The sequence below is a fragment of the Paralichthys olivaceus genome, chromosome 9 (genome assembly GCF_024713975.1).
Source record: "Paralichthys olivaceus isolate ysfri-2021 chromosome 9, ASM2471397v2, whole genome shotgun sequence".
NCBI lineage: Eukaryota > Metazoa > Chordata > Actinopteri > Pleuronectiformes > Paralichthyidae > Paralichthys > Paralichthys olivaceus.
The window spans coordinates 1,760,885-1,905,063 of NC_091101.1; the positions used below are offsets into that span (position 1 = coordinate 1,760,885).

Here is a 144,179-nt window from a genome sequence, read left to right on the forward strand (position 1 = left end):
AAAGAAGACCATTTACAATTTTGTTTATTTATTTTAATTTTTTTTACAGATTGTAATTGATGATACTTTGATTTAATTTTACATTCAAACACTATATTTTAATTTGCTAGATGGGAGCAGATGTAATTGAAAGATTAAAATGTTTTGTGTAAAGTAAAATACTAAATGGTTTGTATTTTATATATAGTGTGCTCCGTTCACACGGATGGGTTAAATACAGAGGTCAAATTTCCCCATGTTTGCATGTTGCATGCTATGTGTGGGACCATAAAGAGTAATCTTAATCTTTTCTTGTCTTGATGACCACTCAAAGCGATTTACATTACAGCTTTTGCCATTCACCTATTCACACACATGTTCTTAAAGTGGAGTAACTTTTGGGGTTCAGTATCTTGTCCAAGGACACTTAGGCATGTGAAATGGGGAAGACAGGGATGGAACTGCTGTCCTTCTGGTTAGAGCAAAATGCAGCCAGAGATCTTTTATTTATTTGTTTGGGAAGAGGATGAAGTTATTTGAGACACTGAACTGAACAAAAGCTGGTCTGTCTCACTCCTGTCAAATGCCCTGGTCTGCAAGTATTCTTTCTGCAGATCTTCTGGCCATCTGTATATAGTCACTGCAAGCCATTTCTCTAAATTTCACCTTAAAATCTAGTGACTTTACTTTATTGGTAGGATAGGTTCCGATAATGTGACTGTGTATTCTGAACACCTGGATATATAAGCTACAGTATTATGATGTATGTTTTGTTGTTAAGACCTTCGAATGTATTTCTTTTCCTATTGATAATTCTTTGTACCATGTGCTTTTTTTGTGCTGTATTTAACTAGTCATGTCAGTAGAGCCTCTTTGAATTTGTGAAAGCAAGAATAACAATCTCTTTCTCCAAATAATTGCTCTCTTCCTGCTCTCTCTCTCTCTCTACTTCCTTCTCTGTCTCCTGTTCTCCCTCTCTTTATACGCCCCTTCACTCCTTCTGTACCCTCCCCCTGCAGCAGTTTAATAGCTTCCACATGGTACTTCATTTTGCCGTCCAGTCAGCTGCCCGATGCAGAAAAAGCCCAAATTTAGAAGAAATATGAAAGTTGTCAAACACATTTTTAAACACGAAGGAAATTGTTCTCCCAACACACACACACACACACACACACACACGCACACACAACTATACCTTCATTGATGTGTCCTTTTAATAAACAAACCTTAGTTATATTAAGGGCTCAAAAATCACTTTTCAGTACCTCAGTCAGCGACAGCCAGCGTCCGGGGTTAGTATGCTTTTGGGTTGTAAATGGTTTGGTTTGTATTTATAAAGCACCTTTCTAGTCTTGATGACCACTCACTGTGCTTTACAGTACAGTTTGCCATTCACAAGCACATTCATACAGTACATCTATTTGCAGCCCTTTTTTCTTTCCCATGAGGGGCCATTCGGAGTTCAGCATCTTGCCCAAGGACACTTCGGCATGCAAATGGGGAAGTCTAGGATTAAACTGCCAACCTTCTGGTTGGAGGATGGCCGCTCTACCCCTCAGCCACAGCTGTCCTGGTCAGGTGTGGAGGTGATGGTCAGGTGTGTGAAGGCGATTGGTTCAATAAGATCTTTGAGTAGTCATCAAGACTAGAAAAGTACTTAGTGCATGATGGGAGTTCAAATAGCTGTTTTGTCTGCATTTACAAGTAAAAAGATCTTTAAACAAACAAGCTTAAGTGACTTTCTTCAGCTTCCTCAAGCCTGAAACCTGCTCATTGCTGCTAGCTGATGTAATTTATACTGATTGAGCTGCCTCAATTATTGTTTACAGGTATTGTTGTTTGCACCTATAATTCCATGCGCTGTTCTATAGTATTTATACAACTATCTTTTACATGAAGTATGACTTAAACATGCTGTGTTTTTATTACTTGAATAAAAATAAAGTGGAAACCGCTTACAGTGATCATGTTTGTCTAGGCAAAATTGATCACTATAAGCGGTTGATTACTATAACCGGATAGTGCAGCTTCTGTATGATAGTCTCATAACTTAAGGGAAAGATAATCAATCTTTTTAAGATAAGGACGATATCACATTGTGCACTTACATATGCATGTGAGTGTGCACACATGCACACACACTTTTCTCAAGCTCTCTTTCTGTTGCACTGACTGGCAGACACAGGGAGAGACACACACAAATCGACACAGACTCAGCTGATGTCCCTGGCTCCCGACAATCTAAACGTTGATTTTTTCAAATTGACTGCCACAATATCAACGCTAATGACCACATAATTATCAATACTTTTCTTAAATAAATAATATTCTTTCTTCATAGCTGCATGCATAACTAATTCAATTAAATTCAACTCAATTGTATTTGTATATCGCTAAATCATAATATACATTATGTCAAGGCACTTTACTTAGAAGGTCAAGACCTTAAAATCTTATTTAATATAGAGAAACCCAACAGTTGCCACAATGAGCAGCACTTTGTCGACTGTGGAGGAAAAACTCCCTCATTAACATGGAGAAACCTCTAGAACCAGACTCAATGTGGATAACAAATGTGTGGACTAGTTTCTCAGCATCCTTCTGAGACATGATATTTCGGAGGATGGGTCTTCAGCACTAGTTAAGATGCCAGCCATGTTGTTAGCAGATGTTAGTAATCACCAACAGCTGTTAAGACATATCTTCAGTTGTGGGTCCTCTAAGTGGACACAGAGAGGGGCAGTAATTATGGACAGGCATACTACTTGATAACTATAACCAAATTATTTAAACAGCATTTGCACTATATTTAGAGCATCAAAACTTTACTTTACTGTAATAGTGTTTAAATAATGCAAATACAAACAAAAATAAAGGTAGGTTGGTAGATTTTTGTCTAAATTTGCTCAAAAAACATACTTATATTGTAAACAAGACAAAACAAATCTGGGTTATGCTTGATCAAATGCACTACCCAATATTTATTGATTATTATTTATAATTATGATTTCTAATTGTTATTTGGAATGTCTGGTGATAATAACATTCTAAAAAGATAGTTACATACACTGGTTTTTGTTAAGGAAATCATGTATCATCTCATGTTATTTTTTTAATTAATTTAATGTAATCATACAATATCATTTATACTATTTAATCATTATCAACATATTTTCCAAGCAAATTCACATTATATTTTACATTCTAACAAAACTTCAGCACGTTTTATTTGAACATGCTCTTATTGCTTTGAATGGTGTCTTCTTGGCTTTCATTTAAGCTCAAATATGAGCTGAGTGATGAACAAAACAGTTGCCTGAGCTCAAACTTCCTCCAATTCCCTCTAAAGTATAAATTTTTAGCACAGTGACTGGGTTATTCAGACCCTGTATCTTGTGTCTTAATAAGGTAATGTTTGGAGATGGTTCACTGTTTACAGCAACTGACAACACTGGGCTATTAGTGATGCACCCAAGCATGGACACAGACACACACACAAAGTCATTACTCTTAAATAAATGTACAATAAGCCCACAAAAGGAGTAATCTTGTTTCCAGTCTGTTCCCTCATACGGAGATGAGTTGCACACACTAATCTGTTGAAACTCATCTTCGAGATGAATGGTAAAATGCCTTTTAAAGGATTTCCACATATGTATGACAGGGAAAGCCGATCTGAGATACTACTTTTATAAGAAAACTAGACGGATAATAAGGGAGGGCATTTGTGTTGGTCATTCAAATGTAATGTTGTAACACAAAATATACATATTTGCATGACCACTCAGTATTTGATACATGCTAATCTTAACAATTAGGGGGCTATTAATAAACTACTGTGTTAAGATGAAATGCAATAGTACTTAAGTAAATATTCTAAAAAGCCATAGTGGAGTCATGAATAACTTACTGATATTTTTGTGATCTGGAATCAAAGTGCAGCCTTCCATATCAGTCCTTTGAGACAGATGACTCTATGTTTAGTCTGGCTTGAAACTTTAAGTCAACAATGATTGGTATGCCCTGTGTTATGACCTATGTTTCGGAAAACCTGAACAAATGTATTCTGCTGCCCAGTCTTCCCAATCTCAAGGAAAAGCAGTGACACAGTGTCAAATTTTATTTAAAAAAATGCAAAAGAGCAGTTTTAATTCTTCAGACATGAGCAATGTCCAAAACAACATATTAAATTATCCTATTATATATACTATTTTTTCTTAAACTTCCTTAAAAAGGAAAATAAAATTAATTAATTAAAAAGTTCAAACCTGAGCCCTGAGAAAATATGAATCCTTGAAACAAAAAGAGAACCTGATCAAATTAAATGGTAATTTAAGGTTACACAGGTCACTAAAACAAACTTAACCAGACTGATCCACATTTAATGTTCTTATACAATGTTTCAAAACATATGACAATGAACCCTGAGCAGTTTCTGGGCATTTTATGCTCATGTTAATTTTTTTATTTACTTGGGCTTATTTTTCAATGCAATATAAAGTCTTGCACCTCTATGGAAACAGCACAACCATGTCTACAAGAAAAAAGTATAGAAATCCCTCAAGTCCTTTAAGTCCTTTAATTTGTGCATCATAAGGCAGTTATAGTTACATAAATTACTAAAAATAAAGACAATTGAAATGTGAATGTCTTTGATAATTTACAAAAATATTAACAAATTTGCATCTATACATACAACATAAATATAAATTGATACAAATGTTAAGAATAAGGGAAATTATATGAATACCCATCATTTCTACAACACAGCAGCAGTTGTTTACAACTATTTATGTATTCAAAAAATATTTTGATATACACACTCAAGCTACTTGAAAATGCAGCTATTTCAGAATGCACAAGAGTCATGACAATCGGCAAAACAGGTTCTAGGTTCTCCAGGCGCCAGTACCTTGAAGTGAGCCCAACATACTTAGGATATATTTTCATTATCTGGCTCCACTTAAGGCAACACCAGCCTTCTTGATAATCTGTACTACAAGCTGGTTATCAACTGCCTCAGCTCACTCTGGGTTTTCCTTTCCAGCTACAAGCACATTCATGTGACTGAGGCAATGTTGTTAATTATGAGGGACATCATCAGTTCATGAGTAAAATGATATGAGGAAACGCTGATGCGTAGCAGTCTGGTCCTTAAAATAGACAAACAAAAGTGATAGTAGAAATGAAATTCGACCTTTCAAGTGTAACACCAAATATAAACTGTAAATAAGCAAAGACATTCTACCGAGGTTATTATTGAGTATTTTTGTATTTCATCTAATGATAGATGATAACATCATAGACTCAAAAGCATCAAAACTGTCAGGTATTATGTTGGAAATCAAAGGATCTTTGTTGGATTAAAATTAAGATATAACAGTTATATATTGCGATAATAAGTTATAATAGCTGTGATGCTCTCTTTTAAGACCAGAGTGGAACCATTGATGGATGTGTGAATTAGAAAAACAATTCCACTCATCTATAAAGGTGTCTGCTGCTCTTTATTGTTTATCACTTTACTGTGTCTGAAACTCAGTCATATTTAATCCCGATATGTCCTTCTCACCTAAAACAAATTTCTAGGATCGCCTTCTTTCACTTACGTAATATCTAAAAAATCAGACATGTCCTGTCTCAAAAAGATGCAGAAACACTAGTCCATGCCTTTGTCACATCCAGACTTGATTATTGTAATTACTTATTATCAGGCTCCAGCAGTAAATCTTTAAAGACCCTGCAGTTTGTTCAAAATGCTGCAGCACGTGTCCTGACAAGAACCAGGAAAAGAGACCACATTTCTCCTGTATTAGCTTCACTACACTGGCTTCCAGCTAAATTGAGAATAGGATTTAAAATTCTCCTCCTAACCTACAAGGCCCTTAATAATATGGCACCATCATACCTTAAAGAGCTCATAGTACCATATCACCCTACTAGAGCACTGCGCTCCCAGAATTCAGACTTACTTGTCCCTAAAGTATCAAAAAGCCAGAGCTTTGCAGCTATCCGGCTCCTCTCCTGTGGAATCATCTCCTAGTTTCAGTTTAGGACACCCTCTCTATGTTTAAGAGTAGGCTTAAAACATTCCTTTTTGATAAAGCTTATAGTTAGAACTGGTCCAGGCCTGTCTTCGGCCTGCTCTTAGTTATGCTGCTATAGGTTTAGAATGTCGAGGGACACATGAAACGTGGAGCTTCTCTTTCCTCTTCCCCCTCCTTATCACATCAAATAACTTGATTTCTCATCAATACATGTTACTGACTTGTCTTCTTCCCCAGAGTCCCTGTGCCTTATTGTCAGCAGATCCAGGGCTGCGGCTGCAGCCACATCATGGATTATGATGGTGGAATCAGAGATTGTGATCCTGAATTGTGCTGGCTGATCGTGATAGTAATGGCGGATCCTGTATTGTGCTGGCATCTGATTGTAGTGGCGGACTAGTGATGATCAAGGTGGCAGCTGGTGGTGGATCCTGATGGCAGCAGTGGATTATGATGATGGATTATAATGGTGGATCTTGATCGTGGTGGCTGCTGATCGTGGACTATGACTACAACAAGACTGCTTGATAAACAATATGTCTCCTCAGATATTCTACCATTACTGAGAATAATTCCTCGAATCATTTACGTTCCATCATGCTACAAACTATTTACTCTAACCAATGCTGTAATTATTCTTATTAATCTGATGTTCTCCATTACATGTGTCATCTATTGCACTTCTGTCCATCCTGGGGATGTGAGGGATCCCTCACATTTGGCTCTCTCTGAGGTTTCGTCATTCTTTTTCCTCTGTTAAAAAACAGGACGGTTATTTTTATTAGCGTGACGTTTTTTTAGTTTGGTTTGTGTTGTTAACATACTTATAACCTCAGCCACATGATCCCACCATTCCATGTGGTCTTTTGTCTTCATAGTGGCCAGCCAACCATTTTAAACACACGCCCACACACACACTATATACTATACACACATGCATACTCGCATACACATCTGCACATCGGTATAAAGTGCACTTAGTTAGTTTGTGTGTTTATACTTTATTGTTAAAACATGTTGTCTTCATTAATGTTGCATAAGTGTGAATTTTGCCAACCTCTACACTGTCAAGAACTCCATATCCTTCAACTTTTCTAACTACTCACGTTGATTAGGGTCAACCAAGTTTGGTTATAGTTAATAATTTAATTATTAATCGTGTTGCAAATTTGTAGTCAGTAATTTCACGAGACTAAATTAATAGATTGGCTATCTTTCCTTCTTTTCAAGGGTGGTGCCCTGAGGTAACTTTAATATAAATTCAATTATTATTTAATGTAAATATTTTTTATATTAATATTATTTATTTTTTTGAAGGGCAAATTTAATGACTGCCCAAAGGCACACAATTTAATGGTACCATGCAAAGTTAAACTGTGTCTTACTAAGCCATGTTGCATTATGATACGCAAAGCCCAGTTACATTATGAGCAGATGGGGAACTTGGGTTTTATTGACCTGGTGACCTCATGAGTTCTGGAAGCTAGAGACATGTGGTCAGACTTTGGCTACACATGTAGGCCCATCTATTGTTCAACAATAGTAGGTCAAACATATTGACAACTGTCTCCATGAGCAGAGAAGAGACTCCTAGCTACCGCACCTGCAGTCACACCTCTAGTTGCCCCATGGAGCCGAGTCTGCCCAAATGAAGACAGCACAGCACGAGAGTCTCCAAAAAGAAAAACCCTATGCAACTTGGACGTTTTCAACACTAGAATGCTTTATCAGAAATAACAGCTGATTGTATTGTGGTAAGCAGGGAAATTTTTTTGCCCAATGCCCTCAAAAGCCTTGTCTGTATGAGAGAGGATTCTGAAGAGCCAAACCTCTTTCCCATTATCTCCGACCCCATACACAACTTCATGCCACACTTATTTGGAAAGGACAGCCCACTGAGTTTTCAGTCTCATAGATTAAGGTGCATATGAGAGTTTTCTTGATGCCAGAGTTGTCAAAAAGTTAGCCTAGATAAGCTTGTGGAGGCTAATGCCTCAGGCGGCAAACTATTAGCTACTGTAACTCGGCCATACCAGTCATGGACTGCTCAGTATTTTTTCACTGCCTTTGGTGGTAAAGCTGTGTGCTTAGTTTTCAACGAACAGTCAATAAAAAAAAAATTGTATAGCGCCATATCATATTTTACATTATTTGAAACCCGCACTTTACATAGTGAGGTTGAGACCTTGAAATGTGTCCCTTTGTGGCTGTATTTACAGACAACAACTTTAATCGTTACTTCAAACAAGAAAAAAAAACACAGAAAAATACAGATATCTATTGGCAGACTGGAAGGTTGAGGACAGCAGAGATATTGCTTGCTAAGCTACACAAGCAGCAAGGAGTTTTTACAAAGAAAGGACATGTAAAAAACAGTTGTGTTACCTCACAAAATTGCCAAAAGGAGCAGGCCATTTTCTGATGAGGAATTTATCAAAGACTTTCTCACTCTGTAGCAATACTCATTGAGAAGACGGGGTGTTTTCAAAATCTGACCCTCTCAAGTCGAACAATTACACTGGAGCTACAGCTGAAAACGTTGATTTCTTTTCCTTGGCCCTGGATGAGAGTTGTGATGTAAATGGTTTGTATTTATTTAGAGCTTTTCTAGTCCTGATTGACCACTCAAAGCGCTTTACAGTACAGTTTGCCATTCACCCATTCACACACACATTCATACAGTGCATCTATTAGCAGCACTTTTCGTTCTATGAGAGGCAATTCAAGGTTCCGGATCTTGCCCAAGGACACTTCGGTATGCTGATGGGGAAGACTGGGGATTGAACTGCCGAACCTTTTCGTTGGAGGACAACCGTAACGTGACATAGCCCAGATACTGATCTTCATAACAGGAATAAGACTGGAATTATGGAGGGATTCTTCCTTCCATACTTCCATACAGTCAATGAAAGGGACAAAAACTGGTAAGGATTTATTTGCTGTGGTAATTTCATGCGTGCTAAAGTTAGGTCTAAGGTGGGAAAACAGATGGTGTTTTAATCTAGAAAAACATTGGCCTATTGAATAAGCTGCAAGATAGTGTCTGAGTTAACCTAGAGCATAAACTTATTTTGGCACTGTATTATTTGTTAAAAGTTTTATATTTATTTAGGAAGAGCATTAAGTCACAGCCAATTTGTTGAGCTGTTGGAGGAGCATGATTGTACACACTGATCTGAGCTACCACACAGCTGTCAAGATGATCAGCCTGGGCAAAGTGCTCAAAAGAATTTGGTCAAAAAAAACAGAGATTCAGGAGTTTTGTCAGATGAAAGTTACCAACATCCCTGAAATAACCAGTGTATCTAGAGTTTTCCATTGATGTTACTGCCCTCACAAATTAATTGAACTCAAAATTGCAAGGAAAGGGTATCTTTGCACATGAGATGCACAGCCTATTCAAGGCCTTCATGAACAAGCTGCTGTTTCTCTTTCGACAAGTGGAGAGCAACACACTCACACACCTTCCCACCCTAAATGAAAAGACTCTGATCAATGCAGCAGATATGCAGTCATGTTAAAGGCATTCCACCTGTGCAACAGTATTAGACCCTGGAAAGTGAGCTATTTACCTTTACCAGCTGAAACCTGTTAGTTAAAAAAGAATAAAAAACATTTTATGATAAAAGGATTTGCATGCATGTTATTTCACACCAGTAGGTATGGTTGGAAAGGGTTAAAGCTGAAGAGAAATGTACAAATCGGACGCAAACCTAAGCCTTGGGGTTCTCCAGATGCTTGCTGATTAGATGTGTCAAACTTGCAACAGCATCCTCTGTGGTCTGTGTAACAATAGGAACTATTGTTGGGAACCTTTGTTTAGTTCTGGTTCTCACACGGACATGTTTGAGAGTGACACCACCCGAGTGACAGGACCGAGATGTTGTTTATATGCAGAAGATAATAAAGTTTGTGACCCAAGTGGGTGAAACACCGAGAGTGTGTCCTTCATATGCGAAATTAACAAACTTTAACATGGTGGCAGCGGGAGAGGACTCAGCCTACGTACGTGCAAGTGTTCTCCGATCAGAAGAGAGTTAGCTGATGCTAGTTTTAGCCACTAGCGTGAGACTGCCGTGTGATTCCATGGAGGGACTGAAGCCGCCATAAACGTTGTGTTTAGACGCCAGCAACCTTTCAAAAACATAGAAGAATTGGAGGGACAAGTTTTCCCTTATGTGGATCTGGCGATGGCGGAAGCTGATAATAAAAAGAAGGTAAAACTGTTCAGCTATCTTGTCGGCGAGAGTGGCAGGGAACATTTGTAACACTGATGGGTGACACAGATAAGGATGCATGGAAAATAGAGGACATCATCACGAAGTTTGATGATCACTGCAACCCCAGCCTGAACGAGATTGTCGAACGCTATCGTTTCTTCACAAGAAACCAGGGCGCCATTGAAAATATAGACAGTTATGTCACTGAACTGAGACTGCTGGCAAGAACATGCAACTTTGGGACTTTGAGAGACTCGCTCATGATAGGATTGTGTGTGGTGGTAACAACGCGAGCATGAGAGAAAGACTGCTGTGGGAGAAAAACTTGACGCTTGACACATGTTTGCAACTTTGCAGAGCCGCGGAGCTCTCTAAGGAGAACATTAAAACCATCGCCGGGCTGATGGTAGAAGAGGTGTATGCTGTTCAAGGAGCACAGTACCAGAGGAAAGGTAACAATGCAGTGGAGTGTAAATTCTGCGGACGAACACATGAAAGAAATAAACAGAAATGTCCGGCGTTTGGAAAGAAGTGTGCAAAGTGTGGCAGAGAGAACCACTTTGCAGCCAAATGTAAAGCGAAACCGGACCAAAGGTGGAAGAAAAATGTGAGTGCAATAGCACCAGAATATGTGATTGATGAATATGAAGATATAACATGTATCACTGTCACAGACACTGAGTATGTGGATGCAGTGGAGACAGACTCAGACAAAAATGTGGACCCAGAGAGAGTAAAGGATGTAAAAGAGAATGACACAGTTAAAGAGGGCACTCAGCTTCTCTATGCTGGCATGCTACTAGGCCAAGACATGGTCAAATTCCAAATAGACTGTGGTGCTAGTTGCAACGTTATCCCCATTTACCTGCTGAATCCAGACACCATGCTAGAACACTCTAAAAGTATACTAGTTATGTACAACAAAATCAAGCTGAGGCCAATGGGTGCAGCTGCCAAAGAGACGGGTTCACGTGGCCCTGATCCAACCACTGAAAGAAGAGCTTAGAGACCTGCATACAGAGGCATAATCACACCTGCAGAGTGCAGCACAGACTGGATCAGTGCTATGGTGGTAGTACAGAAACAGAATGGCAAGCCAAGAGTTTGTATTGATCCCAAACCCCTGAACAAAGCACTAAAGCACAGTCACTTCCCACTTCCAACCATCGAGGACATCCTACCAGACTTATCAAAAGCTAAAGTCTTCACCGTGTGTGATGTCAAGAGTGGATTCTGGCATGTACAGCTGGAGAAGGAGTCCAGCTATTTGACAACATTTGCCACTCCATTCGGCCGGTACAGATGGCTGAGGATGCCGATGGGGATATGTCCGGCCCCTGAAATATTCCAGAGAAAGCTGACACAAGCATTGGACAATGTACCTGGGCTTTACATTATCGCAGATGACATCCTGATCACAGGACAAGGGGATACACAAGAGGAAGCGGAACGGGATCATGATGAAAAACTGTTTCTCGAGAGATGCAGGGAAAAGAACATAAAACTAAATGCAGAAAAATTCAGACTGAGACAAAAGGAGACCACATACATTGGACACCGCTTGACAGCAGATGGACTCAAAGTTGATCCTGAAAAAGTGCGTACCATTGAGCAGATGCCGGCACCGACAGATGTAAAAGCAGTGCAGAGGATTATAGGTATGGTTAATTACCTCACCAAGTTTTGCCCTCACCTTTCAGACCAATGCAAGATATTGAGAGACCTGACACACAAAGAGAGTGAGTGGAAATGGTCAACGGAGCATGAGGAGGCATTCCTCAAACTGAAAGAGACAATAGCGAATGCTCCAGTATTGAAATATTATAACCCGTAGGAGGAGCTGACAGTACAGTGTGACGCTTAAGACACAGGTTTGGGCGCAGCACTCATGCAGATGGGGAAGGCAGTTGCTTTCGCATGCAGGGCACTGACACAAACTGAGGGGCGCTATGCGCAAATTGAAAAAGAGTTTCTGGCAATGGTTTTCAGCATGGAAAAATTCCACCAATACACATATGGCCGTAAAGTCACTGTCCAAAGCGATCACAAGCCATTAGAAACCATAGTACGGAAGCCCCTTCTGAGTGCACCCAAAAGGCTGCAGGGCATGATGCTGCGCATACGAAAATATGACGTGGACGTCATTTATGTGCCTGGAAGAGACATGCTGCTAACCGACACTCTCAGCAGAGCCTATCTTCCTGAGAGTACACCTGTGGAAGCTGAAGTAGAGACCGTCAACATGATGCAACACTTATCGATCTCATCAGACACAGGTCTGCCACAGAAAAAGATAATACATTGCGGCTTCTCATTGGAACAATGAGCCAGAGATGGCCCAAGGACAAGTCATAGGTACCGAGTGAAATCAGGCATTACTTCGCATTACAAGGAGAATTAAGCCACCAAGATGGCATAATATTCAGGGGTGAGCGTGCCATCATTCCTGATACACTGAGATCAGACATCACTAGCCGCCTACACTCATCACATCTGGGTGTTGAAGGATGCAGCTAGAAAGTGTGTCTAATGGCTGGGCATGAACGATCAGATCAAAAAATATATAGCCAAGTGTAATATCTGCAGATCAATGGACAATAAACAACAAAAGGAAACACTAATGTCACATGAAGTGCCAAGCAGGCCATGGGCAAAGGTGGGCACAGACCTGTTTGTGTTTGACAGTAAGGACTATCTCATCACTGTGGATTATTTCTCAAACTTTTGGGAAATAGACTAACTGGCAGATACCAAATCTACCACGGTGATAAAGAAACTGACAGCTCACTTTGCCCACCAAGGTACTCCGGATTCAGTGATCTCAGACAATGGCCCACAAGACGCATCCCAGGACTTCCAAAAATTCAGCAAACAGTGGGGGTTTCAGCATGTGACCTCATCACCCGGCTACCCACAGAGCAATGGCAAAGCCGAGTCAGCTGTCAAGACAGCAAAAAGACTGCTTATCAAAGCCAAAGTAGCTGGACAAGATCCTTATCTTGCGCTTCTAGACCACCGCAACACACCGTCACAGGGCCTGGATAGCAGTCCAGCACAGCGACTACTCACTCGCCGTACCAAAACACTGTTGCCAACAAAAGCGGTCAAAACTTGAAACAACATTCACCGTAAGCATGTTAACAATGATCTTTTAAAACATTTCATCGCCACAGATATAAGATTTACTGGTCTAAAGTCATTGTTAGCAGCCGAACATGATGTTTTTGGCACAGGAATGATAAAAGGTTTCTTCTAGCAAGCAGGGACAATGTGACTGTCTTGGTAAAATAGGGAAAAAATAGGACACCAAGCAGCAGTGAGTTCCAATGTACAGCTCTTTAGAAGGATGGCAGGCAGGCCATCAGGACCTGTAGATCTCTTATGATAGACTCTGCTAAAAATGCATTGCACCTGCTGTGGTTCAATCATCAGACAGTGGGAAGCGTCATAGGCAGTTATGGCGTCTAAGGCCTCAGTTCCCTTCTGACCTCAGTTCCCTTCCGACTCTCAAACCTGACGAAAAACTAATTGAGCTCATCAGCTCTGCCTTGATGGTCCATAGTAGAGAACTTCACATTTTAATATGGGTGAAAACCAGGTAATGCCACCTCCAGTTTGCAGTGATTAAAATCGCCAAGGATGAAGATTACATTTCATTTAAAATAGGAGCATCTGGAGTGCGCTGCAGTTGGGTGTGGGTGCATTCTGCAAGGTGATTTGCAGCTTTTTTGCATTACCAGCAATATAAGCAGCACAGATAATGATGATCCAAGATTCCGTATCAGATTACACCATAGCCCCATATAAAAAATCCAAGTAATTACAAAGCAATATGTACAGATATTGGATGAAATATGTAGGACAGTTTTAACATACATTAATAATTTTCACATGAAGTGGGTCACATATGTAAGAAACACAAAATTAATGACGCAAGCTCAACCTTTATTTTAAATGTCTGATATAATATTTACTCATAAGGACAGATATTGGATTAAATATTCACAATAAAGACACAATATCTAAACAACAAATGAAAGTTTGGCATCAGAGTGACATTACTATGAGGATACTGCAAAATTGCGGGAGCATATTAATTACCCAATAACAAAAAATGCTAACTATTCAACTCGTATATATTGAATGTAAACTGTAAACCATAGTGTCTTTGTCCGGACACTATTCTAACATACATTGATAATTTTCACATGAACAGGGTCACATATGCCGGATACATAGAAATAACGATGCAAGCTCAACCTTTATTTTGCATGTCTGATATTGCTGTCAAACAATTTAAATTTTTAATCAGATTAATCACAGGGTAGCTCTGGATTAATTATGATTAATCATTCACCATTTGTAAATATGCCTGAGAAATCTCCATTTTCTCTGTATATTGTTGTGGGAACAGAAAGATAAATGACAGAAGGTGGATATATACCTTAACATTTGTTTTTCATATTGATGAATAAAATCGTAATATTACAACTTTATTGTTGTAATATTAATACTTTATTCTGACCTCATAGCTCATACCCAATGTATATTTTAGATCAGGGGTGTGCAATTATTTTTCCAGGGGGCCACATATGAAACCCAGACTGTGACCAGGTGCTAAACTAATTTTGTATTACCATAACCTCTATTGTTATCACTAGATTAAATTAAAGAAAACATACTGTGTACTCTTTCTTCAGCATTTCTTATACTGGTAATTGCTCCAAACTGCATTTTATGAAGACATTTAATTTAAGAGTTACTGTACAGGTCTGACTGTTTCTGGTGAAAAACTAAAATCAATAAAACATTTTGAAAGAACTCCAAACCTGTTAATCTATAACTATGCATACATTCACATGTTACTTTTTCCACATTTGAGAACATATTGTTGTTGTATAATCCACTGTAGATTCTCAATGCCAAAAAACAAGAAGAAAAATTACAACATAAAGATTGGCTCTTCACACTGTAAATTCACATGTGATACATAGATACTTTAATGAACATAACCCATCCTGTGTTTCTCTTTGTATCTTTAACAAGAACTCTTACCAACAAATGCATTGGTCATTAGGATGGTCTTTTTGACTACAACAGTATGTTCTCTGTGATACAAATTACACCAATGCCTAGTTTTGCCAGTTTAGTGGAAGGAGCCAGGTCTCTGATGGGCTTGAGCTAGTGAGTTAAAGTCAGGTGTAAATACCCGATGTTACTATGCGCAGCATCACTGGGCGAAGATATGTAGCTTGATTTGTACTATTTTATTGCTGAGAATGTCTGTTCATATGTTGATCCACTGAGCTAGACTCCTGCAATATGGGAAGCTCTCCTCTCTGAGAGATTAGTAAAATGTCAGTAATGGCACTGATTTAAAGTGCTGTGCCAACTGTGCATCAGACTGCAATTTCTATGACTTCAAGTTGTACATCACTGGAGGACATTGTCCACATCACATGTAAAAGGAGAGGAGATTTTGAGCATTTCAGTTTCCAAATTTTTGAAGTCCTCAAATTGCCTGGAGAACTCACCATGCAATTCTTTCAACGTGGCTGCATATCTGCTTGATCAGCAGATTTATTTTAGTGTGGGAACGTGGGTGAGTGTGTTGCTCTCCACCTGTCAAGAGAGAAACAACAGCTTGTTTATGAAGGCCTTGACTATAGGTTGTGCATCTAAAGGTTGTGCAATTTTGAGTTCAGTTCATTCATGAGGAATTTTATGTCACCTGAAGATGTCAGAACAGCCTACCACTCTGCACTGATTAGTTCAGGGATGTTCCTTCCTTTCATCTAACAAAACTCCTGAATCTCTGTTTTCAGGTCCAACACTCTTTTGAGCACTTTGCTTTATAGTAACTCATATCAGTATGTTCAGTCTCATGCTCCTTCAACAGCTCAACAAATTGCCTGTGATTAATGCCCTGATAAAAAGTACAACTTTTGTAACAACATCAATCACATGGTTTAAGCACCAACTTGAATAGCACCTCTGGGCTGTCTCTCTCACATCACAACTCTCATCCAGAGCCAAGGAAAATACGTTTTCAGCTTTGCTTTTCAGCTGTAGCTCCAGAGTTCCTGTGATGTCCTCAACCTGCCTTGTAATTGTTCACCTTGAGAGGAACAGATTTTGAAGACACTCCGTCTTCTCGGGGGCAGAGTATCGCTACTTAAAATACTTAGTATTCCATAACTTGTTGAACATTTGACACTCTGCATCAACCTCATGCTTTTTAGCACTCATTTGAAGCATGTGATTCTGGATTGCAGCTCCATCGGCTGTGTTGCACGAACAGCATGAAAATCATATGGTATGCCACTAGTGTCTCAGCTGCATATTCCGCTACAGATCGTCATAAGGCAGGTATTTGGCCGGCATACACCGTTTCTCAAGGAGTCACTTGAAAGTGGTATTCTATTGTTGGACTTATAAACGACAAGTACTACCGTAAATTCAAGACCTCACTGCCCTCTCTGCAGAGCATTTACCACCGCAGGGTTCACAGGAGAGCTGCCTCCATTCTTAAAGACCCCACCCACCCCCAACATGGACTGTTCACACTTCTACCCTCAGGCAGGAGGTATAGAAGTGTTATATGTAGGACCACCAGACTCAAAAACTCTTTCTTCCCCACTGCCATTAGACTCCTAAACAGCTGACAGGAGTCTACAACCTACCTCACAAACTGCAACAGTGGTCTGCACTTTAACATAAAGTATTCCATTTGCACTGTTTAAATTTATATTATATACATTTTATTTAATTTTTCACTGTTACTGTTCAATTTGCACTGCTCAGTTTTGCACAATCCTCTCCTTATTCACCTCATTCGCCTTGTTTCTGCCTTACTTTTAACATGTTCATATCCTTATTGTATTTTATGTAAATATTGTATTCTAATGTAAATTTTGGTCGGCTGGTATTCCAGAAAGGACAGCAAAAGAATTTCAATTCACAGAGAAACATGTGTTCTCTTGTGTATTTGACAATAAAATCTTTGAATCTTGAATCTCTGAATTAAATTTTTTTCCTCTTTATTGACAAAACATCAGATACGTAGCACATTCATTTAAGGAATGTAAGGATTTCTCTCTTCATTTTCTTCTCTGAATGTGTTTGATTTGAGATAGAGATATATGGAACTATGCTTTAAAAATACAACTAACTTTAACTAACTAATTATGAGATGAGATAGGATCAATGTCAAAAAACATAGTTCCCCTGGTGAAACATAAGTCTAAGGTTTAAAATGAGAAACGAGTTCTCCAAAAGTTTTGTATTAAACTAATTCAGACTGTGGAGAAATTGACAGATGTGGGCTGTGTGGTTGTTAAATGCAGTGAATGAGAACAAGTTGTCAAATAGTGCACCCTGCTGGTATATACAATAACCTTAATCTTTACGTCCGCACCAGTGTTGGGATTTATAAAACAATATAAACTGTAGGCTTATCAATGGATTACTTCAAACTATCTGAAGATAGATAATTTAGTGATAATACCATGACCCTCATGCCAATCATACGGATGTAGGTAAAAAAAATGTCTTATGTACAATGAAAGCAACCTTGTTAAACATTTCTGGTAAATAATAAACAATATGCTTTACATATGATTAGTCGCTATCCTGACCAAATATTATCTACATCTTTTGTTTTTTTTCTGTGGGTATCTGATAAGCAAATGTGCCCTCTGTATTTACTGAAAACATCTCTTCTCAAGACGTGTTATTCTGTTTCAGACAGGAAACACAAATACAATTTGTGTGTATCTATTGTTATAAAGTTGTTCTTTAAAGTGTACATGGAACTGGATATTCTCTGCACCATGCTTCTCCTTTCCTAACTTCATGGCTTTTCCTTCACATCATTCCTTAACTTTGTAACGTATTGCATCAGGTCAAGTCAATACTCAAATGTGGGTCAAGGCTTTTGTTTTATCAGTGCATGTGAAGGGAACTCAGGTTTCACAGGAATTCTACATTTGTAAATCCCTAATATTAGAGGATAAGTCTTGATGGCCATCAATTTTCCTTTTAGTATTTGAATCAAATAATACATTCTGATAGAGAAATAAGACAAGGACAAAAGATATTTTCTCTTATTTTATTTATCTGAAATAGTCTTGTTTTTCCTTTATAAATATATGAACACCATGGAAGCATATCATCAACCATGACATCTGTACATTTGTCAATACACAAACAGAAGTACAGACTTCAACCTGTACACTGCACTTTCTGTTTATGTTTTCAACAAAGATGTTCATTTGATGCCAGAAGAAAAGTAATCTAACCCATTTGGGCTACTAATCCTTCAAACACAGTCCAACAGGTTGATGCGTCAGGTCATGTTCTGGTTACTAAGCTGGAAATGAAGCCCCTCCATCTGTCATAATGTACATAGCTTAAATCTGTCTGGCTTAATTTCATGGTTGAAAAACTGTCACAATAGTAACAATCTAATTTTCCTTCATAGTCTGGGTCGATGATGATATAGAACAGAGCAGTTAAAGGTAAATTCAGATGTGTTCATTCTTATATTTGCAGGCTGAAATAGCAACTCAAATGCCAAGAACTGATCCACTGCTGAGTCAGTGGAAACTCAGCATGTTAAAGTGACAAAGACACATCATACATGTTTGCATGGCTTAGTAAAAATGTGAGCTGCATGTTGGAGAAGATCTAATCCATGACTTTCAATGGACAGGAGTTGGTTATAAAATCTAGTTCCCTGATCTCTATCCAGTGGGTCAAACATGCAAAGAAAACTCATGGTCAAAGTTCACACACAACCGTTAACCGGTCTGAACATCTCTTAGTCTCTTTTCCACTTTGTTCTTGCTGGTCTAAAAAGCATCCACCACCCAGAGCCACCAACATCTCAGTTGACAGAAAAATTATCTGACGAAAACTCAATTAAAAAGCATGGTTTGTTGGACATTTGTGTCTGCAATAAGTCCTGGGTGGAAACACGGTAGGCAGCCTGTGGCAGTAAACAGAGAACTTCTCTGTGATTTTTGTCAGTGGCAGCAAGATAAACAATAAGACTGCTACAAAGCCCAGACAGCTGGGCTCATGCCTGAACAGCTGAAATAATCAAGCCTTTATTTGGAGCAATATTATATTGGAGAAGTGGCTCATTTTGAAATCCAAAATTTTTATTCAAACAATGACAAAATACAGAAAGATGATCAGTTTCTCTGAAATGGCTGAAAATGGATTTATACCAGCACCACCCAGTGCATAACAAATGTAGTTATTCCTCATCCAGTAAGCTAATCAAATTTGAGTTATCATGTTCAACACAGTTTGTAAGGACACATCACTGATCTGCAGATCCCACAGTAAACAGAGTCTGTGTCTTCAAACAAAACCAAATCTTTCCTTAGTTAGGAGCTCAGACTGTGCAGCAGCACGACTGTCAGTGCATGGATCCCACTAATCTTATAGACAGGAGTGTCTGTTGTCTAGATATAATCATCATCCACAGGTTCTCCTGGTGTATCACAGTGATGAAGGAAGAGGACCACCACTCTCTGAAATACTCCTCGTTTGCTCTGTCGGCGCTCTGAGATCTCTTCCCCGATGGTCTCCATGCAGATGTCAGCTGACAGCTGGCCTTTTCGCCGTGGGGCATAGATGGTGGCTACCAAACAACACAAAACCAGAGAAAACATTTTCAAGGGCTTCAATAATAAAAAGTGTGTACATTTAGAAAACTCCAACATTGAGAGCCTACTAGACCGAGTGCACTCACTGCTTTCATCATCCTCAAAGTCATAGCGGGCATAGCTGTTGGGATCAGCTGCTCTCAGTGTTCTCAGCCAGGGGAAGTCAGTTATCATGCTGTAGGGAGCACCATCCACCATTCCTGAACATGACAAGAGACAATGATGTCAAGGAAGAATCTTGAACTTATGTCTCCAGACTTGGTGTTCTGTTAAGATATCAACTTGTCAGTTCACACAGGTGCACTGCATGTTAAAATTAACATACCATCATGCCCTGTGGCATATATAAAAATACTGGGCATGGCTAGCTGATTCTGAATCAAGACGGAGGACGAAAATGTAGTGTCAAATGCTATTATAATAATAATGGCTTGAATTTATAGAGCGCCTTTCACGGGACCCAATGATGCTTTAAATAAGTTTGTGAGGACAAGACAGAAGAGAAAAGAAAAAGTAATAATACAAAATAGGATAACATTTTACAGCAGGTTGGAGCATTAACTGAGGCAAAAGGCCTTAGTGAAGAGGTGGTGCTTGAGGAGTATTTTGAAGATTTCAGCAGATTAAGCATTGCGTATTTTGGCAGGGAGAGAGTTCCAGAGGGTGGGGGCTGTGACACTGAAGGCTCTGTCTCTGAAAGTTTGGAGTTTGGTGTATGGGATGGAGAGCAAACCTGAGTTTGATGATCGTAGCCTTCTGAGCGGAGTGTAGGGTTGGATGAGGTTGGTTAAATGCAGTGGGGCTAGGGCATGGAGGGATTTATAAGTGAGAAGGAGTAGTTTGGAGTTAATGCAGGCCTTTATAGGGAGCCAGTGGGGGTAAATGAGGTTCGGGGTGATGTGCTGCCAGGGCTTAGTGCTTAAAAGAAGGGGGCCTAGCACTGAGCCTTGTGGCACACCTTGGTTGCCTGGGGCTGTAGTGGAACTAGAGCCTTTGATGGTGATGAACATTTTCCTGTTGGAAAAGTAAGATTGGAACCAGGTGAGAGCTTTTCCAGTTAGGCCAAGGTGTTTGGATAGGCAATTGAGGAGGATGGTGTGGGAGACTGTGTCGAAGACAGCAAAGAGGTGTGGCCAGAGTCAGTAGCAATGAGAAGGTCGTTGGTGATTTTGATATGGGCTGTCTCTGGTGCTCATGTGCTGGTAGAGTTGGGCAGCAACGGCTCTTTCCAGGATTTTGCTGAGGAAAGGAAGGTTGTAGATCGGGCGGTAGTTGTTGGGATCCTCTGGGTCCAGACCTGGCTTTTTCAGAATGGGTTTGACAGATTCCATTTTGAAGCTGGAGGGGACTGTGTCAGATTCCAATGAGATATTGAGACAAGTGGTAGCCTTGGCATTGGAGACTCATTTTGCTACTTGAAGAGCATCCACAGGTGCAAAGGAGTGGAGGCAGCATTGGGGCTGGTGTGGAAGGGCGCAGTGACCTGTGACGGCAATGCATGTGAAGCGGGGGGATTTCAGCTGTGAACCAGGGGGCTGGGCAGGTGTAGGAGACAGTTCGGGTTTTGAGGGGGGAGAGAGAGTCAAGACTGAGGGATAGAGCAGTGTTGTAGTGGGCAACCAGGCCATCAGCCATGGTGCTTGGGGGATCCGAGGCCAGGTGTAAAGCCAGTAGGTTTGCCAGAGCTGGTGAAGTCACCGTCTTGGTGTTCCTAAAGGTGATGGTGCGTTTTGCGTGCTGTCTGGGCAGGGGGATAAGGACTGTAAAAAGGATGGCATGATGGTCAGAGATCGCCAGGTCAAGGCACTGCAGCTGGGAGAGGGTTGGGCCAGTGGAGGATACCAGATCCAGTGTGTGACCTTTGGCATGGGTGGGACCTTGAACATGTTGTGTGATGTTGAAGCAGTCCAGGAGTGACAGGAATTCAGTAGCCAGGGTGCAGTTGGTGGAGTCGACATTAATATTGAAGTCACCAAGCAGTAATGTAGATGGAGACATGGAGCAAACGGGGGTGAGTAGCTCTGATTGCTCAGACATGAAGGTCCACCTTCATGTGACCAATGAAAGGTTTCAGGTATCTAACCTCTGTGGGTCTGTACCCGTGTTGTGAGTCATTATGTTAAACAAGCAGGTTGATGTGGTTAGGGTAAACAACCTTTTGATGTGATGTGTTGCTAGGCTTGAAATGTACATGAGTTTTGTTTCTTTTCAAGGTTTTTATGAAAGCCCAGTTTGGGTAGCCACAGGTTTTAAGTGCTTCCTTGATGTGTTGTTCCTTCACTCTGTCCTTGTTGGTATGTCTTGTGCACAGTAGTGTAAGGTTCTGATGACTCCCAGCTTGTGTTCTAGTGGGTAATGTGAGTCAAATAGTAAGTATTGATTTGTATGTTTTGGTTTCCATTTCACTTCAATGTTGAGGCTTCTATCTTTTTTTTTTTTGACTCAGGTGTTGTATTGTAATGACTCACTCAATAGCATGGTAGGTCTACAACTTGCAGGTATCAACAGCCATTCACACCCTGACTCAGACTACCCACTGCCTGGTAGGGGGATCAACTACTTGCCTGTTTGACAAAAAGACTCTCACCACAGATACAGCCCTGCAGAGGCTGAATAGCTGAAACTCCCATTAGTCAGTTAGAACTGAAAAAGCCTCGGCTGCCAATTAAATCTGCAATTTAAAACAGTGTGTGGTTAATGTGTATGGGCATGACTCCATTACCCTCCAGTGTATAGATGTCCCTGCCCCAAGGGTATCTGGGATTCTTCTTGACATCTTCTTCTGTCCTGGTGGCCTCTGGGAAGAACTCATACTTAATTAACTCTCTGGGAGAAAGACAAAAAAAAACGCAGAGATCAGCTGATCGAGTCACAGATAACGTTCCAAATAACATTTGTCTCATACTCCAACAATGTATGATTTATGATACATTAATAATGAGATTGCATGCCATTAGATTGGTTGTTACAGATCTCTAAATGAAGAAGTAATTTTGTGGACGCTAGTAACGCACATCAGTATGATTCACTTAGTCAAACATGCTTCATCTGTCCATCTTGTGTGCTCATGCATCTTCCTAGTGCATTTATTTCACATCTGCATAGTGAAAGTGTTCATTTATGTATGCTTACCTAAGGAATTACACATCAAGTTAAAAGCGGTTATGTATTAGAAGTACTCACACTTAAGTACAGTACATTTGCACTATGTATCTTGACTGTAAGTTCAAACCCACAGCTGTAACATCACAGGCTTCAGTTTGTGGTGACTTTGTGGGCAATGTGTAAATTCTCAAAGGTGGAATTTTAATATAATGTTTTCTACTGAGAGCTCATTCTATTTTTCAGCCTCACTCTTCAGATGCACCTTGTGCATGTTAACAGTGCAACAACTGAACATCATAACCATCAGAAAAGTCCTTTTATGGCAGAGCAACCTAATTGGAGTGTATTTGATTGCATAGGAGTTCCAAATAAAGTGCAAATTGACAGTACCTATAGGAGAGAAAAATGAGTGGCTTCCCAGTGCCTTCCCAGTTAATGATAGAAGTTTAATGAGCTGGTGACAAGGGAAGCAGTTTCTGGTATCACTATGTACAATAGTAAAATTCCCTATGGATAGTAGAACCATTTCAATCTTTAATTACCATGATTATTGTGGTGATTTCTTCAATAACGTCCAGCATCAGCTGAAGTTGGCAAATCTCCAAGAAAAAGGCAGGAGTGAGTGGAAAGCAGGGAAGCTGCCACCAAATTGTGTTTAACAAAAGCTGATCTTTTGTCCTGACTTGAATAATTATTTATTAATAATTATTAACAACTTTAATAATTATTTATTAATAATTATTAAACCTTTATTGAAATAGGTAAGTCTCACTGAGATCAAGATATCATTTTCAAGGGAGAACTGAGTATGGAACAAAAGGGCCTTATTCAAAACCACACTGAAAAAAAAGTAATAATTGAAAAAAAGGCTGATAAAACTTCTGTTAATTCCATCATGGCAACTCATAATGTGACTCATTAGTGTGTATTAGTGAAACTTACCCTCAACCCGTCTAAAGTAAACAACTACAGACCTGTCTCTCTTCTTCCTTTTCTCTTTAAAGCACTCAAGTATAATATTTTTAATCCACTCTCCTCCTATGTTCACCAGAACAACGTTCTTGATCAGTCTGATTTCAAGGCAGGCCACTCAACTGAGACTACCCTTCTTGGCAAGAAGTTCTTGCTGTCTCTGAGCAACTTCACACTGCCAGAGCAGCCTCTCTCTGCCCTGTGGTTATCCTTCTGGACCTTTCTGCTGCATTTGACACAGTGAACCCCCAGATCCTTATTTCCTCCCTTCACGCTCCCTCCACTGGTTACCAGTGGCTTCCCGCATCTGCTTCAAGACACTAGTACTTGCGTAATGTGCTGCTAACAGATCGGGCCCATCTACATCCAGGACATAGGTAAACCGTACACCCCAGCCCGTCCATTCCGCTGGGGACAAATGGGACCAAATTTAATTGAATAAACAGCTAGAAGAACTGTTCCAGTAGAAATGGGGTTGAATGCAAAATTAGGGGAGTTTGGTTAGCAGTATCACATTGTTGAGAAGACGACGTATTATTTAGTGAGGGGAAGTTTTCTCTTTATTTACTGTCAAAACAATCATGAATTATAGAGTCAGTGGTTAAAATTTATTTTTCAACACTCTCTTAACAATACAACCCCAACCTGTTATTGTGTCCACCTCACTTCACCAAGGACTGCTCCCTAGCTCACTGCTGGCTTTTCCAGACATTTTGTTCTGAAAAATTATGCAGTTCCAACTTTATGCCATTGGCACATAGTGGGGATACAGGAAGGAGAGTCTGGAAAACAACCTGTGAGTTTTTATTAGCTGTGGATTTGTTAGGCTTGAAACAAACAATGTGACTAGCATAGAAAGCAGAGTTGTTGGATGTAGCTTGCTTGCTAACTGTGTAGACGGTGAATAAGAAAAAGCAGGGGGTGGGGGGGATTACTGGGTCATATTAAAACACCAACATTTGGAACAGAAAAGAGAAGAACATTACAGAGCTTGTTGGACTTGACTTCACATAAAACTTTGAAACAACTAGACTGCAGTTGTATGTATGTCTCCGCCAACCAGTGCAGTTTCTATGTATATATTTCTACATACTTCTTTCCAGATTCATATAAAGGCCACTGTCATTTTATCTTTGAGTACAAGTGAGAACTGATTGAAATTCCCTCAAGCAGTCTCGAGATATCACACTCAAGAGGCTAAAAAAAGTCCTGCGTATTCACGATGTCAAAACTGTTACACAGCAGGAGGTCCCAAGGGGGAGTCGGGCGCTCAGCACCATGCTTATCCTTGCTGGCTACAGTCCAGTGCTCCTGTTGGCAAGGGGTATCAAGGTATTCGTGGTACACCTTCCCAGGGGTGATTGCACCTTCTCTGGAGCATGGCATGGAATAGAGCTGGCTATTATTTTAGGCTTTGCTCCCATGGTCACCCAAGGATCATCAGGCTGTGCTGAAGCCACCGCGTGAGAGTAGGATCACCATCCATTCCTGGAGCGGAGCAGCCATAGAGATTAGGAATGGTTGCATTCAGGTGATTTCCGCAGCAAGAGGGTCTCAGGGACGCAAAGTGGTGAAGCCCAAGATCATTGAGCTCAGCCTTCAGAACGGCAATGCTTTCCGTAAACTTAGAGATGGTAAGATTGCTAAAACCTTAAAATCTCTCAGAGACTTAAATCCACAGTTAAGGTTGAAAAGCTGGCCAAGGTTTAAAGCAAGCCCAGCAGCCAAGTAACATCAACCATGTATGAATGGAGAATTTGTATTTAAAATCCAGACAATCAATGGCTTAAAATCCTTAATACCAGTACAATATATTATATAAAACATCCATAGTATAAGACGTGTACTGTAAAAACTAGTCAGTTTTAGATGAGTGGTTGACAGACCTGAAACACTGACACATGAGCAGTGATGTGAGGATGGGCATTGAACCCAAACTTTCTGATGTTTGTACTTAGCATAGCAACTTGTTAACCTATCTCCTCCACCCCTGCTCTGCTCGGAGAAACTTGACAGTAAATTATGTAAAAGGCAGAAGAGAATCACACTGAAACAAGCAGCATTCAGCATTATTATGACATTCTGACATGACTTATAAACTAACAAATTAGTTGATATTAAGACTTTTGAAAAACATTATCTATCTTATCTTATTTAAACCTGCATTATGAGAAGTTTTCTATCAAAATAAAAAAAAGCTCATCTTCTTTTAATGTTAATATCAAAAAATGATATGGTGTTGACTGTATTTTGGTTTCATTATTATTATATTAATGTCATTAATAAATGATAATATTATAATTTTCATCAATAATACATTATTCAAATATAATACTTTGTCAGTATCAGTACTTTTTGAACATTTTCAAGACATTTTAACATTACCCCAGTAATACCGATAACTGACAATTTTGGTCACTATAATTCTGATACGAAATTTTCACACAGTTTCGTCTCTGGACTTGACCATGACAAACAATGCATTAAGAAAAGTAAACACATTGTAGGTTCAGGGATTAAATATTGCAAAGGGACAGAGACAGCAGAGAGAACAAACACTGCGTGGCAAATATTTGCAGTAAATTGATACAAAGGTGGACTGTGAAATACTACTCACTGGCTGATGTTGGCTATTGTGTCCATCCAACTGCGAATGCGAACCTTGTTCCTGATGTTTGGAGGGTTGCTGAATTCGTGCACTACTGCAATGTGGTAGGGATATGGTCCCTGGAAAAGATGACGCTCCAATGCCACTGTGTCAATCTGAAGATGGGAGAAAGACAAATACAGATATATATACAGAGATATAATAAGGGAAGAGAATCGGTAGGAAGAGGATATAGACAGAGGGACCTACAGTTGTGTTCAAAATAATAGCACTCCAACATCACTAACCAGATCAATCAGTTTTTGGTAGAAATTATATTTCTACTTGGCAAATAATTTACTAGTAGGTGTAGTAGGGTTATAGAAAACCAACAGACCCAACAGTCATGACATGCATGCTGCTGATTCTGTGTAAATGAATCATTAATTAAAAGCGGCTTGTTCAAAATAATAGCAGTGTGGAGTTCAACTAGTAAGGTCATTTATCCTGTGAAAAAACAGGCGTCAAACAGATAGCCAATGTTGTACATGCTAGTTATGGAGCATTTCTTTCTGAAAATTTGAGTAGAATGGGTCGTTCCAGACATTGTTCAGAAGAACAGCGTACTTCGATTAAAAAGTACGAAGAAGTGCAGAAAATGATAGGCTGCTCAGCTGAAATGATCTCAAATGCTTTAAATTGGTAAACATGGCCCGGAAAGACGTGGAAGAAAACGGAAAACTACCATTTGAATGGATCGAAGAATAGCCAAAATGGCGAAGACTCAGCCAATGATCGGCTCCAGGATGATCAAAGAAGGTCTAAAGTTACCTGTGAGAACTGTAACAATAAGATGCCTATGTGAAGCCAAGCTATCAGCAAGAAGCCCCCGCAAAGTCACATTGTTGAAAAAATGACATGTGCTGAAGAGGTTACAGTTTTTCAAAGAACATAGTGACTGGCCTAAAGGGAAATGGCGCAACATTTTGTGGACTGATGAAAGCAAAATTGTTCTTTTTGGGTCTAGGGGCCACAGACAGATTGTCAGATGACCCCCAAACACTGAATTCAAGCCACAGTACACTGTGAAGACAGTGAATCATGGTGGTGCAAGCATCATGATATGGAGATGTTTCTCATACTATGGTGTTGGCCTATTTATCGCATACCAAGGATCATGGATCAGTTTGAATAGATCAAAATATTTGAAGAGGTCATGTTGCCTTATGCCGCAGAGGAGATACCCTTGAAATGGGTGTTTCATCAAGGGTTAGACCCCAAACACACCAGTAAGTGAGCAGCATCTTGGTTCCAGACCAACAAGATTAACGTTATGGAGTGGCCAGCCCAATCCACGGACCTTAATCCAATAGAAAACATGTTGGCTGACATCAAAAATGTTGTTTATGAGGCTAAACCAAGAAATGCAGAGGAATTGGGCTAGAATACCTGTTCACAGGTGCCAGAAGTTGGTCGACTCCATGCAATACAGTTCTCAGAAACAGTGGTTATACAACTAAATATTAGTTACTTTATTCACAGGAAAGCTAAATCTTCAAGCATTTTTCAGTTTATACAGTAAATTTTTGAGTTTGTAAAGAAAAATACAGACACTGCTATTTTTTTGAACAGCCTAATATTCCTTTTTCTTCAATTTCTGTAAAGTAATAACACATTTTATACATTTTTCTTCATGTTTTGATTTGGAATAGAATGTGCAGTGTTCCCAATGCATTTAAGTGTATGGAAATAAAAGCTATTATAAGGATTTTGAGCTTTACTCACTTTTTTAAACACACTGCTATTATTTTTAACACAACTGTATATAACTGACCATTAAATTAAACATTTTAATTAGTTTTGCTGACATCACAGATTACCCACCCGATGCATAGGGCGCATGTAGATGATGCGGTTTCGCTCAGGAGGCATTCTCAAAATCTGATCCAGGACCTGTTCCATGTCCAGCTTCTTACATTGAGCATAGTCAAACCTGTTCACTATGGGGGCACTTTCTACTTTCAGCTGCTTCAACACTCGACATCTTGTGGCTGCAGAGGGAAGAGTCACAAAGAGACAGAGCAGCGAGTGACTCAGCAAAGAGATTTAGGATAAAATGCTGTGAGTCCGTAAATTAACAGAGTAAACAAACATCTGTACTGAAGCAGGGTAATGAATGATTGAATGTTCTCCCCAAAAGGACCTTTGTCAAATTAAATACTCAAGAAATAACTACTATCTTTGTTGTTGCAGTAGTTCTTTAAACTGCCTGAAAGACATCCTGAAAGATTTCATGAAAGACGTCCTGAAAGACGTCCTGAAGCAGCTGTGGTACAGTTTAAGCTCCTGAACTGAGCTCTCCTCTCTTCATCAAACTCAGGTATGTCATCTTTCTTTTCTTTCAAGAAATATAATTAGTGTCAGATGATCATTGTTTGGTTTGGATTCCATCTTTCATTTCTGGAGGCATGATTCTTTATGATCCTTATTATTTATTTGCTAACACGCATCTCATTTAATGTTAATAATGACTTAAGGAAGAGAAAGAAAAATCAAGACCACTGTATTAAATTGAGGAACACTAACAAGTCTTTGGCCTTGTTTTTTTTTTTTTTTGATGGTATGTATGATACAAACCATTCTTGAATATCTGATGAAAGATATCAATCATTGCATTTGATTTTTTTAACCAACACACCATTTCTTCCTGTATCAGATTTTAGATTGTTAGTTCATCTTTAGTTTATTTTAACAAATTAATAATTCAAAAAACATCACTGAGTCATCAAATATCAGTGTTACCATGAATGAACATCATCTTGGGGCAGTCCTTGAGGACCAGTTCCGTGATTCCACAGTTGGTTAGAGTGATGCCCACCAGGTTCTTACTCCTCAGAGATAAAATCTGCACAAACAAAGGCATCTCAGGATGTGTGTTACACTAACAAAGGGTACATTGGCTTGCAGAAGTAATGTCCTCACAAACATGTACAACAGAAAAGCAAGAAAAATCAAAGTCAGACTTATTTTTAAAGAATGACTGTGGAAGTCGACCATGCCACGGGGCTCTCACCATGACAGCCAGAGACGAACCAGTCAAACCATTCGGGGCTCAGCAACATCTTTATTAACTTAAAACAGAAACTCACAAAAACACTCAACTTAAAGGGTCCAGCACTTTCTGCTGGACCTCTAGCTTCCCAGTCTCTTCCCCAGTGTGTCCCCCTGAGGCAGCTCCGCTGCTGCCTTTTCAAGCATGAGGATCAATCAGCTAACAGCTCTCACCTGCGCTGGCTGATCCTCTGTGGTGCAGGTGAAGTTGCTCTCCCAGCCCCTTCACCTCCACAATGACATTTTTTGTTCAATTGATCCACTGTTTAGGTCAGTGGTGTCAAAATTAGAAACAGGGACTATGTCCAGGGTCAAACAGGGTCAACATTTATTAAACAGGATGGACAGGATATTGGATAAATTGCAAAAGAAAACATTTAGATAAGCTTCATTGTTCTTTTATGTACACGTGCCATGTGTGTCCATCATGCTACAAACTATGTACTCTAACCGATGCTGTAATTACTCTTATTTTTCGGACGTTCTCTATTACACATGGCATCTACTGCACTTCTGTCCGTCCTGGGAGATGGATCCCTCACATGTGGCTCTCTCTGAAGTTTCTAAGTTCTTTTTCTCCTGTTAAAAGGTTTTTTGGTAGTTTTTTTACTCACTCTCGTTGAGGGTTGTTGCTCGGCCTATGGAGCCCGCGCACACCGCCTGGCTTCCACTCAGGGAGTGGAAATTAGGGCTTGTGTTTAGCTGGGCATTAAGCACCAGTGGAGTAGTTAAAGTAGACATATGATATTTTATCGCTTGCTGGATATATTGTATAATTGCCTTGAGTTTGACATCTCTGGTTTAGGTGACTAACATAAGGAAACATTCCCACTGACCTCAAGCATGTACCTTTGAGCCCCACCTGTAACAGACTACCACCCTCCAGGGAGGGAAGGTGGTGCCAGGTGGAATGAAGTGCCTATTAAATCTGGATGAAATAAATACTTTCAATTATGTCCCACTATTGAGCAAAATAAAATATATCATTTTCAGGCATTCTGGGGAAAAGTGAAAAGTCAAAATGGTAGTAGCTCCTCAATTTCATTATCTATCTATAATGCTCCCTTCGAGATTTCTGAGATTTCTTTATTGAAAAGCAATATTAAAAATTATCAGATATTATTTGGGTTAACAAGAAGCCCAGAATCTAAATAAATAAGACGGGCATGAATGGGGATAAAGGAGGACTCTATCGGACGTTAGTGCATATGTATCTTTTAAGACAATCAAACTAGCTGAACTTTGGGGAAAAAATTATCCGGATTTGGGTAATGCTTCAACAGAGTCTGGCAACTTTATAGTTGTATTACCATGCTCCCACAACAAGTGGAAGGTGAGAATCCAAACCCAATATTGTCTTTCTCAAGGAGTGTATATATGGAGTATAATTCACAAAGCATGTAAATTGTCATACTGCTCACTGAATTGGCTGGGTTCGGCTCAGCCATTACACTCATGATTTTGTCACCTTGGCAACAAAACAATTGTTGAAGAAAACATTGTACTCTGTTCTATTAATATTAGACACCCATCATTAGAGATAAGCTACAAATCTCTGCGTGGTGTACTATCACTAGATACAGTATATCCTCGTTATAAAGGCACATAATAGGTAGTTATATCCTCGTAATAAAGGCACATAATAGGTCGTTATATCCTCTTTAAAAAACACTATTGACAAAATATATCTAGTGTGGTGACAGATGCTCATAATAGAATTCCCCCTCCTCTCCTTGTTTCCCCCCAACAGACAGCCTCATTCTCACCTCCTCTGCAGATCCCCTGTCTGAGAGCATTCTCCAGGGATGCACAAATAACCCCCCTTCAACAGTCTTGACTTTCACTGCTGAGCAGGTGAGAAGAGAACCGAAGAAACTACAAACAGGAAAATCAGCAGGCCCAGATGACGTGAGCCCCAGGGTCCTGAAAACCTGTGCCTCCCATCTGTGTGGAGTTCTTCAGCACATCTTCAACATGAGCCTGAGTCTCCAGATGGTTCCAGTGCTGTGGAAAACATCTTGCCTCGTCCCTGTGCCAAAGAAGCCGCGATCCAGCGACCCTGAGGACTATAGACCTGTGGCACTGACGTCACACATCATGAAGACCCTAGAGAGTCTCGTCCTGCAGCAGCTCCGGCCCATGGTTCAACCACTACTGGATCGCCTTCAGTTTGCCTACCAGCACCGTCTAGGAGTGGAGGACGCAATCATCTACCTGCTCAACCAAATCTACGCCCACCTAGACAAGCCGGGAAGCACAGTGAGGGTCATGTTCTTTGACTTCTCCAGTGCGTTCAACACCATCAGGCCGACACTACTGGGTGACAAGCTGACATCGATGCAGGTGGATGCCCCACTGGTGTCCTGGATTGTGGATTACCTGACTGGCAGACCGCAGTATGTGCGTTTATAGTGCTGGATGTCAGACAGAGTGGTCAGCAACACTGGGACTCCTCAGGGGACTGTCCTCTCTCCCTTTCTATTCACTCTCTACCCCACAGACTTCAGCTACTGCACAGAGACCTGCCACCTTCAGAAGTTTTCTGATGACTCTGCAGTAGTAGGATGTATCACTGATGGGAATGAGAGTGAGTACCGGACTGTGGTGGTCAACTTTGTCACCTGGAGCTGTAAAAACCACCTACAGCTCAATGTGTCAAAGACAAAGGAACTGGTGGTGGCCTTCAGGAGGTCAAAGGGGCCATGGACCCCTGTCACCATCCATGGGGCCAGTGTGGACATGGTGGATAACCACAAGTACTTGGGGGTGTACTTAGATAATAAACTCGACTGATCCAAAAATGTGGACACAATTTACAAAAGAGGCCAGAGCAGTCTCTATTTTCTGAGACGGCTCAGGTCCTTCAACATAGACAGGACGATGCTGCGGATGTTCTATGAGTCTGTTGTATCCAGTGCCATCATGTTTGCTGTTGTCTGCTGGGGCAGCAGCTTGAAGAAGAAGGACATTAATAGACTCAACAAGCTAATCAGGAAAGTCAGCCATGTTGTTGGAGGGGGACTGGACAGTGTCAGAGTGGTGATGGAGAGGAGAACTTCCTAGAGTGTGTAAGATTACAACAGGAGGTAGAGCATTCAGCTACCAGGCTCCTCTCCTGTGGAACCAGCTCCCACTCTGGGTTCAGGAGGCAGACACCATCTCTGCATTTAAGTTTAAACTAAAAACGTGATAAAGCCTATAGTTAGTTCTGGATCAGGTGAATCCTGAACCATCCCTTAGTTATGCTGCTATGAGTCTAGACTGCTGGGGGAACTCCCATCATGCACTGAGCACTTCTCCCCTTGTCTCTGTCAGATCTGATACCTGATGGTGCTCAAGTGTTCCCGGTCTCTCTCGCCTCTCTCACCCTCCTTCCCCTTTCCACTATCTCTCTCCTCTCCCCTCTTTTCCACCCATCTGTCCTCTCCGCCCCATTTTTCTCTTCTCACCCCAACCAGTCGAGGCAGATGACTGCCCACATTGAGTCTGGTTCTAGAGGTTTCTCCCTGTTAATGAGGGAGTTTTTCATCCACAGTCACCAAAGTGCTGCTCATTGTGGGAACTGTTGGGTTTCTCTATATTAAATACAATTTAAGGTCTTGACCTTCTATGTAAAGTGCCTTGAGATAATGTATATCATGATTTGGTGCTATACAAATAAAATTGAATTGAATTGAATTAAATTAAATTATATTTCCAGATACAGTCAGACATTTCCTAAACATAATGAAGTCAAAAATAGAAACTGCTGTCAGGAAATTCCAAAACACACCAAGATTTAGAAGTTTCTGAGATAAGGCCAAATATAACTGCTTTTGAAACCATTAAAGATATGGAACAGTTGGGGGAGATTGACTCCATATTTTGAAAAGTATTGACACCATTATTTGAGGAGAAGATGAATAATTTAGATTAAAAGGGGAAATGGAGAAACCCATCTCCTGATTGAATGAAAAGACATCAGTATTGATCTTATCATGGCTACAAGACACATTGCAAAACTGGAAGAATCCTATATGTCCCATGGCAAGAGAATGGATTGATGAAATTAATAAAATGTCATCATAAGCACACGCTCGAATGGCAGGCACTGTCTACTGTGTAAATTATCTGTAGTGTAACTGCTATATGGTATGCTCCACTGCTTTCTTGCTCAAAAAAATGTATACAAAATTTAATTACAATAAAGAAAACATGAATAATAAGTATAATAAAGTTTATTATACTATGTACAGTGCATACTTAAGTATTCACCCGCCTGGACACTTAATGATAAAATAAATGACACCTTTTTAAATCGATGACTTCAAAACTGTAGTGTAACAGCACAAACAAATGTCTACAGTTTGGTGTGTGTTTGTGTGTGTGTATATATATATATATATACCTGTACATGGTCATCCTCAGTGACTGGGTCTGAGGTGCTGGTTGATTTGTCAGCCATTCGTTTCCTCCTCACTGCAATTCGAGGCCTGGCTCTTGAAAGATCTACACAACATACACAAAAAAACTATCAATTCAAACATTACAAAACTTCATATTAAGCTGTCTGCCAACTCACAGGCCACATACAAATCATTATGTAACAGCTTTAGGCCGAAAAAGTAATAAGTGTACTTAACTCACGTTAATTCTGATTTTTTTGAGCTGTGCTCCTTCACCAAGCTCAACAGTTTTGATTTACTTTTTCTATCAGTGATACAGGAGAGGGGGACTCTTCAATGTTATTTGATTTAGATATGCTCTCTGGTCTCTGACTTATACTGCCATATCTTAACTCTCTTCATATACGTTTGTTAATTTATATTTGTCAATTTTTTTTAAACCATAGAGTAAATAACAATAATGTGAATGTTTATTTACTAAAGGTGTCAAACATACCATCATTAGAGTGTGACTGTTTTAAACATATTCACACAAATGTCTAATTAGTATTTCTGTAAGGGCGTACTATCTCCCTTTTCATTTACTGTATTTGTCTCTCCTCACTTTTCCGCAAACATCACATTTTCTCATCATAATTTGACCTGTTGTGTGCGGTATGGTGACTTATAGTGCTGTTTTGATGTCTAACATGTTAACAGAAATTACGTGTGATATCACCAAATTGGTTGTTGGTGGTGGCGGTGCCGCCTCTTTAAGGCAGCATTATAGCTCTTTGATTTGAGTTTTTTGTTTTTTGTGGACCTATCAGAAATGTTGGACAGTAAGGTTTCTCTTTACTTTGGGTTTCTTTATGGTTCTTTGTTTTGGGGAGTGCTATTTTAGGGTTCCAGGCCAATGTATCCTGTCTGTACACATGACTACAATCCATATTACATCATTATATAAAACATGACTGATCTGAACTTTATTTCTGTCAATGCCAGGCATCGTAATATTTCACATAAAAGGACAACTATTCTAGAAGAAGAGAAGATTATGGGAGGTAGTGAAGTGCTTCGACAGAAGCAACACTACAATGTAAGCATCTGTCCGAAATAAGACACTAGAACTGCATGTGAAAGCTTTTTGAATAATATTCGTATGGAGGGTCTTTATGATAATGAAAACCTGAATGCATCTGTTACACTGCAAGAAATTAAGGAAGTAGTAGGGGACATGTGCAAGGGTAGATCACCAGGTCTAGACGGAATCCCGCCAGAGTTGTACCTTGCCTTTTGGCTCTTGATCAGTCCATTGTTGGATGATCACGAGACATTAACACTGCTTTTAAGTAAAGACCCAATAGAGTGTGTCAGTTACAGAGCCCTTTAACTTCTAAATGCAGAGTGTGGCTGGCTTGGTCCCTAGGGTCACATGACAAAATTAGTGCACAGTGATGTTGGGACAAACCATTTGATAACAAAGGATGGGTCTACATGTGCTGCCAAAGCCTGACCACGTCTTCTTTGTTCTGGAGACAGGGGAGAGCTTCCAAAACTCAGTCTCCCATCTCCCACCTTAAACCTGCCCCTGGACACAACTTTCCATCACTATTGGTCACTGTGTACATCATGACCCATGAGTTCACAGGGCCAATAAAAGACCAATTCCCTCTCTTTTCTTTCTCTTTCTACTCATTTTCCTGGAGGAGAGGTGGATATCTCTCATGCTCACCCAGCCAGGGAGACTTCCTCCCTACCCAAGCTCTCCAACCTCCAAGCAAGCCTGTTTGAAGCAGACTGCTAATACCTTCCAAAAGACAGCAACTCGAGAGCCTGCCTAAGGACTTCAGCATGATCAATTGGCCACGACACAAGGTCTGACCAGCAGATGCACAACAACAGGAGCCACAAACCAGCAGGACCACTTCACTGGACTTCAAACAGCAAATCACCAAGGACCTTTCCCCATTTTCATGGGCAGGTAACACAACTGGGATTAATAATTACACAAGGCTAAGCAAAGGACTGTTTACTTCATTTCGTGTGATGTTTATAAGTTTGATTTGTGTTGCTGTGATATTTGGTAATATGTTAAATCGGCTGTTCATAGAATCAGACTCTTTCTTTGCATGAAACTAACTACTTTCTCTAACCTGGCACCAACACCTCACATACGCATCTCCCCAAAGTTAACACATACGTATGACAACAACCACATGTGCTCATTTGTTTCATCGTGGCCAGCCGCCATTTTGAAAGCACTCATTCAGCGAGCGAGCACACACACACACACACACACACACACACACACACACACCTCTGTATATAGTTAGAATGCCTTTTATTAGTTTATGTGTTTATAATATTGTTATACCACTTTATTCATTTCATAATAAATGTTTTCTTTAACACACATGCTGTCTTTATTAATGTTGCATGTGTGAATTTTTTAATATTCAATATTTTTCTGACAGCCAAATTTATTGATTGATTTACCATACATTTTGCCATTCACACACACATTCATCTATTAGCAGCAATTTTTGTTCAAACAGCAATTCTGGGTTCAGCATCTTGCCCAAGGCATGCAGATGGGGAAGATCGCTCAATCTGCCCATCACTCAGTGTTTTCAGAAGAACGGCCTGATTATCTTGCAATTGCTGTCAGTATGGAGGGCAGCAGATATATTGTTCCACATTCTGGTCTCCTTGATGCATCAAGTCTACATTAAAATGTTCTGCATAAGACATCAGCTGCTGCATGAGTTCTCCTTTCACCAGCTTCCAGAAAATGCAGAGCATACGTGACTTTAATGAAAATGAAATGATTCCTGACCCTTTTGTACTCTATGCTCTAGGCTGCTGGTACTTATTTCCATATTTTTTTGGGAATGTCCTCCGGTAGCCAGATTCTGGCAAATGGTGGCTTCTAACCTCTCTGATACGTTTGAGTGTGGTGTCCCTCATTCGCCTATTATACTTACACTAAATTACTTGTCTGAGTTGGGCTAACATTGGTCAAAAAGCGATTGCTTTTAGCTGGGCTCACTGCAGCGAAAAAATTTATTGCAGTATGATGGAAGCCAACCCTCTCCGAGTGTGGGATCTAACGTATTTAGATATTGTGTACTTGGAGCTTTTGACAGCCTGTGTACATGGGGCAAGCGCGTCAACAATAGAAATTTGGAGTCTGATATCAGTGAAGTTTTTTGATTTTGACTTTATTTATATTTTTTTTCTCGGTTTGTTTTGAGGTTGTGAGCACTTTTACTCATTTCAAGAATGTCCTCATTTTCTTCTCTCAACAAAAACTGTACTCTGTCACCGTACAAATGCGCATCTGGTGCTTGTTGTAAGCGCACTCCTCTCATGTGTGCAGGTTGAATAGAGATTTCATGAGGCAGAGTTTGAGCTAAATATCAAAAAAAAAGATTTTTTTTATCTGAAAGATCTGAAAATAGCTTACATGGTGACAATTAAAATCAGCCTCTATGTGTGCACCTTGTGAAAAAGATACATGCCAACTGCATCATTTTAAAACACAAGGCAGTTCTTTACATTATATATATCACCAAATAAGTGAAGTTACCCGAATGGAAGGAGGGTCAGAGGCATTAATCATTGCCTGGTTCATTCACTGGATGTATTTTATAACCCTGCCTTTGGTGTCCAGAGTGTGTAGGCAGTTTCTGGATGACAAAGACATTGTTGCAATTGACTGGCCCCTTACAATCCCTTGACCTTAATCCAATTGAGCACCTGTGGGACGTTATGTATTGGTGTATCCGAGGCTGCCCAGTACTACCAGAGACTATCTAGGAGCTCAGTGATGCCCTGACCTAGGTCTGGAGAACCCCCAAGACATTATCTGCAGATTCATCAAAAGCATGCCCAGATGTTTTCGGGAGTGCATACAGGCATGTGGAGGCCATACACACTCCTGAGTCACATCATGAGTTGCGACGAAATTCATGCAAGTTGAGTCATCCTGTGATTTAATTATTTTTACTTTGATTTTTGGTGTGGTTTTGAATCCATCCCTCAATGGGTTGATTTTGGTTTTCATTGACCATTGCTACATAATTTTGTTCTCAACAAATTATACAATGTACATCAGTAAAGCATAAAAGAATAATTTGTTTTTCGTCAGTCTACATTGTGCGGTGTACCAGCATTATGTAGCAGGCAGTGGGGATAGGGCAGCATGCTAAAAGTCAGTCTGCAGAAAGAGTTCAACATGTCTTCTTCTACATAAACTACAACAGTGGTTGGCAACTCTACTGGCTCAAAATCACTGCAATATTGTATTGCTAATATGATTATTTTTATGTCACCATTTCAGACTGATTGGCTATAGAAAAGATCGTCGTCATGACATCGTTACGTTGAAAAAGTGATCACCATTTACCTAAATTGTATTGGATTTAGCTGCAACGCTGTTTACCCCTGAAACTCCAAAAGTGTTTTGTGGACTAAAACACTTCACCAAGCCCTCCATCGACATAGTGGTGAGTAGATAATGACTGAATTAAAATTTTTGGGTATGAAAAAATAATAGCTGCTCAGTAGTGTAGTGGGTATAATCTTATATTTTTTTTCTTTTAAAGGTTCAATGTGTAGAATTTAGTGACATCTACAGATGACGTTGCATGTTGCAGCTGAACACTCACCTCCCCTTCCCAACATGAAAAAGAACCTGTGGTGAACTTCAGTTGTCATAAAAACTCAAAAGGTTTTAGCTGCCAGTTTGGACAACAGTACAAAACATGGCGGCCTCCACAGAGAGGACCCCCCCCCCCTAAATATTAAGTTCTTAAATATAAAGGTCCCATTCTATGGTTAAAAAAACTATTTATACAATTTAGATAAAACACACCAGTGAAAACATCACTCAGATTATTTTATATTCAATTTCTTTCAAAAATCTCTTTCAACTAAATCTTACACACTGAACCTTTAAAGCAGCTCATCCAAAACTCTTTAACTTGTATATTATGAACAGTGAAATTAGCGATATAGCCTCAAAATAATAACATGAAATTTCAAGGAAATTTGCGATACTGATATATATGACAATATAGGAAAAATAATACTGAACAATGTTTTATCGGTGATTGCAGCTTGTAGGCACCAGCATTTATTAGTGCAAACAAAATTAAGGCCATTTTCCTTCCGTCCTGGGAGAGAGATCACTCACATGTGGCTCTCTCAGAGGTTTTTACGTTCTTTTCCCCTGTTGAAAAGGGTTTTTTTTGGGTAGTTTTTCTTCACTCTTGCTAAGGGTTAAGGACAGAGGATGTCACAGCTTGTTGAAGCCGTATGAGACAAATTGTGATTTGTGAATATGGGCTATACAAATAAAATGTGATTGATTGATTCTTGCCACGTTAGTACCAGGTACCTGGTTGACCCGTTAGCAGCCAAGACCTGTGTGATGGCCTTTTCTTGTTGTAACAGCTGCCGGATCATCTTTTGTCTTTCTGTGACCAGTTTGTTTGTGCTGAGGTAGGCCTGTTTTCAGTTGAGCATCCCAGAGTGCCTTTACACTCCTCTTTGAAGATAAAGAAAGATAGTTAGTCTCTCTTTGTCTCCCTCCCTCCCTCCCACGCTAACGCACACATAATAGGATGACCAGATGATCTTTTTAGCAGATCAGATTGTCATAAAGCTATAGGTGTTTACAAACACATTTTAAAGATATTTTTTATCACAGATTCCTCCCACAGTGGTGACTGCACCATAATCAGGATTAAAACAGGTTGAATCAACAATCTATTATTTATGATAGTCTAATCTGTGCAACAGACAAATGAAAGCACATCAATAACACTCATATGTACATACCAAGAATGAAAAAGGACAGAAATTTTTGCCCATGGCAACATGACCCATGACACTACTGTTTTGGGATTGCCTACTATTATGAATAGGCATGGGAGTGGGGGTTATAACAGAGAGGATTATGAGTTTTGCATTTGTTCACTTGATTTTTTGGGAAAAGTGACAGACATTTCTCATAAAAATAAACTTTTTTTTAATGGTATATGAAACTAACCAATAGCAATGTGCAGACAATGGAGCGATGGCTTTAAAATCATTGACGCCATTATCTGTTGTCACACACACCTGTTTGTCCTCTTCCAAGAGTTAAGAAACTCCCTTAAACCTCTTGTCCAAAGACAGGAGTTGTGCAGCTTCCAGTCTTTGTCAATGTAGTGCGCGGTCAGGGCTGACATGGTTCCGTGATTTGCCTCAACCACAGTTCTGTGTTCAAGAGCAACTAGTGAGTGCAACTACTGATGCTCAGTTAAGTCCTTTGTTTACTTTTGGGCCGCACATCACCAGCTGCTAGTCTCCTCCTAGCTTGCCTTCATAGCCTGGTTGTACTGGACCGTGTGTTTCTGCTTCAAGTGGTGAAACACGTTTGTTGTGTTTCCACCTTTAGCAGTAACAGTTTTCTTGTATATTTTGCAATGTATTGCACTTTGTTGGAAGTCTGACGTCTTGTAGTCAAACCACTTCCACACTATTGAAGCAGCTCCTTTTTAGGGAAATCGTCATAGGAGACCGGCTGCTCTCAGATATGTTCGGGTTGTGACGTTGTGGGCACTAAGGAACGTAAATGTGCATATGTCACTACGTCACAATATCATTGATATCATGACAAAAAATAGGGCAATAGTATTTGCACATACATTAAAATTATTTCTCATGGGGCAGTTTGCAAATATTACAAATATTACTATGTAACTGCATAGCTAACTAATAACTGCACTGCATGTCATTTACATGATTTAAAAGGCTCTGCCATTAAAAAGTGCTCACTGTGGATGAAGTTTATTGTGGTTATAGTTCACTTTATATTGTTATACAGAGGCAGAATCTTTGTCACCATCAGCATCCTCTCTGACGTCGTGAGGGATGCGGGGGACAGAGCGCACTGTTGCGTGCACTGAACTACCCTCACTACCTGAGCTGCCGGCTAGTAGCACAGAGGTAGCTGCACACACTTGAAATTTTTTGCTTCGGTAATTCGCTTCATGTTTGAACACACTGTAATGGAAAATTGTATAATCATACTATACCTTGTATTATCTCTGCTTATGCATGCTTACGTAACCACACTATTATCTGTGCTTATGCATAGCATGTGTGACAAGATGAACGTACCATGTTTGACCTAACAAGATGTCTGTTGGTGACCTGTCTCATGTTTATCATGATGTTTATCTACTAGATTCACTAAGTGCATGTCTCTGAGATCACTGTTCTGTCTCCTCCAATCTTATCTTCAGGGGGTTTACTTCATACACACACACATCTGCTTCTTACGCACATACAGTACATCACCTTTTTCTGTATAAAAGAGCACTCCCGGAAATGTTTCTTTGGCTGTTCCATCTTTACATGTCCGCATGCTTTAGGATCTGTCTGACATTCTTTGCCAAAGAATGTACGTTCACTTTCACAAGAATGTAAGACCATTATGGTCAGTTTTATTTTAGAAGTCTTGCAAAGTCAAATTTCCTCCAAAACACAGACACAGTAGTGGAGAGGAGGAGAGAGCAGGTATACACCCGTGCATCACAAGATTATGTGTTTAGACAGCTCTTTTCCTCTAAACGTGGATACGGAAGACAGAAACTGAAACAAATCCATTTATATCAATATTATCGGCACCAGAATCGATCCTCACCAGGAGTGCATAGTATTGGTAGTATGGAAGATGTTGAGAAAACAGCAAAGGTAAGACATGATTTATGTACATTTCTGTTTGCAGTAAACATTATTTTTACCCTTATTCAGCTGCTGGCTCAAACAGGTATGATTTGTTATAATCTAGATTAATATGCCGTTGCCATCTGTAGAGTCTCAGCTTTCATGACATATTGTTTGTTTTGTTAGCATAAAATAGCATTTCAGTCAGCTGCAGATACTTTGGTTATGTCCAGTTATGTGTTTTTGACTGTGTTTGGTCACGGTGAGCATGGTTGTCAGTGTCACAGCTGTTTAGCGGAGCATTTGTCCTCACTGCATATGCAATAGGGCTGAAACTCCAAGTAGGGCTGGGGCTACATGTCAACGTAAACGATTACAAAAATGTCAAAATGCATAACGTGCTGTGTCTAATCAAAGCATGGATTCACCCGAAGAGCAAGCTGAAGCGGAAAAAAACTGTCTACGCTCATCTAAGGCATAGGTCACCAATAGGCGGACCTAGATGCCATTCTATACAGATCCAGACCTATAATTAGATTCTGATGTAGCGTTTTTATTTTAACCTGCTCACCTTTCTCGCATTTAGGGTAGTAAATCCTGGCAGCACAAAGAAGACTTTACTTCTCTCACTGAACAAAAGAATGTGGACAACAAAGAGAAAAGGACTGTATTAGCTGTTTCGTTGTTAATATTTGTTGAGATTGTTTATATGTGAAATGTAGTTAAAAAGAGAAGACATTGGTTTTATTCTCCTCACACACACTGCACTGTGTGCGTCATTAGAACATCATTCGAAATAGACTACATACTTGCTGAATAAATTCATACAGACAAAAAACTATTTAAACATTTTGCTTAATAATCATGAAAGCCAATGCTGGCATAAAGTGAATTAAATGCATGGCTTACCTTTAGAAGAGTTAATTTAGCAAAAATGTTTTTACTTTAATATGATAAATAGAAATTAATTGACAAAAGGCAAAGTTTGGCTTGGTGTATTGGTGGGTTGGGGGCGGACAGTGTTGTGCCAGATCACACTTAAAAATAACTATTTCAGTTCAGTTCATGCAGATAAAAATGAACTAGTTCACGTTAATTTATTCAATTTTTTATTTGGAGGATTTAGGTGACAAATTTGCGAGAGAGTATTTAGTTATTAATCGATGGTGTCGGATCATGTCTGTGAGTCGCTCTCGTCACCTTGACACGGAGTCCTGCTTTTCACGTCACGTCTTGTGTTGTTGTACTGAGCACAAAATGTTGACATTTTTCATGATGTTTAATTGCAGTCTCATAAATTCTGGAGCAAATCAAACAGACACTAAGTTACTACATGTACTGATCAGGTCCTGATAACTAGTGATGAGTGTGAATTAGTTAAAGTGAGAGTTGATTATTGAACAGCTGTGACCAGAGAGAAACTCTGCATTTTCACTGTTTCCACAAAAAAGTCACTTAAGGGCTGCTTCACGTGAACGCCCCTCTGATCTCACTGTGTGTGCCTCTCTGAGCGGGTGAGTCGGGGCCTGTGTGTGTGCAGTTCAGACTGGGCTATTTTTTGTTGTTGTATAATGCCTTGCAGTGCATACTTTGTTTTTGGTCATATTTGTCGGTATTTAAGAGAAGATTAAATAAAAAGAAATGACAAGTTTGATAAATTCATTACATCAAATAATAAAATAATTGTTAGACTAATTAAAAAAAAGAATCGTTAGATGAATCAATTAATTTAAAGAAAAATTGGTGCAGCCATATCCTCAAAGTAAATTGATTATTAAAATCATTGATTCAAATTCTTTGCTTCGAAGCGTTGTTAATTCATATACTGCTAGAGAATTTCAGTAGACAGGCTCTGCTACTGCTCATTGGCCAGTGCATTTTGCACAGATGGCTATAGCTGTTGTGCAAAGCTCATGTTTAGAAGGAAGAACAAGAAAATGGAGGGAGAGGGACAAAATAGATGAAAGATTGGGATCATTTCAAACTGAAAAGCACTGAAAACTTGCCTACCACAAACTTGATGCTACAGCACCCCAACAGAAAGCATCCAGGCTATGTGTCCAGTCTTCACACGCTCCTTCATTCTAACACACATACACCTCAAAAAGCTAAATATTGGGTGGTGGAAGTACTCGCAATTGGAGCCTAAAATGCACCAATCCAATAAAGTTGATATGTTGCAGTGAGTAGGGTCAGCTGGTGTAGGACAACCCTCCATGGTGGAGGATGAAGTCTTTTAAAGGATGATTGTCACGTTCAATCCCAGTTACACACTTCTTTCAAGAACCTATTTAATGAAATCATGGAAAAAAGTTTGAAGAAATAAAAGACAAGTTGAAAAATACCCTTAAGGAAACTAACACCATTCTTCTTCTTATTTGTTTGGTTTATTGGCGTGTGGCAACTAACCTCGAGGTGCATTACCACAACTGATAGCATTAGACCCACGAGTGGACATGTGTCGCTAGACTCGCTACAGAGGTGTAGGGGTTACATGTTACTTTCCACGGGGGGATTAGGAAATGCAGTCCCACAGCCTGACAACAATGACCCTTGAAGAGAGACACACGGGTGCAAATATTGTAGTGGCTTGAGGAGGTTATTGCCAAATTTGACATCTCACCAGAAAAACGGTGCTCATGTCATAGCAGCTGTGAATATTTTGGCAAAAAAGCATATATGGGCATTAGTGCGATGTGCAGTGTGTGTCTGCGGCAAGATGCCTTGTCGGTCATTTTAAAAGGGGTGAGCTGGTATGCACTAAACTTAAGGATAAGCATCAGCAAATTGATGCACATGCTGGTTCAAGACATAAGAACCGTCGCAACAACATCACATTATCCAGCCTGTAAAGATGGTCAGTCACTGCAGAAGAGCAATAAAAGCCTTACTGATTCCTTATAAGAAGGGTTCCGAAAAGGCTGATTCTCTGTCCAGGTCTTTTGTCTAGGAGATGGATGTTTGATTTTTGGGTGGGGGGGTGTTCCTAGGTCTTTTTGTGAACTACTGCTCTTTAAAATAGTCAGATTTCACTCTCTCCCCAGAGTGGGTGTGTACGTGAGTGTGGGAGCTGACAGCAACCTCTGCCTTTCTTCCAACATTCTCAAAAAGAGAAAGGAGGTCTTTTTGATTGATAGAGTCACATTTACCCTTGTTTATGGTTTAGAAGCTTAGGTTGTTATTTGTTTAGTTTTATTGACCTACATGAGGTAGTTATGGAAAATTAGTGACCTGTTTGATTGTTCTTTTGCATTTATCAACTCAAATGTAATAAAAATGTAAGAGTTAATGTTTTTTTAAACAAACTTTGCCATTTTGCCACTGCCTTTTTCTTGGGGTTGCAAAGACTAATGAGTCTACTATATGTTATGTCCATGTCTTCCCTAGACCAGCGGCAAAAAATTGACATTTCTAGCATGGCTGTTTTTGTGGTGTATTTATCTTTTTTTTGTTTTCAAGTATGTTCTAAATCAGAGCAGTAATGATCTAAAAGTGGGTTACAAATCAACATGTGACAGCTGTATGTTAAGTCTCAAAAGGGGTAAGAGATTACTTCAGAGAGTAAAATGGAAATCCATAAAATGACTGGCTGTACACAAGTATCATAGTTTACACTGGGCTGAACCTGATGTGCACTGACATGGAAGCACTAAAGCCTTGCAAACCCTAAACCCAACACATTCCTCTAACTCATGTCAGTGGACACATTAAGTGTGTTCTATGTTTGTTACTTCAGTCTTACCTGTCTCAGGTACCAGGGACACGGAGGACATACGTGTGCAAGAACGGGTCAAAGGTCGTCTAGGAACAAAGTCCTCGTCATTGGCGGGAGCATGTTGTGAACCTGAACCAGTAACAGGGACATGTTGTCTTTCTCCCTGTCCAACCAGCAGTGCTGGTCTCCTAGAAGCATGGTGTACAGCAGCACCTCTAGGCTCTAAACTGGCCACACTGGAAGGACTAGAGCTCAGCTGCATCCCAGACTCCCTTGTGTCCTCAGTCAGTGTTCCAGAGGGGTTGCCAGTGGTTGTAATTGTTCTATGGCTCATCCCCACCACCACCCTCCCACATCCATCCACCTGCCTGGATGTGGCTGCTCCAGCTCCATTTCTGACAACAGATCCAGTCACTTGCCTCAGCTCAGTCCTTGCTGCTTCACCAGTACTCCCAGAGCTCTGTTCTGTCCAACTGTCAGCCCTTGGAGTGGTCTCCCGAGACTCTGTAATGATTCCCTTACTGCTTGTCCTCCTGCTGTTATCTGCAGCAGCCTTCATATCTGCCTTGATCTGCTCACTGGTCACCTGACAGCTCTTCTCACAGCTGCTCTCTGACACCTGAACCTTTGTCTTGTCCACTGAGACTGACAATGATAGAGCCACATTGTTGCTTCGCCGCAGAGGGGTCTTTCCTTTACCTGAAAACACAGACACACCAATGTCAAACTGGTAGGGACCTCTTCATTCATTTCTTGTCTAGAAATAGCTCCACATTCATTTTTTAGAAACCATTTGAAATTTAGATGACAGATGATGATCTCTTTTTACGTGCAACTGTTGCAGTTTCAATTTGCACAAAAAAGAAACCTGAGAGCAAACAATAAAATCTCACTATGTCACAAGAGAAGCTCTGCACTTGGCTGAGGTGTAAGCATTGTTGTGTGGATAAAAAAACAATGAGAATCACTAAGTGGATTAGGTCAGATAGCTCTGTGACAACTGTGTGTGGAGCAATGACGAGAATGGAACCTTCCTCACATTAACACATTTAACTAAAATTTCCATGATGTCCACATGTTTTCTCATTGACTGCAGCTCTTTTAATCAAATCATTGTCTTCTGCAGTGGTTTCTTGGCAGTGAATTGAGAAATAGCTTTCCCATAAACCAACTTTGCATTAGTAGATGGAAACACGTTCATTAATATTGTTTGGATTTTCTTTAAATTTGTTTTCACTTTGTCTTTCAAATGGATGGACACCTGCCTACTGTTATGAGTAATGGGTCTGTTCTATATTGTGCTGACACCTTCTGTAAAGGATGCTGGCTGCTGCAAACAGGAAGCTGGCATCAGCCTTGAAACAAGACCTTCCTCTTCCTCACTGTCCGAGTCTGAGATGACCAGCTGGGGCTTGGGAACAACAGCACTAGCTGGTCTGCACTGCTGTACTAAACCACTGGGACCTGGAGGTGCAAAGGACATACATTTCTTATTTATAAAATGGTGATAAAAGTGTAGAACAGGAAAACTATTTTAACCTCTGCTGATTCTGAACATAAAGTAGCACCAAACCTGCTTGCTCTTCATCAAGAGGTTGCGGTGTTCCAGCTGGACGACTGTTTCCTGGAGCTACGTCAGCATCGTCTACTCTCACTTCCCCTTCTGCTACTTTCACCTCTTTCTGTGGTTCAGCCTCCATGTTGTCTTCCTCCAAGATCATCTCCTCCTCTTCTTCTTCTTCCTCATCTTCCATCCCATTAACTTCAACTGGTGCTGTGAACACAAACAGAAGATCTTTAAAAAACTTTAAGAGGGAGCACTTGTGGGACTCAAATTGAGTTGGTTTGAGGTGCTCTTTGCATCAGGATACATGTGGATAAAAATTACACAAAACTGCAAGGCTCTCTCTTTGTAGCTATTGAAATGCCCTTATTGTCATGGCATGGTCAGTGGACCTAAAAAAAAAAAACAAAGCTCAGAGGCTTTTCAGCATGTAGCCTTCGTCAGGGAGTCAAATAGATCACCTTAAACAACAGTTCTATTTTGCCACTCAGACATGGAATGTGGCCTAAAGGGTGTGGGCACATAAAAACTCCAGGAAATGGTGATGTTTGGCTCATGTTAATCACAAAATAATTAAAGCACAATATAAACAATGACTTTGGTTACAAAAAACAAATATTTATAGAAAAACATTCAAATCTAGATCTCCATTTAAGCCTGGGAATTTATGGATTTATTTAGCACCATTGTCATAATATTTCACGAGTTGTATTTATTCACCAAGATATCTGCATCTATATCTGCCTGTGGGCTATCCAAGCAAACAAAATTCAATCTTAGTCAATATTTAACCATTACTTTCCATTTTGTATCAGTGCATTTGTAACTATACTACAACTAAAATTATAGAAGCCAGAAAGACGCACACGGAGAGCGGGGTTCACCCAGGGCTCACCGCCCTGTTAATGTCGGTTAAACGCGGACTAGTCCCTCCCACTCTCCCACCTGGTGAGGAGAGTTACCTGACTGCTGTTCCCGCAGTTCATTTTCATGCCGTTTCTTCCTCTTGTTTTCAGTCCCCGAGGGATAACTCCGCTGCATCTTGCTAGGCTGATGCACATGCACTGGGAATCTGACGTTCGCGACGAACGGTCACGTCGTCACGGTTTTTTTCTTCTTCACAGGGCCTCTATTAGTTTGCGGGGCCCTACGCAACGTGCGTAGTGTGCATATTGGGTGAACCCGTACTGCTCTACTTTGTCTGTTACCTTTTCAGATGGAAATGGGGACGTGGTCAATGCCAAAGACTCGTAGTGTAGATGGATGACTGTTATGGATATGTATAGCCATGGGATAGTTGACATTACCTGTGCGGATGGCATATTTGTGTTCTGCTAGTCTGTCCTGGAAAAGATCTTTTTGTTCCCCTGATGTAAAAAACTTGGAAACTAAGACATTATAGTCTATAGATTACAAATGTTGTTTTATAGTGAATTTAATGATTGATGGTAAATTTCTTCGGAGTTGTTAAGTCCATAAATATCTTAGTCTGCTTGACATTTGTGCAGTGGTTGCAGTGGTATTTGTATCCTGTGTTGTTGGGCTCCTGAGACTGATCAATTGTGGTTCGGGGAAGATCTTGTGTAACATTTCATCACCCAATTTTGGTTTATTATCTGTTTAATGTGTTCTGCCTCTGTACTGTGTTTTGAAAAAACTCACCGTACTCAAACATCTAGACAGACAAACTTGACTACAAAGAACTGCCCCAAAGTGAGAAAAGACAGATACAGGATACAAATGTAGCCACTGCAACCAACGCTCAAATGTCATGCAGATGAAGACATTTATGGACTTTACAACTTAAAAGAAATTCACCATCAATCATTACAAAATAACTATAAAACAACGTTTTTATAATTGATGAAAGAACAGTTCCAGGAGATGCCTGACAATACAGGATAAACTGGTACACAGCTATCTTCAACTGAACAACATGGTTTGGTCAAAACCTAAGGGGTCCTACAAATTTAACCACTGCAACCACTGCACAAATGTCAAGCAGACTAAGACAATTATGGACTGTACAACTCAAAAGGAATTTACCATAATTTTTTTTATTACATTGGGAAAACAAAAACATGTTTCCAGGACAGACTAGAAGAACACAAATATGCCATTCGCACAGGTAATGTCAACTATCCTAGACATTATTTGGACTTTAACAGTCATCCATTCACACTGCAAGCCTTTGGCATTGACCACGTCCCTGTTTTAATTTGAAAAAGTAAACTTAACCAAGGGGAAGCTACATAAATTAAAGGCTACAAAATACCCAGGCTAAAATGAGGATCTAGATTTCTTCTATAAACATTTAACTGTATTTGTGTTTTGTTACCAAAGTCAATGTCTACATGTATTATGTTGTTCTTTGATATTTTTTGTAACGGGTCATTGCTTATATTGTGCTTTGATTATTTTGTGATTAACATGTTGAGATAAACATCACCATCTGCTGGAGTTGTATGTGCCCACACCCTTTAGGGCATAACTCCATGTCTGAGAGAGAGAGTGCCTTGGAGTTTTTTGTAATAAAAAAAAAAATATATATATATATATTTTCTTACTTTAACACAGCAGATAATGTCCTGGCCCTATTTGTTTATCTGCCTATTAACATGCTCTCAAAAACTGCTGACACATTTTTTGTGAAAAAACAATAACGTGTGTGTGATTATGTTATGTTAATGTTAACAATGTCAGTGTGCATGATTGACGTAAAATTTTCTTACTTTATCTTAGCTAATAATTTCAGACAGGTGAGTTTTTTGTAAGAAAGCCACCATCTACGACGGAAGTCAGCTGCTGTGTTCTGGTTGCTGTTAATCTACTGACTAACAATGCAGTCGGAACTTGCCATTATGCTGCTGCAGCTGGTTCTGCTGCTGCCTTTGGTTGTTGTTGACAGGTGGAGGGGCAGGGGGCAAGTTGGCCTCATTATTGTGGTGGTTGTTGTTCTCATTGTCATTGTTGGAGTTCTGGTTGCTGACCAATGCCGAAGACACGCCAATACCAGTTCCTGCACTCAGGCCCACCCTTGCACAGCCCTAACATACAAATAATATATAATATGTATCAGCACATGCAACAAACATATTAAGCAGATTAGGTTTGAGCCAGACATCAATTGTTCACATGAAATATGATTTGTTTCGTTTAATGCTGTTTCCTCTGCCAAGGCAGTTATGTTTTCATCTTGGTTTGTTTGTTTGGCCTTATCTGTGTTAGTCAGCAGGGTAATGTTAACACTACTGGAGGGATCACCACGAAACTAGTGGTATGGGTCAGGGAAGAACTTGTAAAATTTTAGTGCAGATAGGATCGGTGACAGATCATAAAAGGGTATTTCACCCAAAACTGAAAATTCACTCATCTACTTATCACTATGCCGATGGAGGTCCACAAATCCATTTTTTGGGTTTCAGCAGTAAACAGTGTTGCAGCCAAATCCAATACAATTGAAGTAAATGGTGACCATAAAACGTGGTGAACGTAAAAAAATAAATAATAAATGCATATGCCTCCATACTGCTCCTGTAGGGTTGAGCCTAAATGTCCTCTGATATCCTCCACAAATATGTTTCGTGACATTGCAAAAAAGGGGATTTTCTATGTTTTTCTAATTTTTTTTATTGATTTCAAACAAATGCAATTGAAAACATAACCTTGTCAGATGTAATAATTTGAGTATCTTGATGAAAAAGAAGGGGGTGATATTTATTTGTGAGCAATTTCATGCAAATCCAAATAAAAATCCAGATCTAGTGAATTTAAATGTGGTTTCATAAGAAGACTGTTGGGCTCATTCTTTGTTAATTAATACATTTAAGTTGTTAATTAAATTAAAGTGAGTGTTTCAGTCACAGCAGGCTGGCAAATCAGTAAGATGCAGTACTGTTGCCAACTCATCATTAAGCAACGTGCATGTGCTTCAAAATAATCTCATTTATATACAAAGTTGAAGTCCTTTCATGTGAATCAGAAGGATGTAGATTGAACTAAAATTTAGCAAATTTAGTGAGAAAGTTGCCTGTTTTGATGTTTTCAAAAGGGAAATGTGACCACACTAAAGCACTGAGCACTCTCATTAAGGTATTTAATGACATCCACTTAAATTCATCTTCATCTTCGTATGACTGGATCTCAGTGTTGCATTAGACACGTGGGGGTGCCATTATTAATTGAATTATGTTAAGTTCAACAAAGATAAATCTGAGGTAAATGTTTCTGGGAACAAGGAGGATCAATTATGATTCAGGTTCTATTAAGTTAAGAATCACAAATCAAGGCAGAAATATTGTTGTAGCAGAATGTTAACAGTCACATTAAGACTATCACAGTCAGACTGAAGGTCTTATGTCTCAGCAAGATTTGGAGAAAAGCATCCATGCTTTTAACTTCCATCCACTTCACACTAAGGCTGTGCTTACTGGTCTATCTAAAAAATGGATGAGACAGTTGATTCAGACTGCTTCTACTTGAGATTAAAGAAAGTAGATCACATCAATCAAATTTGCAGGTCTTTACACTAGCTCCCTATCAGTTTGAGTTGAGTCCAGAATACGGCTCTGGATTAATAAAGAAAAGAATGGTTTTAGGGCCATAATACATACTGCTTTTTAATTCGGAACCATTCAGGTCATCTTTCCTTGTGGTATTCAATGTTCGTGATTGTAAATGATGGATAACAGTTTGTTTAGTGCCCTCCTCTACACCACCACTTCAAAAGAGTCCGCAGTTGCAGCCAATGACGAAGCCAGCCTTCTTAATCAGTTTGCTAAGTATGTTCCTGTCACCGGCTCCAATGCTGCTCCTCAAGCAGACCACAGCAAAGTGCAGTGCACTGGCTACAACAGACTGATAGAAGACTTCCAACATCATCTTGCAGTGCACGTTGAAAGATCTCAGCTTCCACAGGAAATAGAGTCTGCTTATCCCCTTCTTGTAAACAGCGTCAGTTTTAAACTTCAGTCTGTTGTGAATGTGGACGTCCAGGTACTGGGCTCCACAAAACCGCTCCCCTAGTGCTTTGTACCCAACCTCCCTCCCATCACTTATGCAACCAACCACTGCAGAGTCATCAGAGAACTTCTATAAGTGGCATGACTTTGAGTTGTACTGAAAGAAAGAGGTGTAAAGTGTGAAGAGGAAGGGCGACAGTAGAGTCCCCTGTGAAGTACTCACCAGCACTTCAGACAGAACACTGCCCAGCCAGACAAACTGCCTGTCAGATAGTCAATCAATCACATTTATTTATATAGCACGGTATGACAACAAACAGTTGTCTCAGGGTCCTGCACAAAAGTCCAAGATCTTAAAAAAGACAAAATCCAACTTGTTCCACACCGAGCAAGCATGGGCAACTCAGTCAGTAATCCAGGAGACGGTGGATGTGTCTACCCCCATCGCTTGCAGCTTCTCCCTCATAAGATCTGGCTGGATGGTATTGAATGCACTGGAAAAATCAAAGAATGTGATTCCCACAGTGACCAGTCTGATCCAAATGTGAGTGGGTTCACTGCAGCAGGGAGATAATTGCATCATCCACTCCCAAATAAGGCTGGTACAGGAACTGTAGCGGGTCCGGCTATTATTTCACCTGAGGTCGGGGGTGGTCCAGGACCAGTATCTTCAGTACCTTCATCACATGAGATGTGAGGGCAAGAGGTCAGAAGTCATTGAGGCCAGATGGAGTCATCTTCTTGTGGACTGGAACCAGGATGGAAGTTTTCCACAGCACTGGTATATTCTCATCATGAAAAGATACTGGAGAATAGCAGCTAGCTGCCTGGCACAGGACCTCAGAACCCTTGGGCTGATACCGTCTGGTCCCGGGGCCTTGCGTTGACAAAGTCTCTTCAGCTGTCACCTCACCTGGCCAGATGTAACAGAAAGGTGGGGGAGGGGGAAGGTGTTAATCCCTTCATTGGAAAAGCTGCACTTTGAAGGTGGGGGGGGGGTTAAGTCCAAGGAGCACACAAGGGTGGATAGAGTGGGGAACAGCAGAAGCGTTGTGATCAGTGAGGGTGTGTGGAAGTCTGGGAGTGTGGTAGGGGGACAGTTGAGGGCTGTGCACTGAACCTTTGGAAGAACAAATTTAGCTTATTTGCCCGTCTCCAGGCTGCTTCCTGGCTGTCTGTCTGTCTGTCTCTCGCCTGAACACAGTTATTTCCCACATTCCAGTCCACAAATCCCTCACATTGTTCTGTTGGACCCTGGCCTCCAGCTGCCTCCTGTAGGAGTCTTTGCACTTCCTTAGCTTTCCCCTCAGGTCAGGTCATGTTGTATGATCCTCATTTCTTCTCTGTCCCCAGACCTAAAGACTTTCTTCTTCTAGTTGAGAAGAACTTTCAGCTCAGTAGAGATCTAGGCCTTGTTGGGATAGCATGTAAACAGCGATAGCGATGGCACATGTGAACTCCTTCTCCAAATAATATTGGCACATTCCCACTGCTAGCAGTTCAATGTCCGAGATACAGAGACACTCCTTTTGATTAATATGTCCATGATAACACCCTCTTTCACTCACAAACAGTGCAATCCCTTCTCCCTCCTTCTTACCACTCTGTACAATGTCCCTGTCTACCCTCATCCCAGGTAGGTCAAAGGGAAGAAACTGTTTTTGTGGCATGAGGTTTTGGTCCTGATGGCCCGCAGCCTGCTCCCAGAGGGAAGTGGCTTTAAGAATCCATGTCCAGGGTGTGAGGGGTCAGCTACAATCTTACCTGCACCTGTCTCAGGGTCCTGGAGATGTATGAATGCGTAGGTTCTGGGGTGTCCAGGTGCTGGAGAATGAAGTGGAAAGCCATGTTTACAGCATTGTCTACAGATCTGTACGCAAACTGTAGAGGGTCTAGCAGGGAGTTGGTGATGTCCTTGTGATGGGACAGAACAAGACGTCATTTCCCCAAAAGTCAGGGCAATGGATCTGTAGTCATTAAGTCCTGTAGTCCTTGTTTTTTTGGGGATGGAGATTCGAAGCAGGCTGGCACCTGACAAGTCTTCAGTGAGGTGCTAAGAATGTCTGTGGACACTGGAGACAGCTGATCGGCTCAGGGTGGAAGGGGAGACACACTCAGGACCAGCTGCTTTATGGGTGGTTCTGCCTCCTGAAGAGCTTGTTAATGTCCCTCTCCAGGATGGAAAGGGGTGGCACTTTGGTAGAGGGAGAAGGGGGCACTGTGGTGGGTAGGTGTGTCACAGACCCCTGCTGAGCTGGTGTTGGTGATGCTCTTGGATGGGGGATGGTTGTCATAGGGTAGGATAGATTGTCTTTTAAAACGACAGTATAACTCTGTTTGGCCAGACCTTGTGTGAGCCATTTTGAGACAGAAACAGAGTCATTGGAGAACTGGTGTTGGGGGTTTCTCTGAGTTGTTTTGCTTTTCTAGTCTTGATGACCAAAGCGCTTTAAAGTACAGTTTTCCGATTCACCCATTCACACACACATTCATACAGTGCATCTATTAGCAGCACTTATAGTTCTATTCGAGGTTCAGCATCTTACCCAAGGACACTTGGGTTGGAGGACGACTACTCTACCCCCATCACATTTGTAACAGGAAACAACAAGAGAAGCCTTCAAGCTGAAAGTTGTACTCAATAATTCTTTGTCTGTTGTTTTGTCCGGGCAGAAAATTTGCCCCCACCCCACTGCCTTGCTGGTCACTGCATCCTGAGCTTAGCTACGACAACACAACTGATTGGTTTAAAGAGATGTCAGTTAGCATCTCTTACCGCCCTGCTAAACTTGTACTTGGAGTCTTTAAACTGGTCCCTATCTGCACTTCTAAAAGCCTTCTCCTTCACCAACTTCAACTGTCTGCGTTTTGCTGGCAACTCACCCTGGTACATGATGGTATATAGCAGTCCTTACAGAAACTGATGATGTCACAGCCTCCTTCATCCAGGCAGTTGGTAGCAGACCTGAAAACATCCCAGTCAGTGCAGACCAAACACACTTGAAGGTCTTCCACAGTACAATATTTAGGGATTTTGTGGCTTAGATGTCCTTTGTTAAAATTGCTGAGGACAATAACCAAGGAGTCCGATTGGTCCGCTCCAGACACAGTATCTGGTCGGCGAGCCTGCGTTGTGCGTCCTGCACGTGTGCCTGCGGTGGAATGCAAACAAAACCAGAAAATATGAGGCGAAATCACAGCACCCTGTTCTCTTCTGAGATGAGAGCAGGTTTACACTGAGCATGTGACCGGCTTGAAAGATTCTGGAGACACCGTGGTGAACAATATGCTGTTTGTGACATAATCAGACATGAACGGTTTCAAGGTGGGTCAGTGATGGTCCATGTCTTATGCAAACAGTTCCCTGACTGCTGCTAGGTACCGGGATGATTGCCAAACCTTACGTTGGTGCAGTGGTCCTTGGGTTCCTGCTGGTGCCCGGTCTCACATGACCAAAGTGTATAGGCAGTTCCTGGATGACAAAGGCATTGAAACCATAGACAAGCCCTCACGTTCCCCTGACCTAAATCCAATTGAGCACCAACTGGACATTACGTATGTGCATCCGACACTGTACCGCCAAGTACCAACACAGACTCTCCAGGAGCTCACTGATGCCCAGACTCATGTCTGGGAGGAGATCCCCCAGGACACCATCCACCAACTCTTCAGGAGCCAGGGGTATATACAGACCATACACACTAGATATTAGGAAAACATGCGATATGCAACCTTGTCGATGATGATATGACTTGCAATAAATAAACATAAACAGTCCTTGGCTACGGATGCAGGGGTCACAGACAGCTTCACATCCTGAGAGAAGATGCACAGCCCAGCCACAGCAGTCCCAAATCCAGGGCAGGCACCAGAGAGCCATGCACAGCTCCACTAAGTCCATCTACGGAGTTATATTGGGGTCAGAGCAGGATTTGAGAGAGGCGCCTCGCAGTTCGCTTTCTTTCCCCAATCTCTTTTTATTTTCCTCTTCTGACAAAGATTCATTGTCGGAAAAAACCCACACTGATGTGAATATCTTATATTTATCATCAAGGTAAATCCATCGGATTGGCCAAATATATTGACATGTAGAGTGTAAATGCAGTTCAGGCTGTCTTTTGCCATACGTTGATATCGTGATGACGATACATTTTCAATATATCGTGTAATAATCACTCCTGAATCACATTATGAGCTGCCAAGATGAAATTCCCGTAAGTTGGATCAGCCTATTATTACATTTTTTTTACTTTCATTTTCGGTGTGGTGTGAATCCAGCCCTCAATGGGTTGATGGTTATGATTTCTATTGACCGTTACAAATTATACAATGTGTCACTTAAGATTTTCAACTCGACTACTTTGTTCATCAAGATCTGATGTGTGATTTAAGTGTGTGTGCAGTGTGTGTCTATATATATATATATATATATATATTTAGACACACACACATATATGTGTGTGTCTATGAACAGACATTATACCTTTGGTGGTTCTCTAAACATCTGGTCTAGACAGATAAACTCCAGACTGGGTAGTAACTCTATAAACTGGGAGAAGGATTCCAATTTGATGGCATGACAGCGAACAAGGGTGAGATCAACGAGACGGCTCCATCTGGACTGATCTGAGCACAGAAACAGGCAAAATATTCAGAACCCTCTTTTATATATTAACAAACTGAGATACCCACAAACATACTCATGTACATTAACATTAAGGTAATGAGAGTGTACTTTACCTGTGATCCAGTGGTGAGGATTATGCAGGTGAGGACAGTTGTAGATGAGCAAGTATTTAATATTAGTGAACACCTCGTTCACTACCTTTATGCCAATATCAGTAATGATGCCTGGGTTTTCAATGACATCAGCCAGACCATACTTCAAAAGCTCAGAATGACTCATCTTACCTGCAATCAAAACATATACAAGTTTTATTAAAACAACTGCAGATTAAATTCAAAATGTTGCATCTTTACTGCACTCGAGATTTTTTTACCATTGCTACCATTTATCGGTATGAAAACTTGGTCACAAATTTAAGCACAATGTTCAAGGAAAATTGACATGGGTATAGTCAAACTGCAGGAGAACCTGGAGGGACTTACAAATGTATTATTCTGGTAGCAGGAACAAAAACAATTTCACTAAGCATTGTACTGTGTATGATTGTGGAATGTGACAAATAAAACAATCTTGAATCTTGAATCTTGAAATGGGTAATTCTTGCATTTTTACTCAAAATATTATGTTGGGCGTGAAATGTTTTCATTTGTGGCAGGGAAAAGAAAACTGCCAAATGTTCTCAGAGTCCTGTAATGATATGTGAGAGGAGGAACTAACACTGCAGAAGGAACTCATCCACGTATCCAAGATGAAGTGTCTCAAACTGCGGAAACTCTAGTTCAGCCATTTTGAGAGCTGAGAAGACTCCATCTTTAGTCAGTGAAGGCTGGATACGCAACTCATGAAGCCTGTTAAAAGACAATCAAATAATTTAGATAAGTGTTTGTATTACACAATTATGACAACCTTTCTACTGTTAGCTAAAGATAACAACAAAAAACAGTGAAGGCTGTGTTCTATTACATGAATTTTCACTTTATTTTGTTACTGAAAACTCCACAAAATATCCTCAAAAGATTAAGGAGGATAAACTGTCTGAAATATTGAAATATTCATAACAGAAATGTCATTAGTGTATGATCACCTGAAACTAAGAATCATTAGGCCTCATGCAAAAATCGTTAGTGGCAACAGAGTTGTGCATATGAGTGGTTTATAAGTAAGAACCTGTTGCTTTCACCAATTCTCATGTATTTTGTGTTTTATTACAAGCACAAACAGAATTTATGAGTGGGCCAGACCTTTCATAGGACAGGTATTGTTCCTTCATTCAGTTTTACCTATCCTCATTCTGTCAACATAAAGTGGTGGTGCTCAATAAATCAGTAATTGTTCAATGACAGTCTGTGGAAGGAGTCATCTGTCTAGTTAATCAAGGCGAGGAGCACATGTCACATTCATCAATTGTATTGTATTTTGAGTTTTCTCACAGGTACTAACACAATGTACAGGAGGTGCAGACCTGCCACGTTAAATTAGTCTGCTGTATTTAAGATCCGGATATTCACTAATGGATTTAGAAAATTAGTTTGAAGCATTTACAAATAAAGAATATATATGTAGTACACTTCCTCCTTACTTTGACATTATTTTGTTTCTGCAGTTTGACATTTTTCAAAGTACCGGCTAAATGTTGCCATGTCCAGGGGAGTGGACAAATCTTTTTTACAAGTGACTGATATTATGCTTAAACTCTCTGCCTCATTACATCTCTAGTCACCCCTGCAGACAGCATCCGAGCGTCATTATAATAGCAAACAATCGCCTAAAGGACAACTGAAGATGGAATATTCGTCCCTAGCTTGTCGGCAAAAAGTGTTGCTGGGAAATCTGAGCGGTACACAGTGACATATATGGTGAGGTAATGACATGGCTCTAAGGCAGTACTTGCCCATGGAAAAGCAAACTGGATCTAAAAGGGTTTGAAAGTTTAACCAGCTCCGAGCCCAGTACTGGCAGCCAGTTCACTTTGGTAGAAAAGGGATACATGTTTATACTGTAGTGCAGAACAGACTAACTAATCACTGATTTTAGAGAGGGCTTTTCATATTTCAAAGTTTCCTAAGGGTCACCATTGTTTTCCTAGACACAATACTGGTGTAATGTGTGTCTTAATCTTATATACTGACATTAAGATTAAGACTAAGATTCTTCTTTATGGTCCCACACACAGCATGCAACATGCAAACATGGGGAAATTTGACCTCTGTATTTAACCCATCCGTATGAACGGAGCACACACAGAACACATGGAACACAATGCACACAGTGACCACACACGGAACAGTGGGCAGCCATGAAGGCGCCCGGGGAGCAATTGGGGGTTTCTGTGCCTTGCTCAAGGGCACCTCGGCAGTGCCCAGGAGGTGAACTGGCACCTCTCCAACTTCCTTCCATGCTGGACTTGAACCGGCCACCCTCCGGTTCCCAAGCCAAGTCGCTATGGACTGAGCTATTGCCTCCATTGTCTTTAAACCTCTTACTTTGTATACTCTTCATTTCACTTTATTAAAGACTGATCAGTAATTAAACAATATCTCCAACATCTGCCCTTGAGATCCTGAATAAAACCATTTGCATGTTGCTTTAAAACCATAAGCTGCATATGAACAAGTGTTTTTTTTCTCAGTTAGATAAAGAAACTGGCTGAGCACCTGCGAGCGGCAGTGATAATGAGGTAGCCTAAGTCCACCTCCAGAGCATTCTTACAGGCTCCAAACACGATGGTGTGGAGGTTCCGAAATCCTCCTAGGAATAAAAATACACAGCTTAACAGATAACAAACCATTTATTTACAGTAAATTAAATGTGCTTAATTCATTAACTCAAATTTCATCATTTTCAAATACAATTGACAGTGAGATTTAGATTACTTTGGTAACACCAACCCTGCAGGCTGATTAGAAACACATGCTATCCTCACCTGATCTCCAGCTATCCTCAACGACATGTTGGATCAGCCCTCCCAGAAAGGGAACTCTCACCAGCTCTAGCTGCTCCAGGTTCCGGGCTGATGCTAAACCAGTAACCAAGGGAACGTATTTTAGGGAGTTGGTTGGCCCTGCACAGTTCCGCATGACAAAGGTTCTGAGGCTCACACACAGAAAGTCCTTAAACGGTTGTGGTTTAGTGAGACGGACCCACTTCAGGTAAAGGTGGCGCAGCATGGAAACACAGGGAATCTCTGGGACATTAACACCTGCAACAAACATGCACAATTTGAAGAACATCAGATATCAGCTGTGTATTTTTTTAAGTGCCAATGTTATGCTCTCCTCCTGTCACCTCACAGCAATATGGTTGTTGGTTTGAATCCTGGTTTGGCAGTAGGCCTTTCTGTGTGGATTTTGCATTCTCTGCCCATGTCCTAGTGGGTTTTCTCTGCATACGGCAGCTTGCTTCCAGAAACAGTCCAGAAACATGCAAACTGGGGTTAGGTAAAATTGAGACTTTAAAATTGTCAGTTGGAGATCGTCTTTAGCCCACAACTCTACTGAAGAAGAATAAGTGGTATAGATAATGGATGGAAGGACATTTTACTTTTTCTTTCAGTGTGCCACAAGTTTTTTGCGCATGTTAAAGTTCTGGGTTACAAAGGCGAAAGTCCTTCTCTCCCTCAGAAAACTAATTTGCATTCCTGACTTTTTTTTAAATTTTTTTACTGTAAAACGTCTTTCACCACCAATTAACATGTGACATACCCACCTAGTGGCTAGTTTGGTCCAAATTTGTATGACATAACCGGGACCATTGTTACGCCAATTTCCCACCAGTGATTATGTTCTCATTCGCTAGATTGGGTATCTGTCCGAATCTGCGCTCATGTACTCTTAATTATAAAACTACTACGATACACCCGCACCTGATACCACTTTACTGCAACTTGACGTCAACCTCTTGTCAGTTGAGCAGATAGCAAGAGTAGGTGCAATGTCAGCAGTTTGGAGATACTTCAAGATAAGAGATTATGACAAAGGTAGAGCAGACTGACAGCTATGCTCTACTAAATTTTCAAGAGGATGGGTGAAAAGTATCTCCTTTAACACCAGCAATTTGATAAGCATTGCAAGAACCAACACAAGTCTTAGTTCAAGGAGTTTGCTAATGCAAGACTCTAGTAGTGGCAAACAGCAACAACCAACTCTGCAAACGCTGGAGAATCTATTTAACTTTGACATAATAAATTGACTTATAGTTTAACTAGAAGGCAACATACAGACAATTTCAGACTGTTACCAACAAAAATATTATATTTCTCTGTTTTAGGAATAAAGATCTTTTTTTCCTCCAACATCAACACTGCTACAAAGGCCAAAGAGATGGCCATGCTGGAGCTGCAGAAGGTGCCTGGAAGACAGGCAGACAAGCAGGAGGATCTGGTTGAGCCACCTGCCAGAAAGAGACGTGAGGCCCAGGCCAGCAGCAGTCTAGATAGAGCGTTTGAAGAGATAATAGATGAGCAAGCATCATCATCATCATCATCACTGAGCAGTGCACCAATGGGTGCTGCTATTCAGTTAGAAACATACCTTGGAGAGACCACAACTTCTCAGGAAAACAAACCACTGCAGTACTGGAGGGTTAACAAAGTGCGGTTTCCCACTGTTGCCCAAATGTCATGGAGATACCTCTGAGCACCATGTAGAAGTGTGAAAAGTGTAAGGCTGTTTAGCTCAGTATCACATACTGTTGATGAAAACAGAAACAGGCTCAAAGCTTATAATGCAGAGAAGCTTCTTTTCATCAAAAATAATCTGCCTGACTTCCGGTTAAGCCATGCTCTGGATAGATGCATAGTAAATTGCTCTGTTCAGTCGCTGTCTAAAATACCCTCAAACTCGAAAACTTTAACGTGAAAACTCTGAAAGACAAGGCATGAGTGGGGGGAAACAAAAAAGAGACGATACGAACTGGAGAGGGAAGGTAAATGAACAAGTCCAACAAAAAAACAAATGGAGCCGACTGACGAAGAAAATGGCGATCTGCTATCTAGCAAAGATGGAGGTGAATCCACAGACAAGTTGTTTCGGGAACTGTCAACTATCTCCAACAATATCCTTGACTTCAAAAATGACGTTCACTTTGCCATCTCCGAACTCAAGGAACATTTAAAGAAAGACTTCAAGGACGAGCTAGCGACGCTGAGACACAAGCTCAACGGGAAGCTAACAGAAGTCGGGACCAGGCTCCAGGGTCACGACCAGGCGATCACCGATGCAGAGGAGCGCATTTCGGATATGGAAACAAGCAGTGCTGCAACGAAAGATGCTCTGCTGGGCCTGCTGAGGGAGCAGCGCAGGCTGCAGGAAAAGGTCAGCGATTTGGAAAGTAGGTCCGGAAGAAACAACATCCGAGTATATGGTGTACCGGAGGGCTCGGAGGGCAGGTTAGGGTTAGGGTAAGGAAGGTAAGATAAGGTAGATTCGTAATGATCCGTGGCAAAATTGATGGAAATTTGTTTACTCTATACAATGTGTATATACCTCCTGGTTCAGAACCAAATTTTTAAACCCCAAGTAATTGAAAGGATTGCAGTTGAAGCACAGGGGATTTTAATATGTGCAGGTGACTTTAATACTACACTTAACCCAAACCTTGATTCAACTGGGATAAGAATATCTCGCCCTCAGAAAATAACAAAGAAAATGAATCTACTATTATCAGAAATAGGACTAATTGATATCTGGAGACACCTAAATCCATCAGTCAAAGATTATACCTTCTATTCATCCCCACACCAAACATATTCTAGAATTGATTATTTTTAATATTTGGAACAGATCGTAGCAAAGTACAAGACTGCCATATTGGAGCAATGGACCTTTCAGATCACTGCCCACTTTACCTGTCCCTAAAAATGACCTGTAGGAGAAAGCTAATTTCTTTCTCAAACAGGACAGTTTGAGAAAGAAATTAAAGAATATTTGGAGTTTAATGACAATGGAGAGGTTTCTCCACCCATACTCTGGGATGCCTGTAAGGCAGTGATGAGAGGGAGGGTGATTGCAGTGACATCTTTTCTCAAGAAACAAAGAGAAACAAAAATTATGACTCTCCAGACTGAACTCAAAAACCTAGAATTTGAACATAAAGAATCATTAGACCCAAAGGTCAAAATAGAAATAAAAAAGAAAAGAAATCAGATTGAAGAGTTATACTCCCAAGAGACTCAAAAGAAATTGATATACACAAAACAAAAATATTATGAAGGGGGCAGTAAATATTCAAGACTATTGGCATATAAACTGAGAAAACAACAGGCAGATAATGCAATATACAAGATAAGGGACCCGAAAACCAAGTTAATTTATCACCAAATTCAGGAAATTAAAGACTGTTTTAAAACATATTACAAAAAACTATATTCACAACCTCAAGTCAATACCGACCAGAAAATGGAGCCACTATTCAAATCCCTAAATCTACCAAAACTCACGGAGGAAGAAAATAAATTATTAGCTTCTCAAATTTCAAAAGAGGAAATCTACTCAGCTATCTCAAGACTCAAAGCCAATAAATCCCCAGGCGCAGATGGATTTAGTGCAGAGTGGTATAAGAAACTGAAGGAGGTTCTGACACCTATTTTACTAAAAACCTTCAACTGGGTCCTGAAAAAAGGGGAAACCCCGATATCATGGAATGAAGTGATTATATCAGTTATACCTAAGGTAAGTAAGGACAAATTAGACTGCGCAAACTACCGACCAATTAGTGTACTTAATTTGGATTACAAACTATTTTCTTCAATTTTCACAAAGAGACTTGAGAAAATTGTACCCCGAATAATCAACATGGATCAAATGGGTTTTGTCTTAGCACGCAGACACATGACAATATTAGAAAATCCCTACAAATTATCAGACACATAAATCAAAATAAAAAACAGGCCGTGTTGGTTAGTTTAGACGCCGAAAAGACTTTCGACTCAGTTAGATGGACATTTTTATTCAAGGCTATGGAGAAATTTGGTTTCAACCCAGTAATTATTAATACATTAAAAGCCCTCTACGATAAACCATCAGCTAAACTAAAAATCAACGGGGGGCTCACAGACTCATTTTTGTTGGAGAGATCAACAAGACAGGGCTGTCCCCTAAATCCAATCTTATTTGCAATTTTTATTGAACCATTGTCACAGTGGATTAGGCAGAACAACAAAATCAAGGGTATAAATACGGCAGCAGGTGAACAGAAGCTGTCCCTGTTCGCGGATGACGTGCTCGTTAGCCTTTCAAACCCAACAGAATCTCGGCCGGAGTTGATGTCTATTTTAGATGAATATGGGTCATACTCAGGTTATAAATTAAATAAGAAAAAAACTCAGGTCCTTAGTTTTCATTTTGATCCCCCTCAATATCTCCGATCCAGGTACCATCTAGACTGGGACAAAAATTTTATAAAATATTTGGGAATTCTTCTGCCTTTAGACATATCAAAACTAGAAGAAATTAACTATAGCCCCCTCAAAAAAGAAATTATAGCGGATATCAATAGATAGAATATAATCCCTTATTTAAATATCAGTTCTCGTATAGATTCAGTTAAAATGAACATTCTACCAAGACTTTTATATCTATTTCACTCAATACCAATAGAGAAACCAGAATTGTATTTTCTCGAGTGGGACAAAATTCTTTCCATATTTATATGGGCAGGGAGAAAGCCAAGAATAAAATATAAGACTTTACAATTACCAAAGGAGAAGGGTGGACTAGCCCTCTCCTGTTTGAGAAATTATTATAGAGCAGCTCAAATTCGGCCGTTAGTGGGATGGTGTACCCCAAATTATAGATCAAAATGGAAAGAAATAGAAGTGGCAATGGGAAAGGGACTACCAATTAATCATTTAGTTGGGGATCCCTCATTAACTAGTCACCTCCCGGACCCCAACAACCCATGGATAATTGGCTCTTTGAAAGCATGGGGTGAAATAACAAAAAAATACAAACTGAGGAGAGGAACTGAAATGTTTAAATGGTTTTCATACGATTCAGATTTAGTACCAAGCACGTATGACACAAGGTTCAAAAGTTGGACAGAAAATGGACTTACAGCATACTGCACACTCCTAGATCAGGATAAAGTTTTGAGTTTCCAGGACCTAAAGGAAAAATTTGGTCCAGTTTACTGAGCTGGTAACATATTGTGGCAGTAGACCATGCCACGGGGTTCCCACCACGACAGCCAAAGACGAACCAGTCCAACCATTGGGTGCTCAGCAACATCTTTTTATTGCATACCAACAGAACTGACAAAATATTGAACTTAAAGGGTCCAGCACTTTCTGCTGGACCATTAACTTCACCCAGTCTCTTCCCCAGTGTGTGTCCCCAGAGGCAGCTCTGCTGCCACCTTTTCAAGCATGAGAATCAATCAGCTAACAGCTCTCACCTGTGCTGACTGATCCTCTGTGGTGCTCTCTCAGCCCCTTCACCTCCACATACCCCCACCGTCAGATTCAGGTCCGGGAGCTATCCGGCCTGAACTACCCCCCCCCTTCCATCCGGCCAGGGGAGGAACCCAGCCCACCGACTGAGGCGCTCCGGTGGTCGAGCAGGTGTGCGTCGCGGGACGCGGCGTCTCCCTGGCGGCCTGGAAGGTGGGCGCCGCCGCACGGGCACCTTGGACCCCGGAACAGGAGTGCACCGCCGTCCGGGGGGCCTACCCATCGAAGCAGGGTCGGCAGGCGTCGGCCTATCCGCCGACTGGGAACCCAGAGCTGGGGGAATCGCAGGGCCTGCGAGCGTCAGCTTCACTGCTGACCAGGGACCCCGAACTGCGGGGACTGGGAGCTTCAGCATCCTTGCTGACCGGGGAGCCGGAAGAGGAGCAGGACCAGGAGGTGTCGGCTTCACCGCCGACCTGGGCCCCGGAACCGGAGGTCTCAGCTACCCCACCGACCTAGGCACCGGAGGTGTTGGCTTCCCCGCCGACCTCGGCACCGGAACCTGGAGGTCTCGGCTTCTCCGCTGACCGGGGAGCAGGAAGAGGAGCAGGACCCGGAGGTGTCGGCTTCCCCGCCGACCTAAGCACGGGAACCGGAGGTCTCGGCTTCCCCGCCGACCTCAGCGCTGGAACCGGAGGCGTCAGCTTCCGCGCTGACCCTGGAGCCGGACCCATCGGCTTCACCGCCGATCGGGGACCAGCGCCCAAGCCTCATCCTCTCCGTCTGCCTCAGGATCTCCTCCGTCTGACTCTGGATCTCCTCCGTCCGCCTCTGGAACTCCTCCATCTGCCTTCTGCCCTCCGCCATATGATCTTCGTATGGGCGCAGAAGTTCTTCATCCGTCCCCTTCCCGAACGATTTTAACCAGTCCATGTCTCTGGCTGTGTGAGGTCCTTGTTCAGGCACCAGTGTGGCAGTAGACCATGCCACGGGGTTCCCACCACGACAGCCAGAGACGAACCAGTCCAACCATTGGGTGCTCAGCAACATCTTTTTATTGCATACCAACAGAACTGACAAAACACTGAACTTAAAGGGTCCAGCACTTTCTGCTGGACCATTAACTTCACCCAGTCTCTTCCCCAGTGTGTGTCCCCAGAGGCAGCTCTGCTGCCACCTTTTCAAGCATGAGAATCAATCAGCTAACAGCTCTCACCTGTGCTGACTGATCCTCTGTGGTGCAGGTGAAGGTGCTCTCTCAGCCCCTTCACCTCCACATACCCCCACCGTCAGATTCAGGTCCGGGAGCTATCCGGCCTGAACTACTCCCCCCCTTCCATCCGGCCAGGGGAGGAACCCAGCCCACCGACTGAGGCGCTCCGGGGGTCGAGCAGGTGGGCGTCACGGGACGCGGCGTCTCCCTGGCGGCCTGGAAGGTGGGCGCTGCTGCACGGGCACCTTGGACCCCGGAACAGGAGTGCACCGCCGTCCGGGGGGCCTACCCATCGAAGCAGGGTCGGCAGGCGTCGGCCTATCCGCCGACTGGGAACCCAGAGCTGCGGGGATCGCAGGGCCTGCGAGCGTCAGCTTCACCGCTGACCAGGGACCCCGAACTGCGGGGACTGGGAGCTTCAGCATCCTTGCTGACCGGGGAGCCGGAAGAGGAGCAGGACCAGGAGGTGTCGGCTTCACCGCCGACCTGGGCACCGGAACCGGAGGTCTCGGCTTCCCCACCGACCTAGGCACCGGAACCTGGAGGTCTCGGCTTCTCCGCTGACCGGGAAGCAGGAAGAGGAGCAGGACCCGGAGGTGTCGGCTTCCCCGCCGACCTAAGCACGGGAACCGGAGGTCTCGGCTTCCCCGCCGACCTCAGCGCTGGAACCGGAGGCGTCAGCTTCCACGCTGACCCTGGAGCCGGACCCATCGGCTTCACCGCCGATCGGGGACCAGCGCCCAAGCCTCATCCTCTCCGTCTGCCTCAGGATCTCCTCCGTCTGCCTCAGGATCTCCTCCGTCTGACTCTGGATCTCCTCCGTCCGCCTCTGGAACTCCTCCATCTGCCTTCTGCCCTCCGCCATATGATCTTCGTATGGGCGCAGAAGTTCTTCATCCGTCCCCTTCCTGAACGATTTTAACCAGTCCATGTCTCTGGCTGTGTGAGGTCCCTGTTCAGGCACCAGTGTGGCAGTAGACCATGCCACGGGGTTCCCACCACGACAGCCAGAGACGAACCAGTCCAACCATTGGGTGCTCAGCAACATCTTTTTATTGCATACCAACAGAACTGACAAAACACTGAACTTAAAGGGTCCAGCACTTTCTGCTGGACCATTAACTTCACCCAGTCTCTTCCCCAGTGTGTGTCCCCAGAGGCAGCTTTGCTGCCACCTTTTCAAGCATGAGGATCAATCAGCTAACAGCTCTCACCTGTGCTGACTGATCCTCTGTGGTGCAGGTGAAGATGCTCTCTCAGCCCCTTCACCTCCACACATATATTCTGTGCCAAATGTTTAATATATATTAAAGAGCAGTTATTGTCCAAAGAGTCCATTTTATCTATTGTTTTAGTTGAGTGTGGTTTATTTTATTTATGTTTTATTCATCAAGGATATTTTAATAAATATTCTTTAGAATTAAGTTCATTGTGGAGAGAAAAAACTCCATTATTAACTGCAAGAAACTTCTGGCAGAACCAGACTCAATGTGGGCGGCCATCTGACTTGACCGGTTGGGTGACCAGAAAAAAAAGAGAAGAGGGAGGAATAGCAAGGAGGGGAGTGAGAGATCAGGAACAGTTGTGTAACCATTATGTTTCAGCTCTGATAGACTAATTATTATTATTACTGAAAGCAATAAGAGTGATAATTAAAGGACAAGAACACAAGGTCAGCCAACACCTTTCAGTTAAGGTTTAAATCTTAAATATCAATCATCAAAAAAATTAGATGATCACATTTTCACAAGCCACTTTCAAACATGACCTCTGAAGGATGTCTAGATAATTGGGTCCCGACCTTCAGGTGAGGTGCACAAGGCAGGATGTAACGGATAAATTCTACTGTGAAAAACATGTGTTCTTGTTTACAGCAAATCGACACCATCATTGGCTCTTAAACTTTCCTTTATTGATCCCACAAGGGGAAATTATTTTTACACTCATTTTCATTTCATACATGCAGTTTAACACACACACACACACACACACAACGGGGGGGGGGGGGCAGTGCCCAGGAGGTGAACTGACACCTCTCCAGCTAACAGTCCAGCTTCCATACTTATGGTCCATGCTGGACTTGAAACTGCCACCCTCCGGTTCCCAAGCCAAATCTTTATGGACTGAGCTACTGCTGCCCCAACTGAGCTACTGCTTATTACTAAAAGATTTCTTGGCATTGTCTGTGTCTTCTACTTCTGTGGCACGGCTTTTCCTCCCGAGATATTTTTTTTCTCTATTTATTTGTCACATGTTACAAACCTCTTGGGGGTCTTGAGTGGCCATAACATCCTTAATATAGGTCACAGAGGCCCTGTTCAGATCTAAGGCCTCATTTATAAAACCACCGTAGGATTCATAATAAAAGTGTACAGGCAGACAAAAGCCAAATAATTACCATTGTACACGCACACCTGAAGGCCATGGAAACATGCATATCTGCCTCATGTCACGCCCCCTACATACCCACAATCGACCATAAATGGTCAATGCAATATACCTCATTAATGTTTAATGGTTTCTTATGGTAAATCACTGCTTCAAGGAACAAGATGATGACAAGACGAAGGACAACTTTTCACAAAGATCACAGCTGAAGAGAATCAAAATCACCAGATGAGTCAGTTATTTCAATGGGATAGATAAAGTTAGTTGCTCATTTCATCCTTCTATTTGCATACTCCTCGATCAGTGCCATTGCATCCACCATGCAGCATTACAAGTGTCACTTGGGGTGTCCGACAAAAAAATCTCGATATTTTCTGAGATTTTGCCAATAACGATAATTAGACTGCTGGTGGAGCCTGGCCGGGCCAGAGGGAGGGAGGGAAAAGGCTGAGAGACCCACGCACACACACCGTAAATGAGAAGGCAGGCTCTGTGATCTCTAGAACACTGGAAAAAATGATTTATTGTCATCAAATACTGGGCTTGTGGAGAGGAGCGCTCACTCTGTTTGCCAGCTCGTGCGAGGCGCCTGGCTCTCCCTCACAGGGTTGGTTGAGAGTGGCGCATGCACCATGTGGCTCTACCCAATACTCGATAACGTGAGCTCACACATCGTTAAAACAACAATTAAGATATTATCTTAAACGATAAATATCGCACACCCCTAGTGTCACTGCAGTATTTATGTTAACAGCAAAGTCATACCATTCCAAATTGATCACAACAATCAGTGGCATCATAACCTCCACCCTGGGATGTCATTAAGAAATTAGAGTTTGAAGGTGTACACAGTTTATTTTTTAAGTGGTCTCTAGTGCATTCTGTGCACCTGAGCGCACAGTCACGTTCCCTGCAGTAATTTTATACACAAACTACATGAATACTAAAGTCATACTTGGTAATACATGCACAGTTTTGGAAGATATTGTAAAATATATTTGGTTTCTTCTATTTAATGGTATTGGAGTGTAATTTGCTTCAAGTTGCCTTATATCTTGTATAAGGGTGCTTTGTAAGCCTATTTAATGTTGTGTGACTATGATTTGCTTCAAGTTAGCATATCTTTTACAAGTGTGCTAATGGAACACCTCACAAGCACAAAAACCACGGATGATTTTAATATTTATAATAGTGGATTCAATACCTCTTGTCTTCATCTCCACTCTCACGTGTCCAAAATGTTCATATGCATGGGTCAACGTGTCTGCACAAATGCACACATTTTCTCGTCAAGTTTGTTTTTACAGATCCAAACGCTTGTGCTAGAAGTGGCGTACGCATCTTTCAGACCCTGTTTAGTGCATGTGCAACTGTTGTAAATATATATAATATATATACAACTGGAGAGCTCTAAATTTATATGATCACACCTAGCATTAAAATGCATTCTGTATGTGTCTCCTGTGACCACTGATGTTTAGATCTCATTCACCTGCTCTATACAGAAATAACCTTGCACATCATTTATTTTTGCAAAGACCAAATTATGTTTTTTACCCAGTCCGAGCACACATATGTCCAATGTCTATACAGTATGTGTATGTAGATGGTAAATTGTCTGTATTCATATAGGATTAGTCTTGATGACAACTCAAAGCACTTTACAGGACAGTTTGGCCATTCACACGGACATTCACACAGTGCATCGATGTGCACATCATTCACACTGCCGGCACAGCCATCAGGGGCAATTTTGGGTAAAGTATCTTGAGACAAAAGGAGTCCCGCACTTTTTCCTGTACATGCAAAATAACGTTATTCAGGTACAACATTTCGGACCTGTGGACCATCATCAGGTAAAAAGTAAGACAAGGGACATTCAAACACAAATATAGGCTACACCTCATTAAAAGTGGCCAATCAGAGAGAAGAAACTATCAGGCTCTCAGACCCACAGTTTATTTTCATTTAAATAATTAGAAGAGACTACAGCCCCCCAAAGGTTATAACTTAAGGCTTAAATACCTGAGTAGAAACATAAAAACATTAGTGGAAAACTCTGAAAAATTCTGGTTTCTTGTCTCTGATTGGCCACTTTCAAGGAGGTGTAGCCTATATATGTGTTTGAATGTCCTTTGTCTTACTTTTTACCTGACTTTTTAGCCACAAGTCCAAAATGTTGTACACAGGTCCCTGTATTGACAAGCTGCCACCAATTAGGATGTAATTGTCCATTCATAATCATGGTTAAGAACAGGGTCAAAATTCATACTTGTAACTTAAGCAGCACTCACAGCTGAGCTTTACAGTTTTCTGCTTCATATTTCAGCTGTAATGTGGAGGCAGAGGTAGAAGTATCAATTTATGATGTCCTACTCACCCACTAGATGTAGAGTCTGAATCTTTGCAGTTATGGGGATGGTCAATTTGTTCTCAGCAGGAATCGGAAAAGCCCCGTTGCGGTTGCGGAACTTTCCCAATATGTGAACTTGGGGCATATAGTTCCATATGGCTTCCACGAGTTCCAGGTGGGATGTCTCCACGCCCTGACATGAGGTCCAATAATATTAATTTTCTTTTTAAAAGTTCCACGTAAAAGCTTCTTTTTTTTTTCATTCAACCAAATCTTGCAGTTTTTGTATGTAGCTCCAGTGTTTTCCATTAATTACCTAGACTGTGGCACCCCTCCATAGCCTAATTTGTCCCTAAATAGTTTCATAATTAACCGAAATTGATGTCTCCTAGAATGTCATCCAAAGCATGTGTGCAAATAAAAAGTATTCCAAAATTAAGCACAACCAGACAATTTTCTTTAAAACATAAAAGTTATCTGTGCAATACGTATGACTACATATATTAAGTTACTGGTGTGTTGGAAGTTTTAGAATGAGGGGGTAACAATTTGAAATATTACTAAGAACTTTTACTATAACTTATTTTTTATTACTTCTACCTAGTCTGTTATTACAGGGTATTTATGACCAACTGAGCGAGAGCGGTATGACATTGGTTGTAGTTGGTATTGTGGATGATGGTGGTGCTAATGCATATAAGCTGCTGTGACAACCACCTTTGAAACCCAAAGACAAAAATAGCTAATTGTTTTGACCAATGGGGTTCTCTGAACAAAGCCCGCCCCAGGATTTACAAATACACGAATCACTTTTGCTCCACTTTCACTGAGAAACATGGTGCAAAAGTGACATCATGGAAAAACATCACGTCTGACTCGTGGTAGAAGAAGAAAGTTTGCAGCCTCCTAAAACTCTCTGTGACTTCAAATTTACTGATTGACATGTTTTACCATTTTCTACAACTACAACTTCCTTTCTACAAGTACAAATTCCATTGCAACAGGTGCTCAGTTGTTTTGAACCAAAAATACCACATAGCCTGACTCCTGTAGTGCACTTCAAGTTGTGTGCAGTGTTTTCCCATTAATTACCTAGACAGTGGCACTTGCTTGCTCTGTCTCTCATAAACACTTCTAAATAAACGTCTGTCTGTGAGCCAGTGGATTTTTAAAACATCCCTACTGTTTTAACTGTCCTTGAACATCAAATCATCATCATTCTTGTTGGTCAACTGTCATCACATGATAAGACTCCTTTACTCTGTGATTTGACTCTGTACCCTGCAGCACGGAGGACACACTTTCAGTTCACAACCTCAGCATCAGACCAAGCATTGATAACAAATATTTTAAAATTTTGAAATGTTTTAATTATTGTTGGCACTGCCACTGATGCAAAAAAATTAACAGAATAGGTTTAATGCTTATAACAAAATTAACAAGTTAGTCTGGCGAGTGCCCAAGTTGTGTTATCAGTATGTGCCGGAACACCATGTAAAAGCGGTCACACTCACTTTTGTGGCAACCCTATTTGTGATGAAGAGTCATCCCTCTATTTTTCGCTAAAAGGTTCAGATTTTGACTCAGTTTCATGGTTATACTCTACATTTAAATAGTGATATGTACCTAGTAGTTAAATGGTAACAAATGAGGTATACATTTTCCACCTTCTTCCCAAACATCCAAATTATACTTCAGCAGGTCATATATACCCTTTAATATTGGAATAGGTACCTAGTAGTTAAACATGTAGATTTGTTTTTTTATAAACGTATAGTTATTTGTAAGAATTGTTACCCCCTTATTTCATACCTATGTCTATTTTATTCTTAATTTTATAATGTTCTAAAATGTCTCCTCATTTCAATGTATAAAGGAAAAGACCCACAACCAAAGAGGAGGAAACAATCAGTGGAATCATCTGGTACCATTGTTGTTTAAATTGAAAATCTGCATGCTCATTGATCAATGTGATGTATAACTGCCTCCACTATCAGTGGGATATCATTTTCACATACTAACCAGCAGATTGGGACAAGCTTGTAGTGCCTCCAGGACTCCTGGTATACTGAAAGCCTCATAGCCTCGAACTCTTCTCTTCTCCAGGTATCGAGGGTGTAGGCCATATAGCTGTTCCAAATCTGGTATCTTCTTTAAAAGAAGAAGAAAGCTGCCGTCTGTAAAGCCTAGAACAGAAATCAAAATAAACATGTGTTCATGTTTACATTTGTCTTCAACTCTGGTCAAATCCTCAAAGTTACAATGATGGACAAACACAATATTTGAACTAATACCACACAAATCATTGTTCTCCTCCATATAGTAAATAAAATTGAAACATTGACATTGTGGTTTGTATGTAAACGGTATGTGAACTTCAACTAACATCAATATAAGCTGACTGATGTCAGGATTTATAAAACCTGGAATCCAGTCAATGAAACCACACTGGAGTTAGAGCTACTCTGAATTATCTAGTAGTAAACTGAGGTTATAGTCAAACCACATGGTCGATGTGTTTAATAGACGACATAGTTGAAAACTGTATAATTGCGGTGCCCTAATTAACATATTTGTTACGTATCACATCATATTTGCATATTAGTGTCAACTGGATGCAGCCCTTTATGTGTATGCACATGGGCTCAATTGGACATAACATGGACTTTGCACTCAGAAGGTGGGTGGATAAAGTCTGTTCCATCACTGGTTTAACTGATTTCCACATTTACAGCTTATACAGCCCCTACATCTGTGCCTAGACAGCTCCACATCATCAAGGGGAAAAAATGAATCCCTAAGTTTATTAAGGTGTCTTGGAGACTAACGCCTGTCCACCAGCTGAAGATCAGTAGATCCTAAACATTAAAGTAAAGAATGACTTAAAAAAGGAAAATCCAGCTGCTGAAGAAATCTAGTCAGAGCTCAGACCTTAACCCAGTAGAGTTACTGTGGACTGAGCTCAGAAAAACATTAACACCAGACTTCAATAACAATATTTTTGACCTGAAGCAGTTCTGCATATCTGAACCACAGTTACTGGAATAGCTGGTTAGTGATAGATTGTCTAGGACAGTTTTCATTTCAGGGAACAATAACCCTGTATCTGTACATGATCTTAGCTATTTGTGTGTCACAGATGCAGTGGTTGTATTAGGGGGTCTTACCTGAAGGCATATACTCCCACCAATGACCAGCACAAAGATCCACTACTTTTACTACTCGCAGGTACAACGTCACAGCTTCTCGAAGCTTTCTGGACAGACTTTCCATACACATGATGTCCTTCATGGGAAGGTATCTACAGAACAAAACAATTTTAAAAGATTCAAAACCTTTTGCAGCTTACTCTTCAGTACAAATTCACCTACAGTAGGGTTATTATATATATATTATATATTTATAATGAGGGATTTTGAGATTTTGTGATACTGTTCATACTGTCACATTGCTCTGTCTAAAACCTCTGGGTGTTGTTTGAGCATTGCTGCAATTTTTTATATGACTTGCATATGCATGATGGAGTACCTTGATTTTTTATGACATTTCATTAAAAGGGTACATTTACAAACTGTGTTGGATTTTTTCCTCTGTAAAATATAAACAGCATGCTTAACTACAGTGCAACCGCTGACATCTTACTCACGGTAATGGTCATGCAAAATGCATGATAATAAAAACACATACTGTGGAGTTCTATCCATATATGTATGTTAAGGTACAAAATAGAATTGTAGAGCTGGAGGACGGTGTACCTAAATATGTGACAGAGGACTTCATGGGACAGCTCGTTGATGTAGTCCTTGGGCTCACTGGGACAGTGGACCAGTTCCCCTCCACCGCTGCCCCCAACAGGCTGGAGTTTAGAGGCCTTCCTCCTTGGACCCATCAGTACTACCTTACCTTACTCCAGCCTGGAGGATCTATTCCTCAAGCATCGTTCTAGACACAGCATCACAGAAGAAGAAAAGCTAATGGGAGTGTGGGAGAAGGATACAGGGTATCACAGGGTGAGCATGTCATTCTAACATCTTCATCTAACATATCATAGTTGAGGTCACCTCCCCTCACTTTTTTCTTACCAACTGAAGAGGCTGCCCTAAGGCGCCATGAGGAAATATAAACAAGGCAATACTTCACTTTTGTCTTTCATCAAACGCACATAACATTTAAAATGCACCTATTAGTGACATTGTGCAGCTCATCACCATAACAAAAGGGGGGGGGAATCTCTAGGCACATCATGATTCGATTCCTATTCAGAGGGATACGACTCGATTATGAAACGATTATCGATGCAAAAAATAATTTTATTTCAATACATGATTAATCTTTTATCACTGTGGGACTCCTAGAGGTGTGCATCTTCACTAGATGCATTACTCTGCTGGTCAACTAGAGATTCTGCTCCTCTGATCTTTACTAATCACCCACACTTAGAGCTGATCTTTATAAAAACCTGCTGAATAAAAATGTATGTTCTTTGTTAAATGAGGCATTATAAGTTAAACAAAACTCTGTGTGTCCATCTCTGTCATTCACAAAAACTAATCCACATGTATTTAGTTATTATGATGTCAGATCATGAATCTGGATCGTTACGATCACCTTAAAACTGATGTCCTGGCTGTGCGCATCTTGTGTTGTGTGTATCAGATGAACTATGTGCGCATAGTGTGCAGGTGTTTAAATACATGCCTCATAAATGCTAAAGCAAATCAACAAAAAAAAAGTCCAGGTCCTAATAACTTTGGATTAGTGTTGGTGTAAATTGTTAAAGTGCAAAGTGAGCAGAAGAGTGGAGGGAGCATACCTAGACAGGAAAGACCTTTAATGTGCGTCTGTCCTGATCCTGAAGCAGTGGCGATTATAATTATGGAGTGGTGAGACATCGCTAACAAAATTTACATGGCGGAAAACATTGATCAATGTTCTTTCTTTGCATCGATGCAGAGTCGTCCACATCGTGATGCATCGAAACAAATTATTAATTCCCTCACCCCTACATAACACCACAGCAGTTTTTGTATCAGAACAAACACAACCAACTTATACATAACGTCAGACCATTTAGAACTAGAACTAGACTTTAGAATATTAGTTTCTGATTCACTTAAATAGTGGTGAGATTGTTTTAACAGTAGATCGATCAACAAAGAAACCAGAAAATCTCATTCATTACATATCATTTAGCTGACGTTTTTATCCAAAGCAACTTACAATAAGTCAATTCAACCATGGGGTACAAACCCAGAACAACAAGAATCATGTAGGTACATTAGCTTCAAAAAAGCCAAACTACAAAGTGCTACATGTAAGTGCAACTACATTCAGTGTAATATCGACAAATTTATAGGATTGGGTCTTCCTGATTTTTGATCTCCTTTTGTGTGAACATAATAGTATTCTTCTGGCTTTTGATTTCCCTGTGATGCTGTACAGGCATAACCTCTTTTCCGATTTCTAACATTAGCATGTAGAAATGTAACTGGCTGAATATGAACGAACTTCATGTCTGGCTATCAGAACTTTGCTGAACTACAACACTAATTATTAGAAATGTTTACTTCATTTGATCACCAGAAGGAAGATGAGAGCAACAAGCCATTACCAAATGATACTCCACATAGGTAGGTATAGCTCTTTCAGCACTTATTTCTCAACCAGCAAGAGGTCTGACTCTTCAGTTAACAGACAATTAACTCTGTTTACAATGGGATCTTAGCAGCTAAAAAACATTTTGAGTTGGCATTGGTGTTTACTTAGGTCGTGTTTACTTTCCAACCTGATACAGTTCCATTTCAGGGGTAATCCTCATAATGTCATTGCAATGTCCTCAAGGTTATCCTCACTTGAGCTTGGGTTAAGAAATCCATGAAAGAAAGCATATACACTGCTCAAAAAGATTAAGGGAATACTTAAATCACACATCAGATCTTGATGAACGAATTTCGAACTAAGTTGAAAGTTTTCACTTATGTATAAGCAGTGTATTAATACAAAATGGAGGTTTGAATGAGTAAACCAAGCATGTAGGCTCCAAGGCTCCTGTGTCTCAATTTAGGGGCTGCATCCTTCTAAGGACACCAAGACCGCCCCCCTTTGTGGGTCGCATAGACCATGAAGACCGAACCAAAATGAGAATGTCTGGTCTAGAGAGGCTTTCCTGATTGGCATCACCAGCTTCTCCCGTCCCTTTAGCTGTTGCATAGTAACAGTAACAGAGCTTAAGTTTGACATGCTAAGAAAGTTTAACAGACGGTCTGGTTCTGGACAGAAACCTGTTCTAAATGTCATGGAGTCAGTACGTGATCAAATTAAAGCTGCTTTCAGACATGCACTAAACCCTGGAATATCTCTGAACATTTTCTGCAGGGGGAATATGCATGTTTCACCGACCAGGCCCCTGGTAAACACTCGATGTGAGAACACAGCAGGAGAGCAAGAGGGCATGTTTCTAACATGTTAAGGGAGATTTAAAAAACATAAAGAAAACAAATATTTCAGGATACACATAGAAGACACTGATGAAGATGTCAAGAGAGCTTTTAGTAATAAGGGTTGATGCCGGTGTTGATGTGCTGTAAGCAAACAACAGTGATCTTCACAGCAGAATTTACACATTACATCCTGACTCTGCCTGCTGAGCCATCACTTGAATGTTTCTGAGATGTCTGTGTTGTTGTGAACATATCTGAGCATAGAATCTCCTGCTGTGTTGTTCATGTGAGAAAGGCAAACTCCAGACCCAAGTATGTGGAGTTCATGTCTGAAAACAGCTTAAAAGACAGCAGCACTGACACAGAAAAAGATGCTCCAAACAGCCAGCATGCCAAGTACCGGAGAAACTGGTGAACTGAGGATAACTTGGGCTGGTGTAAAAACTTTTGTAGGTACTATAAATGCGTGTTATTGTTGATGTGAAGACGTGGAAGCACCTTTGTCCTGACAGCTCGCTCTTGACAAGATACACAGACACTGCGCCGCAGAGGTTTCATCCAAGCACCAGCTTTATCCAACGCAGAAGCACTTAAGAAATAGTATTAAGTAAGTGTTAAGGCTTTAGTTATTGACAGCCACATTACTTCGCTCAAATGCCAATATGAGAAGTGCAACAATAAAAAAGCTCACGAACGGCAGCTTCACGGAAACACTGGCAGTGCAGCTACAAGACAAACAACGGGTTGATGTTCACCAATTAATAAAAGCTATAACACTTGTTCAGAGACAATTCATAGTTACGTCGTCATCCAACGACTTATATTAAACTGACGACACAAACATGTCACACGCGTTTTCATGCTGTAAACTTTAGCCTGCTCTTTGTCAAAGCTAGCTTGATTAGCACAGTGACCCGCTAACATTGCACACAGAGGCAAACACACTGACTGAATGTGTACGGTGTTTGGTAGAGCAGCTAACATACCTGTGTTTCTTTATCGCAGCTGTGGTGTTACTGTGTGCAGCAGCTTAACTGTGAAATACTGATGATCTTCTTCTTCTTTTTCTTCTTCTTCTTCTTCCTCTTCTTTTTCTTCTTCTTCTTCTTCTTCTTCTTCTTCTTCTTCTGACGCGGTTGGCAACAACTTATCTGTGCATTACCGCCACTGTCTGGAAAGGAGTGTCTGTCAGAATGGACTTTAACCTTATTTCTATTGTAGAGTCCTCTGTATTGTAGAAACCTGAGTATCGCCCTCTGTCCTGCATCAGCTGGATCCCAAGATTTCTATTAAACCCTCATATTACACTGTTCCTTTAGACTGAGTTTTTAGATTTCTGTGGTATCTCTGTTGGCTGTTCCCATGTCTCCTACTTTTCTACATCTCTTTTCCTTGTTCATCCTTTTGCATACATATCAGCCAGCTTGTTTCCTTCCTCCCCAATGAGTCCATACAAACTGGATTTCTATTTGTATTCTTATAATTACACACAGCATGTGCTACCTTTAGAATTATGTTGCGTCTTGTGTCCAACTGACTATTTTAGATGCAATGGCACTGTTGGAATCATATCAACATATCAATACATAACTAACTTTTTTACTTTTATTTATTATATACTGAATAAGGCTCAATAATGTAACAACAATGACCTTACAATTACAAATAACAAAAGTAAAAACAAATGGAGAGGGGGTTACCACTCTCTCTTTTTAGACCAGCTGAGAACACGATGCATTCTTCTGTATGTATTCATTCCATTTTCCCCAGTGTTGTTCCTGGAGCCCTGCTTTAATCCTTAAATGAGTAAATTTTTCCATAGAGTATATTTCCTCTACAATGTCCAACCACTGTCCAGATTGAGGATGGTCACATTTTAACCAGCTCCATATGATGGTCCTTTTACACACATATATCAGGATTTTGAAGCCATAGCTATCCTGCCTCAGGAATCTTTTAACATAAAATCTCCTCGAGAATCTGAACTACCCTGTCCCAGAATGTTTGAATTTTTTAACATGACAAAAAAGGTGTGACTGAGGGGCAGTCAGCTGTCCACACAGTCTCCACCATGTCTGTTGTTTACCTGATTGTTTAGTTTTTATGTGAGGTGTAGTAAAGAAGCATATCAAATTCTTCCAGCCAAATTCCCTCCATCTTTGAAGCTGATGGACGTTTAATGAGTTCTACACATGTAATGCCACCCACTCTCTGAAAGTTTAATAATCAATTTTAGTTCCCATTTTTGTTTTGAATACAGAGAATTTCTTCCAATTTGTTTTTGCAAACTGTTATGGAATTTTCATAGGCATTGTCTCTTGTCCTCTCTGGGGCATAGTGCGGCAGGCTGTTGTGTTTGGGAAGTGCAAGAGCTTGGCGAAGGTCAAAGGCTTCAGTCCCTAGACATCACAGATATGATGTCTAGGGAGTGCGTAAGCAGGCAATACAGTCTCCAGAACTAGAAAATACATTTGATTGTTTAGCAGACCCATAGATTAAATGATCTGTTGGGGTTTAAAGTGTGACTGCAGGAAAGCCGATTTCCGAATATGAGAGAGCATCATGCAGAGATGTTGTTTGGGTGAATTCTGATTTTCTCCTTGGCCAAGCTTCAATAAATATTTCATCGTAAGACGTCAAAGGGATCCTGAACGCTTTCTGTGTTACTTTTCAATTGGCTTGAAAAGAAATGTCAAAATTGACTCAATCAGAAGGGTCAAGAATTTCGGTGTCTATTAATGGTCAAAACAAATGGAACTCAATACATGTAAAGAAAATACAGATGTGATTGATTAATGAAAGCTGGTAACAGTGGGTTACAGAGCAAAGTGCGTGGTGGTGAAGAAAAAGAAAAAAAACAAAACAGATGTGGGTCGTGTGTTTCTGATCCCCCCGCAGAGCCATTAAAAGGGCTGCTTTGTTTTCCAGGGTGGCTTCAGGCTGCACCCAACACAGAGGGACCCACCTGAGGTTTAAACTATAGAAAAGACGTTTTTGAAGTAGTGCATAGAGGCCTATTTCATTTAAATCAATATTGGGGATTATCTACTCTGTGTCCTTTGGTAAAAGTGGAGGCTCCGTTCGGATTTCTGATCCCGGAGTCTAGGCGCTGATAGTTTTAAGATTGTGTACACTAGGCAAAATACTTTCTGAGTACATCCATTTTTTGACTTCAGACCACGACCATTATATTAACAAGAAAAGTGTGACCTCTTTGATGCTGCTGCAGTGTTTTACTGATATATGTTGATGTATAATGTCTTAAATGTGCATGTGAAAATGGGTAACAAATTGTCCAAAGCAGTGAGGGGAGGTTATTCTATAACTGAACAAACAAATTCACAAAAATGTATGAAAAATTGTAACTATTTATCTGAGACAAAATATTATAGCGTGGAACAAAAAGGTCAACCTGTCATTGATAAGCCACAGGCTGAAGCAGGTGCACACACACCCATATTATATCCCACATCAGATCCCACATCACATTTTAAAGCAATGTTTTCTCCACAAATGCCGGCTAGAATTGTTGGTCGACAGGAGGGATGAGAACATGTTTTCTCTTTTTCTTCGTTAATGTGTGAATGGACAGATGGTGCATGGCCGTATGAGGGGTTGTTTGAAAAAGAGAAGCTGCAGATGGCTTAGATGACTGTTAATCCTAATGTTGGTAAACCCTCTTGGAATTTTGGATACATGAAGGAATGTATGAAAAGGTGGTTAACAGTAGCTCATCAGCGATGTGGAATCAGAGTGAGCAAAGGCAGCAAATGGGGTTCTGACGAATTGAGAGAAATGGTGTAACAAAGTGCTAAAAATGTGACATATGCCGAGGCTTCAAGCAGAGTTACAGACGCAACCAAATGAGCTTATGGAAATAAAGCAACGACATGTTGATGATTTGGAAGCATGTGCTAAAGCCATGATGTATGGCTGGGCGAAGCATCAAGCTAAAAAACCCTTTCCTCACACTCTGCTGACCATTCTAAATGCTGCTGGATTGCCACTAATGTCAGACCAACAAAAAAGTGAGAAAGTTGTTTCAACTTATACATTTTTTAAAAATACAAATACAACAAATGCCTTTTTAACTGCTAATGTAACTGGTTCAACCAGCTTATCACAGGCAAAGAAAGACGACAATTTTTTTCTACAGGTAGCAGCAGTTCGAGAAGAACAAAGAATGCGAACAGCATACAATACACGGCATACCAGCTGACATTGTTTCTGACAGGGGTCCCCAGTTCACCTCTCATGTGTGGAAGGCTTTTTGCCAAGCCCTTGGAGCTAAGGTCAGCTTATCGTCTGGATTCCATCCACAGACCAATGGACAAACAGAGAGGGCTAACCAGGACCTGGAGTCTTCCCTTCATTGCATCTCAGCATCCAATCCATCCACCTGGAGTTCTCACCTGACCTGGATTGAATATTAACATAACTCTTTGACCAACACGGCCACAGGTATGTCCCCTTTTGTGGCTTCTCTGGGTTATCCACCACCTCTGTTTCCCTACCAGGAGAGCAATTTGGCTGCACCCTCTGTTCAGCATCACCTTCCTCGCCATAGGAAGCACCAGAAGGACCCCTGGTCAACTGGACGAGCTCAGCGTGCTGATCAAGACCCAGAGGGAATACTGTGAGTGCAGCTTGTTGTGTTTCACCGAACCATGGCTGCATTCGGCTTTCCCGGACTATCGCATGGAGTTACCCGGCTTCACTACTGTTCTAGTGGACAGGGACGTTATACAGAGCGGTAAGAAGAAGGGAGGAGGGATTGCACTATATGTGAGTGAAACTGCTAGCAGTGGGAATGTGCCCATATTATTTACCGAGGGAGTTTACATTCCTCCATCAGCTGATGCGATTGTAGCTAGCATTCACTCCACTGTTACAAGGCTTCAAACTCATCATCCCAATGCTTTTATAGCAATCACTGGTGACTTCAGCCATGTCACACTGGAAAAAACTTCACCTTCATTCCACCTGTATGTTAACTGCCCTACAAGAGACAGTAAAACACTGGACGTTCTGTATGTGTGACACCCACAAATGTATGGTCACAATTGTTGAGTTGTTTGAATTATTGTGTATTTTTCTATGGAAAAGACCAGATTTAAATGTGTTTTCTATATGGGTTTTAGTAAGGTGCGTTTCCCCAACTCCACCACAAGAGGGAGTATCATTAGAGATGAGCACTAGTTGTAGTAAGCTGCGTCAGGCTTCCGTTTCTTAAACAGAGGACTGCCTGCTGGATGAACACAACTGATGGCTCTTGTCTGTACTTTCCTGTACCAAACAGGTAACTCATCCTGAGGCCTGTAACATAATTTTGGAGGCACAGCTGGGATCTGTGTCATATGCAAGGCGATGCTGATCCATTAATCTACGAATCCAAGGCAGACATCACAGGACCGGCATGGTGGGGCGGCAGATGCGTGACTGAGGCAGCTACGGGAGTGTGAGGGGGACCCCAGCTGGAGGAGTGCAGAACTGCTTGCTCGAGATAATTGGACTGTGAGACATTGCCAGCAGAGAAATACGACATGGATGACGGTGAAAGGAAAGAACTGGTGTGGAAGATAAAGAAAAGTCTTCACACTCTGACAGCAGAGGAACTCTTTCAAGTTGTCAGAAACATCACACCAGTTCCTGATCTGGATCCTGGAAGCGCCATCCAGGGGAATGAGGAGAGTTGTGTTGAGTACATATGCACTTATTTGAGTTGTCAAACACTGCTTGAATTAGAGGACCAGGGAGTTTCCTATTTGTTGTGTTTGGAAGATGTGATAACTGGGCTTATTGCTAGTCGTGCTACTGAAGTCAGCCAGCCTGTAGTATCATAGGGTGAGGTTGTTACACTGACATCAATGCCATCTTCACCTGCCACAGTAGTACAGCAGAGTAACACAGAGAGCAAGTCAGCTGACACACTTACCTTTGAGTCCGCAGATCCACAATTGGCAGAGTATCGAATTCAAATGGCTAACTATGAGGCTTTGGGTAAAAGGTTAACTGAGTTTAAGAAAGCACCCATCCAACATGCACCTACCTCCATTGCCACACAACAGCCACATTCGCGAGCAGAAAGTCGAGCCAATAGCTACCCTACAACAGATTCAGCACATATCAAACCTGATAACATGGTTTCCTTAAGAGACTTGTCATTTCTGCAGCGCAGAGAATTCAAAGTTCACGGGGGTCAGGTCGGGGACAGTACATCAGACATAAGCTACCATGGACTGTGTAAGCAGATTGATGAAGGACTGATGGCAAAGTATGCAGAGAGTGAAATCTTCCGAGGTGTCCTATGCATCATCAAACCAGAACAGTTCAAGGACATGCTGATTAACAAGGATGACTTAACCCTCAGTGAACTCAGAAGCTTCATGCATTCACACCTGAGTGAAAAGAGTGGAAGTCAGCTATTTCAGGAGTTAATGAGCACAAAGCAACATGAGCATGAGAGTCCCCAACAGTTTCTATATAGGACGATAGGACTGAAGCAGAAAGTCATGTTTGCTTCCAAACAAGACAACATGGACATTGAATATGAGTGCCGTACAGTACAGAATGTGTTTCTGCGCACTATTCACCAGGGTCTCCTCCCCAAGTACAGTGACATTCGTAATGAACTCAAGCCCCTTCTCTCTGACTGCTCTGTATCGGATGAAGCGCTGATAAGACAGGTGAATAAAGTATCCAGTGATGAGAGTGAGCGACAGCGAAGGCTTGGATATTCTTCCCGCCAAAAGGTAACCCATGCCCACAGTGCTTTACTTGACACTGATAAAAACACTGAAAAACCACCAGACCCCAAGACCAAGAATAAAAATAAAGAGATAGAGGAATTAAGCTCAAAAGTTGATGCTCTAACCAGAATGGTGGAAGCTCTCACAGCCACTAAGACGGCAGAACAACCCTGTCAGTGTGTCCAACACAGCCAACCAAAACACAGACAGACAGCAAAGAGATACAGTTGTCTTAAGTGTGTTGAAAAGGGCACAGATTCATGTAAGCACTGCTTCATTTGTGGAGATGAGGGTCACAGAGCAGCTGGATGTCTTAAGAAGTGGCAAGCAAAGAACTCAAGCCAACCCTCCGCTGATGTAAATGCGCTAAGCAATAACGAGTGGCAGTGCACCACAAAGGTAGAGCTACAACTGGAAACCCAGACCGATGTACAAACTAACTGTGTCACTTGTCCACTCACAAACCAAGAGGCTGAAACAGAGGTAAAGGTGGCCCAGTTAGTGGGAAGGAAATGTAAGATCGAATGCTACATTAACAGTTATAAGATGGACTATTTAATGGACACCAGTGCCCAAGTGAGCATCCTCGATCCTCACTGGGTAAAGACCTACCTCCCTGACCACAAGCTGTGCCCATTGGCTGAACTGATGGGTCGGAAGAATCTCAACGTGCTGGCTGCGATTGGTACCGTCTTGCCATATGATGGGTGGGTAGTAGCGATGGTGAGCCTCCATAACAGCAGCGACCCAAACATGGTAATACAAGTGCCCTTCCTGGTGAGTAGTGTGTCCTTGGACCGCCCCCTTATTGGTTTCAACGTGGTCGAACAACTGATCCTGGGATCCTGGGACCCGAGGACGATGCTGATCTTATCCCCACCCTTGTGAGCCTCATTCGTACTGCGATGAACCTGCAGGAAGACAAAGCCACTGCACTGGTCAACCTCATCCAAACAAAATTCACCAATGAGGATGACCTCAGTCAGGGTGTGCTGAAGGTGGGACCGCATGATGTGGTTATTCCAGCTGGTTAGGTCAGGCATGTTAAGTGTAAAGTACCATCCACGTTTGACACATCAAAACCACTCGTGCTCTTTGAACCCAGTGATATCAACCCTCATCTGCAACAGCTAGATGTTGGTGACAGCCTTGTAGAGGTTAGCCAGGCAAAAGTCCCCTATGTGTGAGTCCCAATCGGCAACCACACAAAACATGATGTGACCCTGCCCAGTAAAACTACACTAGGGAGCATTGAGTCAGTAGTCAAAGTTGTGCAAACTGATGAGCTAGACCCAGCCACACCAAGTGTCACTCAGGTAGCTGATGGTGATAGGTCCCCCAGAGCTCAGCTGGACAAGGGTGACGAGAGAGACAGTGTAGTAGAACAATGGGACCCACCAATCGACATTAGCCACTTAAGTAAGGACCAGCAGAAAATGGTGAAGGACATGCGAAGGGAGTCAGGAGCATTCGCACGAGACGACAATGACATGGGGTGTATAACACGCTTGGAAATGTCTATCACACTCAATGACAACACTCCTGTTCAGAAATCATATACCTCCATCCCAAAACCCCTGTACACGGAGGTAAAAGAATATATAGAGGACCTTCTGGCAAGAGGGTGGATTGTGAAGTCTAAATCCCCTTACTTAGCACCTGTCATCTGTGTGCTTAAGAAAGACAGAACGCTCAGACTCTGTATCGATTATCGTCTTCTGAACCAGTGCACAGTCCAAGACCACCACCCGTTACCGAGAATCCAAGACCTCACAGACACTCTGCCTTCATTACCCCCTGGGATCTTTATGAGTGGGTGCGTATACCTTTTGGGCTGACAAATGCACCTGCTGTATTCCAACGCAGCATGGAAGAAATCCTCTCCCCCCTTCGAGATGAGTGTTGCATTCCGAATTTGGATGACATTCCGTGTTATGCTCACACATTCAAAGAGCACGTGGAAGGGCTAAGAAAGGTTCTGAGAGCCCTTCAGGACCACGGGGTCAAACTCATGCCCACATAATGTGACCTGTTCGAGACGAGAGGTCCGATATGTAGGTCGTTTGGTCTCAGCCGAGGGTGTGCGCATTGATCCTGAGGACCTGGAGGCAGTGAATGCACTTCGGAAGGAAAAAACCTTCTACTGTCGGAGAGGTAAGGAGGATTGTTGGCTTTTTGAGCTACTATCGCTCATATATTAAAGATTTCTCAAGGCTGGCGAAACCCATCTATGAGCTTTTGCAGCAGCAAAAGAGCCCAGAGCAGTCTCAGGGAAGGGGTGGGGGACAGAAGGGAAAGGGTATCCAATTACCATCCAAGACCCCAGTCCAGTGGACTGAGACAAACCGAGAGACGCTAACCCATTCTACTCTTAGTATCTCTAGGCACTACAAGGAGTCCAGAGTTTAAGGAGCGAAGTGGTCTGTGGGGGCAGTAAGGGGTTAAGAGCTCTTTTATATATGATGGGGCCTGATTGTTGAGGGCCTTATAAGTTAGTAGGAGGATTTTGAACTCTATCCTCTGTTTAACAGGGAGCCAGTGAAGTGAAGCTAAGACAAGGGTAATGTGACCCCGTCTTCTGGTTCCTGTCAGTACTTGTACAGCAGCATTATAAGGAGTTGCAGTAGTCTAGCCTAGACGTAATAAAGGCATGAATCCGTTTTTCAGAATCCTGTTTTGACAGGATGTGTCTGATTGTCTTTATATTACGTAGATGAAAGAAAGCTATTCTGGAGGTTTGACTAATGTGTTGGGTAAGTGACAGATCTTCATCAATGAAATCTCCTAGGTTCTTCACAGTGGAGTTTGGAACCAGCTAGAGTAATAATAAAGCCCAGTTGTGTTACCCGTCCATGAAAAAGAGGGAAAGGTCAATTTTGGATGTGCTGTTTGAAGTCCAGTGAAGTGGTCTTGTTGATTTGTGGATCCTGTTGTGCATCTGCTGGTCAGACCTTGTGTCGTGGCCAGTTGTGCTGAAGTTCTTAGGCAGGCTCTCACGTCGCTGCCTTTGGAAGGTTTTTTAGCAGGCCTGCTGGAAGTTGAGGAGCTTGTGGAGGGAGGAAGTCTCCCTGGCTGGGAGAGCAGGGCCAGACCCTACTCCTCCAGGAGAGGTCGGCAGGGGAAGAGGCCGAAGGGCGAAGAGAGAAGAGAAAAAGAGAAGCAAAGAGAGCTAGCAGAGGGGAAACTCGGCTTATATTGGCCTGGTGACCTCATGGGTCATGGGGCACACAGTGACCAATAGTGGTTGAGAGTTGTCTCCAGGAGCAGTTTTACCACCTATGTGTGAAGATGAAGCACCCTGGGAGACTGAGTTCTGTAAGCTGTCCTTTGTCTCCAGAACAAAGGAGACATGTGGTCAGGCTTTTGACTACACATGTAGGCCCAACTATGGTTCACAGATACCAGGTCCCAACAATGCCATGTGTCAGTATAAGGTCTAAGTTGTGGTTTAAGTTATGAGTTGGTTTATCTACATGCTGACTGAAACCAAATGAATCTATCAGAGAGTTAAACGGGTGGGAAAGACAAAGGGTGAGGCTTTCAAACGATGTAAAATGTTCTTTCACTCGAGGGGTGATTGTAAGGTAAGAGTTATATATTGCTGTTACCCCTCCACCTCTACTTCTGGGAATATGTGTATTACTGTGGGTTGGAGGTGTAGCTTCATTTAGGATCACAAATTCATCCTGTTGGAGCCAGGAGTCTGTTATACAGAATAAATCAAATTTGTGATCACTAATCAGGTCATTGATCAGTAGGGATTTGGACCTGAGTGATCTGACCTTTAATAAGCCACATTTAATTTTCCTATGTTTAGATTCTGTGGCATGGGTTGACTTGATTTTTACTAGGTTACTGTGGACTGCTCCTCTCCTTCCTATCTGTCTAATGGGGACGTTATGAGTTTTGGGGGCAGACACAGTCTTTATCATAGATGTAGGTGACTGATCCAGAAGCACAGAGAAGTGTGTAGGACTGCAACTCTGCTGCCTGGTCTCGACTCTGAATTGTCAAGTTAAATAAGTTATAATATTTCTAGCCATAAGAGAGGCTCCATCTAAAGTGGGGTGGACGCCATCTCTCCTCATGAGACCAGGCTTTCCCCAGAATTTTGGCCAATTGTCTACATAGCCCACATTATTGTCTGGACACCACTTCGACAACCAGCTGTTAAATTGATGCATGCGACTAAACATGTCATCACTACTTTTATCCTAATTAAGCTTTAGAAATTGATTGCTCATCCATGTATTTATTGCTGAAAGACATTTAGTGATGGAGCACAGAACATTATCATCATTTGGTTCGGCAGCAATGTACAGTTGTGTATCATCTGGATAACTACATTACATTTCATTTAGCTGACGCTTTTATCCAAAGCGACTTACAATAAGTGCATCAACCATGAGGGGACAAATGTATATATATATATATAAAAATAATTGTCAACTTTCTGCTGTCCTGGTGTCAATGGGGAGCTCATTCCACCATTTAGGAGCCAGGACAGCAAACAGTCGTGATTTTGTTGAGTGGTTAGCTCGCAGTGAGGTAGGAGCAAGCTGATTAGCAAATGCAGAGGAGAGTGGACGGGCTGGGGTGTAAGGTTTGACCATTTCCTGGATATAGACTGGATCAGATCTGTTCACAGCACGGTATACAAGTACTAGTGTTTTGAAACGGATGTGGGCAGCCACTGGTAACTAGTGAAAGGAGTGGAGGAGCGGAGTAGTGTGAGTGAATTTATTAAGTTAAACACCAGTTGAGCTGCTGCATTATGGATAAGCTGCAGCAGTCTGATAGCACTAGTGGTTGGACCAGCCAGGAGGGAGTTGCAGTAGTCTAGACGTGAGATGACCAGAGCATGTACCAGAACCTAGACTAACTATGGAAACAAATGTGTGCTCTGATGATGTCACCCAGTGGCAGCTTGTGCAGTGAAATAATAAAGGCAGCTCCCTTTTGCAACCCCAAGTGATCTCCAACAATGAAGTAGAACTTCTTCCCTTAATGTATGTTTTGAACCAGTTTAGGACACTGTCAGGCAGACAAACCAACTTCTCAAGACGATTGATAAAGATGTGGGAGGAACGGGAGGACAGAGCAGCAGAGACATGCCACGTGTTGAATTGCGGAGCAGAAGCCCACCAAAAAGTGACTGTCTGTTTGCCACATTTCTCGAATGTTGTGATTTTATTGGGTTTAAATAAATTATTTTAAGTCACTGATCGAGTAATTTTTTAACACTGGAAATATTATTGTCTGGTATATTAAGAACCCCACACCATGGTGGTACATTTACTTTAGCAGTAATACTCTCTCTAATTGAGGTAGGCCGTCTGCCAGGGTGAGAACTTCGCCCTTATCTTACTTTGGTTTGGCACTAAAACCTTATCACATTGCCTTCCATGGGCATGGCGCATGTTGAGCTGTCTTGATCCAGTGAAGTTTGGATGTACACCATCAGGCTAAAAGGTCCATGCATTTCCAGAAAAACATAAAATTGTCAATAAACTGTATTCCATGGCTGAGGCATGTAGCTCTTAACCATGTATTCAGGTTGAGGAGTCTGATGAAAGATTTGGTGTCGGTTGGAAGTGGACCAAAGATTAAAAAATCCTGAGACTGAAAATCACTCTTTTGCAGCAGCAGAGTGAAATATTTTTTTTAAATATCAGTGCCTGCTCGCAGGATTTTGAAGGACCCAGTCTGGACAATCACCCTCAGATATGTTGGGTGTGTTGTAAAGATAATGTTGAGTAGCCTCGTTAGCTCACTGATAGTTATATGATCAAAGCACAAAATTTCAGTCTTTGACATTTTTACATGCTTGGCTATGGTTATGGCATCACCAATTAAAATGCATGTTGCAGGGTTGTCTTTCAAGTTGTTTCTTCTGGCTCTCAATCTACCAGTCATTTTAAGGCTTCTTTGCCTGGGTTTTCTTACTGTGTCCCCAATGGAGCTGTCTAATGGTAGGAATGAGAAGCTCCACCTGTATCCTGGATCCCATCCAATCCAATCTTATCAAGGGTTGTCTCCCAGCCATCTCACCACTAATCACAGTGATCATTAACTCCTCAGCTCCGGTTCAGTTCCCGAAACACTAAAACTAGCTGCTGTCACCCCCATCCTAAAAAAACCTGGACTTGACCCTGACACCATGAGCAATTTCTGGCCCATCTCCAATCTTCCCTTACTGGAACTTGTTGATGCCTCACAACTCAAAACCCACCTAATTTTCAACGATCTGTTTGAGCCATTTCAATCTGTTTTCCGCTCACAGAACAGCACAGAAACAGCCCTCTTCAAAGTCACAAACAACCTCCTCCTCTGCTCAGACTCTGTTAACCTCAACATCCTAATTCTCCTGTACCTCACTGCAGCTTTCAACACCATCAACCACAACAGTCTTCCTTCCCTCCTTGAATCCTCCTTCAACATCACCTGTATTGCTCTCTCCTGGCTTAAGTCATATCATATCTGACAACAGTTCAGAATAGGTCTCCACTTCCACTGCGACGCCGACAAAGTCCACTAAATTCATCACCATTGCTACTCACTCCACTCTGACTAACTGCCTTACTGACATTAAATCATGGATGCAAACCAACTTCCTACAGGTCTGCAAGGTATTGAGTTTGCTTCCATTTGTGATGTGAGTAGCAGTCATCCTACTCAGATACTCTACAATTATTGACAATAACTCCTCAATTAATTTACTTTCCATTATGCTACAAACTGTTTATTCTTACCAATATATTGTAAATACTCTAAATAAATACTATTTTTCTGACATTCTCCATTACACATGGCATCTATTGCACTTCTGTCCGTACTAGGAGAGGGATCCCTCACATGTGGCTCTCTCTGAGGTTTCTACCTTCTTTTTCCCCTATTATAAGTTTTTTTTTGTAGTTTTTCCTTACTCTTGTTGAGCATTAAGGGCAGAGGATGTCACACTGTGTTAAAGCCCTATAAGAGAAATTAAGATTTGTGAACAGGGGCTATACAAATAAAATTTGATTGATTGTACCTTTTTCACTGATTTGACTTGTCTCTCCCACACTCGCCTGAAATGAGGTCCTGCAGGTGGGCTGAAAATCCACTTGACTCCCTTCTGAGCAAAAGCATCCTGAATTTTGGCTTGATTGCTCTGCTGGTTAGCTGCCCATGTCTCTTGATCTGCACCGACTGGTTTGGAGTCGTTTTCTGATCGTATAATGGACGCTTGACCTCTTCTGCATGAAAGAAAAGTCAGAGGGCATTTAAGGAATGAGTCTGTATCAAGTTTGTGAGAGACCTCTTGGTGCACAGCACGGGTTGTCAAACAGGTAAACAGTACGCCATACCTTTTAATAACGCTGCAATTTCTTTTTACCTCTATGGGGCCAAAATAGTCTATACCCACATAGGTGAAAGGCGGCTTGTCTGATAGTAGTCTATCTGTAGGCAGATTTGCCATTTTTTGTCCAGAAGCCTTTCCTTGGATTTTTTTTTGCATGTGACGCACACCTGGACAGAAGTTTCCTTACTGCTGTGTTAGCTTATCGGACCCATCCTTACCTTCTGACGTAGACAAGAGAGCGCATTTGATATTTTACATACACAGATGGGTATATTGTGTGTGTGTGTGTGTGTGAGGAAACCCGGACCAACTGTGTGTCGATCCTTCTGCCAGGTACATTACACTGTGTTAGCTCTGTTAGGTTCATTTTAATATTAGAGCAGTCGGACCTTGCTGTCTCCCTGATGGGTATATTGTGTGTGTGTGTGTGTGTGTGTGTGTGTGAGGAAACCCAGACTAACTGTGTGCCGATCCTTCTGCCAGATGTTAAGAATAAAAGGCAAGTTTGCCAAAAGTGACGGTCTTCTTCTGTGAAATACACAACGCAACGGAGGAGTACAAAGCCGCTACACGTACATGTTGGCAATGAAAATCTTAAATTCCAGGCACCTCAAGCAACTCAACATGCAATAGTGCCAGAAAATAAGAGTAACTAAAAATACAAATACCAATACAACTAGTGCAAATAAAACAATAAGTACAAATGTCAGTAACAATATAACTAGTGCAAAAAAACCCAAAAACATTATAAGGTACCAATAAAACATTATAATAAAACATTATAAGGTGCCAAAGTGAAATATATACATTTGCAGTCAGGATTTAGCAGCAGTTATGGGGAGGTATGGACAGATATGAATTATTGCACTCATTATATTTTTATATAAGGTTAGAAATATGGTGAATAGAAAATATAATGACAGAATGAGAATTATTGTAAACTAAATAAATAAATATAGTTAATATACTTTGTGCGTATGAATAATATAATGCATAAATAAATATGTTGCTATAAACAGATGTAGTGACCTTCACAGAGCTCAGGAGTTCAATAGTCTTATAGCCTGTGGAATAAAACTGTCCCTGAGTCTGGTGGTCCTGGTCCGGATGCTGCAGTACCGTCTGCCAGACGGCAGCAGACAGAATAGTTTGTTGCTGGGGTGGTGGGGGTCTTTTAGTATCCTGTGAGCCTTCTTCCTACAACGCTGAGTGTAGAGGTCCTCCATGGATGGTAGCTCCGTCCTGGTGATGTGCTGAGCAGTTTTCACCCCCCTCTGTAGAGTCTTATGGTTGAGGGTGGTGCAAATGCCGTACCAGGCCTTGATGCAGTCGGTCAGGATACTCTCAATGGTGCACCTGTAGTAGTTGCAGAGTATCCTGGAGTCCATGTTGACAACCTTTTCATGTACAGAGTATGTACCGCAGAAGCAGATTTGTTGTTATGGAAGTTTTCTGGAAGCTGGTGAAAGGAGAATTCAGGCAGCAGCTGATGTCTTATGCAGAAAACTTTAATGTAGACTTGATGCATCAAGGAGACCAGAAGGTTGCAACAATATACAAACGAGTAACATGAGCAATTGTCACCCCAGAGTCTGAAGAATTCTCCTACAGCATCCACATATATCTTCCTCTACTTGTGTCACCCATTCTAACAGCACGCCAATGAATGCCTAGAATTGCTGTCACTCTCTATATAACATGTAGGTGTGTGCATCCTATTGGATAGTTAAGCCTAAAGTATACATAACTAAACCACATTGTGTCCTTACGTCTTGCCACTTACGTCTTGCCATACACAAAGGAGTTGATGTTGGTGAGAGTTGAAGTTGGTGCCTCTCTGTCTGGCGCTTCTGAGTTAGATATGAAAGGCCCTTTATCTATAACCTAAACTTGAGTACTGCGGAGAGTGAAGGGAGTGTCTGTGGAACTAGACAGGCACTATTCTCCTGTACAGACATAGTGTAATATACAATATACATACTATCCAGTGGCATGTACAGTTATTCAAAGAATTCTCAACAGTTTTAGGATGCATGTCCTTCAGCATGATTATGGGATGCTTTGATTCCTCAGGCATTGCAGACTTATTGAGGCGACCCCATACCCTTAGAATGCTGCAGTCCACCACTGTATCTAACTTGCGTACAGGGCTGCTTTCTTTCAGAAGTTGTTTTCCCATCCTTACCTTCTGACGCAGACAAGAGAGTGCATAGTTTCTCCCTAAGTTCAAAGGTTCGAAGGTTTTATGTGTCATCTGCACGACAGATACAGCGTATGTAACGGAATTAAGGTGTAGTGTGATTCCACTTGCCATACAAACTCATCTCACAACACTGACACTTAAATGTCCTAAGGTACTTAAATGTAGCACCCCTGTAGATTAGGGTCATGCACCCCTGGAGATAGCAGCAGTCGGACCTTGCTGTCTCCCTGGTAGGTGCACAAGTATGAGCTCCGCTAATGTTTTATTGTCTCAGATTTAAGCCCACATAAATGCTTCGCAGAGTTCAAGTAGCAGACACATCGCATCATCAAAGAAAGATTGTCAGTTCATTGACTCATTAAAAAGATTATCACAGCAAATCAATTGTCAAACGGATGCCACACCTTCAAAGACAACTTAAGTTCATGTACAGGACCAGTCAAAAGTTTGGACACACCTTCTCATTCAATATTTTTTACTTTATTTTTGTCTACATTGCAGATTAATATTGAATACATCAAAACTATGAAGGAACACATATGGAATTATGTGGTAAACAAAAAAATGTTAAACAAACCATAATATGTTTTAGATTTTAGATTATTCAAAGTAGCCACCTTTTGCTTTGATGATAGCTTTGCACACTATTGGCATTTCTTTCAGTGAGCTTCATGAGTTAGTAACCTGGAATGGTTTTCAATTAATGTTTGAGACCCTCAGTTGTGTTGAACAGAGGCAGGGTTGGTGCACAATTCTATAAAGTGAATAGGCCTATTCGACTACAGTTCTATCCATATTATGATTATGGCAAGAACCACTTAACTCATTACATCATTACTTTAAGACAGGAAGATCATTCAATCCAGGGAAGATTTCAAAAACTTTGAATGTATCTTCAAGTGCAGTCGCGGCCGAAAACCATCAAACGCTATGATGAAACTGGCTTTGATGAGGATCGCCCCGGGACAGGAAGACCAAGAGTTACATTAGCTGCCGAGGATAAGTTCGTTAGAGTTACCAGCCTCAGAAATCGCAAATTAACAGCTCCTCAGATTTAAGCCCACATAAATGCTTCGCAGAGTTCAAGTAGCAGACACATCGCATCATCAAAGAAAGATTGTCAGTTCATTGACTCATTAAAAGATTATCACAGCAAATCAATTGTCAAACGGATGCCACACCTTGTTAAGTTCTGAGACAAGTTGTGATTTGTGAATATGGGCTATACAAATAAAATTTGATTGATTTATTGATTTCAAATTAAGATGATTGAGCTGTTGTGGCAACTTTCTCCACCCTATGGGGCAGTGTGTGATATAGTTTGCCCAAGGGACAGCAGTCATAGAACACAAGCTGCCTTGCTTCCTCCTCATAGCTGTGAAGAATTCTTTCTCTCCTGTATTTCAGGTTGGTAATGTGTCGAAAACCCTATTCAACTTACTGATGTGTTAGTTAATGTTCAAAGACAACTTAAGTTCATGTACAGGACCAGTCAAAAGTTTGGACACACCTTCTCATTCAATATTTTTTACTTTATTTTTGTCTACATTGCAGATTAATATTGAATACATCAAAACTATGAAGGAACACATATGGAATTATGTGGTAAACAAAAAAATGTTAAACAAACCATAATATGTTTTAGATTTTAGATTATTCAAAGTAGCCACCTTTTGCTTTGATGATAGCTTTGCACACTATTGGCATTTCTTTCAGTGAGCTTCATGAGTTAGTAACCTGGAATGGTTTTCAATTAATGTTTGAGACCCTCAGTTGTGTTGTACAGAGGCAGGGTTGGTGCACAATTCTATAAAGTGAATAGGCCTATTCGACTACAGTTCTATCCATATTATGATTATGGCAAGAACCACTTAACTCATTACATCATTACTTTAAGACAGGAAGATCATTCAATCCAGGGAAGATTTCAAAAACTTTGAATGTATCCTCAAGTGCAGTCGCGGCCGAAAACCATCAAACGCTATGATGAAACTGGCTTTGATGAGGACCGCCCCGGGACAGGAAGACCAAGAGTTACATTAGCTGCCGAGGATAAGTTCGTTAGAGTTACCAGCCTCAGAAATCGCAAATTAACAGCTCCTCAGATTTAAGCCCACATAAATGCTTCGCAGAGTTCAAGTAGCAGACACATCGCAACATCAACTGTTCAGAGGAGACTGCATGAATCAGGCCTTTATGGTAGAATTGCTGCAAATAAGCCACCACTGAGGAAGAACAACAAGAAGAAGAGACTTGCTTGGGCCATGAAACGGACTGGCATGTTGACTGGCTGACGTGCTGACGTATTGCGGTGAGCGTATTGTGTCACTTCCGGTGTTAGCTACTGTGTGTGGTATCGGTCTCTTCTCCTCTTCGTCTCTCACTGTACCCTTTCACATCCTAATCATTTACACTAATTCTGAGTTGCTTTCATAGTTGTGCTATCTTGACTTGTCGCTCATACAACCCCTTGTCTCAGCGACTCGTTGATAAAACCACTGTGAGCTACACACTACCCGTTAGCTAAAGCAATTTAGCATTAGCAGCTAACGATGGCTTCTCCCTCTCACTCCCCTGCTCTCTCCTGCTCAGTGTGTTTGATGTTCAGTCACTCTTCTGCCTCCTTTAGCGATAACGATACATGTGTTAAATGTAGCTTATTTGCCAGGATGGAGGCGAGGATGAGCCTTTTAGAGTCGCGGCTCTGCACCATGGAGAGTAGATCGTTTAGCGATGTAGTTAGCCAGTCCCCAGTAGCCGGTGCGAGCCACATAGCTGTAGCTTCTCCAGCCCCGCCAGCAGTTCCCGAGCAGCCGGGAAGACAGGTGGGCTGGGTGACTGTGCGAAACAAGAAGCGTAGCCCTAAACCGAAGCCCCAGGTTCACCACCAACCCGTTCACGTGTCAAATAAATTTTCCCCACTCAGCGACACACCCGCTGAGCAACAAACTCTGGTTATTGGCGACTCTATTCTAAGGAACGTGAAGTTAGCGACACCAGCGACCACAGTTAAATGTATTCCCGGGGCCAGAGCGGGCGACGTAGAGTCCTATTTAAAACTGCTGGCTAAGGGTAAGCGTAAGTACAGTAAGATTATTATTCACGTCGGCAGTAATGACCTCCGACTACGTCAGTCGGAGATCACAAAAATCAATATTGATTCGGTGTGTACATATGCAAAAACAATGTCGGACTCCGTAATTTTCTCTGGACCCATGACTAATGTTTCCAGCGATGACACGTTTAGCCGCACGTCATCCTTTCACCGCTGGCTGTCGAGGTGGTGTCCAGATAACAGCGTGGGCTTCGTTAACAATTGGAAAACTTTTTGGGGGAAACCTGGTCTGATTAGGAGAGACTGTATTCATCCCACTTGGGATGGAGCAGCTCTCATATCTAGAAACATGACGACGTTTGTTAGAAAGTCCACACCGTGACAATCCAGAGTTGAGACCAGGAGGCAGAGTCGCAGTCTTACACGCTTCTCTGCGCCTCTATTCAAACAGTCACCATCACAATGTCCTATAGAAACTGTGTCTGCCACCCGACCACCTAATTTCTTTAAATCAAAAGTACACAGGAGAGGGGTGATACACTCAAACTTAGTCAAAATTAACACAGCCAAACCATCAGCTAAACTATAAAATGCGCTTTATTAAATATCAGGTCACTAAATTCAAAATCTTTACTTATAAATGATCTCATTACTGATCATCAAATAGATTTATTATGCTTAACCGAAACTTGGCTACAAGACGGAGAATATGTAGGTTTAAATGAAGCGACGCCCCCAACCCACTCTAATACTCACATTCCTCGGAACACAGGCAGAGGTGGAGGGGTTGCAGCAATCTTTAAATCTGATCTATCTATCAACCCCCAACCAAAAGAGAGTTATAACTCTTTCGAAAATCTTAGAACCAGCCTCGTCCACCCAAGCCTGACGTCACATAAACCAATTAATATAGTCATCATTTATCGTCCACCCGCCCCTTACTCTGAATTCCTATCTGAATTCTCTGAATTTTTATCAGAACTAGTCCTTAAAAAAGATCAAATCATTATAGCCGGTGATTTCAATATTCATGTAGATGTTGCCAATGACAGCTTTAGTTCAGCACTTAAATCAATAATAGACTCGATTGGTTTCACTCAACATGTGAATCAACCGACTCACTGCCTGAATCACACTCTTGATCTTGTCCTGACATATGGCATTGACATAGAAAATATAACAATATTCCAACAGAACCCTCTTCTGTCTGACCATTTTTTACTTACATTTGAATTCAGAATTGTTAATTACGTCAATTCTGGACGGAAAGTCTATTACAGTCGATGTTTATCTGACAAAACTGTTCACAAATTTAAAGAACTGCTCCCCTCCTCACTTCCCTCTCAGCCATGTGTCAGTACAATACAAGAAGATTATCAAAACCTTACTCCCACACTAGTTGATAACTTTGTAAATAGTACTGCAGCCTCACTAAAAACAGCACTTGAAGCTGTCGCCCCATTAAAAAAGAAGAGAGTAAGTCAGAGGAGATTAGCTCCGTGGTATAATTCCCAAACGCGCGTTCTAAAACAGACATCGCGGAAGCTAGAAAGGAAGTGGCGCTCCACCAATCGCCAAGACTTCCACCTAGCCTGGAAGAATAGCCTTATAAATTACAAAAAAGCACTTAGAAATGCCCAAACCTCGTATTATTCATTACTAATAGAAGAAAATAGGAACAACCCCAGGTTCCTCTTCAGCACTGTAGCCAGGCTGACAGAAAGTCACACCTCTACTGACCCATCTATTCCTCTAGATCTGAGAAGCAATGACTTCATGAGCTTCTTCGCTAATAAAATTACAACCATCAGGGATAAAATCCACGACCTCCTCCCAGTGAATAACACGGATTCATTGTCTGGTCCTGAAACCATAGCACCAGATTTATGTCTAAACAAATTTTACTCTATTGATCTTCCTGAACTGACCTCGTTAGTTTCATCATCTAAACCAACTACTTGTCAGCTCGACTCTGTTCCAACTAGACTTTTTAAAGAAGTCCTCCCCCTAATTGACAGTTCCATTTTAAATCAGATTAATATGTCTTTGCTAACCGGCTACGTACCACAGGCTTTTAAGGTAGCCGTTATTAAACCTCTGCTTAAAAAGCCTACGCTTGATCCAGAGGTTTTAGCTAACTATAGACCCATATCCAACCTGCCCTTCATTTCCAAAATCCTAGAAAAAGCTGTTGCTAACCAGCTGTGTGGTTACTTAGATAGTAACGGTTTATTGGAAAAATTTCAGTCAGGATTTAGAACCTATCACAGCACAGAAACAGCACTATTGAAAGTCACTAATGACCTTCTTATGGCATCAGATGATGGACTTGTCTCTGTCCTCGTCTTGTTGGACCTTAGTGCAGCCTTCGACACAATAGATCATAAGATTCTGCTACAGAGATTAGAACAACATATAGGAATTAAAGGAACAGCACTACACTGGTTTAAATCATATTTATCTGATAGATTCCAATTTGTTAACGTTAACAATGACTCCTCCATGAACATGCAAGTTAATCATGGAGTTCCACAAGGTTCTGTCCTTGGACCAATACTCTTCACCCTATATATGCTCCCCTTAGGCAACATTATCAGACAGCACCACATACAATTCCACTGCTATGCAGACGACACCCAATTGTATATTTCCATGAAGCATGATGAATCTAATCGCCTAGTTCAACTTCAGGAATGTCTCAAAGATATCAAGGTGTGGATGACCCAAAACTTTCTACTTTTAAACTCAGACAAAACTGAGGTTGTTGTAATTGGCCCTAAACATCTCAGAGAAACACTGTCTCACCAGATAGTCACTTTGGATGGTGTCAGTCTGGCTTCCAGCTCCACTGTGAGGAACCTTGGAGTGTTGTTCGACCAAGACATGTCATTTGACCCCCATATTAAACTAGTGTCTAGGACGGCTTTCTTCCATCTGCGCAATATTAACAAAATTAGAAACATCCTGTCTAAGCAGGATGCTGAAAAACTAGTCCACGCGTTTGTAACCTCTAGATTAGATTACTGTAACTCTCTATTAGCAGGATGCTCCATGAAGACTGTTAAAAGTCTCCAGTTGGTCCAAAATGCTGCAGCACGAGTGCTGACAGGAACTAGAAGGAGAGATCATATCACTCCTGTCTTAGCTTCCTTACATTGGCTCCCGGTAAAATTTAGAATAGAATTCAAGATCCTGCTCCTCACTTTTAAAGCCCTCAACAATCACGCCCCCTCATATATCAAAGAGCTGATAACACCTTATTATCCAAGTAGATCACTTCGTTCCCAAAACACAGGCTCTCTAGTGGTTCCAAGAGTCTGTAAGAGTAGAGCAGGAGGTAGAACATTTAGCTATCAGGCTCCTCTCCTGTGGAACCAGCTCCCACTCTGGGTTCGGGAGGCAGACACTGTCTCAGCATTTAAAGTAAAACTAAAAACCTTCCTCTTTGACAAAGCCTATAGTTAGGGCTGGATCAGGTGAGTCCTGAACCATCCCTAAGTTGTGCTGCTATAGGTTTAGACTGCTGGGGGAACTCCCATCATGCACTGAGCACTTCTTCACATCCCTCTGTCTCTCTGCCCCCCCACACCTCTTTATTTATTTATTTATTTATTAGTTTTAACATGTTATCATGTCAAAGTGTCACTTTGTCCTCCCATAGTCCCTCTGGCTCTTCTCTCTATCTCGTTTCAGATAACTCCGGCACCGGGACTACAGGACCACAACGACCACCATCACCATTGTCTTCATTTATTACAAGAACTTAGCAATTTATTAATATATCTAGTCATGTTGTAGATCTATACATTGTTATTGTTATGGTTAGCCTTGATTTTGATGGTGCCAAATTGTTACCGGTCTCTCTCTCTCCACCTCATCTCTCTCTTCTCTCCCCCGCTCTCCACCCATCTCTCCTTTCCTCCCCCCTTACTTTTCTTTCCTCACCCCAACCGGTCGAGGCAGATGACCGCCCACATTGGGCCTGGTTCTGCCAGAGGTTTCTCCCTGTTATTGAGGGAGTTTTTCCTCTCCACAGTCGCCTGTGCTTGCTCATTGTGGGAACTGTTGGGTTTCTCTATGTTAATATTGTTTTAAGGTCTTGACCTTTAAATGTAAAGTGCCTTGAGATAATGTAAATTATGAATTGGCGCTATATAAATAAAATTGAATTGAATTGAATTGAATTGAAACATAAGGAATGGACATTAAACCACTTGAAATCTGTACTTTGGTCTTGAGTCCAACTTTGAGATTTTTGGTTCCACCCGCCATGTCTTTGTAAATGGTTTTCCAACAGTCTTGATGCAGAAAAGGTGAGCGAATCATCTCTACACTGTGAAGCACCGTGTCGGTGCTTTGCTGGTGACACTATTGGTGATTTATCCAAAATTCAAGGCATACTTAACCAGCATGGCAACCACAGCATTCTACAGCGACATGCCATCCCATCAGGTTTGTGCTTAGTGGGACCAGCATTTGTATTTCAACAGGACAATGACCCCAAACACATGCACCTCCAGGCTATGTAAGGGCTATTTGACCAAGAAGGAGAGTGATGGAGTGCTGCATCAGATGACCTGGCCTCTACAATCGACCTAAACCCAATTCCATTACCTAAAACCATTCTAGGTTACTACCTCATGAAGCTGACTGAAAGAATGCCAAGAGTGTGCAAAGCTGTCATCAAAGCAAAAGGTGACTACTTTGAAAATGTTTAAATCTAAAACATATTCTGGTTTGTTTAACACTTTTTGTTTACCACATAATTCCATGTGTTCCTTCATAGTGTTGATGTATTAAATATTAATCTGCAATGTAGTCAAAAATAAAAATAAAGAAAAAAACATTTAATGAGAAGGTGTGTCCAAACTTTTGACTGGTACCGTATAACAGTAAAATGAGCCGTAAAAGGGTTTATTTTGTGTTGAGGAAAGCGTATTCCCCCAAATTTCTCACATAAGATCAGAGTCACAGTCTGAACAGATAAATGTGTTGATATTAACTCTGGGTCATAGGGCACAACCCGGAGCCGTTTCTCCCGGTCTGTGTCTGCTCATTGCCCCGTGCCCACATCAACAACAATCCCTGAAGTGCGCAGTGCTCGGGCCCTCAAGTGCTACTTACAACCCTATTTCTTCCTCTTCTTCTTCTGTTGCAAAATTAATCACCTTTGTATTTTAATGTGCCTGGGAAAGTGCATCCAAAAATGGTTCAAAAGCACCCACTACAAACTTTGTATTAATTTACCTTTGCCAAGAGAAATTGAATTCGGCACACAGATTTATCATGCCAAGACACACAAAAATCCTCTTGCCACTCTTCGTGACACTCAGCAAGAAGTCTGCCATCATAGATTGAATGTGCCAATGTGGCGTGATTTTTGACATTTACACAAGCGTTACAAAATCCTACTCACTACAGATTTCATCTGATTTTTTATTAATTTGGTGTGTCATGTTAGGAACTTTTCCATTAAAAGTTTTTTATTTTCTGTGAGTTTCGGAAACAGCATCGCAGTTGCGAATTCGGTGAAGTCTTTTCCCCAACCTCCATTCGAGAGGAGAACTTTGGTTGAAAAACTGCGAATTAAAAAAATTGGACCAGATTAACCTGATATTAAAATCAGCCAACAAGCCAGCGAAACAGTTAAACGTATACCTGAGGATTTTCCCGTCACTGGTACAGCAGAAAGGGGTGGCTAGCAGGATGTATAGAGTATGAGTCACAAGCTATCCAGCAGTATATGGCACCTCCTTTTATTTCGTCTTACTAGTGTTTGTTAATACCACTGTACATGTTTCAAAAATGTGTACTTAGTAAACACTAGTAACCAGAATCAGTCTCTAGTCTGATGATGCATACTCTACTTACTATCTGAGCACACGGCAACAACTATTAGTAATTTACATTATTTATCAATCGGCTGATTATTATTTTTGTACATATTATTTTGATTTAGTTTTCTAAGTTTAGTTTTTTAAGTTTGTTTGTGCAGTATGCAGTATACTGTTAGCTGTCTGTTTTTGTGTAAAAATGACTGACATTGATCAAATAAAGACCTACTATTTCACAAAGAACTGGTATCATGCAGTTTTTGTTAAATCGTAGTGTGGCACTGCACAGCCCCACCAAAATATTTTTCACCAGCCACCACTGCTCAAACCATAAATCTGATTGACTTAAAATTTAACACACAAGTCCAGCTCAATGTGTTCTATGAAACCCGCTAGGTACTACAGAGTTTTGGACTAGGGATTAGGTTCGTAGAGGAGGGTTTAAAGAGGAAGTCACAGACACAATAAAAAAATGGAGCCACGAAGTATGTTGGACGTAACTTGACTGTATTAAACTGTATAAAAATAAAATTCAGTGCAATGACATCTGATTGCTCAATATTTCACAGTCTTCCTTTAACATGGAACCAAATAAAAGTGTCCGAATGGAAACGTAATGTTCCTTTAATGTTCCTTTAATTTCCTTGAATGTTCTTGAATGTTCTTGAAAGTCAGCACGCTTCAGTCAAATGTGTGTAAGTCAAGTCAGGGGGAAGTTTAAAGAGTCAGGGGTTCAAGTGTGTGTGTGGTGGTCCTACCACAGACACACTCAGTTAAGGTGAAGAAGGGGCTGGATGTCCTCTTCAGGCTCAGGTTCTGGTTCTCTACTCCTTTGGGCAAGGAGAGTTTCACTAGCTCGCCATCTCCATCAACCAGGTGAATCCAGATCCACATCTAAAGGTTTCTGAAGGTTCTCAAAAAACCTAGCCTGTATAAAGACAAGGCTATCACTACACAAAATCATCAAACTTCTCTTATGGCCATATTCAATACATATGTAACCCTGTTAAAAAATCCCTATCTATAAAAATAGATAATAAATAATAAATAGTTAAAATATGTTTATTTTTGGGTAAGACTGTGTAAAAAGAATATTCCATAATGGTTTAATAAAAGAAGGTGTACATGTGTAACTGGAATAAATAATTGATTAATTATTTTCTAAAACAGTTTGAGTTATTCATTGGCCATACCGTCCAGAGATATTATTATTTTGAGTATTTTGAATTTTAAAGCAGTGTAAAACATTCAAAATCATTATCTTAAAAGGAGAGACAGTATTTTGATGGTATTATTTCAGTAAACCATAGTTTATTTGACGAACTCAGGGCCCCTCTCTGCTGTAATAAGGAGAAGTGGGCTACACATAAATCTCAACACACTACTAGAACACAATAGTGATTAAATGAATTATCTTTTTAACTGTACAGTTCTTTCTTTTTCATTTCTCAAGTTAAGTATTTTCACACGTTTACACATTTTTAATCAACATTAATTATTTTAGCTATTTAACCATGAATTATGATCATTTTAACTCATTTTCCCACATGAAATATTGTTCATTTGAAACCTTTAACCATTTCACACATCAGAATATCAATTCAGGGCTTCAGAGTTTCTGCCTTCCTGATAAATGAACATGTTTAGCAGTATTTAACAAGACACACACCCTAAACAGTGCATCTCAAAATGAATACACACAGGAAAATAAATAGCACACCTCATTTGTTTTCCTCAGATTATCAGAGCAAAATATGCAGCTTTAACTCTTAAAACACACAGTAAACAGTAGCGGCAAGTCACGTTCACGTGTCAACAAGTTTCCTGCCCTCTCACGTGCTGAATCACTATGCGGCTACTACGGTTAGCATGCGCTAGCGCTAGTTAGCTCGAGCAACTCACCAAGTCTCTGCTGAAAACAATGACTCACGGGTCCTCGACCACCTCTCTGCTTCAGGTAGGTACACTTTCCAAGGTTATTCTGTGTTGATAAGTGAGTTAACAACCGCCGTTTTCGTGACTTCTTATTGACTTTCTCTTGCGTGTTTCTCATCTGCTCGTACTACTACTCTGACTCTCTGCTCTGACTTCGTACTGTAACTCTCGCGAGAAGAGGGTGGAACTGCTTTTTCTTACAAATCATGCGTCTACTTTTTATAATGCAACAATTAAGGACTGAGTGTGTGCGAAATTAAAATTATTGACAGAATAATAAACTAAAGAGGGTTAATTAATAAAAAAGAATATTTTAAGGGAAACAACAATATTACCTGTTATCTACTGGGTTACATCCATACATCTACAAAAAAGTGTCTTGGACCATAACAGTCAATAAAAGTTTCCGCTAATTTGCAAGAATTCAAAAACAGTAATGTGACGCCTCCTTTTTGGTATTTAATCTTATCAACACCATGAGATATTATTCTGTCCTGGATAATACGTGAGCTGTATTTGTAGACAGATAGCTAAGAAGAAAGACCCAGTAGGCGTGATTCCAGTTTGTGAACGATTTACTGAAATCTTCTGAGACTTTTTTGTAAAACTGCAACACAATGAAAATAAACATAATGTTACAATTGAAATTAAATATATGTAACAACACTGGTCACACTTTCTTCTTTCTTTTCAGCTTATAAACCAGGTAAGTACAACACAATATTACATGAGGCATACACACATCTTTTTACAGTATGCTCTTACAGGTAAGTAACAGCGTAAACACAGTAAATGGTGATAATAGTTCACACATAAACATAACATACAACATAAATGAGGCCTGAATTGAATCCACCTATGCTAATAGCTACACACCTGTTAGCATTAGCATTGTAAGCACTATTTTACCAACTAAACAAAGGTTTTTTAACTCTAATGCACTTTCAACAACTTAAATGAGCTAACAGCAGCCATACTTACTGATGGATCTACTCCAAGGCCTAGACAACAACCACTCCGTGGTGGAGCAGAGCCTGCTTGTTTTATGTGTGTTAGTGCACTTCTCAAGTCAGAACCCTGACATGCCACTAGGGGGCCACTAAACATTGTTAAGACACTGACAGGAGTCAGAACACTCCCCGCTTGGTATAAATATGTTATACCACTGTTTACTCTTTCACCTTTGGTATAAGTAAAAGAATGTCACTAATGGGCCTAAGATACTCTTTAAGAACTCCTTGGCTAAGAGTCTTCACCATAACTTTACGGACCTTGGAGTCCGAGCTAGGAACGGCCTTAACTATACGACCAAGTGGCCACTCATTACGTTTTGCCTGAATGTCTTTTATCAAAACGATGTCACCCTCCTGGAGGTCAGGCTTCTCCGTGGTCCACTTCCTCCGTGGCTGAAGAGTTGCCAGGTACTCCAGTCTCCACCTTTTCCAGAAGGCGTCTGCCAAGCTCTGAAACTGGCGCCATTGTACCTTACATAGGTGGTCCAACTCAAAGTTTCCTAGAGGTGCAGGATTAGCACTCACCTTCTGGGTTAAGAGAGTGGCAGGTGAGAGCATTTCAGGCATCTCGGCATCATATGAGATTGGGACCAGCGGTCTGGAGTTCATGATGGCCATTACCTCAGCCATCAATGTTGTTAGAACTTCGTGGGTCAGTCTGGTAGGTCCATCCTTCACCAGCAGTCCTGGGAGTTGTGACACTCCACGGACCAAACACGTCCAGACCTACATGAGTGAAAAGCGGGTCTGTAGTCAGTCTGTCAGTGGGAAGATCAGACATTTTTTGAACCTGAACCTTGCCCCTCAACTTCTTGCAGATGACACATTTGAATAGGATGCTGGAGATGAGCCTCTTCCCTCCTACTATCCAGACACCAGCGGTGCGGAGTGCACCTTCTGTAAAGTGGCGACCCTGGTGGGCTATTTTATCATGATAGTGCCAGACTAGGAGAGTGGCTACATGATGGCCAGCTAGTAGGATTAGTGGGTGTTTTTCTTGGTCTTCCAGATCTGCCCTGTGTATCCGACCTCCCACTCTGATCAATCCACTCTTGTCAATGAAGGGATCTAACTTTACAAGAGGACTTTGGCAGCGAACTTTGATGCCCTGAGTTAGACATTTTAGCTCCTCCTTATACACATCCTCCTGCACTGCCTTGAAGATGTGCACCTTCGCTTGAGAGTGCTCTGTGGTGAGCGGCTGGCCGCATTGATGCCATCCCTTACATCTATCAGACTTCGTCTCTCTGCAGAATGACTTGGCTACATGAATGAGATTTGCCATGCCTCTTACTAGATTCTTCCAAACAGAGAAGCGTTCAAATCTTGTTGATCCAAGAGACTGCTCTGTGACCTTGGTTACAAGACAGGTGACTTGAGGCCGAATGTCTTTATCTGCATCTGGTTGCACAAGCTTGAATGATTCTGCCTCAACATCCTGATTTGGGCTCAGCTGACTGAGAAAGGGAAGGCCAAGCAACCAACTGGATGAAGCCAAGTGAACTGCTGGAATTGGCCTGGTTCCATGATCTGCAGGGTTTACATCAGTCAACACGTACTGCCACTGTTTTGGTTCGGTGGAGCTCCGAATGCGAGCTAATCGGATAGCTACATAGGCATAGAACCTCCGTGAACTGTTGTGGATGTAGCCCAGCACAATGCGACTGTCTGTGAAAAACCTGACTGCTTGCAACTCTACATCCAATTCAGACTGGAACAATTCTGCCAGCTCCACCGCCAAGACTGCTGCGCACAGCTCCAGGCGTGGTACGGTGTGCAAAGGGTAAGGAGCAAGCTTTGATTTTCCCATTACAAACCCTACATGCCATTTTCCATCAGAATCCAAGGCACGCAGGAAGGCTACAGCAGCTATAGCCATTGTCGAAGCATCTGCAAAAACACATAGTTCTGTCCATTTACAACATGACATAGAGACTGGAATATATGCTCTCTGAATGCAAACCTGCTCCAGCTCAGTTAAGGAGTTGGTCCACGCTTTCCACTGTTTCTCTTTCTCCAGAGGGAGAGGGGTGTCCCACTCGTACTGTTCTGAGGAAACGTCTCTCACCAATGCTTTGCCTTGCACTGTGATGGGGGAAGCGAATCCAAGGGGATCATAAAGACTATTTACCGTGGACAGCATGCCTCTCCGAGTGAATGGCTTTACATCTTTTGACACTCTAAAGGTGAAACTGTCAGTCTGTAGTTCCCAGCTTAAACCCAAACTCCTCTGGAGGGGCAATGGGTCTGCGCCTAAATCTAGATCCTTAAAGTCACTTGCTCGTTCTTCCATAGGAAAGGCCTCCATGACCCTTGGGCTATTTGAAGCTATCTTGTGAAGTCTTAAGTTGGACTCAGCCAGCAGGGCCTTGGTTCGCTGCAGAAGATTGATAGCTTCAACCTCCTTGGCCACTGAGGCGAGTCCATCATTGACATAAACATTTCTGAAGACGAAATGCGTTGCGTCTGTACCATGTTCAGTCTCTCCATGTTCTGCCGCTTTCCTTATCCCATATGTTGCTACAGCTGGGGACATGCTGTTCCCAAACACGTGCACAGTCATCCAGTAGTCCATGATCTCCTTGTCTGGATCATTATCTCTGTACCACAGAAACCGAAGGAAATTGCGGTGGTCCTCTCTGACCTTGAACCCATAGAACATCTGTTCTACATCGGCTGTGACAGCTATTTGCTCTCTCCTGAACCTTAGTAGAACACCAACTAGAGTGTTGTTGAGGTTGGGTCCACTGAGAAGCGTGTCGTTCAGTGATGTTCCCTTGTACTCCGCACTGGAATCAAAGACCACTCTAATTTTTCCAGGTTTCTGGGGGTGGTATACACCGAAAGTAGGTAAATACCAGCACTCTTGCCCTGGCTGTAGTTGAGGAGCTGGTTCTGCCTGGTGGTTGGCAATGACTTTCTCCATAAAGTCAAAGAAGTGCTCTTTCATGTCAGGTCTCCTTCTGAATGAGCACTGGAGAGAGAGGAGTCTCTGGGAGGCCCGTTCTCTGTTATTAGGAAGGAGCTTGCAAGGTGAACGAAAAGGTAATGGTGCCACCCAGTGGTTTTCATCATCCATGTATACTTCATTTTCCATAATTCTGAGAAAATTGTTATCCTCCACTGACATGGCTAGTTTGTCATCCTCAGGTGTTTTCTGAAACACACTCTCCCCTAGACCATCCCGACACATCTCTTGAAAGATCTCCTCACTGTGCATCAGCATTTGAAGATTTCGCTGGCTTTGACCTTTAAGCCTCTCCTTTATATGGATGTTGTTGGTGCATGGCTTAAGGAAAGAGGAGCGTCTATTGTGAAGGACATGTGTCTTGTAGGCGTTGACTTCCTCTGTCTTGTGTGCACCACCTAAGCACAACTCTCCAACTATGACCCAGCCAAGGTCAAGGCGCTGGGCGTACGGTGAGTTGTGAGGCCCATTACGCTGTTCACGTACCTTATGCAAGCTCAAAATGTCTCTGCCTAACAGAAGGAGAATAGGAGCACTGATGTCAAGCGGAGGGATCTTGTCAGCCACAGGTCTGAGGTGAGGAAAATATTGGGTACACTCAGGGGATGGGATCTCTGATCTGTCGTCAGGCAGGTAGTTACATTCCAACAAGGTGGGAAGTGTCACCTTGGTTTTCCCGTCAATGACTCCACTATGATGTTACTCGCTTTCCTCCCTGCAGTCTCCTCTGTGCCGGAGCATGTTTTAAGAGTGTAGGGGGATGCACTGCTGTCAATGTCTAATAGATCAAAGAATTGTGATTTTACTAAAGACCGGTTGCTTTGGTCATCTAGTACTGCGTACACCGTGTGACACTTACTTGGACTGTCGGCGTGGTAAACCTTGACCAAGCAGATTTTTGAACAGGATCTTGTCTTGGGTGCGCCACCACATATTTCTGTACACTTGGAAGTGACTATAGGGAGTGTAGGGTCTTCACACTCCCCGCTTTGCTTGTCCTCAGGTGTGTACTCAGCCTGCTCACCAAGCGACCAAGGAGCTGGACCAGGATGCATCGCTGTGGTATGCCTGTCACTTTCACACTCCCTGCACTTAAGTGTGGCCTTGCAATCTTTAGCCATATGCTTGGTACTGGCACAACATCGAAAGCAGATTGAATTCTCCTTTAAGTATGTTTTCCTCTCATCAAGATGCTTTCCTCGGAACCCACGGCATTTTGACAGTGGGTGAGGTTTATTATGCATAGAAAGAAGAACCAGACATTGCTTGTCTGGTTCTTCTTTCTTGGTGGCTGTGCTAGCCTATGACGCACTGCTTGCGGCAGTGACTTCAGTTTTCCTAACTGTCACAGTTGATTTTGGAAAATATTTTGGTATTTTTTCCACCTTGGATTGGCTGGGGGGAGAGGAGAGGTTAAATGTGAAACTGGGGTCATTGCAGGTCTTAGCCTGGGAACATACAAAGTTGACAAAAATGCTGAATGGTGGGAAAGGTACATGATAATCCTCCTTATATTTGGATCCAGCTGTGATCCAGCGTTCCCGCAGAGAGAAAGGAAGCTTCTCGATTACTGGATTCACACCTCTTGCCGTGTCTAGATACATGAGTCCAGGCAAGAACCCCTCAGCCATGGCAGCTTCTAGCTCTTTTAGCAAGTCTCCTAATTCCCTAAGCTTGTGTGTGTCCTTGTTAGAGATGGCTGGGAAATTATCTAATTTTTTCATTAGAGCACTTTCAATCACCTCTGGGCTTCCGTATGTTTCTTCCAAGCGCTCCCATACCATAAAAACACCTGCCCTAGGATTATTTACATGTACTGACCTTATCCTCTTGGCTTGAGCTGATGACTCGGGCCCCAGCCATTTTACCAGAAGGTTGAGCTCTTCCTGATCAGATAGGTTTAGGTCTCTTGTGGCTGCTAGGAAAGACGCTTTCCATGCCCAGTCATTTTCTGGGCAGTCATCAAAGGCAAGGAGTTCAGAGCTCACCATCTCTTTTCTCTGAGTATTTATTACCCTGTGCCAGGTGAGGCGCTTAAAGTGTAGCAGCTGTATGTTTCTTTTGGGTGTCAGGAATCACAGGTGAGTATTCTTGCCTTGGGGAAGGTACCCTCGGGGCGGGGGGAGGTGCGTAGCTTTCCCCAGTAATAGGTTTGTGCTCATTTTCCTCCTTAAATGACTCATACAGTGAATCTTGTGCCTTGTGGCTTGGGGATCGTGTTTTCACTGTTGTATGATGTTGGATTGGTGGAAGTGGCATAGTATCTTGAAGTTCCTGTGGAGCATGTTTATCAAATGGCTGCGTATCTATATATTCCTTTGTGCATTTTATTGGATCTTCAAGAGCTAAATCCTGTAACTCACCAAGCGCGCTTTTTTCATCATATTTGACTAGTGCTGCTGCTTCTTCGAATATTGCTACCTCTTTTGATGCTGCACTAGCTTATTTCTCTTGTTTTAACACATGAAGACTTGCCTCTATCATAGCCTTTTCTTTCATCATGGCCGCCTCCTTTTCTGCAAAGGATACCTTAAATTTTGCTGCTTCAGCCTTAGCTCTGGCCCTTGTTGCAGACCTCGTCTCCAGCTGAGACCGACGTTCCTCGTGGTCGCTCATCTTGCAGTGTTTTTTGTCAGAGTCTGAAGTTCTAGGCTTCTGCGTGCTGTTCACAGGTGTTTTATCATCTTTTCCCGCTGAGTGGTCATCATTTTACTATTCTGTCCTGGATAATACGTGAGCTGTATTTGTAGACAGATAGCTAACAAGAAAGACCCAGTAGGCGTGATTCCAGTTTGTGAACGATTTACCGAAATCTTCTGAGACTTTTTTGTAAAACTGCAACACAATGAAAATAAACATAATGTTACAATTGAAATTAAATATATGTAACAACACTGGTCACACTTTCTTCTTTCTTTTCAGCTTATAAACCAGGTAAGTACAACACAATATTACATGAGGCATACACACATCTTTTTACAGTATGCTCTTACAGGTAAGTAACAGCGTAAACACAGTAAATGGTGATAATAGTTCACACATAAACATAACATACAACATAAATGAGGCCTGAATTGAATCCACCTATGCTAATAGCTACACACCTGTTAGCATTAGCATTGTAAGCACTATTTTACCAACTAAACAAAGGTTTTTTAACTCTAATGCACTTTCAACAACTTAAATGAGCTAACAGCAGCCATACTTACTGATGGATCTACTCCAAGGCCTAGACAACAACCACTCCGTGGTGGAGCAGAGCCTGCTTGTTTTATGTGTGTTAGTGCACTTCTCAAGTCAGACTTTTCCAGGCGCAAAACGCTGACATGCCACTAGGGGGCCTGTAGCATCCCCGGCTGAATGATGATCAGACTCTTCAACTGATGGTCCAAAGTGTTTATTGAAGGAACCTTGTACACTTGAACGCACCGTAAGAGCTATGAAAAAAGTACAACAATAAATATAATTAACTTCTTCATAACCTTATTGTATAATAAATTCACTCAAAATACATTTAACTTCAGACCGGACATTAGCCGAGCTAATGCTAATTAGCTGTACCGCTAGCTCGCAACATTACCTCAAGAGTATACAAAACCGTAAAAGTCACAGCGATTCGAACTACACATTAAACATGTCATGAGGTCATATGAAAACAAACCTTGTGCCCTCTATCAGCCAGGTGCTCGGTAAACAGAGTTATCTTTTCCTCTTTTTCAGTAAATACCTTGCTGTCACACTTTTAATACGCAGACGCACACAACAACGGATGCTTTTGATACATAGCGAGGCGCTTTCAAAATAAAAGTCCCGCATTTAGCGTCTAATTTAATTAATTAAATAATAACCTGGCTTCAAAGCATATCAGGAAACTAAATGAAAACAACATGTCCTTAGAAACAATTATAGAATTAATGGTCATTTACACTCCCACCAAATCATGACTGATTTTAATCACATTATGGGATGTAAAGCATAAATGATTTCTAAATCAATAAGACCTTTAACTCTCAGTTTGACCCCATTAGATTGTCCATAAACTCTTCATACTGTAAAGGATATGGCAGAGGAGAGAAGATGATGGTCAAATAGTCTCAAGGAGCAGGATCAGCTTCTGTACTGGACGTTCAACAATGGATGGCTTGCCAGAACGCTGTCCCTTCTTTCCTATCTTCCGATCTCCAATCTGAATCTTTACTCTTCTCACCAGTCCATCTTTATCAGTTACTGTCTCTACAACTTTAGCCAACTTCCACTCGTTGCGAGGCAGATCTTCTGTCTTCTCTATCACGATGTCGTCGACTTTGAGGTTTCTCCTTGGAGTATGCCAGCGTTGTCTGGTGGCAATATTGTAGAGGTACTCTCTTCTCCACCGACCCCAGAACTGCTCTGCCAGATACTGAACACGACGCCATCTCTTACGAGCATACATATCCTCTCTAATGAATCTGCCAGGAGGTGGTAAGGCTGCAGTGGGTTTCATGGTGAGGAGGTGATTGGGCGTTAGTGGTTCTGGACTATCTGGATCGTTTAGGTTGTCAACTGTCAGTGGACGACTGTTCACAATAGTTGCTGCCTCATAGAGGAATGTCCTTAGAGAAGCATCGTCCAGTCTGCCTGATGAGGGTGAGAGAGTGGAACGAAGAACATTCCTCACTGTTCGGATCTGTCTCTCCCATACGCCTCCAGCATGGCTTGCGTGTGGAGCATTCATGCTGAAGTCACACTGTTTCTCAGCCAAAAACGTGGTCAGACGATTAGCATCCAACTGCTTGAGAGCTTCATTTAGCTCATTTTTAGCTCCAACAAAATTAGATCCTTGATCACATCTTATGTCACGTACTGCTCCTCTTATAGCAATGAAACACCAAAGTCCATTTATGAAGGCATCCGTTGACATGTCGTCCAACATTTCAATGTGGATAGCTCGACAGCAAAGGCAGGTGAAAAGCAGTCCGTATCTCTTTTGTACCTTGCGTCCTTGTTTAGTGAGAAACGGACCGAAACACTCCATTCCACAATAGGTGAATGGCGGCGATGGATCTACACGCTCAAGCGGCAGATCTGCCATCCGCTGCTCTTCTGTGAACCTTCTGAGTTTGCGACATTTAACACATTGATGCAGATGCGATGTCACAGCTCTGTTGATTCCTGGAATCCAGTATCCATTTGATCTGATCTCGTTGATAGTCAAGCCTTTTCCTTGATGGTGAACCTTCTCATGATAATGAGCAATTATTGCCTTGGTGATGGGATGATTCTTTGGTATTATCACTGGATGCTTCAGCGAGGTAGGGAGAGATGCGTTTTTTAGTCTTCCTCCCACCTTGAGGAGTCCATCTTGATCAAGAAAGGCATCCAACCGATACAGTTCACTCTGAGAAGGAAGTTGAGCAACTTCACTGAGCAGCTTTACCTCTTCTGGATATGCGTGTCTCTGTAAGTCTTTTATGATGATGCAGCGTGCATCTTCTCTTTCTTGTACAGTGCTGTGATTCGATGACGTATCTCTCCTGACACGACGAATGAGACGAGAGACAGCTTGAGTTGCTTTCGACCATGAAGAAAACCTTGACAAGCGGTCTGAGAGGCTCCATCGCTCTGTTGTCTGTGTGTTTAGTGTATGTATTCTTTTTACCTCAGGATCTCCGATCTGTATTTCAGTTATCACATCTGCAGTGTGGGGTATCTCCTTCTCCCATAAGAACCGAGGTCCTGTGAACCAGCTTGATGTGAGGATCTCATTTGCGCTTGAACCTCTAGAAGCAAGGTCTGCAGGGTTATCATTGGTTGAGACATATTTCCATTGCTGAGGAGACGAGCTGAGATGTATTTTCTGTATCCGATTTGACACGAAGGTGTGAAAACGACGTGCCTCATTGTTGATATATCCCAAAACCACCTTTGAATCAGTCCAGAAATACTCAACAACATCTGTCAAACCAAGCTCCTCCTTCAGAGTGTTGCTTGCTGTGACTGACACGACAGCGGCTGCCAACTCTAGCCTGGGGATTGTCGTGACCTTGATTGGAGCTACTCTGGACTTTCCCATAACCAGAGTACAATGAAAACTTCCCTCTTCATTCACATATCTCAAATATGAACACTGGCCATAACCGCACGTGCTTGCGTCAGAGAAATGGTGTAGCTCTTTTTTCAAGACCTGACCGAAACCAAGAGGCACATAGCAGCGTGATATGGTGATTCTCTCTAGATTTGCAAGATCATTCTTCCAGTGCTCCCACACAGGTTGTAGTTCACTGGGAAGGGGATCATCCCAGCCTGTGCCGTGTCTACACATTTCTTGAAGCACCCTTTTCCTCATGAGCAGGAAGGGAGCAACAAGCCCCAGCGGGTCGTAAAGGGAGGCAACCGTGGACAGTATACCTCGTCGTGTTGCAGGCTGGTCTTTCAAGCAGACACGAAATCTGAAAGTGTCTGATTCAATGTGCCAGTGAATCCCCAGGGCTCTCTCCAAAGTCACATCCTTGAAAGCCAGCTCAAGATCTTTCACTTCAGTGGCACGCTCAGATGCAGGTATACTCTCCAGCACTGTTCTGTCATTACATATGAACTTGTGCAGTCTCAGACCACCCATAGCACATAGCTTCCGGGCTTCCTGTGCTAGCTGAATAGCATTATCTACATTTGGTATGCTAGCAACACCATCATCAACATAAAAGTCTTTCATGATGAACCGTGAACCAAGGGGAAACTGACTCTCATTGTCCTTAGAGAGCTGTTTCAGTCCGTAGTTAGCACATCCTGGCGATGAAGCAGCACCAAAGAGATGCACCTTCATTTGGAATTCCTGAGGCTCTGCATTAAGGTCACCGTCTCTCCACCACAGGAAATGTAGATAGTCTCTGTCAGCTTCATACACATAGAATTGATGAAACATTTTCTCTATGTCGCTCATCAGTGCAATATGGTGCTGTCTGAATCTGAGAAGAACACCGTTCAGATTGTTCAGCAGGTCTGGGCCTGACAGAAGATGGTCGTTCAGGCTAGTTCCCTTGTACTTGGCCGAGCAATCGAAAACCACACGGAGTTTGTCAGGTTTTTTGGAGTGGTAAACTCCGTGGTGGGGGATATACCATTTTTCTCCTTCCTTCCCTTGATCATGAACTTTCTCTGCCTCACCACTTCTGATGATTTCATTCATAAACTTTACATAGTGTTCTTTGTACTTGTCATCCTTCAACAGCTTTCTTTTAAGGTGACTGAGCCGTACCATGGCCTGTTGCTTATTGTCAGGGAGATAAGGTCTCTCTTTAAAGGGGAGTGGCATCTCGTAATGTCCATGAATGTTCTTCTGAATTCCATCCTTTAACATATCCAGGAAGCGGATGTCATCCTGAGACACAGTCTTTCCGTCTTTGCTAGCGTCCTTAAAGTCAGACTCGAGAACCCTAAGTGCCTCTGCTGGAGTCACTGGAGGAAGTTCTTTGACAGCAACTCTGTGGCACATATTAGTGAGGTTTGGTGAGTCATGGTGTGGTGATGAACAGCCTACAATGCTCTACCCTAGGTCCGTCCGAACTGCATATGGTTCACTATTTCCTCCAAGGATTATCTGCCGTGGTGCCAGTGCCCTTGAGCAATTGTAGCCGATCAACAGACCGACTTCACACTCCAGCTGTGGTGGGATTTCATCTGCTATTTTTATTAGATGATTCCAGTGCCGTGCCGTGTCACAGGTAGGAATGTGTGTTCGATTCACTGGTATACAGTCCTTGGTGTAAGCAGGAGGGAGATCAATGGGGATTGTAGAGCTATAACCTCTCACTCTCAGGCCTGATACTCTTTGACTATGCATTAATGAATCCTTTCCTGTCATTGTTGTTAGCTTCAGCCTTACAGGATGTGTTTCAGTCTGCAGACTATCACTAACTTCTTGGTCAATGAAGACTGTATCACTTTGGGTATCAAGCAAGGCATAAATAAGCCTTTCTATACCTGGATTGCTAACGGAGGAAACCCACACTGGTACTATCATCGAAGTAGTAGTAGTTGGTTCCTTAGTCTCCACACTGAGAGACAATGTGGTTGCTGTTTCCTCTGTGGTGCCTTGATTTAAGACTAACGTGGTTTTGGCTTTAATGTAGTTGTCATCATGGAGAAGCGTAGGATGTCTTCCTTTACAGCTTTTACATGAATGTCTATTGCGGCAGTCCTTGGCATTATGGCCTGACCTCAGACAGCCATAGCAAAGTTTCTTTCCTTTTACATATTCTCGTCGTTCCTCCAGAGCTTTCCTTTTGAACTCAGGACAGCGATGAAGATGATGTTTACTGTCTTGACAAAACATACATGGTGGCTTTAAACCTGTTTTTAATTGCCCCTGAGTTTCAGTCTCTGTAACTATCTGTGTATGGAGAACACTGGATTTGAACTTCTTTTCTTTCAGATAACGTCTGTCTGAGTTGGACTCTGATGAGTGGAGAGCGTGGAACGAAGTTATAGGGTTGCATGCAATCTCTGCCTCCGTTACAATGAAGATGACAAAGTCCTGGAAGTTAGGAAACTCCTGCTTATCTGTCATGACTTGAGTGGCTTTACGATTCCACTGTGATGCTGCCCAGTCAGGTAGCTTTTGAACCAGTTTCTGATTTTCTTCACAATCGTTCAAAATGTCAAGACCCTTAACATAAGGCATGGCTTCCTGGCATGAATGTAAGAAATCAGCAAATGCCCTGAGTCCCTCGGCATCCCTTGGATGGATCTTTGGCCAGTTTGCTAGTTTTTCTCTGAATGCTCTCTGTATAACAAAGGGCTGACCATAACGTTGATTGAGACGGTTCCATGCATCTTTATAGGCCTCTTCATCGTTTCTATAAAATATGCCATCAAGTGTCTTTCGAGCTGGACCTCCTACATATTTTTTCAAATAATGCAATTTGTCAGCTGAAGCAATGTTCTTTTTATCTATGAACGATGTGAAGGAAGCCTTCCATTCAATGAACTGGATTGGGTCACCAGTAAATACAGACGGTTCTGGCATTGGGAGCCTGTTCAGAGCTATGCTATCTTGGACTGCCTGAGCTAGATAACTTACATCTGTCCGTGCAGGTGATGCTGCCACTGTGACATTAGTGGGCTGCTGGATGAGAGCTGAAGACACAGGTTGTTGAGGACACACATACTGTTGTTATCTTGAAGTATGATCAGCAGAATGAATACTAGCTCCCTGCATTACTTCCTGATCATAGGTTGTAAACCTAGCTCGTGCAGCTCTTATGTCCTTCTCTGCCTTTAATCTTTCCAACTCACGTTTCTGAGCTTCAAGTTCTCTCCTCTGTTGTTCCTCTAGGAGTTGAATCTTTTCCTTTTGTCTCTCCTCCTCCAATAACACTTCATACTCCGCTTCTTTTGCTGCTATTTCTGCTGCGGCATCTACTCTTTTTGCTGCTATGATGGAGTGTTGGCTGGAACCTTTACTGGAGTGTTGACTTGCACGTGAAGCTGTGGATCCGTAGATGGAGCGAGCATAGTCTCTGTTAAGAAGCTCATGGAGGCGTTGCTTTACTGCTTCACTATCAAATTCTCCATCAATGCCTGATATCCTTTCAAAAGCAATCTTAATAATGTCCTTTGTCACTGCCTCACAGGCATCAATGCGACGTCTTGTCTCACTGGATGGAGTGAGATGAGCTCTGATTTCCATAAACATGTTTATAACATCATTCTTTCCTTCCTCTAATGTATCTATAAGAGCTGCAATGTCTTTCTCAGATATGTTTAACTTTAGCTGCTCTCTAGCCTTGCGTGCCTGGATCTTCCATTGTTCATAAATGTGAATCAACCTTTTCTCCTTTTTGTGAGCCTCCTCCTTCTGAAATGCAAGCATCCTCTCCGTGGGATTCCGTAGGCGACCAGAGCGACGAAGTTCCTCCTCTTTGTTATCCTTATCCATTTCTTGGTCGGAGTCTCTGTCCTCTGGTGGTAAGTTTGCCGATGCTTCCATTTTGTGAGTGGGTGCCACAATCCTTGACCATCACATCAAGTCCCTCTGCAGTTGTCCTTGTTCACCAGCGTGATGGGACCGATGAGGTGAAGCTCTTACTGTAGCATCCCCGGCTGAATGATGATCAGACTCTTCAACTGATGGTCCAAAGTGTTTATTGAAGGAACCTTGTACACTTGAACGCACCGTAAGAGCTATGAAAAAAGTACAACAATAAATATAATTAACTTCTTCATAACCTTATTGTATAATAAATTCACTCAAAATACATTTAACTTCGGACCGGACATTAGCCGAGCTAATGCTAATTAGCTGTACCGCTAGCTCGCAACATTACCTCAAGAGTATACAAAACCGTAAAAGTCACAGCGATTCGAACTACACATTAAACATGTCATGAGGTCATATGAAAACAAACCTTGTGCCCTCTATCAGCCAGGTGCTCGGTAAACAGAGTTATCTTTTCCTCTTTTTCAGTAAATACCTTGCTGTCACACTTTTAATACGCAGACGCACACAACAACGGATGCTTTTGATACATAGCGAGGCGCTTTCAAAATAAAAGTCCCGCATTTAGCGTCTAATTTAATTAATTAAATAATAACCTGGCTTCAAAGCATATCAGGAAACTAAATGAAAACAACATGTCCTTTAATGGTCATTTACAGGGCCACTAAACATTGTTAAGACACTGACAGGAGTCAGAACAGATATACATTTCTATCATAAATGAGCAGGATTTGTCAAAAAACATGACCGCCACTAACCAAAAACGTTTCGCAAAGCTCAGAGCTTAAAATTGGACATTGATAACTCATCAACATTTTGTCCAATCATCATCAAACTTCTATTAATAATAATAATAAATTTATTTATACAGCACCTTTCATAAATAAAATGCAGCTCCAAGTGCTTTACAATAAAATCAAAGACATGAAATAAGACATCAATAAGAACATTTTAGCAATAAAACAAAGATTTAGTAAACAGCTTCAAAAAAGCAATAGACTTGAAAATGTGAGAGAGGATGGGGTCAACGGGTCAGGTGGTTGGGTGGGCGGAGGTTACCAGGGTAAGAACTTGGTTGGGTGACAGGGCGGAAAGAGGATAGAGAAGGGGATGAAGATGAGAATGTGGGTTTGAAAATGAGGAGCGTATATCATCTATCTTTTTTGTAGAATAGTTGACAAAGTGGCTTTGTAGAAGAAGAGCTTTTTGGGGTTGGAAAATTCCATTACCATGAAATGTCTAGAGAGGATAATGGTGTAATTTAGCGCAGGTGAGAGTTGTTAGTTGATTGATCCTCAGGTTTAAAAGGCAGCGGCAGAGCTGCTTCCTGGAGAAGAAACACTCAGGACAAAGACACACAAGGACACTCAGGAGGACTGAGACTGGGCTGCAAAGCCAGTCATCCAGCTGAAACAGCTGGACCCTTTAAGTATATTTTGGAGAGTTTTGTTTCAAATAAAGCTGTTAAAACCTGAATGGTTTGTCTCTGGCTGCTGTAGTGAGAGCCCCGTGGCATGGTCAACTGCCACACTGGTGCCCAACGTGGGGCTCTATGCAGCTAGAGACGTGGACCAGCAGGCGGAGATAGCACTGGTACGGATGGTGGAAGACCTCATGGCCACGTAGTGGGAGCAGACAGTGGATGGAGGCTATTCAGAGGCAGATGAAGAGGGAAACGACAATGCTTGAGCATCTGCCGTCCCGGTCGTCGCCCCCTCCTGCACCGACACCGAGCTGAAGGGGGCCGCAAGCGCGGCTCGGACTCTGAGTTCCCGCGCAGCTCCGAAGGAGATGGCGAGCGCATCACACATTTGATCAGTAAACACCTAGGCTACCCCAAGGATCGCTTACCGTTTGTCAGTTTTAGCTCTGCTTGCAACACTCTGCAGCCTCACTCATCCAGAAACTGAAACACATGAATGTCAATCCTTTTATTTTGAAATGGTATTTCTCTCTTTTAACAAATCCAACTCAACAGGCTTTACCTACCAATACCTAATTGACTTGCCCTCTCTGATGGGCTGTGACAGCACAAGACCCTGCCCAGAGAACTACATCAATCAATCCTTGGATAATACAGCCATCCTCGGCCTGAAACAAAAAGACAGCAGCCCATCAGTGTATAATTCCGAAAGTGAGAGATTTGTACAGTGGTGTGAAAACAACCATCTTGTCCTGAAAGTTGAGAATACTGACGGAGTGATATTTGACCCAAAGGCCGTAGGTGATCCCAGGCTGGTATTGATCAACAGTGTTCCCATGATGCAATCACCTGGAAGTCCCACGTTGATGGTAGACTCATGGGGTATACAGTGGAGCAGAGGTGTATGCTGTTTTTCTATCAGACTGTATTAGAGAGCATTATAATATATGTAATTACTGCCTGGTAGGGTAATCTCACTATGTAGCTGAAGACACAGATCAACCATCTTGTACAGACTAAGCAGTTTGTCTTTAGACAAGCACAAAAAATTTATCCAACCCACAATCTTTACCCATAGAGTTCCAACTTCTACTTTCTGGCAAAAGATTCAGGGTCCTCAAATGTAAGCTTAACTGTTATAACGTTTCTTCCCATGTCTATTAAGCTACTCAACAACAATATGTAATGTAGACAGTGGCCATAAGGGATGTGCAATATGTCACCTTTCTGGCAATATTTAACATTAATTAAGGTTTAGCAATGCAATATGTCATTATTGTCAGCAGATGTGTATATGTAAACTGTGGCATGTGTATGGAAGTATTATATTATCATGTGTATGGAATAAAAGCTATCTTACATTCTGTTCTCAGTGTGGTTCTTTTGCAAAATATTTTGGCTTCCCAATCCTCATCATTTATTTTGTTTCAGATTTCTACCACAATCACAGGAAAATGGAATATTATACCTATTTCAAATTTGCCTCAGAGAAAGAGGCATTATTTGACTGGAGGTCAAGCTCCTTGCCTCAGAGAGTTTCACTAAGCTGAATTAGCCGAAGGCTTTCAAATGTTTTGATTCTTGCTAATGAGTACATTCTCACTCATAGATCTGTATTTGGTGAGAAAGTTGCTGTGCAGGGTCAGTTTAATGATGGTGCCTGCCTTACTTCAGTGTTTCCTACAGGGTCAAGGGGAGGCCCACTGGATATGGAGGTTTTTTTTTCTTTATTCAAGAGTGTGGTCTTTCAGTTGGAGAGCATGACTTGTTGAATTTATGTTCAGACCGTGTATTACTTTTCATCAAAACCCCTGCCCTTGCACTAAAATAGCCGGTTTGCATTGCTCTGCTGAGTGTGCTTGCATAGATTTCCTGCATGATTTCCTCGTGTTGACCATTGGTCAACCAATGAAATTAATGATCTGATCCCTGCCTCATTTCCAGCATGTTCGCTTTACTTCAGAGTGTATAGTGGGTGGTTACTCTTTAACCACTCCTGCCCTCTACTCCTCATAAAAGGGCTTCCCCTGTCCTTTTATTCCAAATAGTCATAGAAAAAACAAGAGAGCAGCTGGCAGACAGTGTGACATCAGCACAGTCGCTCTAAGTTCTGTAATTCCCTCTGTGGTGATGTCCAGTGCTCAACCTATTAAACTTTTACTAACCCGTGTATCAGCACTTTCCAGTACTGAAGGGGTTTAACCTTCTGTGACCTCTGCTGTCGGCTATGTGGGGGGAAGAGGACATTGTTGTTTCATCTACAGCAGTGGTGTATGGGAGGTTATGGAAGTCAAAAAGATTATTATTCAAATATTTTTATTGGGTTTTGAATTGTAAACACTTATAGACAATTAACAAGTCCCCAAACAGCAACCCCAACATATACAATAATAATAAAGTGACACAAAAAAAAAAAAACAAACAAAAAAAAACCTTACACTAAAAGATAAACAAAAAAACAAAAAAAACAAAACAAAACAAAAAAAAACAACCCGACATGTTACAGAGTTACAGAGCATGTGAATCAATTATGTCCCAGTGTTTCCAGCAGGGAATTGTAAGTCAAAATAATTCAGAAATGGCTGCCAGACCTTATAAAATCTCTGGGTTGATCCCCTGATTGTGTGTTTCAACTTCTCAAGTTTCAAGTGTGCCATTACATCCTCAACCCAGCGCCTGGCCAATAGAGACGAAAACGCAATGACGTCCGATTGTGCACCAGACATCGCCATCCCAGCAGGGGCCACACCAAATATTGCGGTTTCAGGAGCAGGGCTTATCTCTCTGCCACAAATGTAAGAAAAAGTATCAAAAATTAAAGACCAGAACTGTATCAACTTTGGGCAAGCCCAGAACATATGACAGAGGGTGGCTGGAGCCTGACAGCATCGTGAACATGTCGGATCGACCTCTGGGTATATCCTGGCAAGCCTACTCCTTGATAGATGAAGCCTGTGGAGCACCTTAAACTGGAGCAAACCATGTCTGATACAAATTGAAGTTGAATGTATTCTCTTAATTGCGCTTTGCCAGGAGACGTCCGACACTTCAAATCCTAGTTCCTCCACCCACCCTGCCCTAATATGACTAAGTGACGGCGAGGCGATCATCTGGATATCCTCATATAACCTGCTCACTCCTCCTCTTTGATTTAGATCCCCCTCCAACCACTCATCTATCCAGTCATTTGGCGAGAGTAACGGAAAGGAAGGAAAATGTTTCCGCACAAAGACACGCACCTGCTGATACCTGAAATAATGCGAACTGGGAATATTATACTCATTTACCAGCTGCTCGAATGACATGAACACACCATCTCTAAAAAGATCCTTCACCCGTTTCAGACCATTCCTGAACCATAACTTAAATGCTGTATCCATGAGTGAGGGTGGGAAAAGTGCGTTGGCTGAGATTGGGAGAGAGGGCATAGCCTGTCTATGTTTGAAGTGGGTCCTGAATTGGGACCATATTCGAAGTGAGCCACTCACAATAGGATTATTTGTGAGGCGCTGTTTACTGAGTGGCAATGGCGCACATACTAAAGAGGGTAGGGACACCGAATGAGCAGAATGTTGTTCCATTTCAACCCATACAGGTCCACCCCCCTCATAAGACGCAGATACCCAGTATATTAGTTTATAAATATTAGCTGCCCAGTAATACTGTAAAAAATTTGGTAGTGCTAAACCTCCAGCTTCCTTCTGTTTCTCAAGATGTGCCCTCTTTATTCGTGGGATGGTTTTATTCCAGATAAAGGTGGAAATAGATTTATCTAGCTCTCTGAAAAAGGACTTTGGGATAAAAACAAGTATTGTATTAAACAAGAATAAGAACCTGGGCATAATTGTCATCTTGACAGAATTAATCCTTCCAGCAAGCGATATAGGCAGCGCTGACCAACGGATAAGGTCCTGTTTGGCCCTCTCCAGGGCTGGTTTAAAGTTATGCTTGAATAAATCACTGTATTTACGGGTTACTGATACACCAAGATAGGTAAAAGTGTCACGAGTTTCTTTTAGTGAATATGCCTCAAAAGACATCTGTCGAGCCTGGTCGCTAATAGGGAAGAGCAAACTCTTAGTGAGGTTGATTCTGTAGCCTGAAATCTCTCCAAAGCTAGAGATAATTTCTAATCCCTTAGGAATAGAGGTGCAAGGATCGGACAGGTAAAGTATCAGGTCATCCGCATATAGAGACAGTTTGTGAGTTTGACCCCCCCTAACAACACCCACAAGCTCCTCGGCACTCCTAAGTGCAACTGCCAGTGGTTCAATGGCGAGGTCAAACAGAAGTGGGCTCAATGGACAGCCCTGTCTTGTCCCCCTACATATAGGAAAATATTCAGAGATTATTTTATTAGTACGGACGGAGGCCTGCGGTGTAGCATACAGGATCTTTATCCATGAACAAAAGGCCGGTCCAAAACCGAACCTCTCCAGAGTTGCAAAAAGATACTCATACTCAATCCGGTCAAATGCTTTGTGAGCATCGAGGGAGAGCAAAACCTCTGCTGTAAGTGGAGTTTCTGGGGAATAAAGAATATTGAAAAGCCTTCGTATGTTGCCGAAAAGCTGCCGCCCCTTAATAAAGCCAGTCTGATCTGAATGTATCACTGTATGCATAACAGACTCCAATCTACTAGCCAGAACCTTGGTCAAGATTTTGTAGTCGCAGCAGAGTAAACTCACAGGTCGAAATGACTCACATTTCAGCGGGTCCTTTCCTTTCTTAAGAAGGACTGAAATGGTGGCTTGGGTCATTGTAGGAGGGAGAGTCTCACGCTCCAATGTCTCGGTATATACATTTTTTAAAAGAGGACTTAGTTTGAATGAGAATTTTTTGAAGAATTCAATAGGGAAGCCATCCGGTCCCGGAGCCTTACCGCTCTTCATCTTTTTAATTGCCAGATCAATTTCAGCTGCTGAAATGTTGCTATCAAGGTCTGCCCTGTCCTGTCGGCCTACAGTTGGAATCTCAAGACCACCGAAAAACCGAGCTAACTTAGTGCTATCACAATCTTCGGTGGCATAGAGGTCCTCATAAAAAATTTTGAATTGTTTATTTATGCTTTTTTGATCTGTGGTTATCCCTTCTGGAGTGTTAATCTCTGCTATAAATCCAGCCTCTGCGGCTTGTTTTAGCTGATGGCTTAGAAGTTTGCCGGCTTGTTCCCCATGCTAGTAGACTTCTTGGCGAGATTTAAGATGAAGCTCCTCAGCTACTCCAGATGAGAGAGCATCGAATTCTGTTAGCAATCCTATTCTCTCTTTACAGAGATCCGCAGATGGAGCTTCAGAATTCTTATGATCAACATCCTTTATCAAAGCGATCAACTCATTAAGGCGTGCTGACCGTCTTCTGTTCATGCTTACATTATAAGATATTATCTGACCACGCAAATATGCTTTCATTGCTTCCCACAGGTTAGAGTGGCTTGTGTCTGGTGATTGATTTGTTTCTAGAAAGAAGTCAATTTGGGCGGATAGGAAGTTAACAAAATCTTCGTCAGACAACAGACGTGGGTTAAGTCTCCAGGTGCGTTGTGGAGGCTCGTTATCTGGAAAGCAAAGCACCATTGTTACTGGGCTATGGTCAGAGATAACGATGCTCTCATATTCACTAGACCTCAGCAGGGGGAGGAGTTTCTTGTCCAGCAAAAAATAATCAATTCTGGAATATGAATTATGCACTGGAGAGAAAAAGGAATACTGTCTACAAACCGGATTTCTATATCTCCATACATCAATCACCCCATATGCTTGGAGAAAAGCATTAATAGTCCCTGCTGATTTACTAAGTGTCCCCGGGATAGCTCTAGAACGGTCCATAGTGGGATCTAGAACACAATTCAAATCTCCCCCGAGGACCAATTGGTGACTGTTTAATTCTGGAAGGAAGTAGAAAAAGTCAGTGAAAAATTTAGCATTGTCTCAGTTTGGAGCATAAACGCAGGCCAGTACCACTGGTAAATTAAGTAAATGTCCTTGAACAATAATAAACCGACCATCTTTATCTTGAATCATATTTGTTTGCACAAATTGCACTTCCCTATGGATGAGAATGGCCGCACCACGGCATTTAGCGTTAAATTTGGAGTGGAAAATCTGGGAAAAGCCCACTCTCTTAAGTCTAGAGTGATCCTTATTAAGCAGGTGCGTTTCAGTTAAGAATGCTATGTCTGTATGCAGCTTTGATAAATGAGAAAACACCTTACTACGCTTTACTGGGTGGTTAAGCCCTTTGGTGTTCCAGTTTGTAAACTTAATGTTTACCCGCCCTGAACCACTAGGGGTCGCCATATTCTGGTATCTGAAATAACCTGACAGCAGCCTGCCTAGAAACAGCCTCATCATAAAGCCTCTTCACAAGTGACAGATCTCTGTTTAGACATTGTGTAGTTAAAATAGATAGTAGAAAACAAGAAAACAACAGAAAATACAAAAACACAGAATCAAACACATCATTCACAAAACCCCGTTGCTAGCCTCTCCCCAAACGAAAGGCTGCATACCCCCCCAGTCGTACACTAACGCACAGCATAACGAAGCTTACCTCGTGAGACCAAGTCTCACCAAAACTATATGAATAACAGAATAACATGTTGCAGCTGATCTTAACTGTTATCAAGTACAGTGCACACTCAATAAGTTTCCAATCTAGCACCTTATTTATATCCCACTTTATGTGAGTAACCTTAACAAACATAAAGTCTCTGAACCAACCAGTCATTCGTTGTCAGGGCCCTAACAGTTCAAGACCGAAATTAAATATAAAATAGAATAAAATAACATTTCTGCTGATACATACTGGACACAATAGCACAACATTACATTTTTGGTGGAGTTTCCAACCCGTCCAGTTATGTTAACAAGGCCTTGTGGCCAAAAGTGAACAGTGGAGAGATTTAAGGACCTTGTTAAACTCAAGTGTACATTTTAAACCAACCAGTAATGTGTAATCGAGGCCATTTCAGCCCAAAACAAAACATTTGTCGTGGATTTGCGCTTTTGCTGACGGTCTTTTGCTAGATATTAAAATTGCCTTTGCTTAAACAAAGTCCTTATCAGGATGGCAGTCCGGATACCGTTAGTCGAACATACCTCCGTGTACGGGATGTGGGAAACCACGGAAAGCACATCACTGCGCCGTCACATCTTCAGGTTGCGTGCTTCAGGTTCTTCATTATGAAATCCTTGGCCTGTTTTGGATCTTTAAAGCTTGTGCGCACGCCATCCAGCGTCGTTATCCTCAGCTCCGCTGGGTACCACAGGCCATAGCGGATCTCCTCACAGGTCCTTAACAGGCCCCGCACTTCGTTGAACTCTGCCCGCTGCTTGGCTACTGCCTGTGTGTAGTCTGGTTGGATGCGGATCTTATCGCCGTCCCCCGTAGTCAGTTGTTTCATCTGCCCAGCTTTCCTTAGCATTTCCTCCTTCTCCTGGTAATAATGGCATCTGATGACGAAGGCTCTCGGCGGGTCGGTGTTACCCGGTCTCACACGCAGCGTGCGGTGCGCCCGGTCCAATAAAGGGGGCTTATCGAGACCAAGCGTCTCCTTCAGGCACTGAGATATAAACTCCGTCATGCGCTTCCCGTCCCCCCCGTCTTTCCTTTATCCCGGTGATGCGCAGGTTATTGCGGCGCGACCGTGCCTCCAAATCCTCATTTCGTGCTTTCTGGGTAGCGAGCTCTCTCCGCACGTTAGCCATGTCCCGCTCCAGAGCAGCGATCAGGTCGGAGTGGCCGTCGGCTGCAGACCCGAGGGCGACCACCCGTTTATCCAGGGCTTCACTCTTGGCGTTAGCATTATCGTTGGCTAGTTTAATTTCTGCTCGTAACTGGTCTACCTGGTTCCGAATTTCAGCGGATTGTGCCTCCGCTTTGGTGAGCAATTCAGTCCTCAACTCGGCGATTGCTAGGAGGATGGCCCCGTGTCCGGGTCCCGGGTCGGGTGCAGCGTTAGGTACAGCAACAGGTGCAGCGTTAGCCTCTGGGCTAGCCTTGGAGCTAACCCTTGTGTCGGGCGCTTTCCGGGAGTTTTTAGACATTTTCAGCGAGCGTTAGGTCAAAATTTCAAGCCTGGTACAACGTATTGACTTCGATTTTGAGTGTGACTTAAAGTCTTTACATCAAATAGCTGCTTCTATATTTATCAATAGTGTTGGCGAGGAGCTCGGCAAAATGCGTCCTCACATGGCACCGCTCAGACCGGAAGCCGGAAGTCAAAAAGATGAGATAATCCTATAGTAGTTCCACAAAGGGAAATTGGCAGTGTTATAGCAGCAAAGAGCAGTCAAATCAGTTAAGTAATAAGTAAACATGCAACATGCATCATATACTGTATATACAGTGTATAGAGAATAGGTACAGTGTGAAAATATGTACAGAGAAACTGTTTGCACAGGCAGAAATGTATATTGCACAATTAAGAAGTAAAACCTGATTCTTAAGTGCAGTCCAGAAATTGATAGGTGTGGTTTTACTGGAAGCAGTTCTGGTTGTACAGTCTTATTGCTGTACACATTTCTCACTGGCATTTGCCAGTGAGAAATGTGTATAATTAATTTTTTGGTAATGCAAACTAATAATTACAACTTGTTATTGTTGTTATTTTAGTGGGACAGATAATAAGGTTTCTGATCTTATGTTGTATTATTTGATTGTTGTACATACACAGCATGACATCCACCTGTTTCCCTTAAGAATAGCATGTGTACTTATTTCCCTTATATTCTAAACAAGGTGAATTTTACAACGTGGCCTCAACCACATGGTCTAACAATCAATGTAGCCTTTTGTCCTCATAGTGGCCACAGAAGCCAGTTTGAATTAAACGCAAACACACATATACACTCCCATGCACATACATACACTCCCTGACATGTATAAAGTTACCTTTGTTAGATTTAAGATTGTTGAATTGATGTGAATACATGTTTCTGAATATACATGCGGCCTCTTCATTAATGTTGCACAAATGCGAATTTTGCCATTTTCTTTACTGTCAGATTTCCAAATGCCTCCAATGTTCAACTTTGCAAACTACTGATAAGGTGATTTTGGTTACAGCTTTTAAGTGAATTATTAATCAAAGCCCTAAATTCATGCTGAAATATTGACCTAATTTTATCGGCGATAAGACACTTTTAGTGTAATCACAGGCCTTGTGAGTACAGGGCTTCAACTCCAAAGACATTAAAAAAACAGAAGAGAAAAACACTGATTAGGCAGTTAAGGCACTTTAATATCAGAAATGATCAAATATTCTCTCCTGATACAACCTGATAAGCTAAATGGTAAATGGTCTGTATTTTTATGGCGCTTTTCTAGTCCTGATGACCACTCAAAGCGCTTTACAGTACAGTGCCATTCACCCATTCACACAAGGTAACCACAAACATTTAAAGGACTGAAATGCTTTACACAAGAGAAAAAAGTAGACACCTCTGATGAAGTATTCTAATGAATCTAGGGTTAAGGCCTTTCTTCTTAATAAGGGACAAAACAATCATTCTTCAACAGCTGCCATCTGTTCCCATTCCATCATAATATCTGCTCACAACAGGTGTACTAATGATGGAAAGAATAAAGGTATAGTGAATTACACATGTGAAAACTAACACTCTGTGACCAGTGAATTGATTAATAGAAATAAAACGTTATTATCGTGGCGGTTATTTGAAGAGAAATTAGCAGCAAACACCACTTTCTTTCATTCAACATTTTTACATTTGGCAAATTATAAATGAATGGAAAAGGAGAGATGGTTTTGTAAAACATTAATCCCTTCATCTTGAAGACTTTTTACCATTCAAATCATGTAGGCTACTTCCACCCCACACAAACTAAATCAAACCTGAGCAAAGACCCTCACTATGGTCTTAACCATTAAAGATACACACTAAAAGTTTTGTCACAAATTATAAGAAATTGACATTTTGCCTAGTGAACACCTTTTTTCAGATGACAATCTAGGATGCATACAGGTGATGAGGGTTCTGCTGTAAAGGCACAGTGTGTGTTTATATGTGTTGATACACACCTATGACCCGACAGATCAGAGGACAATTCATGGCTTAGCAAACAGTAATGTGGCATTGTTGCCATGGACAGCACCCTGCTTATTGACAGAACTTGTGAAGTTGAAAACTTGTTCTCATGAGGTCAGGTCTAACTCATCAGGAAGCTGCAAAGCAAACAATACTTTTAATTATAAGGAAACAAGGTATTGGATCAGCCAATGATAGGTAAAACAAGGTAAACTGTCTCTACCTGTATGGGTATCCATGGTACTTCGCTCTGAAAATGGACAACAGCCAGCTGAAAAACAGCATCACCAGACCAATACCTGCTACACACATAACTGAGAGACACACACACACACACAATGTATTTACAAAAGATGTATCATATTTTTGATGGTCTAAAACACTGATGTTTTAATGGCTCACTCACACAGCTCTAAAATGCAGTATACACAACACAAAACATTAAGTTAGTGATCTTTTATGTTGTGTAAAAAAATTCTGTATCATTATGAAAACGTGGCGTGAAAAATTATACTACATACTATTTCCAGAAATCTCTGTCTAAGAGAATTTGTTAACTTATCGGCTTTACACTGGCATGTGTATTGTATTAAGGGCCCAAGCAAGTACAGTGTCGAGTCCAGTGCAGTTTGCACAAATGATACATTCAATATTAATAATGTTTCAATAAACAGATAGCCAGTGCTCTGTAGCAGTGGTGGCTGAGACTCACATTAGGCATGATATCGTTATGTCATCATACAGTCAGAAAATGAGAACATAAAGTAATTAATTAACCAGTAAGATTAGAGACATGATCTACTGTACATGATCCATCCTGCCCACTTTGCTCAATCTAGCTAAGCCAAGTAAGTCACTTCCAAGGTAGGTATAAGAGGAGACACAACCAAGTACTCAAATGCCTGGCAGCAACAATTGAAACAAAGAGAACTGTTACCAATGCCTTGCCCTCCAAAACATTGAGTGCAGTTCAAGGACATCTTTTGTCCATGAAGGGAAAAAAGCACAGAGAGGGCCTGCTCCACTGAGCAGGATTGGTCAGCTGGAGCAATCCAGAGACTGTGAATGCTGGTGGATGTAAGCCAGCGGCTTACTCTCGCCATCAGTGATGGCTTTTGAGGCAGAAAAATAAACGTGGCTGGAGGACAATAGTTTGCCCACTGGAGGTTGGCGGCATCGGTTTTATTGCAACATCCACTATTAGGTTGCTCAGAGATCTGGGAATTCAAGGACAAGCCCTGCGCCAGACCATAAAAGAAACATGAAGAACTGCAGAATGCTGAAGCCAATGGCTCTGGATCAGGAGCAAAGATCCCAACTATGCCCCAAGATGCTCGGGACATGCACCCAGGTCTGATCAACGTGTGGTGGGCCTGCCTTAGAAGAGGTGTCTTGTGATTTAAAGGAAAAAACACATGTTGACATCAAGGTAAACAACTGCAGGCATGTCCCTAACATCCGTGTTGGTCGCTAACATCAACTGGTGATTGGCATCTTAAGTATTGCAGAAGACCCTCAGGCGTACAAGGCATGTTCTCCATCTTGTCCTATGTTCTAAAATAAAGAAAATACAGCTTATTTAAATTAAGATTCAGATTCAGAAGTGCAATACTTTTGCCTTATGCCTCTATGTATATGTTTTAGAATAATTCTGTTATGCCCAAGAACAGTTACTCCTGTTCACACTGACAGCTTCCCGATCAATTCATAATTACGAATCAGCAAAGCCATTTTCCTCTGCATTTCTCCCGACACTTGATGTTTTGTTTCTGATCTATGGCAGAGGGATAGTAACAGATGGAATACATTTGGAATGGGGCAGAAAAAAAATGGTGATTGACCTTTATGGAGCTTGATTTCCTGCCAAAGCTCAACAAACAAACAAAACATGTTTTACAAATTCCAGACTTTTCAGGTTTGCAATTATAAAATACCATCAACAGACTAATATACACTGGTCAAAAAAATTAAACCATCCTTGAGGAGCTGGACTACCTTTGCAACCTGGTTGGGCTGCAGGTACCACCTCCAGTAGTGACAAGGACACTAGCAGACCACAAAAATAAAGAAGAATCAGTCAGGAAGGATAAAAAGAGAGCAGCTGTCTGTGGCCTCTACATGTAAAACTATTCCCTTTTGGGGGTTGTCTTGCTTTTGCTTCTCCATTGCACCTGATGTAACTTTCATTTGCACCAAAGCAGGTGAAACTGATTCACAATCACTTGTGCTTCCTAAATGGACAGACTGATATCCCTGCAGTTTAACTGACTTGATGTTATACTGTGACGATTAAGTTTTCTCCTTAATTTCATTGAGCAGTGTACTAGATATTTCTAATAAATTATGTTTCACAAACAAATAGCCTTCATCATTTCATACAAGTACACAATAATATGTCCTACATGTACAAAAATAAATACATTTTAGATGTACAAAAATGCATTTACAAGTACAAAAAAATCCCCTTAAGACGAAACAACTTACACAAAAAATTTGACTTTTGACAGAATCTTTCTGCCTTTGTGTCATGCTGAAGATTTTCTGAATGTGAGTCATTCACTCTCCAGGCCACAACAGTAAGTTTAGCTGCGGGCCAATTTACAGGCACCAGGAAGTCGAGAATCAAGAGATTGGAGTAGACATTTTCTTTTGTACTTGTGGGATTAATTTATTTGTGCTTGTATGAAATGTGGAAGGCTATCTGTTTCTGAAATATAATTTATTTCAAATATGTAGTATATTTGTTTGTCAGCTGCATTTAGTATTTGCAAAACAAGCTGTGTTTGCAGGTGTTTTGTCTGTTTGTTTGAAGAATCTATCTCCATTGCACTCTTGATGAGCAGTAAACATTTCTGCAACTTTTGAGTGTACATTAAAACTACGTGGAAAATGTGTGTTTGTGTGTGTGTGTGTGTGTGTGTGTGTGAGTTCATACTCTTCCTCTTTCCAATGTCTATGTCAGAAGTGGCAGCCTCACACAGCAGCACAATTCCCATGGTAACAGCAGCATCTGATAATGAGGTCAAGGTTTCGACAAGAAATGCCTGACACCCTGCTCAGAACTCAAACCATTACCAAGAGCCACTTAAAAGGCCTGGAAGTTTGAGGAAGGCAGGTGAATAGCTTATTTTTGTCATCTCAAATTTACTTATCTTGCTTCTGTTGTTTCACACTCTTGGGTCAAGTTCACAAGGGGCTGACAATAACATCATCAAAATCAAAGAGATAATTTTTTCTAAGGCTTGTTTTTATTTGCATATTAAAGGTCCAGTGTGTAAGATTTAGGTGAATGGGAACTATTTGCAGAAATTTAATGTAGAATAATCCTCATGAGGTTTTCACAAGTTTGTTTCATCTAAATTGTATGAATTGTGGTTTTCTTGACCCCAGAAAAGCCCCTTTATATTTAAATACTTTATATTTACATCAAGGGGACCCTCTCTACGAGGCCGCCATGTTTTTTACATTAGTCCAGACTGGACAAACTAAACACCTTTTGAGTGTTTATGACAACTGAAGGCTACCACAGGTTCTTTTTCACTTTTGGAAGGAGAGGGTGAGGTGAGGGGTGTTCAGCTGCAACATCCAAATTCAACACTATATATTACAAAATTCTACACACTGTACCTTTAAGTGACTTAAAGACAATGTGATTTTTTGGTATTCAATGCATGCTGCTCTAAGTTTGATGATGCATATAGCAGAAGGATACTGAAGAGTAGGACAATGTGTGTCTCAGCCACAAACTGGGCCTGACTGCTGCCATGAATGTAACTCTGAAACAGTTCAATACTATTCTTAAAACAAGTTACACATATTATATTACACATATTAGATTGTGAATGAGAATATTTTGTGGTGCGTTTCTGACATACAACTTGTCCGGTGCTAGGGTTCTTGTGTGCATAAGGTGGTCCTCTGATGTGGTTCCACATCTGGCCAGAGGTCATGATCAGGACAAAGCACTGAAAGGCACAGAACAAAACATTATAAATATCAGGACAAATCATATAAATTATTACAAATTGGGTTGGGAGACTTAATTATATTTACAAGGGCATACAATTAAAGTTCAGAGAGGCCACATAAAGACAATTTCCTCATGCAAAGGTACATAACCTCATAATGTCTTACTAGCTTTATTATTGTGTAGCATTAAGATGAATTTGCACTTGTTGTAGACAGGGGCACCCCCTTTCTACAACAAGTGCAAATTCATGACCTTATTAGCAAATCATAAGGTCATGAATTTTCTAGATTCAATGGGTATCCGTTCTCTATGTTTAAGTGTGGGAATGTTAACACAAACAGTATATAACATTAAAAGTTAATTTGATAACAGTATAATGAAATACAATTACATTAATACACTGCTAACATTCACAAATGCATACTGCTAAATGAAAATATACCATTACTGGTTGCAGTGTATTTATATGGTGTGAAGTTGCATGGCAAATTAATATCTCAGACCTCTAAATTCTCAATCTAGCTTTCATTGATCATGTGTTTATCAATTAACTTAAAATCAATTAGAAAATATCTAACAAACCACAGAAATTATTCTCTTGTTGCTTTGGACATTCAATAAAATGATCTGGTTTTCAGTTCAGAGTGAAATGTTGGTTTAATGGCCTTTGTCCAGATGTGGAGAAACCATCTCTCAGAAAGGGGGGAGGCAGAGAAACTAAAGTTAATGAATCGTCTGCTGACCCCTTCGGCCAGCTCCATTCGAAGTGCAAGTATATATCTGTTTTTTCAAGGTAAAAGCAGTTTGCTTGGATGAACAGCAACCTTTGTTTATATTTTCCTGTCAGAAATGAAGGTTTTATGGCATTATCAGGAAGATCTGGAAGATGAGGTTGACCAGATTTCCCATCTTGGGTCAATGAGGCCAGGAATGTCAACTAAAATTCAGTGCAATATATTGACATATTAAATGCTTTAATATATGTGTATATTTAACAATTTCTATTCAAATTTATTTGTATAGCGCCAAATCATTATATACATTATCTCAAGACACTTTACATAGAAGGTCAAGACCTTAAACATTTTAAAGAAACCCAACAGTTCCCACAATGAGCAAGCACTTTGGCGACTGTGGAGAGAAAAAACTCCCTCAAGTCACTGTCAAATCAAAGAAAGTATCATGCAATAATATCTAAACAACATTTATTGTCCATTTTCCATTGAACTGGAGGGATTATAAATAGGTAAATAAAAAAGCTCTTTTCTCATGTCCAGCAGAAGATGGGTCATGGTGACCTCACGAAGCACCACATTGTGGTGATATATCTGGAACATCGTCAAGGAATCCTTTCACATTTGGCTCAAACATTCACTCAATTAAGATTGATTAAGTGTTTTGATTTTGGTGGCCATAGGTCAAAGGTCAAGGTGGCCACACAAAGCAAGTTTATGTTTTTTCCTAAATCTGTATCTTAAGATCAAGTTGAGAGAATTTTTTAAAATTTGGTAAAAGCATTCACTGGGTCTCAGAGATGATCTGATTCAATTTTGGTGCCTGGAGGTCAAAGGGCAAGCACACTTTCCTGTGTATGTGATATATCAGGACTGCTTGTAAGGAACCTTACCCTTGGCAAACTGTCCACTTGGACTAGCCAATTCACTGATTTTGGTAGTCAAAGGTCAAGGTTGCCTCATAAATTAAGTTTTTGGCCTCTTGAATGAGACATCTCAAGACTGCTTGAAGAAATTGCCTCAACCTTTGATCAGTTGTCACTTGTACTCAAAGATAAACTGATTACATTTCAGTGATCAAATACGAATCTCGAAAGAACATTTTGGACAAGGAAACTGCACTGGCTGGCGGAGGCATACAACTGCAGTGTGGTAATTGTAGTTAGAAATAAGAATTTAAATTAATGTGTAAAGTAAGTTTCCCTTCTTCCTTCATTTTGTTTACTCATTTTCACTTAACAGGTTCAACACCTCTCAACAACCACACAGCTTTAATGTTGGGGCTTACGGACACTTGGATGACATCTCAGGAGCAGTATGGAAGCATTTAAAAACATGGTCACCAGTTACTTCAATTGTGTTGGATTTGGCTGCAATGCTGTTTACTCCTGAAGTGCTTTGTAGACTCAAACACTTCACCCATCGGTATAGTGATGAATAGATAATGATCAGTTTTAAATTTTCAGTGAACTATCCCTTTAATAAAACATTTGTTATATAATTTAGTCAATATACCAAAGGCATATTCCAATGGAATTAAGTGCCATAACATCCTTTACAAGCCAGTGTAAAGAGCTCTGTTCAGATTGGCTGTTTAAGGGTATTGTAAAAGCTCTAGCCTGTTAACCCCTCGTCAGTGAACCACAGGAGTCGTAAGTTGCAGTTTTACTTATGCTTTTATTTTGTCACACACACACACACACACACACACACACACACACACACACACACACACACACACACACACACAGTGTACGCACAAATAAAATTATCCCACAAGTACTCCCACAGACTTCGGAACAGTCTCTCTGTGAGTTCTCTTCAGCCCCAGCACACTACAGCTGATAAAGGGGAGAGAGTGATTAGCCAACACAGAACACCTGTGCACATTTAGACTCCCTCCCAGGCACCGTTCTCCGAACCACAACCAATCTCTCCCTCCTGCATCGAACGCTGATCACACCACAGGCATGTTCCTTCCAATACTAATTAGCCACTTCTAACATCTACATGCTGGGAGGGAAGGGGGTTGTTTTTCCCCGTTTGTCTGTGTACAAAAGAACCTAAAATACAGTTAATAGAACACACAAATAATACAACCATACTCACATGTACCTCTCTGGGGAGGTTACTATTTTATTGGTTCTGTGCAGTAACAAAAAGTTATGTATTAGCAAGCACCCTGGCATCATTGGTACTTCCAGGCAAGCCTTTGTAGACAACTGAGAAAATAAATAAAATACAATAGATAAGTGATGATACAAATGAGGAGAAAAAAGGACAAGCTTAAAACCATAAGTTTAATTTAAAAGACAAAATAAATATTTAAATTAAAATGTTTGTACAATTGTTTTTAAAGTTTTGGTCACACCCGTGTTTATGTAGAACTAGCATGCTAGGCTTAAGTCTGTGTAACTACTGTTAGGGTTAAGACTAGCCCTAACACTTAACATTCTGAGCCATCCTTTAGAGCAAACAAACACATCTGTTACCTGCCCAGCATTATGCAATTAAACCAGAAAAACAGCAACTGGACATTAATTGTATCTGTCTACGGGCTTTCAACAGCATAGCTATACTGATTACGCTAGTCATGCTAACTGGCTACTAGCCACTGAGGGGCCAAAATAATCAACTTTATTTCCTCAGAAAGTCATACCTACCAGAAACTGTGGTCCACCACAGCCTGTAGTATAATCAAATCCCACCCCTTTCTGTTGTAGTAGTTTGAAGGTTGTCTCTGGGAGCAATAATGGAAATGTGTGTGTCCTCTATGACAGTGGTTCCCAAACCTTTTGTGCCCAAGGCACACCAAAGGACAAGTAAAAATCTCAAGGCACACCTATTGTGCAAAATAGCTTATAACACGTGTTATCACTCAAATCATGTAAAATATCTGTAAATGTGCATCATTATTTACTAATGCCAAATAAAATGTGACAAAGACAACAATACTCATGAAATATTTATTAAAAACATTTCAAAAATTAATTTGAAACTATCAAATTAGGCTTCATCAAAGCAGCAACACACTCATTTAAACCAGACAGGTCACAAAATTAAAAATGAGGCAAAGGAAACTCCTCAGAAATTCAGCACAGAGAACTGTCAATACAAGGAAGCAGCACTGTCCATGGTTCTTGAACTACCAATTATAAATGTAACATTTCAGCAATCAGCATTGAAACATGTGCTATTGTAAATATTTTGCCTACTTACAAATTAGTGAGATACATGTGCCTGTCAGGGCGTGCAGATTTTTATTAATCATTGGTGGCACTGAGGAGAGGGCCACTTGCAAGTCCTGTTCAACAGAGAGCCTCCTGTTGTGACCTCCTGTTGTTCTGCATGTAAACCAGAGTAGAGAACGCCAACTCACACAGGTAGGTAGTGGGGAAAAGAAGAAGTTGCTCAATCGCGTGGTGGCAGATGCTTGGGTACTCCGATGCAGAAGCCAACCAAAACTGATTCAGTGGGAGCTCACTAAATTTGAGTTTCAGTGTGCGGTCCATACGGAGCTCTACGCACTCCTCTCTCTCTTTCATAGCGAGCTTTTCTGTTGAGGATTCATGGTTGAATGGGTCTCAGATCCAGTCATAGTCCTCGATGTCAGCCACACGTGGAAAATAGCGCTCAAACCTCTCTTTTAAGGTCTGAAGATGTTCGGCCTATACAGCACGCTCCCTAGCTACCTGTGGTGCAGCTGATGCCAGCGGGAACATGTCCATGGAGCCCTGTTCCAAAGCCTTGCGCCACAGGATAAGTTTGCCCAGAAACCCCCGAATCTGGTCTGTGGATGATAAAATGTTTTCATTCCTGCCCTGAAGCTTGGCGTTTAACTCGTTGAGATGCCCAAATATGTCTGCAAGGTAAGCCAGCCTGGCGCACCACATCTCATCCGCGAGCTTGTCCTTATGTGGGACAGCGTGTTCACGTGAAAATTCCAAAAGCTCTTCCCGAAGCTCATAAAGACGGGATAGGACTTTCCCCCGTGACAGTCAACGTACCTCTGAGTGGAGGATCAGGCTTTGGTGGTCGGCTCCCATCTCGGCACACAGCTGGGAGAAGAGGCTTGATTTCAGGGGTTTTGATTTGATATAATTCACCATCTGCACAGCCTGATTCAGCACCTCAGTCAACTCCGGGGGCATGGTTTTGGCAACTAATGCCTCTCGATGCAAAATGCAGTGGTTTGTCACAATATGTGGGTTTTGTGCTTTCACTTTAGCAATAAATCCTTTCACTCTCCCAGTCATGCTTGCCACACCATCTGTGCTTTTGATTGTATTATCAGAAGACGGCTTTGGATAGCTCATTTGCGGCATCCGGACCCAGCATGACACCTGCAATTTTTTTGCAAGCAGGGAGGATGAGTGTCTCCACTATTGTGTGAGGTTTCTTCTGCTTTGCAATGAGCTAGCATGTAACTAGCCTCCATTGCCTTTTCAGACACTTTCACACAATCCAACAAACGGTCTTGCTGCCTCTGGTTCAGATCCTGCACTCTTTTGAAGTAGGCCAAGTTTCTCTCAACATGGAAGGGATGTTTGGTTTCCAAGTGCCTCTTCAGCTTGCTTGGAACCATGTTCGCATTAGTTAACTAATGCACTCGGGCTGAGGATTGTTGACATCCCTGGTCCAACTGAAGCCATAAGACAGGTAACTTTCATGATACGGTCTGCTGACAGTTTTTTCCTCTTTTCTTTCAGTGGTGGGTTGTCTGCAGTCTCTGCACTGGTGGATGGTGGTTTGCTCCGCACAAGAAAGCACTCCATTTTCCCTCTTGCGTGTTTGTCTGTTTTAATGTTGTCCTTCAGCCTTTGATGTGTCACGGCCTTATAATTCCCACCTGCGCAATTGCGTTAACAGCGAAGTGTGGGGATCTTAGAGGATTTTTTTTTTTAAAGAATTTTTTTTAGGTATAGAGTGTGCCTCTGTATTATGAAATGAGTCCATACAAAGTACTGATATAGTAAATTAAAAAATAATTATTTTTGTGTAGTTGTATATTGCAATAATAACATATGGTTGTCGCAAAATCCCACGGGACACTTGGACTTGCCTCACGGCACACTGTACACCGTTTGGGAACCACTGCTCTATGGCACCAGAGCACTGAGAGTAACCATTTCTCTAGAAATCCTTTAATGGTTTCATCAATCCGCTGTCCGGTTAGAAAGGAAATGAAATGCTGATACAATATATTCACCAATGTATTTGTAACTTGATGCACCAGCTCGCACACTATTACTGTTCTAATTCAAAACAAATTGTAAGGTATTCTCCCGGGCGTTGCAAACTACCAGGCAAGTAGGTTTGGTTCTATGGGATTCCAAAAGTATGAGTTACTGTGTAGCTGTCATCGCTGGAGCAAGCAGTTTGACCAAAAAACAATACTTTAAGTTTTAGCTAAAATCAGATGTGTGTTGTTTATTTTCATAACTTGGATGAAAATCAGGCCATGCTTTAAGACAAATATAAACATAAATGCTGGTAATTCCAAATGGTTCACATACTTTTGTCTGTTTGTGTGGGTGTGTCTGTGTGTGTGTGTGTGTGTGTGTGTAATTACCAGTGCAGAGAAGGCCCAAACATTCTTGTTAAAGAGAAACTCCAAATTGTGTCTTCGTAGATATGCCATTCCCCCTATCACAGCCAGGAGGAAGCCCAACAGGAGAGGCCCAGCGTAGTTTGGAGGCCGAATGACACGGATCTGCAACACATAAACATGACAAAAATCCTTTAAAGGTTCTGATCATCCTAAAATAGTATATCCACATGGCTGTGCTGAAGACAATTAGTTTGTTGTCTATTTCCATGTATTTTTTAAATGGCTTCTCTACCATGAGTTTGGCCAATACTACTAAAAGTTGGTGGTTGACATCCTGGCAACTAAAAGGCTACATTATTTACAAAGCTGACTTTTATTGTTCTACTTAATTGGTAGCACTACATTTTCATCACCAGTGGTAAATATACATGGATTGGATGCTTCATTGTGGATCATTTTAGTGTGTATTGTAACTTTGCTGTATCCAGGTGTCATTCCATTTACATTATTGTATTATTTCTCACTGGGTTATGTGAGTGTGAAGGCCCGCAATTATTAATTGCTCTCTTTCTTCTGGCTGTGTGCCCTATTATTACTGCATCGGGCAACCCATTCAGCCAGGTCTCTATTGTTTGTTGTGACATGGCTGAATGATAACACTCCAGACTCAGGGATTATGCTGGGGGGGGAAGGGGGAAGTGCCTATATTTATTAATAATAATGGTGCAACCCTCAGAACATCTGTGTGAAGGAGCAGCGCTGCACAAGACATTGAGCGTATTATCTCCCGCAGGAGTTCTCGCATGTTATTGCAATATCTGTGTACATCCCCCATCAACTGATGCCACCGCTGCCTGCGAGCTGCTTCACACCGTTGTGTTAAGGCTGCAGACTGTGCACCCCTACGCCCTCCTCCTCATCTCCGGTCACTTCAATCACGCTTCCCTGTCCCCCACCTTTCCATTATTCACACATTTTTTGAACTGCTTCACCAGAAACAATTAAATCCTTGACTTGATGTATGCAAATGTAAAGAATGCATACAGCTCAATCCCCCTCCCCCACTTGGCTGCTCTGATCAGAACCTGGTCTACCTGCGCACAGACTACATACCCATGGTGAATAAACATCCCCAACCAAGAAGTATGTCAGAAAGTGGACTGAGGAGCATGGCACTTCAAGACAGCTTCAAGTGCACGGACTGGGATGTGTTGTGCAGACCACATGGAGACGACATTGATCAGGAGGGTAAAGGTCAGCTACAGGAAGAAGTTGGAGGGACGTCTCCAACAAAACAACGCCAGAGAGGTGTGGAGAGGCTTTAAACAATGTCCGGCCACAGCAAGGACAGTGGGAAAGGCCTTCAAACAGGAGACAGGGAGTGGGCTAACAATCTCAATCTGTTCTTCAATAGATTTGACTCCACACCCACCCCCTCCTCTACCCTCTATGGCACTGACCTGTTGCACACCTCCCCATCCTGTTTAATGACATCATCTTCACCAACAGCTGCTCTTACCCCCCCCCCTTCAGTCAGCTTTGCCTCCCCCATTACCTACACTCCACATCATAACAGATCAGGTGAGGAGGGAGCTTAGGCGGCTGGCCCAGATGGTATCAGCCCCAGATTGCTCAGGGACTGTGCAGACCAGCTCTGTGAGGTGTTGCTGCACATCTTCAGCCTGAGCCTCTGTCTGGAGAGGGTACCCATCCAGTGGAAAACTTCCTGTGTAGTCCCTGTCCCAAAAATAGCTCATCCAAGGGAGCCTAACCACTACAGACCAGTTGCCTTAATCTCTCACTTGATGAAAACCATGGAGAGGATTGTTCTGAACCACCTACGGACCCTTACGAGCTCCGAACTGGATCCCCTGCAGTTCGCGTATCGTCCGGGCTTCGGGGTAGACGATGCAGGCATGTACCTGCTGCACAGATCCCTCTCTCACCTGGACAACCCTGGGAGCACTGTGAGAATCATGTTCTTTGACTTCTCCAGTGCTTCCAACACCAACCAACCCGCACTGCTAAGGGGGAGACTGGGAAGAGCAGGAGTGGACCACAATCTGGCTGCATGGACCACCAACTACCTTGCAGACAGGCCACAGTATGTGAGGCTTCATGACTGTGTGTCATATGTGTGTCTGCAGCACAGGGGCCCCTCAGGGAACTGTTCTTTCCCCTTTCCTCTTCACCCTGTATACCTCAGACTTCAGGTACGACGCAGAGTACTGCTACATCCAGAAATTCTCTGACGACACAGCCATTGTTGGATGTGTATCTGATTCTGACGATCAGGAATACAGGGGGGTATTTAGGGACTTTGTCAGGTGGTGTGAGGCCAACTACCTTCACATCAAGACCACCAAGACTAAGGAGATGGTGATTGATTTCTGCCCGAAGGCAACACCAACATCACCTGTGATCATCCAGGGTTTGGACATTGAGACTGTGGTGGAGTACAAATACCTTAAAAATAAACTGGATTGGTCCTCTCACATATGTGCCACTCACAAGAAGGGTCAAAGTCGCCTCCATCTTCTGAGGAGATTGAGGTCCTTCGGAGTGTGCAGGATTCTGCTGAGGACTTTTTTTGACACTGTGGTGGCCTCAGCAGTGCTCTATGCCATGGTGTTTTGGGGGGGCAGCTGCACTGAGAGGGAGAGAAAAAGACTCAACAGGCTTGTAAAAAGAGCCAGCTCTGTCCTGCAGTGCCCCCTAGACCCGATTGAGGATGTGGGGTGAGGAGGATGTTAGCAATGCTGGATGGATGGCTCAGCATCAGACAAACCCAGAAAAGAGAAAAACAAGTTGGTTTTGCTGTGGTAACAGGACATGAAACCCAAATTACACAACCACGTCCTGCTAACTAACAAACTAAAAGCTATCATTTAAGCATGCAAATTGGCTAAAGATAAAACTGTCAACATCAGCAGGCATGCTTTTGGTGTTTGGTATGATCTGATTTCATAATGAAAATTTTGAACATGCTGTTAACCACAACGATAGCAATGAAGGTTGCAATAAGAACCACCTTGATCCTGTCAGCCACTGCAAGAGGGTGCCGGACCCCTCCAATAGTGCACCAAAATTGTGGGGAAGGTGACACAGCGCTTCCCACTGACAATTAGCTTGTCAAGCCAACAACAACATGCAAGAGATGTAGGCCCAATCCCATTTCATCCCTTCTCCCTTACCCTACCCTTACACCCCTTTTTTTGAAAGGGTTATCTTGCCCCTTAAAACAGAGTGGCTGAAATCTTCCCCTACTAATTGGGACAGCACTCAAGAAGCTGTTCTATAACTTGGATGCTTTGCATTATTTCAAGTAAAAATCAAAGGCACACAGCTTCAGGCTACTAGCAGTTGTCTGTGGACAACCCTGCCAGGATTCTTTGTTACTAGAGCAGTTAAGTTCAGTAACATCGCTGCTATATGCAGATTCAATCAAGTGCATTGTGTGTCTTCAAAGAGTGTAGTTCAACATGTGAAAATATGGGATCATCATTATCAAAAAAAACAAACAAACCATAAAACATTGAAACACACACACTAAGCTATTACAATAATTATCATAATTTTTGAATCCTTATTAGTGGAGAAAATACCACATTTGTGGGTCTCTCTCAGCTTGCCAGTGATTCGCAAGGCATTCTGAAAAAGTCTCATAACCCCATGAAATATATCTGTTTTGAGAGCTGCACAGCCCTAATACTTGGCCATCCCCCTTCATCCGAACAAGTCATCCCCTACACATGAAGGTGCAAAATAGAGGGGAAGGGCTAGGGAGAACAGGTTAAATGGCATTGGGCCATAGTCTAAGGCTGAAGAAGCACCAAAATCAGAATCTGCACGTACACCTCTGATGCTCAAGGCAAATCAAATTTACCACCCCTCTTTTTGCAACATACCAGGAACACCATACAATGGCCAATATGCCTTCCAC

At 41.6% G+C, this 144,179-nt stretch overlaps 3 protein-coding genes and 1 long non-coding RNA gene across 5 annotated transcripts in view; all 4 read right to left on the reverse strand.

Annotated features, from left to right (window-relative positions):
* Nucleotides 1-18,342: 18,342 nt before the first annotated feature.
* On the reverse strand, nt 18,343-78,563 carry fbxo38 (F-box protein 38). Of its 2 annotated transcripts, none has more exons than XM_069531341.1 (21): nt 78,418-78,563; nt 74,747-74,933; nt 74,159-74,292; nt 73,014-73,177; nt 71,019-71,184; nt 59,575-59,850; nt 59,306-59,399; nt 57,369-57,499; nt 56,765-56,935; nt 56,508-56,650; nt 49,921-50,110; nt 47,073-47,273; nt 46,808-46,963; nt 45,527-46,198; nt 34,086-34,186; nt 29,390-29,492; nt 28,472-28,638; nt 26,618-26,763; nt 22,646-22,749; nt 20,010-20,123; nt 18,343-19,898 (listed from the first exon to the last, which is right to left on the reverse strand). In XM_069531341.1, the coding sequence occupies exons 2-21, from the start codon at nt 74,878-74,880 to the stop codon at nt 19,720-19,722; spliced, it is 3,546 nt and encodes a 1,181-aa protein (XP_069387442.1). In that variant the 5' UTR covers nt 74,881-74,933; nt 78,418-78,563; the 3' UTR covers nt 18,343-19,719. The 2 variants fall into 2 exon arrangements, with proteins under 2 accessions (XP_069387442.1, XP_069387443.1); XM_069531342.1 differs by having other exon boundaries at nt 74,747-74,962; nt 78,418-78,560.
* A 24,540-nt stretch (nt 78,564-103,103) lies between these two features.
* On the reverse strand, nt 103,104-105,721 carry LOC138411500 (uncharacterized). Its single transcript, XR_011244130.1, has 2 exons — nt 104,520-105,721; nt 103,104-103,545 (listed from the first exon to the last, which is right to left on the reverse strand). It is a non-coding gene; the product is annotated as an uncharacterized lncRNA (long non-coding RNA).
* Nucleotides 105,722-109,828: 4,107 nt separating this feature from the next.
* Nucleotides 109,829-121,402, reverse strand: LOC109645804 (uncharacterized). Its single transcript, XM_020111450.2, has 2 exons — nt 118,919-121,402; nt 109,829-118,694 (listed from the first exon to the last, which is right to left on the reverse strand). Exon 2 carries the CDS (start codon nt 116,002-116,004, stop codon nt 112,618-112,620), a length of 3,387 nt encoding a protein of 1,128 aa, XP_019967009.2. The 5' UTR covers nt 116,005-118,694; nt 118,919-121,402; the 3' UTR covers nt 109,829-112,617.
* A 7,753-nt stretch (nt 121,403-129,155) lies between these two features.
* Nucleotides 129,156-144,179, reverse strand: part of magt1 (magnesium transporter 1) — a 19,736-nt gene continuing 4,712 nt past the window's right edge. Inside the window, exons 5-10 of the mRNA XM_020085485.2 lie at nt 140,258-140,398; nt 133,857-133,946; nt 133,694-133,757; nt 132,917-132,991; nt 130,205-130,295; nt 129,156-130,118 (exon numbers count right to left, since the gene is read on the reverse strand). Of these exons, the coding sequence (XP_019941044.1) occupies nt 130,103-130,118; nt 130,205-130,295; nt 132,917-132,991; nt 133,694-133,757; nt 133,857-133,946; nt 140,258-140,398 (477 nt within the window). The 3' untranslated portion in view covers nt 129,156-130,102. The remainder of the gene's footprint in view (nt 130,119-130,204; nt 130,296-132,916; nt 132,992-133,693; nt 133,758-133,856; nt 133,947-140,257; nt 140,399-144,179) is intronic.

Bases quoted from the DNA above. Each gene is read 5' to 3' on its own strand.
- fbxo38 (XM_069531341.1), bottom strand. From the start codon at position 74,880: ATGGGTCCAAGGAGGAAGGCCTCTAAACTCCAGCCTGTTGGGGGCAGC. The intron at 56,936-57,368 runs GTTAGTTCCTCC...TTTTGATTGCAG, and splicing joins GGATGAGTTCCTTCTGCAGT to GTAAGATGAGTCATTCTGAG. The intron at 20,124-22,645 runs GTAATGGAGTCA...TGTCATGTTCAG, and splicing joins GGACATCTATACACTGGAGG to GAATGGTGGATGGTGCTCCC.
- LOC109645804 (XM_020111450.2), bottom strand. From the start codon at position 116,004: ATGTGCCACAGAGTTGCTGTCAAAGAACTTCCTCCAGTGACTCCAGCA.